Source organism: Echiichthys vipera (assembly GCF_963691815.1).
Source record: "Echiichthys vipera genome assembly, chromosome: 18".
NCBI classification, from domain to species: Eukaryota; Metazoa; Chordata; class Actinopteri; order Perciformes; family Trachinidae; genus Echiichthys; species Echiichthys vipera.
In genome coordinates, this window is record NC_139843.1 from 21,684,390 (window position 1) to 21,828,568 (window position 144,179).

A 144,179-nucleotide genomic window follows, 5' to 3' on the forward strand; every position below is an offset into this window, starting at 1 on the left:
AACGCACATAAGTCTGGTAGTTTTGGTCTTGTATATATTTCACTACTGTAGACATTAATTTCTGTAAATTTAAAATTTATATTTTATATATATATAAATATATATATATATATATATATATATATATATATATATATATATTTAGAGAGAGAGAGAGAGAGAGAGAGAGAGAGAGAGAGAGATATTCTGTTTTTCTTATATATGCTGTCTATATAATATTTGTTGTTTGTATATCTGGAGTTTTGTAACAAAAATAATTTCCCCCATGGCATTATTGAAGTATTTCTGATTCTGTAAATAATATAAAATAAAAAAGTTTAAAACTTTATTATTTTGAAGATACAACCGGAAGTAATTGCTTTAACATGCCGGCAGCCTGGTTCATTTTTCACATGAGTGCGGTTACCTTTCTGTCCTCGTTGAGGACGACACAGGATGTACGAGGGTTACGTTCCCGGTTCCCGGTTCGTGTCTTTCTCGGCTCACCTAGCAAACGCACAGAGACGTTCACCGTAACGAAGACAACATCGAGAATGGACGACTGTCCTCAGCAAACGCCGCTCTTCACCTTCGGCGTGATAGCGGACATTCAGTACGCAGACATCGACGACGGGTACAATTACGACCGGACGAGGAGGCGGTACTATCGGAGCAGTCTCCAGCTGCTGAGAAACGCCCGGGAGCGTTGGTCAGAGTCGGCTGCCAAACCAGAGTTCATTCTCCAACTTGGAGACGTTATCGACGGCTTCAACAAGCGCCACGACGCCTCTGAGCGAGCGCTGGACACGGTGCTGAGAGAGTTCAGCTCCGGCCCCGTGGAGGTCCACCATGTTTGGGGGAATCACGAGTTTTACAACTTCAGCAGGAGCGCGCTGCTGCGTTCGCGGCTCAACAGCGCCCTGCACTCTGAAAGGAACCTGAACCTGAGCCCGAGCCTGACGGAAGCCCAGATCTACGCCTACCACTTCACTCCGTTCCCCGGCTTCACGTTTGTGGTGCTGGACGCCTATGACGTGAGCCTGCTGGGCAGAGAGGAGTCCAGCCAACAGCACAGCGATGCCCTGAGTTTAATCAGACGGTACAACGACAACGAGGATCTCAACCAACCCCCAGGTAGGTAGGTAGGTAGATAGATAGATAGATTACCTAATTTCCCCTTGGGGATAAATAAAGTTATCGTAGCAGCAGCGGTACAATACAATCAGAAATGTAAAATACAATAAGAGTACAGTATTGCAATTTAAAACACTATACACAATATACAAGAAGATGCTTAATGCAATAATATGCTTTTGACGCAGGTAGGCCTGCAGGTCAACATTTCATTTCGTATTGTGTCAATAATTAAATTAAACCACTCTATTAAAGCCCCTGAACACCCACACAGGTGTTTTCAGTTCTTCTGATTAGACCTCTGCTGGGGTTGAAGGTGGGCGGGGCTTTGATGAGGATTTATGATGTCATAAATGTCCGTCTACCACTAAGAATGATGAAGGTGTTCCTTGTCCCGCCTTAACAGGTGAAACAAAGCTAACAGGAGACTCTGAAAGATGTCAATCATTCACAGTAGACACACCCACACAGTCCTGAGAAGAGGTTTAATCAACCAGTTAACTGAAAACACCTGTGTGGGGGTTCAGGGGCTTTAATAACTGAAATATTTTAATTTGATTTGTGATATGTAATGTATTAATGTGAATGTCTAATGCTGAAGTTGGCGTCAAAAATGCACCACCGCTCTTTTTAAATACCCGTGCAATAATAGTTGCATTTTTTCAAATCATTCCATTAGAATGAATGTTTCTGTTTTCCATTGTAAACATTGTGTCAGTTTAGTTCCACAACATTCAAGCTTCTGACGTGATGAATGATACTTTGACTGGCAGAAAATTAAGATTTCAATATATATGTTGTATATTATCTCATCTCATCTCATCTTCAACCTCTTATCCGGGGTCGGGTCGCGGGGGCAGCAGCTTTAGCAGGGGACCCCAAACTTCCCTTTCCCGGGCCACATTAACCAGCTCTAACTGGGGGATCCCGAGGCGTTCCCAGGCCAGTAAACGACGATAATAATTTCTGTGTATAAATAATGATACAATGTATTTATTTGATTTATTTCTACCATCTTCCCCTCAACTTCCCTTCATTTTGCTGAGGGCCCCCAGCCACGCCCACTTTAAAATCCACTGCTCTATTTGTTAAAATCCGGGGGTTAGTTCTTACCAGCAGCTTAATGTGAGCAAACTTTAGATGGATATCGTATATGTAAATACCCATTGGAAACCCACTACACCAGGGTGACCGACAGTGAAGAGTAGGTACATTATGATGTTCATATTTTGTCGTCTTGATTCAGTGCTTGCAGGCCTGCAGCAGAGGTTCACCATGTTCAACGGTGGGTACAGTAAGGACCAGCTGGACTGGCTGGATTCGGTTCTGTCCTCAGCCGATGACAAACGGGAAAGAGTCACAATTGTCAGTAAGTAAAACCTGTGTCAGTGTCAGTTAATCCGATTCTTTTTTTCTATTTCTATGTTTTTCCACCTATTGAATCTAATCATTCAGATGCACGTTCACGCACTGGTGGGAGCAATTTGGGGCTCTCTGGGCTCTTTATGTTTCTTTCAACCAATCACAAATGTTTTTTTTATGCGGCGCTAAACCCCGAATGCAGCGACGGTGCCCTTGTGAGACGGATAGCTGTTTAGTCCTTCATACTGATCGCAGTCACAGTGGCTCCAGGAACAGAGCTCCCAGCCAACATTTATCAAAGCACTTCTTTTTTAAAGTGCCGTGAAATGTTAATCGGTTCTGCACTCAGACCTTCCGCTCACAATCGCCCAGGCTGCAATTATGCTACATCTCCATCCGCGCTACGCTGACCGCAAGAAGCATGAAACTAATTTATTTTTACTAATTAAATTTTTACTAATTTGTCGGTTCGACAAAACAAGCAAAGTGACATCAGTTTGTTTTCTGGGAACAAAACTATTAATAGAAAAAAAATTCAAAAATGAACGTTGCTTGCAGCCTATGAAATATTGTGTGCACATCATCTGCTGCCCTGTGAGAGCAGCTGTACCAGTGAAAAGAAATCTGAATGTTTGTTTTCTTGCCCAGGTCACCTCCCTGTCCACGTCTGCTCCACAGAACCCATCTGCCTCGCCTGGAACTTCGATGAGGTCCTGGCCATCATACGGTCCCACAGCAGCGTGGTGTGTTTCATGGCTGGACACGACCACAACGGTGGATACTGCCAGGATGAAGAGACGGGAGTGCACCACCTGACATTAGAGGGGGTGATTGAGACCCCACCTGACGGCAACGCCTTTGGCACAGTCTCTGTGTACGAGGACAGGATGGTGGTGAAAGGGCACGGGAGGATCAAAGATCGAGTGTTTCCTTTTCCATGCCAAAGCCGCGCAGAGCAGAAGGCAATATGAAAAGTGCGGTAATTAAGATTCAAACATTACGGAAGCCGTAAAGGCGATATTTTTGGACTATCTTGGGATTAAGAGAGGTATATATTCTGGGCTGGGACTTTTAGAGGATGTTAGTCAGGGAATTATACACGGGTCACTTTACAAGAAAGACAATCTCTCAGGCCATAGCAGTCAAAGGTTTTTCTCAGATGAAAAAACACTAACATATGTGCACACTTCAGGAACAGAAGTACTATAACCATAGACTGTAAAAAAAATCACTGAAGCCACTGTCACGTCACCCATGGGTTTGTGGACTACCGTTTTGAAGTCAGGATTTTGGCATTTGCCTCCACCATCTTGGCATTTTGTCAAAAGTGACTATATTTGGACAAGACGGCGCAGCTGTTGTTTTAATGGTGCTGCGCTAACCTTTTAACAGACTTTTGACAGAAAATTTAGGTGACCAAAATGATATTTTAATGAAGTGAAAACACACTGAGAGAGGGTCAAAATCCTAAAACAGTAACACTGACAACATCCCAAAACAAGTTCACGGATATTTTAATGGACAAAGTGACATGAATATGTTTTACTAAGCCTCTATCCCGATTGACAGTTAGCTTTGTGGCCCCGCCCTAAAGCATCGCCTGCTTTATGGTCTATTTTACTCTAATGGGACCATAATTTACTAAATGAACATCATGCAGTATTGAAAAGGCTTGAACCTAGTGATTGAGACCATAAACCCATTAGGAAAATGTTTACTGAGGTAATAAATCAGGAAAGTCGGCGGCTCATTTTCTCATTGTCTTCTATACAATCTGCCTTTTTTTTTTTTTGGAGCCAGTTGAGTCGCCCTTTGCTGGACATTAGAGGGAATGCGGGTTTAAGGCGCTTCAGCATTGACTTCACTTTTAAGACGTGGAAGCTACACCCATTATTTTCTACAGTCTGACTGTAACTTTCCATTGTTTAAGTTATTATAAGGCCAAGATGGGAATACTTTCAAACGTGAAGTACTGCTAACCCAGATACATGTGCTCTGTGTTTTTTAGATGCAGTCTGTCATGAGCACTTACCTCAGCAGAGCAAATACAGTACCTCAAATGCATTATTGCACTTATTATTTATAATCCTGATTCATACACTGGCTGTGTTTTTAATTTGGAGTTTAGAATTAGCATATTTATACAAACATTTTAAGGACAAATTGATGAATGCAATTGGTGCCTTATTGCACGTTGCATATGGCACATACAGTAAATTATTTTTCTTATACTGTTATTTGCAGAGCAATGTATTGTGTAATGTAGTGAGATGTGCAGTGGATTGTAACTATAACTAATATTTTTTTCAGGTGAGAAGATTAACACAAGATGAGTGCAAATCTGTATGATTTACAATGTAAAACAGTACAACAGATAATAAAAATTGACCAGCAGTGGTTGCACTCCTGTGCTGAGCTAAATGTCATGTCTCGGGCATCTTACACTCACCGGCCATTTTATTAGGTGCAACTGTCTGACTGCTCGGTAATGCCCATTTCTAATCAGCCAATCACATGGCAGCAACGCAATGCATTTAGGCATGTAGACATGGTGAAGAGGATGTGCTGCAGTTCAAAGCAGCATCATAATGGGGAAGAAAGGTGATTGAAGTGTCTTTGAACTTGGCGTGGTTGTTGGTGCCAGACGGGCTGCTCTGAGGATTTCACAAACTGCTGATCTACTGGGATTTTCACGCACAACCATCTCTAGGGTTTACAGAGAATGGCCCCAAAAAGAGAAAAGATCCAGTGAGCGGCAGTTCTGTGGGCGCAAATGCCTTGTTTTAGCCAGAGGTCAGAGGAGAATGGGCAGACTGGTTGGAGCTCCTCCTCTTCTTCCTATTGTCCTCTTCCTCCCCCTCATCCTCTACCTCCCCTCCTCCTCTACCTCCTCCTCCGTGGGCACAAATGCCTCGTTTTAGCCAGAGGTCAGAGGAGAATGGCCAGACTGGTTGGAGCTGATAGAAAGGCAACAGTAACTCAAATATCCACTGGTTCCAACAGAGGAATGCAGGAGAGCATCTGTGAACACACACCACCTACTTTCTAGCAGAGAGGGAACAGCAGCAGAAGACCACACTGACATTTTATTCAGCACCAGGTGAGTGTATGTCTCATTCAGGTTACCTGGAAAAGTGGTGGATACAATCTTTCTATCATTTGTTTTTCACTTGAATATCACCTGAGGTTGGATTATGAACCCCATCTTTCCCATTACCCCTGACACTGAAGTAGCACTATTGAGTTTCAGCTGATGACAATGTGGTAAGTGATAAATCATTTGTCAGTAGATGCAAAAATTGGTGCGATGAGAACTTCCTTGACCTCAATGTGTCAAAAACAGAGGAGCTCATCATTGATTTCAGGAAAAACAATAACACACCTAAGGCGAGCATCATTCGTGGTGAGGAGAATTGTAGACGCCTATGAATATTTGGGAACTGTGTTTGACTCCTAAAGTTGACATCTAAAGTTGATGCAAACACCGATTCTACGGTTCGACGCGGTCAACAGAGAGTCCATTTACTGAGGAAGTTAAAATCCTTCAATTTTTGTAACAAAATTTCAACCAGGTTTTAGCAGTAATTTATTGAGAGTCTCTTAACCTTCTCATTTATTTGCTGGTTCGATGGCCTCTGTGTCAAGGACAGGAACAGTCTGAACAGAATTGTGAAGGTGTGCTCCAAAATAATCGGAGTTTGGCAGAAGGACTCATTTTGTCTTTGGGAGAAGCATGTGGTCCAAAAAGCTAAAAAAAAAAAATAGTTGACCAAAACGACCACGTCCTCTCCCCAGAATTCAGATTAATGGTTTCAGGCGGAAGCTTTATTGACCTGAATCTCGCCTTGCTTCCCTCAACCATCTGGGATCTCTCCATAGAAAAGTGATTTCAAGAGGCTGGGCCTTATCAAAAATCCTTGCATAGGATTGGATAAACCACTTGTCAATCATCTTTATTGACGTGCTACTTCAACCACTCACATCAAAACCAACCCATGACGCTGATGAGTGACACAGGGAAAAGCCTTCAGAGCTGTTCTCTGGTGTTCTTTTGAAGAAGAAAGATTCTCTAGATTGGACACGGATGAAACAGCAGCATCCATGTTGGCATCCATTTTCCTCGATGCGAGCTGCAACAGTCGTTTCTCTGCTGCGACACATCTATAATACCCCGCCAGGCGCTCCTGATTGGCCTGACCATTTTTTTCGGACCCTGAAATTACTTTCCTATGGAACGAATCCAGATGGTTGAGGGGAGCTAGGCGGAGTCAAGATGGAAGCAAGGCGGAACCCAAGTCAGGTTAACGCTTTATAGCACCACGCAGCAAAACAAACCGCTACTAAAGTCCTTCATTCCGTCTTCTGTCAGGCTCGACAGTTAATTATATATGACTTTTTATTGCTTATGTGTCATTGCATAAACCTTACTTATTTAGACCTTTTTTTTTGGTTGGTTTATTTTTATTTATATTTACTACTTCTAATGTTGAACTGCACACTCGATGCCCAGTCTGTTGTTTTTCTCTCTGACATATTCCAGTGTCCAGTCTGTATAAAGTTGTTTGAACTTGAATTATTATTTATTTCAAGGTCAACTCTAACTTTTTCTAGAGCTTTCAAGTGCATCTCACAGTCTTCCTCAACATATGGAGTTTACCTCTGTATGGACATGTGGGTGCCTGTATGGACCTTTTCAAAACGGTCCTACTTTATTTCCTGTTGTAGTCGAGCCAATGGAGTGTCGCCTCTTAGTATTATAACATCTTTGGGCTAAGTCTGTTTTCATGCAACAGGAAGTACATTGGGACACATTTAGAATGTTAGTGTAGTCTTTGAAAAGGTCTATATGACATTCCCCTGTATAGTTATCTCCATGACAACTGAGCAAAATCAATGCACTGATGAAGACCGTCAAACTGCTAATTCAAAAGTCATGCTATATTTTTGACATGGCCATAACTAACAGTGGAAAAAATACAACTGTGAGATTACAATGAAATATAAAACGCTAATATGTGTTATACTAGTTTGTGTGATTCAAACTCTAAAAATGTGAATCATCATGAGGCGGGACAAAGCGCACAGTAACAATGTAGATTAAGGGAGCATACACGGTTGTGAGGTCACCATTTTGTTAAATCACATTAAATAAGTGGGACACTTTATACAGTATTGATTCTATGGGGCGTGGGAATATGATGAGATAAAAAGGTAGGTATAATATGTAGAGTACGCTGCAAAAGTGACAGAAATGTGTCAAGCACTGCTCTGGGGAGTCGTGATCTCTGTATTTCCGACAGGGCCTGAAGGCAGCAGCGGCACAGACGTGGCCGTGGAGCAGCTGCTGCGTTCAGGTGGCGCAGTGTCCCGTACGGTCTACGGTGTGGAGGCGGGGAGGGCGAAGTTTCACTCTCTGAACTGCAGCCTGGGCGCTGCTGCCGGAATCCAACACAACAATGGCGACTCCCTGTCCTGACAGCAACTCCAAAAGCGCCAGCAGCAGCATTGTGGGATCCACGTCGCACCACTTTCACCAGCAGACACAGAGCAGCAGCATGCAAGGTAGGCGGCCACGGCCTTTATTTCACACCTTTCTATGTCTATCAACGACTCTGGTGTTTGTAGGGAAAGGTAGCGTGTAGCTTCCCAGAAGCAGGAAAACCCAGAGTCAAGCCGCACAGAATCACTACAACTTACCGGTCGCGATTTTCGAAATAAGATCCGCGTTGTTGTCCATATTACATCATACAACAGAGATGGGAACAGTCATTAAACACTGTTGAACGATGTGCTCATGTAAATGTGAATTATATACGTTGGACTGGTTGTACAAGGCGTTGAAATACGTAAATGTATATTGTAGTGAGCTAGTTGTGGATGTGTAAAATCGCTCATAATTTCTCAATGAATCTATGGCATGTTGTAGACAGTGTTTACTAGCTAACTGCATTATGTAGTCACGCACTACAGTTACACATTTCTGTAACAAATATTTGATGAATCACACCCTATAGTTATATCTTAGTACTAAACATTCAAAACTACTTTTTTAAATTGTGAATGCAACAGCTCTGTAATGTCTTCAGCTGGTTGTCAAAGTATTCGCCTTTTATTTTGAAGGCTGAAGTGCGCGGTTTCCGCTAACGCAGCTTTGTTTGCGTAGCTTGAAGTATCTTCTGAAAGTACACGGCTACCAGGTTAGCAATGTTGCAGAGTAGCGCCTGTTTATCTGCTCAACACGACAGCCAAGTGTTTCAGTCCTTCAGTGACATGGTTGTCGGTAGAATCTAAACAGTAATCACAAATGTGTGACATTATAAAGATGCATTCACTGTCCACTCACCGATATTGTTAGCACCAGGCTGCTACAGGCTCCACCAAGGCCTACCTACACTGAAGTGTGTGACTCCCATGGGCCAGGCCACTGCGCTGTCTGTACGGCAAAGAAATGACACAAATAACACAGTTAAAAGTTAGATGGAGTAATTATAGTCACCATTTGTAAACGCTGTTGATGAATTAGCTGCAGCCGTCTGACAACGTCACGGACGTCCTCCTCCTTTTGTAACTTTAAGTTCTGCTGTTGGTTCACCCGAAAGTTCAGCCCGTTAGATAATGTGATAAAAGTATTTAACACCGCCACTGCACTGAAACAACACGTCTGTCGTTGATTAACGTGAAATAGGGTCGTTTATTTCAAGTGTAGATAGAATGTTTTGCGATGCAACCGGACTGTTTGGTTCTGAGTCCATTATCGGACGGAAAGTCTCGAGACTATAACGTTAGCTAACAGCAGTAGAGTAGAGTAGATTTAGCCCATTTCATTCACTGTTTTAGCTAAGATGCTTTAAGCTAGCTACGCTTAAACAAGCCATAAAGTCCTACTATGCCGCCCAGGAGCTAATATGATGTCTTCTAAACGTTTGTATTCATCCACACTTAGCGGTAAAACGGTTTACATACTATTGAAGCCCATTGCCGCCAGTGTGATGAAAAAGAAACATGCTGTAAGTCATTATAATGAGAAAGTATCGAAATATATTGACTGATTGAAAAGTCCTTATTCTGAGATACTTTCTCATTATTTTGAGATACTAAGTCATTATGTTAAGAGGGAGTGTACCTATGTTCCTCGCTTTTCCTAAAAAGGGTCCTATGTTCCCCAGTCTGTTATTTTTCCCACAATCAGTGCTGAAATTCACAGTAAATGGGCCTACGTAGACCCTTACACTCCCCCCTAACCCTAACCCTTAACCCCCAACACTACCCCCTAACACTAACACTACCCCCTAACCCTAACCCTTAACCCCTAACACTACCCCCTAACCCTGACACTACCCCCTAACCATAACCCTTAACCCCTAACACTACCCCCTAACCCTAACACTTAACCCCTAACACTACCCCCTAACCCTAACACTTAACCCCTAACACGACCCCCTAACCCTAACACTAACCCAGACCCTAGCCCTTAGCCTACCCCCTAAGCCTAACACTACCCCCTAACCCTAACCCTAACAAAATAGTGAATTAAATCAGCGTAGGCAGAGTCTTATGCCCCCGGGGAACGTAGGGGTGACCCCCTATTGAGATACTATCTTTATTTTTCATCACACAGGCGGAAATTGTCTTCCATAACATACAGTGTGATGTGGTGGTTAGCACTGTCGCCTCACAGCAAGAGGGTTCCTTGGTTCAAATACCGGCTGGGGCCCTTCTGTGTGGAGTTTGCATATTTTCCCTGTTTCTGCGTTGGTTTTCTCTGGGTTCTCCGGCTTCCTCCCACAGTCCAAAGATGACTTAATTGATGACTCTAAATTGCCCGTAGGTGAGAATGTGAGCGATTGTCACGCCCAATGTCAGCTGGGATCGGCTCCAGACCCCCGCGGCCCTGATAGGGACAAGCGGTTGACGATGAATGAATGCATGAATGAATGAATGAATGAATGAACAGTAGGCTGTACTCTTAGAACCAAATCTAAACCAAATCTAAAACCGCAGTCATGTATCCAGTTGTATGTCTAGTTTCTAGCATCAAATGTTTTCTCTAAACCTTACAGAAACCAACACCTGCTGGAGATGTCAGAACGAAACAGGTATTCCCATTTATTTTTACTAGGTTTTCCTTTGTGTTCACTTTGTGTTTGATCAGGACATGTTTTGGCAAAGGGATTCCTTGAAATGTTTCCCATCCACCTTCCACTGTTCAAAATCTCACTTGTGTATTTTCATTCACTCTGCATGTTTTAATCAAGTTTCCATATGTAGACACAGTAGACAGACCCCATGATGAGACACTGCATCGAGAAACCCTTTCCTCAGCAGCGCAGATATCAAAATGTGGCTGTTAGCGTGGTGTGCTGCTGCTGTTCTACATGGCACAAACAGAATGTCAGTCATGTTCCACTGGCGAATACCAATTCTCACTGGTATGCCACTGCTAACTATGATACCTACTGCTGTGTCCCACTTATAAACAAGCAGTAGTGCCAAGATCGAAAAGTTGCTAATGTGAGTTGATGAAGTGAGGACAAAACAGCAAACGCATTGGCCTCAAAATCTTCTCCAAATTAATTAGCTGTGTTAGGCATTCACCTTGTGGGATTTTTTTTCCTCCAAATTCAGTAAATTGACTCGGCCTCATTCTGCGTGTAATGGTTATTTCTTTTTTGAATGCCACTGGTGGTACAGCAGCATATACCAGGAGTGGTATGCTGGCACCTACCGTTTTCTAATGGCAGGTGCCGCTCGAGCATTTTAGGCCACGGTCTGACAAACAGTAAAGTAATTTCATAAATCTTTGCAGATGTACACAAAGTTAATGTTAGAAGTTACCTTAGCTTGCCTTGGCTACCATTAGCTATTATAAGCCCAGGCGCTGTAGCTGCTTATACCCATAGACTGTGCTTAAGCCACGATGATAGCAACCATTTACTAATTCAAAGTAGCCATTTATGGTTAATGATAATTAATATGTCGTATGTGTGATTTATTCATGTTCTGCCACATGGCGTTCCATATGATGTAATGTACGATATTCTGCCAAAAGGAATACAAGTCGCTTAACGTTAATTAATGTTTTCTCAAGTTGTTTGCTCTAAATTTCTGTTATTGATTAGTCAGACTGGCTACAGTTGGCTAAGGCCAGCTATAATATGCAGTTTGAGTACATCGCTGTAATGAGAGGCATACGACGCCTGGGGATCGGTTAATGCCTATGTATTGACCGCCCTACTACTCCAGGGATCGGCTTGCCACTGTACCATTGTGGCATACCAACCACTTTATGATGCCACTCTCCACTGGCATGTACTGGTGGTGTGCCATACTTATTATTGTGCCATATGCCTATTCTTATGATTAAGACCAATGTTCTTATTGGCAATAGGCCATTTTCTAAGGTAAATGGTAGCATAATTATGGAAAAGCATTGCCATTGATGAGGCACACTGTTAACTCAGCAGTGGAATATGTCTGTGGAGAGTGGTTAATGCCAATGGAACGAGTATCAAACCATTTTTTATACGTTTTACGTCAGAAGAACAGCAACAGTGATATACCGCTTAGGCTACATCCGCACTACTACGTTTTCCTTTAAAAAACGCTTATCTTTTGATACGTTTATGCCTCACGTCCACACTACTGTGCCTCTGGAATAAAGACGTATTTAAACGCTGCTTAGCCCGTTTCAGTCTGTACTGTTTAGTTTTAATCTAGATTGGCAAAAACGGGGACCTTCAGCAGTGATGAAGCAGCCCACAGTGGTCAGTCTTATTTATTAGGTAGGCTTCTTGTGTGGGTGCTTCTTTCCCTTTGCCATGGCATGTATTTTCTGTATTTTCAACTTATACATCCATGATTTCTTTGAGCCGCAGAGTAATGTTAGACAATCGGCTTCCGGTTTACACTGCCACATGCATGCCCAGTGTATGCAAATGATCACATGATGTGGGTTTTCAGGCGTGTTAATAGACTTTTTTAAAGATGTAAACAAACATTCTAAACGGACAGATTATTTCTGATACAGACCTAGAACGCTTGTGTGGACGGAGATCATTTCCGTTTTGAAATGCCGTTTTAGAATAAAACGATAGTGTGGATGTAGCCTTAGAATGATCATATTCCACTAAAACAAGAGTGAAAAACAATCGGCCGCTTTTTGATCTCGGTGTCTATAATTTGCTGTTTAATGTGAAATAGTAAAAGTGATAACTGCGGGGGGTAACAGAAGAAGCAAAGCAATCAAATAGTCATTTTAATACATTCTGCTATTGGGCTAGTATTGATCATTCCACTGGGAATACAGTGGAACCACATCAACTTACAGGTACAGTTGCATGACAGTGCACTGAACCAGACCAACCAAAATATGGTTATATATCGCCATTCAAAGAAACCTGCTCTCTATTCTACTTACAGCACTGGCTCTATTGCATAATGAGCCACACGCACGTCAACAAGCCCTAAGAAAATGTAGTAAAATGTTTTTTCTTCACTTCAGGATTTCAGATAAGCCTGTCTGGAGTGCCCCAACGTAAGCAATAGACTCGAACACACACAAAGCACACCGACCTCTACTCTTTGGGTACACCTCAGTAGTCTAAAGTGGTTTACTTTCCTCACTAACTTTATTGAGTCATGTCAATCATTGGCTGGCGATTGGGCACGCTGTTGCCTAGTGATTGGTCAGCGTTGTTAAATGTTTATCATGCTCATATTTAATTGGATTAATAGGTGAATGGAAGCCACTGTATACTATTGAAACAGCCTGTGTGGTGCTCTGGTAGGTGGGGAGTCTGTCCACTGTTCACTGCTATTGGTTATGGCCATGAAAGATGAATCTGCACTGGGGTTAAAGGTTAAGGAATGTGTCTTCAGTCAGGAGCTGGTCCGACAGGGCATGGCAAAGACGAGTCAGCACTTAAACTCAGCCCATGCATAGTCTAATCACCAGTTATATTCTGGAGATGCATCCTAATATGCACTTACTGGTGACAGACCATAGACTGTATTAAAGACGTGAACGTAGCTTCCAGGTTTAAAAAGTGAAGCCCATGTGGCAGTGCGTTAAACCTCCATTTTTTCTCCATTTTTCTTCTCACTTGATTAATTCAGTAAACATTTTCCGAACGGATTTAGAGTCTCAATCGCGAGTCTTTGTCAATACAGCATAATGTTCATTAAAATAGGTTAGAAGTCTTAGAACTTTGACCCAACCAGTGTTTTCACTTCATCATAGTTAATTGTAACATTTTGATCACCTAAAAATGTCTTGTTCAGTGTACGGTTGTATCCTTGCTGACAAAACTATTGTTAGCTGGCTGGAGCAAGCATTAGCTGGTAATGCTAAAAAGGGAAACTGCCTGTTTTCAACCGACTGTGTAGCTGCAGCGCAGGCAGCATAAGCAAATGAACGGCGCCAGCATCTGGTGCACCCCACTACCTGCTGGCAATATGTCAGCCAATGGAAAGTTGACAATTTCCCGCTTTAGCGTAGCTCAGCTCCGCACTCTTGTCCAAATATAGTCACGTCCGGTCTCAAAAAAACAAAATGCCACACTCAAGGCTTTAGAATGGTAATCCACAAATCATTGGGTGACTTCACGGTGGCTACGTCCATTATTTTTTACAGTCTATGTAACATACACTGTCCACTGTCTTAAACTGGAGTCCAGTGCTCTCTCAGTGTTGGGTCACTTTGATATCTTGAGGGAACATGTCTTGAACAGAGATTTCCAATATAAGGCACTTTATGGCTCTATTGTAGCAGAATTTTCAGTAACTTGAATTAATATATGATTTGGATGAAAAACTATCATATGCAGCTGAAGGAGCTGGTGCAGTGTCTGAGTATTGGGAACCCCTGTACACCTGGGCACTTTGCTTGTGTTTTCTCTGATATTGAGAAAAGGGTGGCATAACCCAAAGGTCTTAGGCTGGATAATCCTGTTGATGCCACAACAGTTTTCTCCTCACCATCCTCCACGGACCTATTGAAGTTTTGTGGCATGAATTTGTTAATATTGCTGTTTGCACTCACGTAAAGGCTTATCTCAAGCATGTAGAGTCGGTGACTGAGGTAAGATCACGCTGTGTGCACTGTACCAGCTGGCTGAGCCCACAGTGTGGTGTGCATGTTGTGGGAATCTGGATCGGTTTCTCTCTTTTTCCCGGCCAGGTAAACGTAAAGCTCTGAAGCTGAACTTCGCCAACCCTCCAGTGAAACCAGCCTCCAGGCTCCCGCTCCATCCAACGCCTCCCTCTTTCCAGAACCCTCACATGTGAGTAGAGATAGCTGATGATGGGATGTGTATTGTTTGAGATAGTACATCTGGGCCAGTGTATCCTGTAAATTCAAATTTGAAGTAAAAAAAACTATAGTACTATAATACAGCCCAAATCACAAATTTTCCTCAGGAGGCTTAACATACACAATATACAACATCCTCTGTTCGATTCAGACAAAGAAAATCGCCTTACCCAGAATGGACAGACCTGCAATACGTGTGTATAGTATAGACCAACATACTAAAATTACATTATCGACAATCCAGTGTTTCCCATATAATTGTACAGGCCTGATGGGTTACCAGGCCAGAATGTTTTTTTGTGATGTCAAAAATAATGCCAAATATCCATTCCAGTTTTTCTCCACTATTCATGATGCTGTGATCAAACCGCACAAGATAGACGCGATGAAATCGCAGAAATCACGAGCAACGCGCTGCTTGATCATATTTGGACCCATCGTGCCAATTGCGCGTCGAGGCAGTTAGGTAGCAGCTGGCAGCCTGCGCTGGGGGCTTGGGTGATCCCCTGGTAATCCCCTTGATGTTATGATGCTTACTGCAATCTCAACGCTGATTGCAGTGTCCCCCGAAGTTCACTAATTTTAACTCGCACGTTTGTATTCGACGTGAATATCGCGTCGCAGGTAAAGCGCCGCCAACGTTTAAATCACGTCTGACGATCACTTTGTATGTAATCGCTCTGCTTCTATTGCTTTGATCAGCATTATGCAGCGCCATGAGTCCATTCACAAGGCAAGTGTCTGTGGTTAGTTCACAAATGTGGTCTTGGAGTAGTTCCCCAGGTGCCTGCAGGGCAACCGCAGGGCACAGAGCTCCATGCAGAGCACTGGAACAAAAAGACACATCGCCCTCTCTGTTTCTGTGACATAAGAAATACTTTAAAAATCCCGATGTTTAAAAATACAAGAACAACCAAAACACACAGAGCTTGCCCTGAAAAGCCACGCCACCTTCGCAGACGCACCTTCAAGAATACAAGCCCTGTTGTCATGGAAATTACAGGGCTGACACGCAGAGTCAAACTGAGTCAAGACCAGCCAAGACTTGTCTTTGAAAACATGGCTGAAGAGTCCATCACATCAGAAAGCTCAGATACAAAGCCACTTCATGGATCCTTTAGATATTCCACAGAAGCTTGGGCATTACTGATTCAATATTGATCATATTAATCTATAATGCATGTTCGTCTCTTGGCTCTACGTCTCCTGTGTTCCTCTTCCTCCTCCTCCTCCTCTTCTTCTGTCTCATACGCTCCCTCAACTCCTCTCCAGAGAGCGTCTGCGGACACACAGTATCGAGTCATCGGGGAAGCTGAAGATCTCTCCGGAGCAGCATTGTGACTTCACGGCAGAGGATCTGAGGGACCTCGGGGAGATCGGTCGCGGGGCGTACGGCTCCGTCAACAAGATGGTCCACAAACCCACGGGCCAGATCATGGCTGTCAAGGTGACCCCCCCACCTCCCCTCCTACCTTAGTTTAACAGTGAATTCATTACCATTGCCCTCAAGGCCAATTTTTATTTGGTCTTGAAGATGTTATTTCACTCATTCAAGATTCAAATGTGACTTATGGCACTGTGTCATATTCACTTTGAGAATGTGTGTGTTTGTGTGTCTGTGTCTCAGAGGATTCGCTCCACTGTGGATGAGAAGGAGCAGAAGCAGCTGCTGATGGATCTTGACGTGGTGATGAGGAGTAGTGACTGTCCCTACATTGTTCAGTTCTACGGCGCTCTCTTCAGAGAGGTCTGACCAGCATCATGTTTTGGTCCTGTCTTTTAATATTGACTGTGTTTACTATGTAGCAGCACTTGTATGGAATGTTATACTTCATTAATGAACAGTTAATAAAGATGCGGTGGATCTTGTTTTGGTAGGAATGAAGAAAACTAACCTTTGGCTCTTTGTTTCAGGGGGACTGTTGGATTTGTATGGAACTTATGGCTACCTCATTAGACAAATTCTACAAATATGTATATTGTGCATTAGATGATGTCATTCCAGAGGAAATATTAGGCAAAATAACATTAGCGGTGAGTAGAGGATTCACTTTCTCTTCATACATCTTAATTTCCTACCGTGCATTTCCTGGAAACAGAAGTCATGTGACTTATTTTGTCTTCAACAGACCGTTAAAGCACTGAACCACTTAAAAGAGAACTTGAAAATAATTCACAGAGGTAAGTCTTATGTTTTTGTTGTTTGTAAAAAATAATTAAATCCAATATTAACGGAATAAATAACCATCTTATTGAATTGAAACCATAGACTGTAAAAATCAATGGATGTTGCTACAGTGCAATCATTGTGGGCTACCATTTTGAAGCCAGTAGTTTTGCATTTGGACGTCACCATCTTTGTATTTGCTGGAGAGGATGTTTACCCTAAGTTACCAGCTAATCAAGACATTTTTGATGATTTTTGATCTGACTTATCTTGTAGCAAGTAGTCGCCCCCTTCTGGACTTTAGAAAGAATGCAGGTTTAAGGCCCTTCACAATTGGTTTCACTTTTGAGACCTGGAAGCTACGTCCATTATTTTTTAACAGTATATTTTCACACTACATTTTAAAGGTACTTAGTATCAGTACAAAATATTGGCTATTGGCAATATCAAAACTTTTATATTGGTACTTGAAATTGTGTCTTTGTATCATTTTAGACATCAAACCTTCCAACATTCTCATGGACCGAACGGGTAATATCAAGCTGTGTGACTTTGGCATCAGTGGTCAGCTGGTGGACTCCATAGCAAAGACCAGAGATGCAGGCTGCAGGCCGTACATGGCGGTGAGCATCACAGTGAAGACAGCTGGATGAGTCAGGGACATCAGGACATGCGCTTTCATCTGCATACATCTGTCTTTCCCTTAGCTCACTTCAGAACTAGTTAAGAATAATAAAAAAAAAAGATTGATCTCTTTCCTAATGTCATAAATAAAATTTAAAAAAAGCCAGTGAGACTGATGAACAGATGGGCGAGAAATAAAAAAAATGACAAGAAGGATCTAACAGAACTGTGACTGAATAATAGCTAGTGCTGTCAAATGATTCAAATATTTAATCATGATTCATGGCATCAATGTCATAGTTAACTCACAATTAATCACATTTTTTTATGTATTTGCAAATGTCCCTTGACTTCTCTTTGTCCCATTATTTTGTCTCATTTTAAGGCTCTTATCAACAAGGAAGATTGGATTGGCTTTATGCAAATGATTAATACAAACAGGGCGATACAAATAATTCAATTATAAAGTGCACGCGTCAGGTTCACTCTACAATTGTAACGTAAACTATTACTCTTTGGCTGGCTCAAGCCCAAACGGCGTGTCTGTTGTTTTGCTTCTGGTCTAGCTAGATCCGGTGTGGTGTTGAAGTTTTTTTTAATGTTCCTGGCTGTTGCAACAGTGTTTTTAAAAAACTACATCGTTTGCTAGGCCAAAAAGAACGTTAATCATCTGATCACAAAATTGACGGCGCCAAAATGGGTTTGCGTTAACGCCGTTCATAACGCGTTTAACTGACAGCACTAATAATAACATAAGAAACTTAATAGCATTGATGTTAACGTTGAAAATTAACAAAGTTGATATATCCATTGACGAATAAAGAGAACGTTTGTATATTTGTTTTTATGTTTTACAAAAAATACAAATAGTGGGGTTAAAACACTTGTATATATTTTATTAGTGTACTCCAAAAACACTGAAAAAAATAAACAATGTCATTGAAATGACTGGGCGGCAATTTACGTCGAGGCTGTATGTGTATAGGCTCAAGCTTTTCCAGATTTAAGGCTCTGCTCAGATCTTGAGCTTGACCTCTGACCTCCCCATGAAAGAAAGAAACTGTCCTTTGGGATCAGTGAAGTGTCTCAGTATCACAGTCATTTTCTGTGTGTGTTTCAGCCTGAAAGGATAGACCCCAGTGCTTCCAGACAAGGCTATGATGTCCGCTCTGATGTTTGGAGCTTGGGAATCACCCTGGTGAGACGAACAATGTCGCCTGCTTTAATATGAAATGTGACGTCTGTTATGTCTGAGCAGTGTGAACGGACAGAGCTGTAGCAGTAAGGAAAGGGTGTGTGTTTGCTTTCAGTATGAACTGGCCACGGGAAGGTTCCCGTACCCCAAATGGAACAGTGTTTTTGATCAGCTCACACAAGTGGTGAAAGGGGAGCCTCCCCACCTCAGCAACTCAGAGGAGAGGCAGTTCTCCCCCAAGTTCATCAACTGTGTGAACCTATGGTAAGCACCGTTACTGTCAATCATACATACACTCAGTAGCTATTACATGCCTCTGATCAGTTTGTGAAAAGCATTCATGACTGTAGACTGCTTGTTTCGTGGTCTCGGGAACAGAAATACTAGCTTTTCACAGAGCTTTCAACCACATCTCATGCTCTTCATTTGTGGAGTGTGCACCTGAGTGAACACTGTTGGCTGATGAAAAAAAGTTTCAACCCATTAAGACCGGATGCAGCGTTTGATGTATACACCTTTAAGATCGGATATGATGTCTGCGTGTATACACCTTTAAGATCGGATATGAGGTCTGCATGTATGTGATCCATGAAATGCAAGGGGATCAATGTAATACACTTTAAGAAGCCTGATGGGGGGAAAAAAAACTAAACAAAACCAAATAATTTTGCGCCTCCACACGGAAGAATTCCGACATTAAGGCAGACTACAGCCTTACTGAGGAAAATCTGACCATGACCCAGAATATATTGTTAACACTGTGGTTGACATTTTGTGCAGTTTTTTAGGAAACCCTCAGGTTTTGGGAGGTTCTTTTCAAACAACGCGTATGCTTTCGAGGGTTTTTTCCAGGAGGACTTAGTTCTGCCTCTCAATACCTGTGTCCCTTGCTGATGAAGCTCTCTTATTGTCATTCTGTCCAGCCTTACGAAGGATGAATCAAAGCGGCCGAAGTACAAGGAGCTTCTGGTAAGTTTTCCCTCAGATCAGAGCACATTATCAGCACATCATCAGTCTCAGCCTCAGTTTGATACCATACACACAGATGTGAGTTAAAGCAGACTAATTGACGCACTGTAACCATTGATAGAAAGGGGACATTCTATAATTCACTTTAATGACACATGATGCATTTTCCAGTGTGCACGTCAGCCTGATGCTCACTGTGTCTCTCCTCCAGAAACATCCCTTCATTCTGATGTATGAAGAGCGTTTCGTGGATGTCGCCAGTTACGTATGTCGCATCCTGGATCAGATCCCCGCCTCTCCCATCTCTCCTATGTACGTGGACTGATGGAGTTAGGCTTGGGAGGGGGGTGGGGGGCACTAAGCTTGACATTTTAGCCCTCAGTAACGTAGGATCACTTGTTAATTCACATGTTCCAAAGAACAAAGGAACCCAATGAGACGAATCTGGTTAAGCAAAACCCTTCCACCTCCCATCACCTCATTAAAGTCAATCTAAAATATCATCTCCATCTTCAGCCAGCTTGAAGACTTGTCTTCATAAAATGCAATGTGTCTTTTTAAGTAGGTAAAAGGAAGAGTCTTTGTATACAAATACAGAATCTACCAAATAAAATGTTGAACAGTGACACTCATGACGTATGAACAAAAAAGCCACCTCTCGAGTTGTCCTTTTGTGGACTGTGTGTATGCATAATTCACCATTGACATGTACAGATGTCTGCTGATAGACCTACTGTTTAAATGCACACTTTTTTGTGCTCACCTTCACTCATGGTAATGGACGAGTATGCAACAGTGTTTCTCTCTCATGGATCCGGTAGCATGGCTTTACTTGTGTCTTTTTTTTTCCAATATGCAATCTGTGAGTGTTTGTCCTGACACGTGATTGGGACATACAGTTTTTCTCACATTTCTCAATGTTAGCCACAGTTTGTGCCTTTTCATGTATTATCATTCCAGTCACAAAGCTGATCATCAGGGCCTGTATTCACAAAACAAAGGGCGCCTAAATAACACTAAGAGTGTCCTCTTCAAACCACAAAGCTGCTGAGAACAACTTTTACTTAGGAATGAGAAGTCTTAAACTAAGAGAAAGGGGTCGGGGTCGACCCTGTTGCTATGGATGATGTCATGTTGCAAACTGTGATTGGCTGTCAGTGAGGTCTTGATAGAAATACTGTAGGAGGTATGTTACCTTGTCCCAATAAAGAGTTTAAAATCTACAGGAACACCCGTAAAGTATAGTTTGGATCGTTGCAACGGTCGCCACTCGCTCATCTCACAGAACAGATACATGTCCCTGTTATTGAATATATCGTTTTCTTCCGCTGTATATAAGTTTTGAACGTGTGTCTATATTGACTGAGCTTGAGATTGACTAAGCTCCGTCTGTGAGCGTCTGTGTCACTGTCTCCCCTCACTCGCTGCACTGGACGGAGAAATAAAATCATAGAATCAGTTAAACTCTTGATTCCATTTAGTACAAACAAGTTCACCCAACACACGGAAACTTAAGGAGGCTTTGGCTTCGTCAGGGCAGATGACCACTCACATGCTGACACTGTACCTGTAACTTGTAGCCTAATGTAAGAAAAAAATCCTAAAATAAATGGTTTTACATTAAGTGGTCTGTTTAATGTTGATGTGCATTTTAAAGGCTGAAAATGATGCATATCCTCACTTCTCCACTTTGTGTGCTCTGCCTGGTGCGTGGGGCCCATTCATTTATTGGGAGGATTTTTTTTTTTGGGTGGGGGAGAGGGGTCGGTCACATGTTTGCGTTACGGTGTTAGCAACAGGAGTTTGTGAAATACTCTCCAAACATCGCCATCTAGTTATCTTGGGGTCGGAAGTGAACATATTTGGACAAGAGGGAGGTGCGCCAGTCGCCAGCCAAGTCTTTATACCGGCTGACGCATTTCAACTGGTGGATTTTTTTAAACGTTGGGTTTTTTTTTGGTAGTTTTCCAAGCCTTTTATTAGATAGGACAGATGGGAAATGGGATGAGAGAGAGAGGGGGAGACATGCAGCAAAGTGCCACAGGTTGGAGTGGAACCTGCGGCCGCTTCCCACCTTTAGCCTCTTAACATGGTGCGACTGCGACTCTGGAATTTTGCTAGCAGTTGAGCGAGGAGCTCCCATCGCTGGCATCGGCCATCTTCATGTCCAGCAGTGACACAGAGCAAGTTGAAAATTGGCAGTTTCCCTTAAGTTACCTAGTCCCCAAAATATCCTAAAATTAGGACTGGCACACCCATTTTTTCCCTTCTAAATCAGCAAGTTTAGAGCTCCTTTTAGCCTTGAGATGTTTTGTATACAGGCCCTGGTGTTCTAAAAGAGAAATCCCCAAACCCAGAACATCCTTGAACAAGACATATTGCAGTTTTGAAGTTATTTGCAGAATTGTCTTTCCCCAGCTTAGTAAAAGAACAATTCAACTTGTTTCCCAGTAGACTGAATAAATGAATGATGGTATCAGGAAAACTATTAGAAGTGCAGCAAGTGACCTCTGTCACTCAAACACAATAGGGACTTAAAGCAGCTACAGATGAAGGGAGGGCTACGGCGTTCCAGAACAGTTTGCCGTTGTAGACGGTACGGCAAACCAGTCATGCTCCCGTAGTAGACAGTTGGGCTACGTCAAGAACCCATTGAAAGGTTTCTCAAAGGCCTTAGCCGTGCCTTCAACCATCGCTGCTTAAAGTCCCTAATGACAATACATAAGATGCACAAACTGGGGCTCATTCAGTGCTTCATTGCCTGATGTAAAGTAACTTTAGGACACGATGTCCGCGGATGTACATGTGTATGTATATAGTCCATCGAATCTGCTGTCCCTGGCAGGTTCTTCTCCACAGTTAAGGCTCATTCAGTGAAGCTGTGAGGAGATGTGGGTGCACAATTAAAGTGTGTATGTTTATGTTTGTGTGAGGATGAGTCCTAATGCCCCTCAGTTGCCTGCCATAGCACTGTACAGTTCAACTTCTCATACACACTGATCACACATCCCCCATGCTGCCATGTAAAGGCAAACAGTAGTGACAAAACCTTTTCAGGGTCCTGGCGAGGGTTTCCTGTCGAGAAAAATGACAGCCATTAATGCTGCTAAATGACATAATTTCCACTTTTGTACCAAACACACAACTGTCAGGTCGCCTTGGTTACTGCGCTCTGACCCTTAAGGTCACCACGGACTCAGCATGTTCCTCCGTCACTCGGCATGTCTCTCCAGCTTGCACTGATGATAGAATGTTTCCCACACCAAAATCATGTGTTACACTTGTGATGCATCTCTGTAGTGTAAAACACGTTCCTCCATCGAACTTTGGGTTAGCTACTCAACCAAACTGTCTGTATGGATGGTGGTCCTTCAAAACTGGGACTCTGTAGAGACTTGTTATGTAATAAATCACTTTGATGGATAAGAATGGCATTATTTATATTTTCTTTTTTTTGTCAACAAATCCCATTAATGTAACATTGGGTATTTTCAGCCTCATCTTTTAATGTAGCACATGCTAATGATGAAAAGTCTAAATGTCAGTGGTTCTCAACCTCTTTCATGTCACAGAGCCCTACATTGATATACACACTAGGTAAAAGAGAGAGATTTTCAGGGAACTCCATCTAAAATCATTTTGGTTGTTAGATGTGATTAAGACCAGAATTCTATACTCGATCCTAATGTAGTATGTCTACGGTAACTGGCTGGGAGTGAACCTCTGCCTCATGTACATACAGCGCTGAGCATATTCTTCTCATTCATCTAAAATGCATGTTTGATACTTTCATATCTGATGGATAACAACACTTTCACTAACGTTAGCTTGGAGCCCTGATTTACCTGTCGGGCCACAGACTGAAGTAACCTGAAGTTGTCAACTTGGTGATAACGGAAGTGAAACTGTGAAAATCAGAATAATCACTCTTATGACTCTTTCTGACATTGGGCTTACTTCTTACATAGTGATAAACTCTATATATATTCCCCATTTTTCTGTGGCCCCCCTGGAACTCCCTCAAGGACCCCAGGCGGTCCACTGACCTCAGGTTGAGAACCACTGATCTATACAATAATAAGCCAAGAGTCAGTTGACTTTCTCAAGATCAGTTGGATGATATTTTAGAAGTATGATTAAGTATGACTGTTATTGTCTTTATTACATTGAGCTTCAATATTGCTGCAGTTAAAGGGCCACTCCAGGGATTTTAGTATTATACGTTCATAAAGTTGGGAGTCTTGCAGAAGATGGATAAAAAAAAAGGTCAAAATTTGCTGCGATATCCTGATTTCCAGTCCTTCATATAGGGTAAGCTTCAAAACCAAAAAGAGTATTGAAAATATATGATGTCGTCAGGGTTCTATATTTTTTCAGACTTGACAAAGCTCCTTTGTCAAGTAATGCAGCTGTTTGCAGATGCTGAATAGTGCACTGTTAAATTGACACGTGTAAAATTAATTGGAGTTCCCCTTTACGTTTTTATTCGAAATTCTTTGTCCAGGCCTCTACAGATGTCAGCCATGTTGGAAAATGGCCACCATCATCGGGATGTGTCGGGCAGTGGGGTCACTCATTAAAACCATTGAACTTGTTGAATATGTGTGGCTTAAAGTGAAATTTCGGCATAGAATCATCCCAGGGTCTTTTGTAAATACAATCATCAAATAAACCATCGAGACAATTTGTTTCGTGTAACAACTATTAACAGAGAAATCCTGGAAAGTCGCTAACACCCAAATGTGGCTAACACTGATTAGCTCTGGGCCGTACGTTGAAGTCATTTAAACACCTTTTTTAACCACTAATACTGCTCAAAATAACAGCAAACCTCTGCAGTAGCATGAGTAGAGTCCCTACACAGAAAGCAAAGCACCAATGGGCTCCTTCCTTCGGGATTGACTTTAATCCACTTGAATGGACTTTACTATGAGAGTTGCTGGTACAGGGGCCAGAAGGTAAGTCTTTAAAACACTCTTTTAATAAACTTCCGGTTCAAATACTACTTTGTTGGTGCTTTGTTTTCTGTGTAATGACTCTTCTCATGCTACTGCAGAGGTTTTTGCTGTTATTTGGAGCAGTATTAGTGGTTAAAAAAGACATTTTAATGCGTTCACCGTGCTGCCAAGTGCTAAACCGCATTCGACTGTTAGCGACTGTCTGGGATTTCTCTGTTAATAGTTGTTTAAAATTGTCTCGATGGCTTATTTGATGGTTGATTTGCCAAAAAAGACCCTGGGATGATTTTACGCCGGAATTTCACTTTAAGTGGGTGGAGATGCAGTGTAGACGGACATTACTCTCTGTGTAGTTTGAATGGAGAGTGGTGTCAGCTCAGTTCTCTCCAGTTCTGTCTGTAATGTGAAATGGTGCAAAGCCCTGAGAAAGCCCACCGTCTTGTGCAACGCCCGCAGACGGAGAAGTTACAGCTCTCATGGGATACATGGACTTACCGCTGGTGGAATTAATCTCCAGGGTACATGTTGTAAAAATTGCAATTAACTAGAATGTTCATATTAGATTATAAGATATTAAGGGCAATGAATATTCTATTGTATCTTTATCGAGGGTTACAAATAAAGTTCCCATGGAAAATATTGAAAACTTGTATTGTGTGCTTCTTGCGAATTGGACATGAATACAAACTGCAGAAAGGATTTTGCTGTGATAAGTTTATTGCTCTTCGTTCTGTAGTATACAGGGATGCAGGCAAATACTGTTTTTTTGTTTTTTTTTACAATAGTAACGCAAGTCAGTGGCCAAGCAACATGGAAGCTTCTGTCAAATGTGAAGGGCCAGTAGATATTCTTACAACAGAAGACAGGAAGTGAAGAACATCGGGTTTGTCCGATATTCAAGATGGGCATTCATGTAACAATAGAACCCATTTAACAAGTGCAACACTTTATAAGTAACAGGAAAAAAAGCAATATTTGGTCTAAACAACACAGCAAGAACCATGTTTACAGACGACATCATTGAAAATGCGAGAAATGCACTTAAAGCAATAGGTTGGCATTTTGGAAAGTATATTTATTTGCTTTCTTGCCAATCGTTCGATGAAAAGATCAATACCATTAGGGCTGTACCGTGTTTGTTTGTTTTTCATTCAAAGCTTCTGTTGAGGAATGAAGCTTCAAACGTCTGTCGTCATATTTTATGATATCATCACCGAAAGAATGTAAACAAACCGCATAGCCAACCTCATGCTGGAGATGTAACTACTTGAAAGTACTTGGTCTCTTCCTACGTTTGTACTTTTTAAACAAAACACACATTTTATATTGGGATATTTACTGGAAATGACGTACAATATAGTCAACAGCAAGTAGATTGTTAACAGCGACGGTGATTTATCTTAATTACCTTAACTAACCTTCAGCTCTGTGTTGATCTCCCACCATCCAGCTGCCACCTTATCTAGGTTTTTGTAGTGAAATGAGTGTTACCGTAAAGGTTACTCCTCATTTCAACTTTGAGAATCAGCCATTCCTCGTCCATTTGGGTGCTTTCAAACCAAGGGACAAGAATAATAAGAAACCGGGTGTCTTATTAAGTTGTATTCATGGGTCCGTGGGCCGCAGCGGATGGCATTTACGCTCACCGCTTTGTTTGTGGCAGTTATTCTCTTAACCACCAGGGGCGTACAAACCAAATAATCTGTGAATAAACAATAAGAAGTAGAGAGTAAAAGACACTGGGCTGCCAGGCAACAGTAGTAAAAACTGATGTACGGCCAAACACTGCATTTGTACAGTTGTGTAGGCTCCTGTAATCATTAACATAATTGTCTTATACCTCTCAATGAAATGGGTCTATAAGGTATATTAGCAACGTATCTGGTTACAAAAATTCAAAGGTGTGCGACCAAGTGGCGCAACATTTTTGGAGCCTTCATGCAGAACAGCCATGACGTGGTGACATTATTTCTCACGCCCTAGCCGTTACTCTGGGGACACTACCGCGACCTTAAGCCTAGCTTGAAAGTTCCGCTCGGAAATCTTTATCTATTTATCTTTATCTGCATCTGTGCGGAACACTATGTGAACCAGACTGACCAGATATGCAAAAAAGAAAGCTGCGCAGCATTCAGTGTTGATTTAGGATTCAAACGCCAATGTCATGAATCAAGCTGCGAAGCTTCATACTATCCGATACAGCTGTTGATACAACTCTCATATCAGGAGCGGTATTGATTTTCTCATGTAATTTCTCCCTGACCAAGCTAAAAAACCTTTAAGGAGTTCTGAGTGTGAAGTCCTCTCATTAGTGTAACTACTGTGTGTATAGGCTGGCTCTGTGTTAATATGCAGTATTCACAGTAAAGATCTGAATATATTACATTTTCCTATTCACAAGTGCTAATAATGGACATGACCACTTCGTAGGATTCTTCAAAGAAAAGTGATTTAAGAAAGCATGGCTTTTCAGAGTGGCTCCTTCACTTTGTCACATTTTTAAGAGAACTAATTTACTAAGAAAAGTCTGCGGTTCAAACGGCAGCACTGGAGTTTACCCCCGTAAATCAAAGAGCCCCAATCTATTAGACGGAATGTCAGTATAAATACAGGAAAAAAAGTATAAATATAAAACACTAAATAAATAGGTGTGGCCTGGGAATAGAAAGGGTGAAATTTGTAAGGACAAAATACGACTTAGTAAGAAAAAATAGAGATGAAGTTGTATTTTTCGTAACATTTGTCTGAAAAAGGGATGTTGTTGACTTATGTCAGCGCTTTATATTAATATCTGTCAACAGCTTTCAGGGAATAACAAATTAATAACACATTGTAAAGGGGTTTAAAAGTAAAGCTGTTGTAAATAAGGCACAGTTTGTCTGCCGATTAAAAGTGATAAGACCAAAGGTTTTTCAAAGACATTCATTTCTCTTCATAATGTCATTCTGTGACTAAATACAGCAAATAGTGAAAAGAAACTTGTATAAAAAAAAGGAATGAAACCATTTCTACACACGTATTCTAAGCTCAAGCAAACTGTGACAAATGTGTTTTCAGCTAGAGGTGCACAGTGAGATCATTCTGTCCTATTTACATCATACCGTCAACTGATTACATAATACACTTTGTGGTTCGTGTCTTCTCCCACACCACTGACAAAATATGCAGACGTCAACTTGTCTCTGTCAGTACAGATAGTTAAGATATTTACAAAATGGCCGTACCAAGCAATCCAACTCACCTTGTAATTCCTTTCGTGCTATTTTTTCCAGTAATACAAACATAGACTCAGAAAATATACAATGATTGTCAAAATGTGTCTTCAAGTCTAGTTGGTGTAACACTGATATTGCATAAAGTGTTGTTATAAAGCACTGTCATCATCATCTAGGAAACCCTTCATGTGTTCACTGTCATACTTTGGCAGTTGTGCGCATCGTTGTCCAAAAAGGACAAAGATTATGTCGAAGAGCACATATACTTTTTGGATTCTGGGTAAGATGACAACACGAGTACCTAATTTCTGCGATGTGAGACACTTCTGACTTAGCTGTCAATATTTACATGGCTAACAGTCGACTTAAAGGGGAATTATGGTATTCCATTTACCCATGTGTTTGTGTCTAATTGACTACTGGGGACAACTTTTTTTTAAATATCGGTCCAGTATTGAGCGAAAGCACTGCAGCCGAAACTGTGAGTTGGGCTGCACATTTTTTGCAATACCGACTGTCAATTTACATACAATTTACATTTTTTTTTCACTGACAGACTCAAATTGTTATTATAAGTGTCTGACTACATGATGGAGAAGTTGTTGTTATCCTGCCACGCTTTGGTGTGTAGCTATCTAAGCAGGTCAACACAGTAACTTTAGCTAAAAGCATTAGCCAGGAGCGTACCTATGTTCCCTTTTTTGGGAAAAGCTGGGAACATCAGACTTTTTTCTTAATAAAGGGTCCTTTGTTCCCTGGTCACATACAAAGCGGGGAACATAGCTGGGAACTTCTTTATTAAGAAGAAAGGCTGATGTTCCTTGCTTTGTATGTGACTGCGCTGAAAAGCGGGGAACGTAAAAGTCTTTTCTTAAAAAAGGCTCCTATGTTCCCCGCTTTTCACAAAAAAGGGTCCTATGTCCCCCGGCCTGGTATTCTTTCCACAATCAGTGCCGAAATCCCCGGCAAATAGGCCTATGTAGACCATAACTCTACCCCCTAACCCTGACCCTAACCATAACCCCTAACCAAGACAAAATGCTTTTCTTTCAGATAAAATGTGCTTTGGTATGATCTCTTCTCCTCCTTGGCCGACCTTAGTGTCCCGGTCAGACTGCAGACATGATCTGCACAGTGCAGTGTATGGACCAGAGTGTCAGGATCTATGATGTCTATGATATCTGCATGAAGTGTAGCTCTACATTTTGTTGGCACAATTCGTAAATGTGCACGAACCATTGTTTTTATTGAAATGTTAGGTAACAGCTACACTTTCTTTTCTCCAACACAACAAACTCTCCCTTGACACTCTCTCCAACTCTCACTAATGTTTCCTCTGTTGTCACCTCTCACGAGATTTCAGAATGAGACTTAGAGATTGCAATCTGAGGCTGTCAGTGGCAAAAACATATCTTTTTAGTGAACGCGCAGTGACCGTCACAATTGCCCTGGGTGATTACAATGCAGCCCAGTTTGCTGCACAGGTCTTGGTCAATACTGGACCACTTTCAAAAACTGTTGTTCCCATTCGTCACGTACACAGAAATACATGGGGAAATCCAAGTTGAGAAATACAGAAATTCCTCTTTAATGTCACATCAAACTGTGTTAAACAAGAGGCACATTCTGGCACTGTTAAGGATAGAATCAATAGTTCTTTGGTACGCTCATAGCTGATAGCGGTCCGTACAGCTACTTGCAAGCTGGTGTCTTGTGTTTGTTGGTGTTGCTTTCACCAGTGCTCCAGGTGAAGGTCCATGGCAGAGTTCAAGTTAATGTCTGTGACATCCAGGAACTCTGTGTTAAAGATGCTTGGCCCACTGGGTGGAGCGATACTGAAGGCCGTGGCCGAGCTGGGTGGCGTCAGGTCCAGCCACTCCATCGTCTCCCACGGTGTCTCGCTGAAAGTCATGCTGACCATCCCCTGCACCTCAGAGACGGCGGACACCTTGGCGCTGATGGGCGAAAGAGGGGTGTCCATCAGATCTCTGTTGGTCAGCAGTTTGTCCTGTTGGGGGTGGTGAGGGTGGCGGTGGTGGTTGTGGGGGCTGCCGTACCCTTCGCCGTCTCTGTTCCCTTCATCTTCCTGAACGCCGACCTCGGGAGCCATCTTAAGAAGGGCCGCCTCCCCTCCCCGGCCAATTGGACTTCCCAGCAGATTCTCCAGGTGGCTCTCGGTGATGTGATTGGCCGAGTGGTCATAAGGGAGCTGGGTGGGGGACAGGTGTTCGTAATGTCTGTGGAACCTCGGGATGAGGAGACCGGGACACCCTGGGGACACAGTAATGTGAGGCACAACTTTGGTTACAGAGGCCCTCTCCCTCTCTTCTCTGGCGTTAGCTGGCATCTCTTGAAGAGAAAGAGGAGAGGAGGGAGGGTCACAGCAGGTACTGGGATCCCATACCAACGTGTGGGGGTCAAACCAATACACTCGGTGATTTACATGTAGAACTGAAACCATCCTGTGTGTGCAGTGCTACCTACACTAACAGTATTGAGGGAGTTTCACCTTACCTCCACTTTCTATGAGCACATCCAAAAGTTCGTCCATCTGCTGACTTCTGGTCAGTTGCTGTAACGGTAAAAGGAAAGTGATTCTTTTTATCAACTGAACAATGTTTTAACAATTAAAAATTGAATACAATTATATTGAAGGATGTTACATGAAAATATGCCAGCTTTCAAAGCAGTATACAAAGACTTGCAGAACAAGTTTTGGTCATACAAACTTCAGGGAGATGGACCACTTTATCGGTTGAGATTAAGCTAGCTGGAGGCCAAAAGAGACATGCATTTTCTACAAAGAATATTCCATTTCCATCCATTGTATCAGGCTGAAGACAGATATCTCAGTACCTGTACAAATCAAACCAAAACCATCTTCCTATCTACCAAGGCTAGCATACCTAGATACTACAACTACAACTTCCTGTCTGTAATGTGAGTGAACTTTTCAATGTCAGGATTTCTAGGTTAGCTATCACAGTAGTAGTCTTAGTTATTTCAATCCATAGACGGGTATAAAGATGGATAAAACTTTTCACGGCTGTGTCGAAGTCACGCCCATATTCGCGCCCGACCAATCGCGAGTCAACCATAGCTGTCAATCATGACATTTTACCTAGTTTCTATAGCATCAAATAACTAATGAAATCCAACTTATCAGAAAAAAATGAACACTAGGACAAACATCCATCAGCATGATAAAAATAACCTAAAATCACAGAAATCATGTTTATGAAAAAGATTATTGGAAGACTTACTACTGTCATACAGCCATCATTATATTCAGCCTATGTTTCAATCCAATAACAGTATATATTTTATAAGGACTTTTTTTTTTTTTAAAGAATTGTGATCAGGATACATAGTGAGCATGTTTTTGGATGACAAACTATGTAGTAGAGACACTAATTTAAATGACATATTTGACATGTTTGTGCTGCTACTGATGCGTCAGCAATAAGCTAATGTCAGCATGACCGATTTGTTGGTCGGCCTCTTGTAGCTCCAACTAATTAGAGTTACATCTGCCTTCAAAAAAGGTTTGTACAACTAAAACAGCAATCTGCTTCAGACTCGGCAAAGGGTGGAAAGTTAGTGCAGTGAACGATGCAAACGGATGAATAAAAGAGGTGCAATACAGGAGATGGACTGGGAGACAAAAAGAACAGGAGACAGGAGGGAAAGTGAAATTAGAGCAACGCCAATAGGTCAAATAAAATCTCTGGCCAGCCATTTCTACTGAATTTTAGCATGAATTTTCCGTTTACCTGCTTGACTGCATCCTCATAGCATGGGGGCTGTCTTATGTCTGATGCATCTGAATCTGAGCTACTGAAGGCAGGGGGAGGGACCTGGCACTTTTGGCCAACATGCCGAGGAGAGGGCACTACTGACATCTATATGAGACATAGGTGAAAAGTGACATTAGCCCACCAATTAGAATAGGGGAGCTTACCAAATGTGAGTGTATTGCAGATCTTAACAAAAAACAAAAAGAGCTAAAAAAAAATCAGGCCCTTGTGATTGAATAATCTCATCCCATTAAACATTTCATTTGAAGAAAATGGTTGGCGTTGTGTTCTTGTAAAGGAAGAGTCACCAACATGTGAAGGAATATGTGATGGAAACAAGAGTGACAATACACTTCAACAATTAAACAGAGACAGATCACAAATGAATAGAAAAGGGAAAAACGGTTACGTGGATGTGAGGTGATTCAGATGAAGTACATGACATCGACATGGCAACGTTGCAAATGCCCCTAAGGTTGACTCAATGTTTACCTTTGGTTGCATGCTGTGGCTCTCAGGCTTGGCTGAGCCGCTGTGGGCACAATCAGCTGAGTTGGGAAAGACTCCCTGAAGGCCTCTTTGGTCAGAAGGGTAAGAACAGCTCACCGCTTGGCCACCAGTCTTCTGCTGCATCTGGAGTTAGCCACAAGGCAAATGGAACCACGTGTGTTAGAAAACATCATACACAAAAACAAATTAGAGATCGTATACATGAAGGCCACACCATGTAGAGAGTGGACATGAGTGGGAATCACTTTGATGACCAGCATGCTAGCTAACCTTTGCTAAGTTGCCCTCAACAGAAAGTACAGCTGAGGCTGATAATAGAGTGCTGAAGGAATGATTCCTAAAACCCGGACGTGAGTTAGCATTTTTACATTTCCTGTTCCCTCGTTTCAAAGTCTATGGTAAACACAGGCTTAAGAGATTTTAACATTTTGTCCTACATCATGAAATACATCAGTAAATACCTCATTTGTGAATTTTCTTTCAAAAGGGGGTTGCTAACAAGTGGATAAATGAGACAACAAACATCACGCCGTACAAGTGAAATCAGTTAGAAGCTAGTGGGTGGTGTAGTCAGTTTATAACGTTAGCTTTTTACTTCTACCGATTTTATTTACACTTCACAAAACAACAACATTTAAATATCATAAACTTTTGTTCGCCACAGAGCTCATTTTCTGCAATAATCCAAATGTCAATGGAAAAATCCCATGGACCTTTTGCCGGGGGAACCAGCGGCGTGCTGACTTCACGATCGCCCTACAAAAACATCATCCCACAAACATGCTAACATTTTCTGCAGCAAGAATTTTATTAGGCATCTTTTTCCCTGACAAAATGTAGAATTTGCTCATTTATGTTTAATTAGAAGAATTAACATGGCTGTAGAACCTCTCTTACTTGACTCCATAATAATAATAATAATAGAATAACAAATAGTCACTGCAAATATTATTTTAGATGTATTGTCTGACACCTCCACAGAACATTTAAAAATGTTCCTTGTCTCCATGAATTAATCATACCTGCATGTTGCGTGCTCTGTTATGGCCTTGGGGATGGGAGTGGGGGTGACCGCAGCCGTCTCTTCCCAGTGGAGGTGATAGCAAGTAGGGGTTATTAGGAGACGAAGGCTGGGGGCTACTAGAAGGCTTTCCGATGGGGGAGTCTTGAGGTGAGCACTGTGGACTGAGGAAAGCAGACATTGTGGAGGGGCTGCCAGAGGAAGTGTCCATGCATTGTGGCCCACCCGGGCCCCCCATATTGGAGAGGGGATTGTTGCAGTGTCCCATATCCTCCATGCAGCTACCAGGAGAGCTCTTTAGCTGTTTGGGAGAGGACAGAGGACAGCTGGAGGACAAGGACATGGGCTCCTGCTTGATGGTCACCCCGAAGAAGTGCTGGCCCATCATGGGTGGAGTCTGCTGGTGGTGCATGGAGGGGTGAGATGGAAGAGGGACAGTGTCCTGTGTTGCTCCATAGCAGCGTTTCCTCTTGTGTAGCTGCATCCTCAGCTCTTCAACCTAACAGCAACAAAGGAAATATGTCAGTTGATATTTCAATATATGTCTTGTGATATGTCCCTGACACTTGGTTAGATGTTAAGTGGTGTTATTGCACGGTTTTGTTCAATACTCCATTCTGGAGTATAACAGCTTTCTACGGACCATTATTTCTGACTAGCTGACCACGGTTGTGTGTAACAGATTGATGGTATGGATGCAGTTCTAATCTGAAGTACCATGTCCATTAATCCACAGAAAGAAGCCTGCTAAATTTGACATCAGCTGCGGAAAAACAAATATTAAATTCCATATTTTGTTTAAAATGATTGATTTCTCTGGTAAGTAGCTGTGAAATAAGAGAAATACCTGCTCAGTCTACATTATACCTTACGAAGATGACACATTATTTTATATCATGAACTGAAGCTGCAAAAGAGAACATAGTCCTATTTGGTTGATGGGCCCTTTTGTTCTGAACTGTGTTCCAGTTGTGCTGTAAATACTCATACTGCCTTTGGCTAATGTTTCCGACCAGGGATTCTGGTCAATTATTTTACATTTTTTCCTCATGTATGTTTACGTGTCGACTGATACACTGCTGGTTCCTCACCTGTCTCTGCTCCTGGTGCAGCTTCCACGTCAGCTCCTCAATCACCTTTTGCTTTTCCACCAGCATCTTATCTTTTTCGGCCTCCATGCCATCCATACCTCCGCCCTCCCCCGCCCTTGGTCCTCCTCCGCCCAGGCCGTCCTCCATGCTGAGCTGGGCCGGAGATGGCTGCAGGGCGAACTGTGTTGGCGAGGACATGGGCACATCGCTGAAGCTGTCGGGAAGAGAGCCGCTGAGTGACAGCTCCGAGGAGGCGGGAGAGATGGGAGGAGTGGAAGAAGTGCTGGGGTAAGGGTAGTAGCCTCCCTGGGACAGGGCGCTGGAGGAGGACGGGGACTGGTAGGAGGACAGGGAGCCTGTGGGCGTGACAGGGAAGGTCACTGTGGTGATGTCAGAAGAGCCCGAGGGTGAGGAGCCTGCGTTGGAGTCCTTGAAGGGTCGGAGTCGTTCGATGAGGGCCGTCTTAGTGCCGGAGACGGGCATGCCGCGAATCCGCAGGTGCTGTCTGAGCTCTGATACCTTACACAGCAGGAGAAGACACATTAACATCTCTTGCACTATCTCCAGTAATTCTGAACCTTATTTGACTTTGTAACACCTACTTTTAGGTCATCCAGATTAGCTGGCAGGGGCCCAGGTTTGACCGGTGAGATGTTGTTTTGGTTGCCATATGTGATCTTGACAGGGGAGGAGGAGTTACTGTTGGTTTGGCTGGACGGACCACTGGAGCTGCACGCTGAAAGCTGCTCACTGGCTCCTCTGTAATAATTTGATTTAAGTGGATTAGTCACATAACGTAAAAATAGCAACAATAAAAACTTGGTACTACTTTCTAATGAGACACCCTTTATTATTATCATCATAATTATTTGTTATGTGTCTTATATGTTGTATCAAATGGCTTTAGTACTGGTTAATATGTGTTTTACTAATGCGTTATAAATCAGCAAGCCTTCAACTTGGACTACTACAACTAATTGTTAAAGGGACTTTACCCATTCAAATCCAGCTCTGTGTCATGGCAGTGTGGGCGGTGTGTTCAGATAAACAATGTTTGGCCTCTCTCTGTGGCAGAAGTCTCCGAAGACCGGAGCACTTGAGATCCGCTGATATCAAATTGGTTTATGCAGACTGTGATGACGTGAAACGGTGCTTCGTTGTGTGACTTTTGCCATGGAGAGATGCCAAACATTGTTCATCTGAACACACTGCCCGCATTGCCATGACACAGATCTGGATTTAAAGCAGCTAAATATTATTTAAGTTTTGCTGATTGCTTAATAGAAAGTTCATGACCCTTTATTCGTGACTTACAACTGAAGGGTTCTCATTTTCTAATAAGCTATAAATATTAGTAAGGCATTAATAAAGTGAAGTTGTGTCCATAGATAAGGCTATCAGGTCCCAAGTCAAGTGATGTTTTTGGCCCTGAAGATACTACAGTCTTACCTGCAGTATTCAGAGAAAAAACAAGGTATTAGTACATGTCTAAAAATATTACTCAAAAGGGTAATCATAATTAATTAATTAATCATAAGTCAAATGTATGTAACCCATTCATAAAGCATTACAAGGAATTGAATCTGTATCATATTTATTGTTATTCAGTGAAATTAGTGTATTCAAACAAAAAACAAATAACTTTATTAATGCTTTTGTATTCATAATTTCCTCTCAATCAAAAAAACAGCGTAAGTAATATCAGTCTTTATCAGGCTAGGTTAGTTAGCTCTGTGAGAACAGATTCTGGCCGGCTAACATTAGCTAACATCAGCCCTCAGACACTGGGCGGGTAACGTTACACAGGTACTTGTAATGTCAACATTGATAAAGTTGAACATTTTTTTATATTTAATATCTAAACTCAAAACATAAAATGAACACAAATCATCCGAGTCATTGTGTCTCAAGTCAAGTCACAAGTCTTTGACTTTCAAGTTCTAGTCTGGTCTCAAGTCTTTCATTTACTATCAAGTTGAAAGTCATCAAAACAATGACCTCAAGTCCAAGTCATTAAGTTTCAAGTCCACATCTCTGGGTATAACTGTCTAATACACTGATCTATTTGGCATTAGTTAATTATGTATTCACCATTATTAAAGCCATTTGTTATTAGATACTTTCTTAAAAAGTTGTGCATTTTAAGTGTGAAACCTCTGCAACAGTTTGATACAATCATATGAACTCTATCAGTTGCATCTCATGTTTCATAACTCAAATCGAGGGGCTGAAAACTTGAGTAAAGATTATTTATTCACTCTCATTCATCAACGAGCAGGACTCACTTGTGAGTTTGGGTTGGAGGGTGAGGCTGGTAGCTGAAAGAGGGCTGTCGCTGCTGGGCCTGGACCTGGGCCTGTGTCTGTGGAGTGTGTGTGTGCTGCTGGGACTGCTGCGACTGTGGATGTGTGTGAGCGTGTTTCTGCTGGCTGAGGATCTGCAACTGCAGAAAGAGCTGCTGCTGCTGGAGGAGTCGGGCGTAGGCCGAGTCCATGGGCGGAGGGGACTTCTCTGCTTTCTGGTCCGGAGGAATGTACTGGTGGTACTTGAGCTTCTTCACCTTTGGCTTCACATCTTTGGGCTTCTTGTGTCGGTTCTTGTCTGAAGTCTTGGACTGTTCACAGGAAGGAGGGTGAGACAGTATGAGCGTGATGGTCTCTTGGAAATGAAAAGTGTAAAGTCAAGTAGAGTAACTGGTTAAATTTTGCTGACCTTGACAATAGCAGGAACAGGTATTGGGGCAGTACCCTGGCTGTTGTTGGCACCAGACAGACCTTCTTCCTGGCTTTGATCAGGGGGGTCTCGGATCGCACCTCCCTGTTCACAGATAAAAACAACACACTGTATATACTGCGTACAAAGGCGCAAGATGATCTTAACCTGTTTTTTTGTTGAAAATGGTGGTTTGTGTTCACCTGAACTATGAAAAGTTCCGATAAAATCAAGGCAAAGTCCAGTAACTTCGGTTAAGATTCTCTGGCCTTGTTTCCAATGTTCAGTAAATAAAGGGTGAGGGGCGTGACGAATAAACCAAATGAAAATGTGAATAGTCATACCAGTAATGTGCTCCACCTGCTAGATCAGTTATGCAGTCTAGGGCTTTTATTGTGAAATGGAAGAATGGAAGAAGTGTATCTGGGATGTGCTGCCTTTATCAAGGTTGAAGGGAGAAAAGTTTGCTGTCTGGAATTGGACTACAGAGCCTCTGTGTTGTTATAATAAAAATAAAAAATAAATTGCACTTAAATGTACTAGTCTGGCTGAAGTTAATTGCTAAGCTGATTTGAAGCCTACGCACTTACTTAATTCTTGCTGTTCTGGGTTTGTACCCTCATGGTTAAATGCACGTATTGGAAGTCACTTTGGAAAAAAGTGTCAGCTAAATAACATTTAATTTATTATCGTCACGTTTTATTGGCGCTGTGAAATCCCACAAAAATTTGTTCCAAAAAAAAAAAGTGCTTTATCTTAATAATGTAATATTATGTATATATATATATGTAATATTCGTCTCTGTGTGAAAGTACTCATGACAAAAACAACAGTTTAAAAAAATATACTGACATGCAAATGAATCGCATGAAAAAAGAACAATCCCGGAGTGTAAAGGCCTTAAGTTGTTCTCTGTATTTTATTTCATACACTGAAGCATTCCACACACAAACATCATACATTATGCAGACTGAATACAGAGGAAAGGCTTTGTTTTAATTGAGCCCAGATATTAATTTGTCCTAATGATGTTAGTTGGTAATGTACCATCAAAAGACAATTGAAGTAAAGTGGTTTAAAAAAAACAAGCTATAAATTGATTCTTTTTTTCTTATTCACATTTACTATAAGTAGAAAGTTTCATGAAAGATTACTAGATTTTATCTAGGTCATAATAATTATCAGACTGTATACTGCTTAGTGTGATTTGAGACTTTCTGCCTTAGCTTGACTCCTCATTATGGTGCAGACAATGCAAAGGCATGGATGATGAGAATGTCTTTATTTTACTCTCCTTCATTTGAATAACTGGTAAAGCTGTTACACGATCCCCTCCCACTGACAAACCATACTAAACATTTAATCACAGTATACAATAAAGTCAATTAAAATAGGTAGCAGTTGTGTTTTTGGTGACATTGTTGCCATAGATTGTATGATTTTTAGTTTGAAAATATCAGTTTTCTTCTACAACTACTATTACAACTTTCTCCTCCAGGATTAAGAAGCTAAACTGAGGAGGAGTGGGGACCGACAGTCTGTTTAATCCAATCCAAAGACATGCACACGTATTGTTGTTGTTTCATTTGCAAAAGTGTTCCAAAAATCTCTAAGCAGGAATTTCCAATTGTTGATTCCGAGCTGATGATTCAGTCTGACGGATATAAACAACCCTGTTCTGGCATGAGTTTTAAGTGACCACTGCTGAGGGGCGACCGTTGGAATGAGGTCATCATGAGTGAAGGGTAAGCAGTCGGGAAATAAAGGCAGCTGTGGCGGCAGGATGGCTCGGAGTGCTGGAATGTGACACCTGCCTAGTTCGAGTCAGCCCAACGGTCGGTGGAAAACAGAGGAGGCTGGGGATGGGGCTGCAGTTCACTCTGCCGCCACGAGAGAGCAGGAGAAGCAAAGCAGTGGCAACAGCTGCTCCAGATGCAAACGATGTCAGAGCGTGAGACGGAGAGAAGAGGCAGTGGGAGTTGAGACGAGAGAGAGAGAGAGGTGCCTTACCTGTCGTGGGCTGGTGAGGGCAGGTGAGGAGGAGGAGGAGGGCGCACTGCCGACAGCCTCTGATGAAGGGCAGGCCGAGCCCTGCGACTCGTCACTGTGGTGCTGCTCCGGAGACAGACTCTCGCTGCTGCTGTCCTCCTCAAACGCATACGAGTCCTCCTGCTTCGGGAACTTACCATGGTTCACTGTAAGAAGAGCAAAAAGAAGTCAGTGCACCTTTGACCTCTGACCTCCAGATGACAGAGGAAAGGAAGAGAGATAACAAAGCATGCGTTTAAAAGAGATTCCACTTTCTTACAACTAGGGTCTTATTCTAATGTGTTGGCCGTCATTTCTCTGATTATGATAATATTGTGCACAACAAATTTACTGCTGAGAAATCTGAACACAGCAACGTTATAAAAGTGAAGTCTGATGGAGATGACCCATCAGATGATCAGGTGGGTTGAGAACATAATGTCACTAGTAATCCCTCATTGTGGACAGGACACAACTACAGCAAGTGCAGTGGGTCAAACTGTCTCCTCATTCACTGCTGGGATATATACCTATGAAAAATAACGCACCGTAATCCATGTAATCCACATGTTTATTATTGTACAAATTCCACCTTGAGCAAAGAAAGAAATCAGGTGATGTAGTATTAGATTATGTGTAGTGAGACAGGTCAGGGTGGTGGATGGGTCCCAAAACAAAGGACTCTCCCCCAGAGTGTCGTTGTTCTTGACCTGGAAGTACTTTTTTTTTCTAATCAATCTAATCTTTTTTTTTCTAATCAATCAAATCATGTTTTAGTGCCGAAACTTAACATTCACCTTTTGTATCGGTCGCCGTTTCACAGCATTTAATAGAAATGCTGCTCACTAATGGGTTTACCATCTGCCTTTGTTTTCTCTGATAAATACATTTGTGTGACCAGATCAAAGCCTGTGATCGCCTTTCTTCTTTCTACCGATGACCCCATGTTTCCAGATGTCAACAATTAACTTGGTGATGTTTGAAAATCACGACCTCGGTGAGTACAATCTTCTTCTTTTTCTTATGATTATTAAGACCTTATACCCGGGGACCAAAGTCTCTGGCCTAAGCTGATTTTGTTCTGCTTAATGATGCTGCTATAGTCCTGGTCTGCCGGGGGATAATCCTGTTCCTGAACCTCTGAGCTTCTCTCCTCTCTGTTTGTATCATTCATGTCTCATCAATGCATTTCACTAATTCAGCTTCTTCCCCAGAGTTGTTTGTGCTTTGTCGTCTCGCAGGTCCCTGCTGATCGTGGTGGTGCCTGCTGCAGTGGTCCTGCATGACGCTTCCTGCTGCTATTATTACTATTACTCATATAAACTATCATTAGTTTTATAAATTATAACATTTGTAGCCATAAAAACACCATCAGTGGTATGTCTCACTGTATCCAAGATGGTATTACCAGTGCTCATCATTGACCATGTTTGCCACCACAATTATTATCATTTTCATATTCTGTCACCTTAGCTGTGCTTGTTTCTACTATTCTACTATATTAACTGTCATAACATATAAGTCACATTCACATTACTATAGATGTTATTATAGTTAGTGTTACTTTTGTGGAGACAGTGTGTCTCTATCTGTCTGTCTGTCTTTGTGTCTGTCTTTGTCTTTTTCTGTACATCTGTCCGTCTTTGTGTCCGTCTTTGTGTCCGTCTTTGTCTTTGTGTCCATCTTTGTCTCTCTTTCTCTCTCCTTTTCTTCCTCCCCAAAAGGTGCAGACAGATGTCCGTACTCCACAGAGCTGGGTCTGCCACAATTCCCCCATTGCTACTCAACGGGGGAATTGTTGGGTCTCTGTAAATCATAAATAAGTCATAGAGTGTGGACTTTACTTACTCTATATGTAAGGTGTCTTGAAATAACTTTTGTTATAATTTGGCACTGTGAATAAAATTTAATTGAATTAAAATCATATTGTATACATCACTAAAGCACATAAACTGAATGTAATATGTATGTAATATGAGAACGTTTGTGACAGCCATGTTTGAAAACAGTCGAGCCAAAACCAAGCACCGCACAACAGCTGGAGCAAAACTTTCTCATTTTACAACGAAAAAAGTAAACTCTAAAATATGTTTCAGGAAACATTTCAGAAGAGGAGTAAGCATTACAGTAACAGAATCTTGATTCATATTTCAACAGCGCTGCCTACTTTGACAAGTTTTCGAGGAATTTAAAGTCTAATTTTGAAGATTTTATATCAGATTTTACTGTGCTTATATGGTGAATGATAAAATAATTGATGCTTAATCCCGTGAATACAAACTAACACACATACACAGTGCACAGAGAGTTTGTATGGAGCTGCACGTTGTCCACAATGTATTTTTCCAATGTGACCAGTGGTATTCACACGGCGCCTGTCTGTCACGGACACCTAGAACCACACTCAGACCGGAGGTGTTACGCTGTGTGGGTGAGACACTGACACCGCCACTTTACTTCCACCGTGCTCCTGATTGGCTGAGCTGATAGCGAACACAGTTTGAATTGGACGAGCTAAGAGTGGCTATCTAACGGAACTGAAGGGACAGAGCCAGAGGAGGGAGGTGGTAAAGGTTGGTGTGTGTGCACGAGTGTGTGTGTGTGTGTGTGTGTGTGCGCAGAAGGTATAAGATTCTCTTTTTGTATCCAAACATGTGACAGGCAGGAACAGACCCTGGTTTCAATCTCAGCACCAGGCCCGTTTTGTGCAACTCAATGACCTTGCAATACACAAACACAAACGCGCACGCACACACACACACACACACACACACACACACACACACACACACACACACACACACACACACACACACACACACACACACACACACACACACACACACACACACACACACACACACACACGCACAGAGCTTTACACACAGCTTAGTGAACAACATTGTCCTGAATGCCACTTCCTCCCACCTGCTCATGTTTAACTCATTCACTCCCCGCAGTCTCACACTAACACACACTCTGGACGGGTGACGTGTGATTTTGCTCGTCTCTCTGCTACATGCAGTCCAGCACATATACATGCTGTTTCCATAAGTCTTAAATCAATTTGATGTCACACGGAGATTGAGATGGTAGAAGTGCAGGAAATCTGCGAGCCGTGGACACTTCCGCTTTTCAAGTGGAGCTGGTTTGGAAGTTACGTGGGGTCACATAGTTTCCAAAATGACCGGACAGAGGTTGAAACAATTACTGGGAGTGTTGTGTAAGGGGGATATAGAGCTTTAAGGTGAGGGGTTAATGCTGCAGGCGAGGGGAAGGCAACAGCCTGGTCCTGTCACACAGCTTTGTAGGTGGCTGACTGGAGCCACAGAGGCCAGTTAAAAGCAGAGACAAAAGCAGGGAGGAGGGGAGGAAAGTACAAACATACACACAGGTACGCCCACACAAAGATGCACTCAAACTCGAAAACACATTGCCACTTCGAAAGAAAAGGGTGGACCCAAATACAGCTGCTGTTCATCTCAATAAACGGCTCTCCCCTCCTCCTGCAGAGGTAGTGTAAACCAGCTGACTGCAGCCTGCCATATCCTTTACGCAACATGTTTACTGGAAGCTCAAGGGGGCAAACATAAAACCTCTAAAACTCCAGAGTCTAGAAACACTGGTCACTCTGCCAAGAATGATATAGAGAGAGTGAGGAACATGTTGAGGATTAGAAGACAAACAGTGCGAGATCTGAGCGGCGCGGTGGGACGGCTCAGGCCTGATGATGAGCGTCTACGCACGCACGCATGCCGTGCACTTCTTTAAATCAAACGCTGTCTCTGGATGAATCCCCACACATTAATTCACAGTTATAGCTGCAGCGGTTAGTCAACTAATCAATCAGTTGACATCCAGTTAATGAATCGGCAACTGTTGTGATAATTGTTTAATTGTTTTAAAACCTTTTTTAAGAAAAACATGTGCAAATTCTCTGATTTCAGCTTCTCAAATTTGAATATTTTCTGTTACTCCGCTATGAAAGTAAACTGAATATCTTTGACCTGACAGCATTTTATGACATTTTAGAGAACAAATAACTAATAGATGAATAAATAAATAAATAAATCTAATGGTACCTTTGGTCTCAGGCACCAACACAGCCCGGTTAGATGAACTCACGTAACTCTTCATCAATTCCAAATGTATGTCCCAAATGTATGACACTATATAAAAGAGGATATTGTTAATTGTTTCATACAGTTGGAATATTTAGGTTGGATTGGAATGAAATTTACTTCCATAACTTGGACTGAAGTTCTATTTCAACAATAAATATAACTTTTTCAAATGAATTGAGCTGCTCTACATTCTTTCCAAGCACCCCCTGGGGAACAAGTACCCCTGGTTGGGAGTCACTGGATTAATCGATAATGAAAACAATTGTTAGTTACAGCTCTTTTCACAATATACATTTGTGAAGTTCGAAAGCACCTCTTTTTAAAGAAGATGAGTCTTTTCAGTGCCACAATAACAACATCTTTGCAAATCCCCAACGGCTCAAGGGATTATCTTAAACATGTAAATAACATTCTCTGTGCAAGAAATGCATCGTTTTTCCTGCTAAGACTTGTGGATCACATTGGAGGAAAAACAGGAGTCCTGTTCTAATGGAGTTGACAACATCAATAGTTCCAACTTTCAAAGTTTTAGTCTGTAATCAATCGTTTTTTGGAGGACTGTTGGGTGCTCCGAAATCTGATGCATCTGCAGTCATGTATTCATGGAAGATACAACGATACAACAAACACTCTGCTTTTAGTTGCTGCTTGTTTGGCTAAACGATGGGACTGAGTTCAGCATGCTCGTTTGATTACAGTCTCCACCTTCTTAGTAAATGACCCGAACAACGGTTTGTTAATAAATGCACACAAACAGGAGGGAAGCGTGCTCTCCTTTACACTAAAACTAATGGATGCTTCTACCACACACACACACACACGTGGAGTCACACAGGTCGGATGCAGCAGGTGTTAAAGCTGCTGATACCTGTCATTGTGACGGCAGAGTCTAGGGGAATGATATTCTTTTGGAGCAGCTCCAGGGGTCCTGGCCTGAGAGCCAGCTTCTCATTCAGGTCCTCTGCGAGCCGGGCTCGCTTTAGCCTCATCTGGGCCTCCAGAGAGGAGCTGTCTGAGGCTGGGTCTGCACAACACACAGCAGCACTACACCGTCAACAACATGATAGGATAGACACAGGGAAACACTGCTTAGACACGTCTGTAAAAACGCTTTACTTCAGGGACTTTGGCTTCTTTACCAGTTCTTTTAACGCCACAACATTATCTGACAACTTTAGTCATCGGTTGTTATGTTATTGAAAACATATTTTGACCATATGAAATATAATACATTAGTATATAAAACAGTAGTAGTTAAAATAGTTCAAGCTCATTTTTAACCAGATACAACGATAAAATCAGTGATCATATTCCATTAATATTATATATAATAACATAACACTGACTGTTCTGTGGTATTATGAGTACTTTTCATTTTGATACTGATTTGGAATTTTTGAGGCAGACACCAATATTGTTTTCCGAGTGGAAAAATTCACACTTTACTGATATGGTTTTTATTAAAGTGGATTTTGGAGCTGTATGAAAATAGACCATTTCTATGTGGATTTTGCACTGATGTGACTCTACAAAGGCTGGTGTCATTGCAACAAATGAATAAAGCTATACTAACTCTATCAAAGGTATTTAACATTATTATAAATTAGACATACAATGTATTTCAGTCTCAACCAATTCTAGAAAGTATCGCTAAAATAATAAATACAAATAAAATAAATAGCTTAATTGTTCTGTATGTTCAGAATCAGTCAATTGATGACCATTTCAATAATGAATAAATAAAATAAGATAAATGAAATTGAAATCCCTCCGAACATCACTGCCTGTATTATGTATTCTGTAGAAACATTTTGGTTTGGTGCATATAAGACAACATATACGCCGATCCCAAGAGATACAATATGTCAGTGATATCGGTGGATAATATCAGCTCATTTGAATGAGTCCAAAAACAAATCATGGAGCCTAACCCTAAAATACAACATGGCTGCTGTCACACTCTGTTATCAGGAACTGAAGGAAAAAGTGCTGCATAATTTTCAACTTGTTGACTGTTGTTAGCATTCTAGCAATGCTAGCACACTCAAAAGGAAAGATCACATCTGGAAAGCCAATAAAAAAAATGGACAGCACATTTAGCAATGCCCCCTGCTGCATGGCCTGTCACAATAAACACAGAGAGGGATTTCCAATATGAACACTAGATCAGATTTACATATATTTTATGTTACAAATATATAATCTAACCTTTTTTTTCAAGCACAAGGATGCTGTGTCTTTTTGGGAGGCTGTACTATTTACAGGTTGAATATGGAGAATGAGCAGAACATCTTGTGTCTCAAGGTGGTAGTGGCAACAGCAAAAACTAATTCCAGCGGTCGGGTTGCCAGGTTTGTTGCAGAGTGTGTCAAGTGGAGAGACAGGAAATCGGCCTGTTTGAATGCATCCCCTCTGGCAAATCTCACCATAGAAAGTCATATATCGCCCCATTAGCGTTAGCCGTTCCAGCTAAGTAAAGATAAAAGTGATGTTAGCGTTTTAATGTCGTTTCTCTTCTTTCTCTCAGTCCATGGAGTGAATGCTTGGACTATATTGACTCTGGCTTTTGCCCGTCTCCGCTCACTCAGCTGCTGGGACAAATAACGCCCCCTTTGCTTCACCCAGCCTACAGTAGCTGCACCCAACAACAGACAACCATGGCAACCAGCAATGCCCAACGCTATTGGCTGATACAATGGAAACAGAACGTGACAGAAAGTCACTGTCAAACCCGTTAAAAATATTTTAAAATATTAATTCAGACTTAATAGATTTTTTAATGGTAAAGCAATACTTTCATTCTGTACCCCTCAAAACGCTCATATTCAACCTTTAAACATGAACCGATTATAAGTCATATGATATATTGTTATTTTGTTTTTGTTTCTTTTTGTCCTCTCTTTTCTTCTAAATGACCACATTTCCTTGTTCAAACAGTAGGGCTATCTGTTAATATCTAGTTGCTAAATCTCGAATATCAGTCTGCTGAATATTTTTTTTCTTCATCTCATCATTTCCCCCATTTTATCATCATATTATTATTTAACAGTGCAGTTTAACCCTGCAGTATTCAGCTGTCTACGTGTGTGCAGCTCCAATAATGAGCCTCTTCGCTCACTTCAGACACTTTGAGAACTAGAACAATAAATGGTGAGGCTCTAATTAAAGGGCTGCAGCAGTGAGTGTTTTGACCTTCCACAAGCTCTCTGCTAAATCCAGTCAAAATAATCACCATCTCTCCAAAGCACTCACAGCAGACCACTTTTTATATCTGCAGCAGCACTTATTTGGTCAAATACCATTTTAGTGAGTGATGACACAGCATCCAGCGCCAAAACACAAAGAATGATACGGAGCTTTGTGCGTTACTGTCTCACGACAAATAGATTTGAAATGTAATGCTTCATGAGAAACTTAGTAAGGGTAGTGGGTGTGTAATTGGAGGAGGGTGAATGGATGGGTAAAAGGCAGAAGGAAGAATGGATTGGGTGGGAGATAAAAACGAAATAAAAAGTAAACAAGAAAAATAGACCTATGGATTGGGTATTTTCTTTTTCTGAAAAATTCAAAAGGACCTGCTAATCTGTTTGCAATGCACTCCATGAGGTACACAAGTAAGAAGACAGGAAGAAAGAAAGAAAGAAAAATAGATTTTTCAAGTTGAAATAAAATGGAGGGATAAAGAAAGGAAGGGGAAAAGAAAGAAAAAATGGAAAGAATTTGAATTGAAATAAAAATGGAAGGATGAAGAAAGAAAGAAAAAAAGAAAGAAAGAAGGAGAGACAATTTAAGTTGAAATAAAAATGGAGAGCTGAAGAAAGAAAAGGGTACAATTTAAATTGAAATAAAAATGGAGGGATGAAGAAAGAAAGAAAGAAAAAAGGAAGAGAGAGAGAGAATTTAAGTTGAAATAAAAATGGAGAGATGAAGAAAGAAAGAAAGAAAGAAAGAAAAAAGGAAGAGAGAGAGGGAATTTAAGTAGACATAAAAATGGAGGGGTGAAGAAAGAAAGAAAAAAGGAAGAGAGAGAGGGATAGAAAAAAAAATTAAGTTGACATTAAAATGGAGGGCTCAAAAAAAGAAAAAGAAAAACTGAAATCTGAAGAGAAGAAAAAGAGTGATAGGAAGGAGGGGAGGGGGGACTTTTGGAGAGGGTGACAAAGAAGGTAGGATGGAGGGATGTAACACAGAGGGAGGGCAGTGGGCAGATGATCCAGGATCCAGTGCCTTCCTCAAAGGGGAAGTGGGGAAGGAGCGTCTGAAGTCCGTGGTCACGTTGGCGAGCCGTCCACCAGCAGGATGACATCAGCGTGTGTTTATACGTGCTCAGCTCTCCTGCCTCACCTGTCACCGACGGGTCTGATTTAAGACCCGACTCCACATCACAGGGACACGGGGCTTTAAGTGCGTTTAAGCTGTGTAACCAAACCGCCTTAAAAAACGTGTCCGACTGTGGCTGCGCGGGCCCGCATGGCATCATGTAACCTGAGCCGGTGAGTCTGAGGCTGGCTTACAGACTTTTAAACATTCTGCAGCGGTATTAAAAACATACAACGCACTTTAAACCTATTGCAATACATATACCTGCAGACCCTATCTGTCAATGTAAACACGACACTAAGAGGGAAGACGTATGGTGCATTAGCCAGGAATAATTCCCTTTGTGTTTCCATCCACTGAGGATTAAAGCACCGCTGCAGCAGGAAGAAAAAACACAGTAAACCTTAGGCTATTATCTTTATGAGGAAATATTAGATTGTATGTGTGTGTGTGTGTGTGTGTGTGTGTGTGTGTGTATGTGTATTCAGACCTGTGGCCAGCAGGCAGACAGGCCACACGCCAGTCAGGCCTGAGAGGCTGGGGTGGATTCTCCAATAGCCTAATAAACACCAGATGTTCCCTGGGTAATATATACACAGACCCTGTGCCGTGTCCATCTCCCCAGCAGGAAGGATCACATCTACAGCAGCAAAGAGGAGGAGGAAGCTGTGACGCCCTGAAAAATACCTTATTTTTTGACATGAAGAGCTGAAAGAACAAATGACGCTGCTATTTTAGAGAGTGATAAGGAATCTAGAGTGTGGCTGTGAGAAAATATGCACCAACAAATACTAGCCTTTGCAACCCTCTTCCATGTGTGCCACCGCCTGCAATCAAGAGATAAACAGCCAATTGAAATGTCTTTTTTAAAAAGCGCTTGCAGTCCTACTGGCCAATTGTGTCCCTCCTTGCTGCCTTATCAGTGACAGACTCCCAGAAACTGATAGGGCCTCGTCGGCCTCTGGATTCCGTTCCCCCGCACACTTACCAGCAGTTTATCTGGAGGCTGGAGCCTCTGTGAAATGGCAAACCATGCCAGAGATATCGTTCAACAAATCCCTGCCTGCAGTCCCCTGATGTCCCTGCAGCTACACACTCGACCAACACACTCGGGCAACACACTGCAGCGAGACACCACAGCAACGCACTGCAGCAACACAATGCAGCTACACTATCCAGCAACACACTGCAGCAACACACTGCAGCGAGACACTACAGCAACACACTACAGCAACACACTGCAGCAACGCACTGCAGCAACACAATGCGACACAAGGCGACAAAACTACTTGGTTAGGTTTAGGCATCAAAACTACATGATCATTTCTGACCACTGAAACATGTTCCCATTCCATACTCGTCACATGCCAATACTTTTTGTTGTTGTTTTGAACACGTGGTTAACATTGGGAATACAAACATTAACATTACTTAGGTTTAGGAAACAAAACTACTTGGTTAGGCTTAGGCGACAAAACTGTGTGATTCAATTTCACTCTCACATGGGATGGGACCCAAAAGGGACCCAAACCACGGTCTCCTGGGTGAGAGTCTGGTGTGTTTGACCCAACCACAGACCTCCTCCCTAAGGAGAGTTTGAGGCTTGTTATAGTACGTCACCTGACTTCCGGAGCACTTGTTTAAAAGCCTGCATGTCAAAAGTCTGAGATGCAATTGGGTGCCAAAAATGTTTCATATCAACGTTTCTGCGGTTTGCCGAAATGTTCGATGCCAACATTTTTTTCTTGCCGACCAGGCTGCACACACACTGCAGGAACACACTGCAGCAGCATGCTGGCACCGCTCACCGCTTCCATGTCTGCCAAGGCGACAGTGTTGCTTTAAACTATAAGGAATTGATAAGATCTTAGTTTATAAGTGGCTGTCTGCTGTGAAATGTCTCCTGATAAACAAACTCTGGGTCCCTTATGAATATTTGCAATTTAGCTTTTGTAAATGCCAGCGAAAAAGATCTGTGTATAACAATGTGGCACTGTGTCGGCAACATGACAGTGGTACGATGACCCAAAGAACACGAGAGGCCGCTAATCGTAGCAACAGTAATGATTTAAGGGTACGCTGAGTACTCTTCTTGTTCTCATCAGCGAGTCTAATGTGACATTAATAAAAGGCAGCGCGCTCCGTGTTGTTGTGTTTGGGCGTGCCTCTCTGCCTCGCTGTGCTGTAAACAGGTACCGTCTATATAAATCTGTTCCTCGGAGGCCCAGAGCCTCTTCCAGCACAAGAGCATTCCTCCGCGGTCACTCAGCGACCTGTCTGCCTGATCTCTGGCTGCAGGCACGATCTGCCTGTCTATCTGCCTGTCGGGTGCATATATCCACCTGCTTCCTCTACTGTATGTGAACCTTTGTATGCATCGCTACAGCTGCATTTATCCATCTATGGAGTCTGGATCTGCGTCCTCCTGGGGCGTCTGTCTTCTAAAGTGTTGTCTTTTCTTCTTACTAGTTACTCTCTCTCTTTAATCTGCCATGGACGTCTTCCATTCAAAGACAGACATTGTCTCAGTCGACCTCAGCTCCAACGCGGTTTGACTCAGGTGCGGCAGCTCCATACTGTAGCATGTGAGCAACTGCACCTTGATTCCAGACAGCTACAGCAGCGCATTTCCCTCTTTCTGGTTAAAGTTCATCAGTAAAATGTCTCCATCCTTCTTTCTCTCTTCCTTTCTGGTTCTTTCACAAGCCGTTGGCATCTGGCTTTATTGATAATCACAAATCAGTCATATGTTTTTCATGCAGTATGTCAGACTCAATGATCCGATTCATGTGAAATGATGCTTTGCAGAATTGCATTCCAAGATTTTCAAAATAATACTGATTGAGCCAAGGAGACCTACAATTAAAGGGCAAATTTGCTCATATTTCCCACACTGACCTTTACATCCATGTTGCTCTCCAACATTGTCAACACACACAATATTAGATCTCTCCCCGTACTACATTATTTGAAAAATCTGTTCATCATTTGTTTTTTTCAGAGCTGAATTTCATTAGTTTAATGTTAACAATGGAACAAATAACTGCTCTTTGTGTTGGTTCTCTCTCATCAGTGTTATTTCCAGACCCAACAGGCAGCTGTCTTCGGTAAAAAAAAAATAAAAAAAAATAAAAGATGTGGTCTGTACACGACCTGCTCAGCAGCAAACAGCAGACAGACAGAGCAACTAGCTGGTGAACATGGTGGAGCATACAGAGACAGACGTTTCCCTCAGGAGTTGGTAGAGACCAAAGCAGAACTAAAGGGGAGAATATTAGATTTAGATTGTCAGGTGGGCACAAACCCAACTCTCTGTGGATGCTAATGCTGCTCTGAAATAGGAAACTAGCCAACTTTATAAGTGATAGTATGTCTGTTTTGTGTTCGTGGCTTGTTCTGCTGCCCCAAAGTGGCAAACACCAACATGGGATAGTATGCCCAAATCTTTTGCTGTGAAGCCACTCTCCTTGTCACGTCAAACACTGTGGGTGCCAGATCACCAACATAAAAGACATTGTCTCATTTACCTCTAATATTTGATATTTAACCACCTGACACTGATTGCAGACGGTTCTGTCTCCACCACACTGCAAAGGAGGTGAATGGGATTTCAGTTGTGTTGCTTACAGCATTAAAGATGTATCTGCAACAGCTGTTCAATGTTCCTGTTAGTCTGGACAATCCACAAAAAAAGTTTTGTTGGGTAAAAAGTGAAAACTGATAAGAGCATGAGCAGGGGCACTGTTTTCTGAAAACATATTTGAATGTCATTTCATTCACTTTCATCGGATTGGGGGTAGAGGCAGCGATGTCAAAACCTGAACATATAAAACCCAAACTATCTGCAAAGCTACACATCAACAGGTTAGTGAGAAAATATCTTATGCATTTCCTTATTCACTGTTCATACATAAAACTATGAATAGTTGTGCACTGTAATTCATATGTAATCCATGTCTGAAACAAAGTAAGAAATCAGGTGACGTGGTAAAAAAGTGCAAAAAATCTGTGCTGGGAGGAGGGTCCGGTTGGTGTATGGGTCCTGAAACACAGGACTTTCACCTGGGGGACTGGTGTTCATGTTCAAGTCATTATGGTGTAAACTTAAACGTCACATACCGGTCAGAGTTTCACAGTATAAGATAGAGCATCATATCTTTGTCAGATATCATAAAATTGTTGATAAGAATCTGTTGTTTTTTTGTGCTTGTATGTCCGAATACCAAATGGACCAAAGGATGATATGTCCCTTTGCTTGTTCATTGTATCTTTTTTTTTCCTTTCCCTCTGACTCTCGTACTCATACAGTCTGTGTGTGTGTGTGTGTGTGTGTGTGTGTGTGTGTGTGTGTGTGTGTGTGTGTGTGTGTGTGTGTGTGTGTGCGTGTGCGTATGTGTGTGTTTGTGTGTGTGTGCGTGTGTGTGTGTGTGCTTGTGTGTGTGCGGCAGCTCTGTGTTTGAAGGTGTTACTCACGAGGCATGATGCCTTGGTCTGCCAGCTGCTCTCGTGTCCTCCTCTGCTGAAGTCTTAACTGTAGGACTGAAGTTGAGGAGGAGGAGGAGGAGGAGGAGGGGAGGGTAGATGGAGGGGAAGAGTAAAAAGAAGGGAAAGATGAGAAAGAGATGTGGGAAGACAGGTAAGGGACAGACAAAAAGCAGGAAGAGACTGAGAATTCAACCCATCTTAAATGCTGTTTGATTAAGAGTAATTTCACCGGCTGTCACGTATGTATCACGTATGTACATCCATATGTACATGTGAATAGAGAAAACACAGGAAAACAACGCTGCTTGCTCACAAATAGTTCTGTGAGCAGGATGTAGGGAATGATAAACACAGCTCCTGGCTTTTAAACAGATCTGCCAGTGTGTGGTCCGCAGCGTTTGTGCACGTTTCTGCATGCTCTATATATATGTGTGTGTGTGCGCGTGGGTGTGTAGACGTGGTCTAGGTGGGAGTGTGGGGTCATAAACATAAAGCCTCCCCCATGTCTGTTGGTCTGTTTGTGTCTGTGACTCTTTCGCTGTCTGTGTGCGTTTCCTCCTTGCTATCTGAAGGTCTCTCTGTCAGATCCTGGGTCTGACGCGCAGCATGATATGTTCCTCCTTTTCTGAAAGGCCTAATCGCTCTCTTCTTCTCTTCCCTATTGTTAATCATCTCCCTCAGGTGGTTCATATTATGTTCAAGCATTTTATGAATTACCTCAAACCTACAGAGTCGATGGCATGGCTTTTTTTTTACAATTTGACAGAATATCACCAAGCTCGGGTGTCACATCGTAGCACCCTGGTGAAAGAGTGGGTTAGAGAGAGAGAGAGAGAGAGCCCTCTATTATGTAACACCGGGCGCTTTCCTTCATCTGACATCTGCTTCAGTTTACAGTGAGGGGGTCGTGACCTGCTGGTCACAACATCACAGAGAGCAAACACAGGCTGAAAGCTGACCCAAAAATGGAACTGATTCGACCTCTGCTAAAGGGACGTTTTTTGTCATCCCTAACACCCTTCCATGCCCACAGGTACAGACACATGCAGGTGTCTCTTCTTTCATTGAAAGGTAAGGGCCTATAGCCGTACTTCTGCTGAGACTTTGATTTGAAATCGGGGGGGGGGGGGGGGGGGGTCACCTTGCTGCTCTGTGTTATATTTTCTCCAATGGTTAGCAATAATTTTCCCTGAAAAAAGCTTCTCACACAACCCTAATCTATGCCATTATCAGTAATTCTGTATGGGAAAGCATAGGATCTGCTGTATAATCCGCCCTTTTTCTGTTAAAAGCTTCTCAGTTTGATTGTTACAACTTTGTTGTTGTTTGTTTGTTTACGAAACGGTTATCAAAAATTCTGTCTGCCATATAATCTGCTCTAGCCCCTTACTGAAAAGCCCTATTGCGAGTGTACCTGTTATAGATGACTGAACCATACTCTGCCTCTCACTGTTCACTTTCAAACTGAAGACATTTGTTTCAACTTGAGCATGCTTTACATACAAATCCACAGCAACATTTACAAGTTTTCTGATTTATAGTGTAAATAAAGGATCATTTGGCCTGCTTTGCAGCCGCAAAGTGGTGATAACTACACAAGCCAGTTTAGTGATATTGTGATTTATTTGTGGCTAACACAGTCACAGCCACCACACAGTAACAAAACTGTCTAATAATAACAGCAAACTCCAACAATTTAGCTAAAAATGGCATTTGTTACATGAATTCTCTGTTAACGTTCTCTCAGCACAACAGGAATGTGTTTGCGACAGATGTATGAGCATGACTGTATAACATCTAATAAACAGGTATTCCTGAATGAAATATTAGGTTTATTTTAGTCTAATACTTCAGCAGAAAGTGAAATCCAGATTGCAGATTGTATCCCTATGGTCTTGGACCGTTAGAGGCAGTTTGTGAACTTGAGCCAGATGCAGGAGAGCCAAATCTCACCAGTAAGATGCAGTGTCTGGAGCAGCTCCATTGACAGAGGCTTACAAGTCTAATGAGGGATGGTAGGCTGCGTAAAAGGCCAACCCATTTCACAATAAGCTCTTTTTATCTGTTGCCAGAGTGCCATTCATTTTCAGTGAATGGGTGTCGAGGTTGTGTCTCTCACATCGTTACTTATTATCTGTTTTGTCAGAAATATTAACATGGATATAGAATCTGACAGTGTTAATGGAGTAACGTGTTTGCTCTCACAAGCTATTTTATCCATTAAAGGCTCAATTAACATGATTAGGTAAATGATGCCTAAATGCTATTTTTTTTGTGCGATTTAGTTGCACGTCAATATATTTTTTCAAATTATTGCTTTTATCATGGAACAAGGTCAATTTTCTGATATTTCACACCACAGAATGGAGCCTGAGGAACATAAAACAACAACACGGAAGCTCCATAGTCCCTTGCCTTGCACAATAAAATCCCCTAGACTGTGTAACTGTTCAGCTGAAATGGCAGGCTGAGCGCATCACTGATATGAATGTTCATAGGTGATCATTTTGCATTTTCATGTATTGTTTTCATCACGCCCCTTCTGTGTAAAGGCCTTAACAGTTCAAGCTTATTTGCATAATGCTACTTTACACCGCTGTCCGTGTTTTGTTTTAAATGCTAGCCTATTTGTTAGATTTATTGTTTTATTGGCTAATTTGACAACCGGCCCGAGGGACAACAGGTGAAAATGACACACTTGCACATTTGCTGTAGTGTTGATTAATGTGCTCTGTCCCTGATAAATAAATGAATAAAGAAAGAAAGAAAGCTTTCTCGCTAACATCATTAATTCTAATTCGTCTAATTTGAATGAATCACCTACCTAATCCTAATCTACGTTGTAAATTGCCATTCCGTTCCTCACTTGAGTGACAAGCTAACATGACAAGCTAATGTTACAGTAAGGCAGTTGCAATTTCAGTCACATAGGAGCCTTGATGTTATCCGTGTTTTTTACTTACAGCGTCCAATCCAAAATTCATTCTTTGGAGTTGTGATTACCCATTAAGCACAGCTCACTACTTTTCTCCGTTCTGCGTTAGCTTAGCAAACAACAACAACAGCTTAGTTCACTGACAGGACACACTGTGAAAAATATAATATTGTTTTTGTTTTTTATGAATCCATAACATAAAAAATATTTTACATATTTTTTCCATCTAGTCGTCGTTTTTCTTCAGTAACCCGGGTGAAAAAATCCAGTATCATTATGATCAACAGACTGGATTGGCTGTGGCAGCTGATATAAAACTGTCTGTGAGTGGTTGACACCTCGTAATATAGATTGAACTTATATCTGACGCCTCTGTCATACCATTATGTAATGGCAGTGAGCCATGGGCCTTTGAGCTGTTAATCAAATCGGCATGAGAACTGGTCAGTAACACACACTCACAGAACATTTGGCGGTCCACAGGGAGCACTTAAGTGAGATCTTTATCTTTCCCTTTAGCTTCATCCATGCAGCAGCAGTTCCCATGGCTTTGATAATGGAGTTAAAGCGTGGTGCAAACAGTTGCTGAATGGAACTGGAGCTGCTGCAGCTTTAAGTAAACTGTAAATCCTGTACAACCAGATCGTCTAAGACTCCCCCTGTCATCAGCCGTTATCGCAGAGTGATTTACAGACAATTTTACTTCTCTAACACACAACATTTCACTCGTGCGCTCATAAATTCACCCGACCAGTCACGCCGGTTGTACCTTGTATCACCTGACATGAATCCTACTGAATGCAACATCAAGCAGACAGGCAGGTAGATGACCTTTATGAAGATGGTATCTCTACATCTGTGCGTTATTAAGCAGCTAGAGCACGTGGGTTAAAGCAACACAGAACCTGAGCCACACTGTGAACACGGCCATCCGCCCTGTTGCGTTCCCCGGAGCACTGGGGGTCATTTCCCACCCTGCTGATCTGCTCTAAACAACTCAAAGGAAAAGCATCATTTACTCTCCCATTTCTGGAAGGCAATTACAGCTCGCAGGCAAACTGTGAGTCAATACCAAAGCTCAGTCACAGCAGTACTGCTTTCGGCAGTCATGTATGTGGAACTTTATGGAGCAGAGAGCTGGATTTGAGCTCTGTTGTTGCCACCATCACTTACATTCTCCTCAGGGAGGTGGCAGTGTTGGTCAGACTACATACACTGTATTAACATACACATGCTCAGACTCACACCACCTACAGTATGGTCAAGATAAAGACAGGAAAGTGAGTGTGTGAATGAGAAAGGGAGAGTGATGGAGTTAAAGATAGAGGTTGTCTGTGTGTGTGTGTGTGTGTGTGTGTGTGTGTGTGTGTGTGTGTGTGTGTGTGTGTGTGAGAGAGAGAGAGAGAGAGAGAGAGAGAGAGAGATGGAGATAGATGGATACAAAGCTCCAGCAGCTGCTGTGTGTTAAGGGGAGTTTAAATCAGTGCTGCAGTCCGTACCCTTCCTCCCTCTTAGATATACCCAGGTACCCCCCCCCCCCACACACACACACACACATATACACATACACATACACAAGCACCATCAGCTTCCAATTGAGCCATATTAAGATAACCCCTGACCCCTCTCCAGTGTCTAATCTCCCTGTACCAGAGCCTCAGAGTGAGAACATCTCCCTGGCTTCCCTCAGCGGCAGCAGGTTAGCGACTGGCATGCAACAAGTGCACTAACCTGCCCGAGACATCACCCTCACACGTCATGTTTTACTAGGGGGGCTGACAGACATCAAAGAGCGCGTTCACCCCTAAATTCATCACAATGTGACCACTTCTGCTCTGGTATTGCTCGTACCATCACATGCCCACAGTAAATTACATACACCTGTCACTTTCTGGGTGTGACATCCAAGAGCGATGAATGACGTAATGTATACAGCATTGCCTATAAATGCCAAGTGTTGACAGTCAAAGGCTCTAAGAATAAACACAGCTGCATGCAGCAACTGTTCGCTGGTGCTCAGTGCATGCACAGATACACACAAGTTGATCCTCATTTGACTTACCTGATCTAAACTTGCTTCGTATCAGTATGGAGTGCTCAGAGCCCAGAAGAGTCATAATGCTTACAGTACAGTTCCAGTGTTCAAAAGTTGCAAAATAAAGTCACACACACTCGAGAAGCGGCACACACTTGGACCCCCCGGGCCACCTCTGGACGCCAGACTGAGATGAGATGGAGTGGACCCAGCCTGCCTCATTAACAGCTTGTCTTGTGGTATCTCTCTCAGCCAGTGTGCACCCCAGCAGCAGCCGTCTGCTGTCTGCGTGCTGCTTTCCCCGCCTGCCTCCTCTTCTCTGCTCTCTCTCCCCCAGGGGCTGATGTGAGAGTGTGGGATTGTGTGAGTCTGCGGCCAGTGAAGCTTTGGTCCCATCTAGCTGAGAACTGCGAGCAGGGCCAGGGACAGCAAAGAGATATGCCCTGCTCGGGGAGGGGCTACCCGGCCAGGGTTTTCCTCCAAGCTCCGCCTGCCACAGCCCGGAGGCTGGACAGGGCTTGGCTGATGACTTCTTCCTCCCTTGCCACCAGTGTAAATATATCTGCCTATCAGTCCTGCTGACTGTCATTAGAGAGGAGAGAGGGAGGGAGGATCAGATAGAGACAGACGCTGATAGTGGAGCAGCAGTACAGCCAGGAGGGAGAGAGAGGGAAAAGCAAGGCTGAATGAGTTTAATTTCTTGCCTAGTTACAGCAGATGACAAATAACATGTCAGCCTACATATAACAGCTTTATATGACGACAAGATCGATAAGAATAAAACCAAGCCGTCCTCATTCGCGCTGTCCTCTAGGTGAAAGCCTGGGGTTTGTGGAGCCACTGATTGAGGCAGGTCGGGGTGGTGGGTACCCCTTATGCAAGGAGTTTGGTGTTCTTAATCCTGCAGCACTTGCTCTGAGCATTCACTTTAATATGGCGCTTCAAAACAACAACGATTTGCGGTCGTTCACACGTGTTTTAGCTCACTATCAGAAAATATCTCGGTCCATATTAACACTCATATCATGTGACCATTCGTGTACACTGGGCATGCACGTGCCGATGTGTACAAGAAGCTGAAAACGTTACTCTGTGGTTGAAAATCATTGATGTATGAGTTGAAAATACAGAAAGTACCTCAGAGGAACAACAATGATGAAAATAGACTAGAGATTTGTTTGCTTGGAGCAAGGATGAGGTGGAACTGTTATAGTATAGGTAGGTATAAAGTAGTGTAAAGTGGTATAGAGTGGTATAAGGCGGTTTAAGGCAGTATAAGATGGTATCAGGTGGGGGGAAAAACAGATTGGGAGTTGTTGCCAAATATAACTACATATTGAAGCGGTGCTGAGAGCGTTATCCATCACTGGCAAAGGGAAAAGAGCACCCACAAAAGAAGGATAAAATCACAAAAAGGATATGTCAGCCTAACTAACTGATAAGACTGACTGACATGGGTGTTTGCGTCATAGTTTGGAAAGGTCAGATTAAAACGCAAGCCCAGAGTTTTCAAACTAAAACGTCTCTGTTTTAGAGGCCTGGAAATGCCAGAGTAGTGTGGAAGCGAGGTGTAAATGTGGCAAAAGATATGTGTATTTAAATGAAAACATAGTATGGATGTAGTCCAATATCACCGGGTTTACAGTTGAAAGCCCAGCGCGTTTGGCACCGATTCGCAAGGCACCCCTCTGAATCAGGAAAACCTTCTACCTTTAGACTGCATTTTACTTTGGCTCCCCCTCAGCTCTACAGAGCAATAATTAGCAATGTTTAGCAGGTCCACACCTTTGCTGTTGACGTTCAGTCTGTCATTTATAACGACCTGTTTCAGTGATAACTACATCCAGTGTGCACCACCTGCTCCGCACAAAGTAGACACAGGTAGCAGGTAAAGAGAGGTCTGTGAACAAACACTGCTGTTCTCCTCCTTCATCTGCTGTTTCCTTCTCTCCATGCTTTGGAAACACACATTTGAAGAAGACTTATCTGTAACCATGAAACTTTGTCAAACTCCGATCTGAAGCCTAAGCTTTCATCACAATACGTCTTTAAAGTGAGATTCATTAGAATCTATTCAAAGCTACATGTACACTGAGTCACAGTTTACATAAAGTATATGGAGGACTTTTTAGGGCCCGTTATAGCATCAGACTTGGCTCTTTACACTCTGATTTATGGATGTACGCTACTATAAGTGATCACTCGAGTGCAGTCAGTCACCCAGCAGCTGAGAAGCAGGAGGTTTATCTTCTTCTGCAGCCTGTATTCAACAAGGCATCCCTTCCTCCGGCTCCCACATACCAGGCGGACATTTGTTAGAGTTGAACTAAGCTCTGTGCCCGCTCTCCTCAGGGGGCTGCCGCTCACACATCGCAGAGCCTCCTAAACGTCCGTCAACGTGTGACGTCAACTGGACACATTTATTCCCAGGTATGATGTGGACATATAATGGCACACTAGAAACTAGAAACACACCAAACATATTAGAAAGACTCAAAATCCAACACAGTGATGATCCAGATTGTTGTGAGAATGTCATTTATGTGTCCTTGTTTTTGTTGCATGGCAGGTGTCAAAGTCTGTGAGGGCTACTGTCTCACTAAAGCCAGATTAAAAGCTTCAGTGGTTACAGCTGAGAATGTGAAATACAGTACGTGTCCTGTACCGGTCTGACTTCATGTCCACACATACACTGTACAAAGGGCAATTCAAGAAAGTCACATTTGCACCTTTTATTATATTATTTCAGGGTAACTGCTCTTTATTTTTCTAAGTTAAAGATCCAATAAAGTTCTCAAATAGAGCTGAAAAGTGGATTACATCGTTGTCACACTAAAATACCAAATATCTGTTTGGGGAATATATATATATATATATATATATATATATATATATATATATATATATATATATATATTGTTGCCAGTTCAATCCCTGGGATCGGGATAAATCTGGCTGGGGAAGTGAAGAAGCACTTAACACTGAGGTGGCCTTGAGCAAGGCTCATAACCCCCAAACTGCTCCAGTGGAGCTGCTCGGTGGCCAGCAGAGCAGACTTTGATTGTACCAAGCCCCCACCCTGGTTGATCCAATCAGGAAGTGCCAAAAACTGCAGTTCTCTGAGTATCCAGTAGGAGTAGCCTGTGAATGTTCTCATTCGTCCAGGTCATCGTTATCCTCCGTCATCCTTCCAGTCTTTATGCTAACCTATAGGCTAACGTCTTCCTGGGGCTCGGTCAACACTAAGCATATCAGTCTTTTCTAACTTTGCTGAGCATGTCCTATTCCTTTAAAAGATAGCTGGGTTGCTTTGCTTATTTTTTTACACTGAAGTCTTTAATGTAAAAACTAAATATCAAAGTAAAAGCCTTTACACACCAGGAATGTGGCAAATGAACATCACGAAAATGCAAAATGCTCACTTGCAAATATTCATACTGGCTATGTGCTCGGCCTACCAGATTGGCTCGACAGTTACACAGTCAATCAATCAATATCCTCTAGTCTAGAGCTTTTATTGTGAAATGTAATAATGGAAGGAATAAAGTTTGTCATCTTTAATGGGACTATGGAGCGCCTGTGTTGTTTTTATAATCCTCGTGCCTGTATTTCACAGTGCGTAATCTCAGAAAATCAACATTTTACAAAAAAAAACATGTTGCCTGAAGAACCTCACTATTAGCTACAAAGAAGCAAAACTATTCATCTTTTCATTTGAAGACCTTTTCTGACGAACGTCTGGAGTTTCATGGTTTCTTAGTTCCCCAAGTTCTATGCTAATGCAAAACCTTTTATCAAGATATTTTTGTCTCCCCACTAGATTTCTTTTTTTGTTTAATGCTGGTAGATTTCTCTAGATCACACAAAATATTTTGCCTTCTTCATTCCCTTTTTCTTACTTTTTCTATCTACCTCATTTAATCCCACGAGGAGCTTGTCTCCGGCTTTACTTTGTCCCAAAGTTATTATTCCCTTAAAAATATCCACCAATGTCCTACCCTGCCACTGTACAGTTTGCTGCTGAAAATAAAAAGAATACCAAAAAAGAAGTTTGTGATTACCCCAGGCCTTTTCTCCACATGCAGTGACACAGCACTAATCAGTCATTGAGAGCTTTGTCCAGCAACAGCTCACTGCTTCTGCCTCGCCGCTATCCATTTTAATCTCTTCACACCATAAACACTGCTTGCCTTTTGTTGCCGAGAGAGCCTCTGCACAGCATTGCGATGCACACACCAAAACATATAATAATTTCATGTAATAAATGACACTATCTGTTCGCTGTAGCCCGTGCTCTGACGTGTGCTGGAGCGCGTTCAAAAATCCAATACGATGCTCGAGTCAAATATTTACACAGAGGCTTCTCGGGCTGCAAATCTATCGCTGACATTCACGGGTACATTTGTCTTGTATGCCCGGTGAATGAACACACACACACACACAGACACACACACATACACGCACACACACAACAGTCCTGTGTCTTAATTAGCAGGTGAAAGTGCTTAAAGGGAAGGTCTGTCAGAGGGTTTGACAGTGTACACACAGCGTCTCCGAGAGATTCCTGAAGAGGTCACCCAGCCCTGGCTTAATCCTCCCCTTTAATTGGGCCCTATGTCAACGGATGTGACAAGTCTCATCTGAACTGTCTGGAGCTGTATGTGTGTGTTTGTGTGTGTGTGTGTGTGTGTGTGTGTGTGTGTGTGTGTGTGTGTGTGTGTGTGTGTGTGTGTGTGTGTGTGTGTGTGTGTGTGTGTGTGTGTGTGTGTGTGTGTGTGTGTGTGTGTGTGTGTGTGTGTGTGTGTGTGTTTGTGTGTGTGTGTGATGAAAAGAAAAAGACTCTCGTATACCAATTAGACAGATTCGAGTGCACATTTTGTACATTATATACAATAGGCGTGCAGCAGGGAGTCGCAGTCCAGGTCATTTTTTGGCTCGGCTGTGTGATGCAAAGTTGTATGTCACGCGCCATTGCATGTTAAAAACACACATTCCATAATGCAACAAGTGAGCATGTGTTTATTGGCCGACTGCACAGACATCTAGATCAAAATATGACTGTTAGTGTTTTGTGTGATTTCTTGTGTTTTAGATAAAGCAGATGTGACTGGTTGAAATGCCCAAACTGTGCGAAATATCATAAAAATGAGGTCCAAATTCAGTGAGGGAATTACAAACACTTAATACAGAAGACGTGTCTGGCATCTTTTAACAACATGGCTGCCACATAGTCTTGTCATCCGTTCCAATAAAAGATGAATCAGTGGTATTTGGTCCCCTATAGGTGCTGAGGAGCAGTCACGTATTTGAAATACTTTAAATATCTCTGCTCAGATGCCCTCTGCTCAATCCAGCTGTCCCTCTGCCATTTGCGAGAGTGTCACAGGAGGAAATGTACCAGGATGCACTGTCCCCTGTGGTATGAACGAAACATGCGTTGGACACCACGCGGCCAGCCCTGTAGAGCAGGTTCTAAGCTGTTATTCTAAAGGAAACTTGAAGATTTTATACACTTCACCTCTTTGTCAGCAGGGCCCATTTCCCCAAAACATCTGAAAGCTAAGAGCAGGTCCTAACTTGCTGATTCAGGAGTAACTCTTAAAAATAATGGGTGTTTCAGTCCTAAATTTAGGACTCCAAACTTTTTAAGATCAGTGTAAGTCACAAGACAGTTTATCACTAAAAGTAGCTCCTAAGTCTATAAAAACATATGAGTCCTCTCGAGGATTTTCCAGTCACTAAAAGTAAATCAGGAAGGACCTACCCATGGCTGCTGCAGTCAATATTATGGAGAGATTAGATGATGGTGAGCTTTTAAAAAGGTATGGTCTTAATGGAGATGGCATTATGAACGTGGATGCCATCACATCGCTAACCATCAATACCACCCAATATCCCCAGAGATTACAGTTCAAATGCAGCTGTGCAGCTCAGACCATCTTGGCGTCCCTCAGCTGTCGGTCAGGAGGATTTTGCTCCAGACCATAAATGACCGTTCCAGACCTCACATAGTGCAGCAGTTCATTCACTTCCCGATGGAAGTGTTTCCATCAAAAAATCTCTTAGACTAAAAGAAGTTCCTAACTTGTTGATTTGGGAGTAACTTGATTCAGTCCAAATTTTAGAACTCCTTGATTTTTGGTCTAAGAGTTTTTCACAGTGTTTTAGCATAAAAGCAGCTCCTAAATCTGTGAAAAGTTAGAAGTACAGTTGTAGAGCAAATCACTAACAATCCTAAAATGGCTGCCAGCAATCCACTTGGTAACCATGTCAACATTTTAGAAACATTTAATGATTAAATTACTTTATTCATTTCCAGGCATTTATTTTCCCACGCTTCTTTCTTGTCTTTTGCAGTTATCCCCACTCTGTTATGTTCTCTGTACTAGTCCTTCCTTTGATGCACAAGTAAAAGCTGTTGTTGTTTGCACCTCTCACTATCCCCATGGTTACTGTAGTCTGATCATTATGAAGCTTCTTACATGAATACCTGCTAATTGTTAACGATCTGTCAGACATGTAAGAGGCTGATTATTATACTTGACGAGTCAGTAGTCTATGTTCAATCATTTGATTTTGAAATCTTTATTTGAATATGGAAACATACCTCCTACAGTATTTCTATCAAGAATTCACTGACAGAGACACTTACCAACCAATCAACAGCCAATCACAGTTTGATGAAACATGACATCATCCATAGCAACAGGGTTGAGCCTGTCCTTTTTTCTTAGCTTAAGACTTCTCCCAGTTCATTAGTAAAAGTTGATCTCGGCAGCTTTGTGAAGAAATTTTAAGAGGATGCTTTTAGTTAGGAACTTTGAGTGCTGTAGGAGTTGTCCTGGTGGAAAAAACAAATGTTTCGTGGATATGGGCCTATTGGTCTCCTAACTTCACCTCCTTCCTGCTTCTGACATTGGAGGAACCAATCAGAGGCAAGGCTCAATTACCAGACGGGCAAAGTGGACAATCAGGTCAACTACTTTGTGCATGTTAACTGGTTTTCAGTCATTTCGTCTGGTATTCTATGTTTAATCCATAGGGGGAGATTTAGAGGAGAGAATACAAGGTTTGATAATATAAACTTAATTGGTCCCACACCAAGGAAATCCACATGTAAGAGCAGCTCAAGAATTTAGAAAAGCACCGGACAATACAGGAATATGTTCTAAATATAACTGTTCAGCTGTGTGTTTATGTGTGTGGTGTTGCAGTAGAGGAGGAGGACGGTAGATAGGGGGTTGACAGAGCGCTGGTAAAGACTTTGTTTGACGACAAGAGGTGAGGTTGTCAGGAGTGCACAGGATATAGGTGGGGGGTCTTGGAGGGCACTGTGTGTGTGTGTGCGTGTTTGTAAAGGGGCAGACAGTGGCCTCCGTGGCCCCAGCAGCAGCAGCAGCAGCAGCAGCTGTGTCGCGTCAGTCTGAGTGCTGTCTTGCTGCTGTGTCTCAGATAGCAGCTCCCCTCTGCTCACGGCCCCTGTGCTGGGAGGCTCTCAGGTAAACACTGACATTTAAATAACTGCTGGAGAAAGAGTCCTGCACCGGTGAGGCTGAACTGCATTGAATTAAACCCACCAGCAAAAGTGTGAGCAATCCATTAAACGGTGTGTTGACTTCTCTAGCAGCAAGATGCAATAATTAGCATGTGCAGCTAACTAGTCCACTATCTGTAGCAGTAACTGAGTGTTACTTCCAAGGCAAAGGCTTTGGTTTTACATTGTCAGATTTGGGGAAGTTTGAACTCCACCAACTCTAGCACCACTTGATAATCGAGATAATGTGTTTTTGCTTTTACTGAACACATCTGTTTTTTCTCGTAACGTTAAAAATGAGAACTCTTTAAAAATATCAAGACTAAGCTAAACAGCCAAACTGGCAGTCTGATTTCACCCTAGTTAGTTTCAGCATCAATATTTTAGCATGATATCATGATATGTAGCATATATAAGAGTCGTTTTAAAGGGAGTCAGCCATAAACTGTACAAAAAATGGACGTAGCCTCAGTGTCGAGGTCCGTTCTTTCAACTTGATCCTCTCCATCTTGTCAGACTTTGACTCCGCCTCATTTTCTCTTACCAAAAAAGGGCATGTATGTGATGTTTGGGGGAGGGAGATACGTCTGTCTGGCTGCAGTATACCCCTTAGGAAAAGTGAGGGCCAGAGGCTAGCTGTCACTCAAGAGGCCATGCCCCAAAATTATTCATAAACTTTAACCACCAATCAAACTGGTACAAAAAAATTCACCCCCTCAGTGTTGTCATGGAGATACGACCTAAACACACAGTTTTTTTGTACCAGGCCTTAAACAGGTTTAATTATGCTGTGAAAACGGCCTGTTTAACATGGGGGTCAGTGAGAAACTGCTCTATTATGAAACCTGCCCCTAGTGCCCCTTCCTTAGCGGATCAACCAGGAAGTCCCTGTGGTGGGGGCTTGGACTCAGCAGGAAACATTTAAGTCAGTTAGAGACAGTGATTTTAACCAACTCACAGAGCTAAAGTTAGGTTCATTAGTGAGCTACAACTCACCCAATCTTCATCTGAGAGTCATCTCTTCAGGTGGAAAAATGAAAAAATAGCCAGCTAGAAATCAATCATCTTTTGTCTACCTTTGTCTGAAATTAAGGAACTATTGTTTTAAAAATGACAGACAGAAAGCTTGACAGACATAGCAATAGAAACTAAGGGGGCAGAGCTTAGTGGTAGGTCAATTGCCATTTGGCTTTGATTTCTCAGAGAAATTGACTTCATAAATCATGCAGCCTGTTTCTTGGTGCAGGTTGCACCAGCGTTAAAGTGAATTTGAATTTGATGTTTTTGTAAGCTATCGTTTATCATTTAGCTCCACTGTAAAACATTTAGGAAGTCACCAAAGTGATATGAGGTTAGATGATGGAAGTTGGACCGGTCAACTGAAAGACTTGAGAGGGATTCAGTCTTTTATCAGCACCCAATCAGTCTTATCAGAAAACTGAGCGGTTTCTCACGACACAAGCCGGCTGGCTGAAAACAAAAGGATGGGAAAGAAATGCGGGGATCGTGGAACGCAAACAAAGTGAATGAAATATAAAGAATATAAGAGAACAGAGAGAGGGGAAAAGGTTCTGGTGTATGCACGAGGGTGGAGGAGCCAGACATATACTGTGAGAGTAGAAGAAGAGTTGAAGGAGGGGTGGGAAAGAGAGACGTGGACGAAGCCAGACATGGAGTCAGGTTCAGCGTTTCCCCTCTGCCTCTGAGCTGTGGTTTATAATGAAGAAGTTCCAGGGGGAGCGAGCTGAATCCAAACCAGAAGTGACAGAAAGACGAGCCTGAGCCAACAACGCTCCCCTCCTTTCTCTCTCTCTCTCCATCTCTATCTGTGGCTCGATCACTTCCACTCTGCTTTCTCTCCTCGTGCCTCTGTGGGTCCAAGCAGCGCACGTCCGCCGCCAGGCTGTAAATGTCAGTGTGTTTGAGTGACAACGGCACTGCAACCTATCCGAATGGAAGAGCACGAGGGACATAGATTGTCTCCACATCATGTAAAACCCCAAAACACAGAGGGAGACACTGTTTTGTGTTTTTTCGGTTGTTTAGGTTTCGGCAATTGACTTTGCCTCCGCTGAAGTCTGCAGGCGCTGGCGGGCCTGGCGGGTGGCCACAGCAGCGTGGGGAGTGAGGGGTATGTCTGTGAGGCTTCAGCGCAGAGACGGGCCTGCATCAGCACAGCTTAACTCTAACTCCTGCCTATTACCAACGGCTATGGGCTGGCTTTATGCGGTATTCCCAAAACTTCACTATCAGAAATTTAATAACTCAAAGTCTACTTTGTTGTTGTTAATGTGTGTGTCTGTGACTAAAGGGCCAGATGAAAGGGCCATCAAGAGGAACAAGCTTATATGCCAGACAGATGTCTTTCATCATGCTTGACAGGGTTATAAAGAGAAACCAATTGAGTAGAAATTAGTGAATTTAAATAGAGTGGCTCAGCATTAGTTGAAATAATTCCAGGGTAAACAGTTTGGATTAAACAGTGGCATGCCACCGGTGTGATTTTGTTACAGCGGCTGGTTGAGAGATGATTTCTAGCGATGGAAATTAACTGATTCATAAGTCTTCTCCTCAGACTCACAAAGCTAAATAAAATAAAATAGTGTCTTTTCATTTTATCACATATTTATATTAATATTGAATTATTCATACATTTTTATGTTGGTCTGGTGGCTAACCTTAACTGCCTAAAGAGGTTTGGTGTTATTTTCAGCAGTATTAGTGGTTAAAAAAGACCATTTTAATGCCTTCAGTCTCCTCCCCCAAGCTAATCAGTGTTTTATTGATTTCTCTGTCAATAGTTTAGAAACGAAAAAACTGTCTCTATGGTTTATTTGATGTATGTAAGTGCCGAAAAAGACCATGGGATGATTTTATGCCAAAATTACACTTTAATATGCTGTTGGGTAGTTTCATTAATAACAATGTTTTATTGTATATTTTTGTGAGTTATGTATGTGTAAATTTAGTGTATTGCCTTGTTGCACTGGTGTTGTGAATATGAAATAATTTCTTATAAAGAAATGGATGTTGTATTGTTTGAAGTTAATCATGAGTAACATGGAGGCAGGTGAGGTCAATGTGGTTTCTCATCATTCACAAACTCACGCCTAGTTTATCTATCAAAGTGTGCTACAACCTGGATGTACACTTAATAACAGCAAAAGTATTTCCCTTTGAAGTGTAGTGGAGAAATAGAAAGTTTCAGTAAGGTAAAAGTACTTGAGTGAATGTAGCTAGTTAATTCCCACCACTGCAGTGCCAACAGGAACTGCTAATACAAACAGAACACAGGGCACAGGTATAACCCGCAGCTAACTCCTTAGCTCCATGACGTTACACTTCCTGTTTACATCTCCCAAAACACGATTAAGCATTATTTCTCATAAAAAACTGTCCTGGAACCAGAGCTGGATCATGGTTCCATGAGGCCCCTGTGAACATGTGTTTTGGAGGCCCCCGGCTTTCCTAAACTGTTGTCATTCTTGCCTTCCTCCTAATCCACCGCAGGTAATTTTTTATTCCGTCTAATGGCCCATTCAGACAATGTGACTTAGCTTACACTGCATTACTATGGCTTTACTCTGCTTTTCACAGTAGGGGGCCTTAGTGGTGAGCTCACTCTTTGAAGGTAAAGGGACATGGGGGCCCTCACACTAAAAGTGCCAAGGGTCTGAAGGGGCCCTAGTGGTTAGCTCACGCTTTAAGTACCTAGGGTCTTAGTGGTATCCCTGAGCGTACTGAGGGACCTGGTGCTCAACTTCCCTCTGCAGTCTTGGGCCACACATAATGCCAGAAGTTTTGAGGCCCCCAGGTAGTCCAACGCCACGGGCATGATGGCATCTTTGAGTAGCCTAACATATTCTAAAAATAACATATATGAAGGGACTATTACATAAGCCTGTAAATAAAGGCAGTAAGGAGTGAAGGGTTCAAACAATTTAAACAATTGCACACTACATCTGCATGAGTCACAATGATTCAGGCCCACCACAGCATCATTGCAGAACTACTAAGACATCAAGAAAAGACCCAATAGAGCAAATATTTAGCTATCTGGATCTCCTGAGCTGGTCTAGCACTTCCAAATGGCCTGGCTGAAATGGCCTGTCAGCCAGCACATTCTTTCTCTCAATGAGGACCGACCGGAGCCATGTTTTTGTTGGTATGACCCCTCCCCACCCGCCCCTCCTTCCCCCGCTGACGTCTATTTGACAGAGTAAAACATGTTGCTCCAGACGCTGATACCAGGTCAGATTTCTTTAGTTTTGCCAAGGTTCGGTCGCTGTGCAATCTGAACTGGGTACAGAGTTTGAGGCAGCTGACAGACAGAGAGCAGACACAGGGTTTGCCACGGGCCACAGACTGATCCCTGGGTACAGAGCTGCTATCTGCTGGGCTGGACTCCACTTGACCCCACAGAACCAAAGACTTATTTATAGGACTAAGTCTGTGTGTGAATGTGTGTTTATCTGCCTGTGTGTGCACGTGCGTCCTCCGAGTTTGCACGCTCATCCAGAGGGGAGTATGTCTTATCAGCACCACGGAGCATTCATCAGGGGTGACATTTTCTGCCATTCTGCGTTCAAACCAAACACAAAGCTTCATGTGCTATCTCCACTCTACGGGATGTTGAGAGTTCTGACTTATGCGACTTGTCAGTAAGAACTAACACTATCGTCACGCCGACCCATTGATTCGGTACGTTGCCTTTTTTATTATTTTTCCTGCGATAGGTGATTTGGTCAGACAAACCTTTCTTTCTTCCTTGCCCGATTCTGAAAGCTGAAACAACAAAGGGGCACCAACAGCTACATGGCCCTGCTTGCTTTTAACACCCCAGGGACACTCAGTGGGTCATGATCGAATGTTGTTCTAGGGTTCTGAAAGGGGCTGCAAGTGTATATGTGTTTCTTGCTGTCTTTTTTCCTATCTTTGTGGTCGGTGTGTGTGTGTGTTAACCCCAGCACACCTTTTCATGTCTTGGTGGGTTTGGAAACTTGTAGAACTGTCACGATTGAGAGTAATAGGATAAAGCGAAGCTGATGGTGTTGACTTAACTAACAGGATTGTGAACTGTGGAAAACTATTGCCTTTACCCCATTGGTTATGGCAATGTCCATGCCCCGAAGGCAGGGTGGGTTCAGAGTGGGGTGGGCGGTCTACACTGAGGGCCAGGGTCTACATGGAAAAGACAAACCAAACAGAACTTCAATGGAAAAACTCATGGTCCACCTTTTAGTTTTTTTTGCAGAGCTTTCAACCACACCTTGCATCAGATGGAGTTTGTTCGGTCGTAACGAAGACAGCTCGAATATCATGTAACAATAAGTATATATTAATTGTATGACTACCATAATACAACCCCATGACCCTTTTTGGTATCTTGATGATGAAAATATCTGCCTCTCTTTCCTGATGCTGATTCTAACATGTAAACTCAGGGAATCTATTGATACTGATAGTCAAACTGGAAATAACATTACTTCATGGTTGGGTTCATGGTTGGTGTCTTAACCTTAAGGCCACCAAGCCGGGGCGGCTGGGATAATTCCTGTTTGAGGTAACACAAGGCTTTATTTTGACATCATTTCTCAACTATGAGATGTAGATAGGGAGGTTCCTTGTGCTGTATTAAACATGTTATAAAATATATTTATCACTTCAACTGAAAGCTGAAACCCTAAATTTTATAATGATTAATTAAGAAACTTTAATGAGGAGAGTTCATCTCCTGCCAATGCCTGATCCACTTCAAAAGGTCAGTGTTGGAACTGATGCAGATCCAACAGCTCAGATCAATGCATCCCTATATCGTGTGACTGAAGTTTTATGTGATGAGAACTGAAAAAACTCCTTCCACTGAGGAAGACCTCAAGATGCCATTAAAAGTTAGTGAGTGGGCCTTGAGCTAAGATTTCTTTTGTCAAACTACTGTTCAAAGGTCAACAAGCGATATTTACACTCAAGTCATTTCAGATGAAACACATATGACACAAGCAAGAACTGAATCTGCACTTCAAAGAAGTAGTTTTGTAGATGTTGGTTTGAGCTTTTACACCCAGCTGAGCGTTGTTTCAGTGCAGTGCAGACAGCTTCGCCTAGTTCCTGTGATAATCACCCTGTGTACGGTCACAGTGTCCACAGTGTTTCATCAGATCATTGTATATGGATTTAATGACAGTAGTTCTATTACAAATGACTTTAAATGTCAAACAGATTAGAGATGAGAGGATTTGCTCTTGGATATGTATGCTCTGGTACAGAATGAAATGCTCCAAGGGACAAAAATCAGTTTAAGAATAGTCCGCTTTCTCTTTTCTTCAAAGCACGAGGCATTATCAAAGTGTTGTGCTAAGTGTTATCAAATAGTCTCCATGCTGAATTCAGCGCTGTTATAATTAGCGTTTTCTGTTCTCAGCAGAGTGAGTGTAAGTATGATAACAACCAAGAAGAAAACATAAAGGGCAAAGATCTCTGGATTACCAGCATAGCACTCACTCATAGTTCTGACTCAGAACATGAACTTGGTGGGTGAGACAGATCAGTGTCACAGTGACCAGAGGTGTCACTTTCAGCCCCCCCCCCCCACACACACACACACACACACAGACACACACACAGACGCACACATATATATCCACAGTGAAGTATGATGTCATTGGCTGCCTGTCCACTGAGTCGTGGACCAGGGCCATGATCACAGGCTGGACGACTCACAGACCGAGCCGGGAGGACGAAGGGGAGACGTGGGGGAGGGAGGGAGAGTAAATGGCAGGAAAGACATCTCGAGACAACACAGTGTCCTCGACTGCAGAGGAATGAATCAGAGAGGCTGCCAGCGATTCCCAGCCTGGTCTCTAGAAGAAAATGTTGGTACTGTACGTTTTTTGCAAAACACAGAAACGTTGATATGAAATGTTTTTGGCACCATCTAGTGTCTGTATGACACGCACCAGACATTCAACTGACAGCAAGTGCACCGCAAGTCAGGTGACGTATTATAACAAGCCTCAAAGTCCGCTTGTGTATCCCGAGTCAACATATTCTCATGAACAGCTTTGTATGATATTGTACGAAAAGTTCTGTACAAAAATTTGCATGATATCTTTCAAAATGGTGAACAGCACTCACAAGACGGAAACAGAGTCAACTGCGAGAAGGCGATGGACCAGTAGTGGACCGTGATGGTTGCTTTTGTTGTCATTTAGGTTTAGGTAGCAAAACTACTGTTACAAGAGCGGTATTAGCCTACAAAAGGTGATGGTTAGGGTTAGGCACCAAAACAACTTGGTTAGGATTAGAAAAAAGGTTGTGGCTTAGCTTATACGCCGCTACATGAACGGCAGTGGGAAGTGAACCCCTTTTGCCCGGGTTAAAGTCCTGTGTTTTGGGACCCATCAACCATACCAACCTGCGTCCTTGTGCATTCACCATCTTTTACTAAGTCCCCCACTTTTGATACTACATAAATACATGAAATACTGTGCATTATTTTTTGTCATCAACTGCACCTTGGCTAAGGAGATGATTTATTTAAAAAAAAAAAAAAAACACTTATATGTAGCACTCTGTAGATCGGCTTATTTAAGCTACTGCACTTACTTAATAACTTGCCTTTCTGGTCTGTACCCTAATGTTGAATGCATTTATTGGAAGTCGCTTTGGACAAAAGCGTCAGCTAAATGAAATGTAATGTAAAATGTACCAAAAATTCATGAGAGCAGCCTGGTTGAGTACAAGATGTATTCAAATAATAACTATAGTACGTTTTGGAAGTTATTGGTGGTAATGTAAAGTTGACATCATTTTGTAAATGGCCTAAATCTTATGTCATACTCATCATCAGTTGTGTCATGTTAAATATAAATAACAATACCTACATCAACTCTGGGTCAACACAAACAGAGGAAGTAGAGAGCAGTTCTCTGATAACAGCACTGTAGGTGACAGCTGTCCGCAGAGCCTCGGTTTGGGCCGAACAGATGAAACTCACACACTTTCACATACAATATGTATACACAAGCAGATCCTTGTCAGCCGTACTCCGTATTTGCGTGTGATAGGAGACACCTCCGCACCGTGCTGACACTTTCACTCTCTGCATACTTCACATGAGCCTACAAACTGTCTGCTGCTCCCCTCAACTGTTCATCAGCTTGATGGACAGCTCGGAAATGTTCTTGCCTCTCGACATGTCCGAGGGTGCAATTTGTCAGATAAACAACTCTCAGAAGCAGACAGCAACTGGCTTGTCAGACCGGAGGAGAGACAGCAAATTGGAGAAAGTGAATGCAGACAGACAGGTCACTGGTGTTATCTCTGCCAGTGTGTCCTTTTCACTAATCAAGCCATTAGGAATCTTGCTTTTTCTCTGGGAGTTCTCTCTTCTCTTTCATGTTGTAAAAGCTTCCGAATGCACCTGCAGGGAATGCTGGATATACTGTATGTGGGAAATCAGATAGTCTCCTGATGAGGGAGCATTTTTCCAGTGTGACCTTGTATTGTACTGCAGGATTTGGCTGCATGGTGATTGGGAACGTGCTGCATGGCGACTCTTATCATTCCTGTCTGTCAGAGACGGGAACACTTGTGGCCTGGGGGGATGGCTGCCTGACATTCTCTGGAGAGGTCTGCTGTTGGCTCAGAGATCAACACCGGCCACTGGCCACATACCAGGAAGACAGGAGACAAGATGGTAGAGGCTGTGGAGGTACCTGACTCCTGTAGGTGTTTCATTTAAGGGAAAACAGAACTCACATGACTGAGTAAAATGTGCTGGACAGGTGAAAGAACATTGTGGTGAATATACTGTGGTGAAGAGGGAATGTAGCCAACACAAAGGGGAGGCAGGAATAAGATGGGTAGAAAGGGACAACCATGTGGAAAGTGAATAATATGATCGTCATTTTGGGAAAAGTTGCACAAGAGCTATGAAAACAAATACATGAAACAAATAAAACGACGTACATTTAAAACTGATTACAAATTAACTTGAGGTTACAGGAGCTGCTCAGTATCACAAGAAACTTATATACGTGCCAACTTTTATTGCCAGTGCAGGACAAAGTGTGGCACTTACACAGTGAGTCTGAAAGTAAAAGTGTCACTATATGCTTCAAACAAAGTCCTTGGCAGATCTGTGTCTCATTTATAATATCCAACTCTTCAACTTTCCAAAACAATCCAACAATTATGCTCACACTTTGCACAATTATCAGACTGTGACACATATTGTTAGTTCATTAAAAATTAATTTAGAATCAGGGCAAAAGGACCATACTCAATAACTTATTAAAATAACCTGAAGTGTGCTTTGTTTTTATGTTGTAGATTGACTTTGTATGTAATCACATTGCTTCTATCGCGTTCTTCGCGTGCGGTGTGACCGCAGCATAAGATTCTGTAAAAATAGTTTGATATAAAAACATATCTACAAGCCAGGAAAGCGGGCAAGATACAGTCATGAAACTTTACAGGTGTGTAGTTGGGATCAACATGAAGGTCGGTGTGAATGGGTGTGATCTAAATAAGGGGGCCAGAAGTAGGGAAGGGGCCACCTCACTCTACTTTACGCCCCTGGCCTGATTTGGCGTCGCGGCTGGTGTGATCCCATCGCAAGATTGGTCCTCAGTTATTTTTCTATATTTAACTGATTTACTTAAAATATAAGTAAAGCCAACTAGCACAATGCTTTGTATCATTCGACAGCCGTCTACATCAAACCAAAGCAAACAGTGGATCAAAAGCCAGATACCTGTTGTAGCTCTTCTTCTTTTTAATGAAATTTCCGAGGTGTATTGAAAATAGACAATGTACATAAACAGAGAATGATCAGACAGGATCGCTGTCCTGAGCGTTAATTGAAGAACATCTGTAATGAACACATACTTGACCCTGATAGGATCTCCATACAATTGGCTGGAGCGTGATTTCAATATAAAAGTTGGTATTCTGTTGTTTTTGCTGAAGCTGATTCCCATAGCTCCTGGTATATCAGCTGGAACCTTTAAAAATATGACCCTTGTGCCATGTTATACTTGGCCTTTGGGATAAGCAGCATTTACAGTAGACATTTGAAGGTAACACTTGATGGATTCTCTGCTCCACACTTTATGGAAGGGTCTGTGTAAGGATGCATGTTCGGGTGGCGGATGGGTCAGAAAAAACGCTTAACTTTCTCCCAGGAGACCACAGTTCGTGTCCCTTTCATGTCTTGTGTGTCACTGTAGTTACATTTTCAGCGCAGTTAATGCACAATCTTTTTCTAACCCTAACCAGGTGGTTTGGTTTCCTACACCTAACCACATAGTTTTGTTTGAATTCACAACGTCAACAACGTGTTCCCCATGTTCCACACTTTGACACAGGGGGGCTCAATAGGCTATGTGACAAGGTAGGATGAGGACTGGTAGATTGACCACAATCAAAACCACCAAGAATACAATAATGAAGTCAGTGACATCCACATTGCCAGGTCACTGACCATTTTTCTTGCTGCAGTTGAGAGCAGTAAATTGAATTATAAGGTACTAACTTTTGTATAAACCGACAAGGTGGAAGATGTGAGGTTTTGCCGTATTTGCCAAACAAATAGTGGGGTAGTGACGTCAGGAGAGCCAGCCGCTTAATGAGTCATATTCAACAACTTGTGCTTCAACCGCGCACTCCTGTCACTGATAAGAAAGCACAGTTTTGTGTCAACTTACTGTAATTTGGCTCATTTTCTGTGACTGGTGTGGTGTGGGTGCATGCTGGCAGAATTAGCAAGCTAGTTAACTAGCCAGCCCTTGGTTGGCTTGCTGATCCCACTGTTTTTTAATGCTGCATTGGCTACAGAAAATGCGCCGAACAGCGGGATGGGTCGGATTGGGGACCCACCCCCGCTGGGTCTAACGCTCCCTCCTTCTCACTCTATGCCGCTCTGGAGAATGTCTCTTTGTCTACTAATATCTACTAGTCAAATAGCCATGGCGAACACCTTAATTTCCCTTTTCTATCCAATTAAATTTTTATGGTGTTCTCTATCAACTTACTTTCTCCCCTATTTATACTTTTAGCTGCTGTTCCCGCATTGTCTAGATCTTAACAAAAAAACAATGTTTGCCTAAACAGAGTTTCCTCTTCTTTTATTTCAAACACCTGTTTCAGCTTTAGCTTTGACAAAAACCTCAAAAACAAAATTAGAGACACCTCAACAACGCTGTGTTGTAAACTCTGCAGAGGCCACTGTGAGAGAAAAAAAGTGTGCGTGCTCCAACAAGCCCACATGCTGAGAGGGACGTAGTAAAACAAATTACATTATAATTTATGGAAGATTTGCTCTGTCTGTCCTGTCTATCACCACTGCTCATAACACAGCATGCGCCCTGTCCATCAGCCTGTCCGGTAAAAAGTAAATGTTTCTGTTCTGATTTGAGCCAGTGTTGTCCTGTCCGTTGTGCTCCCCCCGACTACAGCTCTGTGTGTGTTTCTATCATTTGCAGCAGGGCCCTAATCACAACCAGGTGCCTCCCACTCAAATTAACATATGGTTCTAACTTTCCCCCTATTTTGACAAATGCATACCTGGGTTGCTGACTAGTAAAACCCTAAAATGAATTCTTCTTTTTTATTATTATTCCCAACACATGAGTGGACGGAGAGAGCGCAGTGGAATAGGGCAGAGTGATTTCCCCTTGCCTGCAACCCTGCTCTGCTGGTGTTGTTTACCTTGATACATGTCTGGGATCACAGTTATTATTAGCAGGACGTATTGTTCTTGGCTGACCCACTAATTTATTTAATTTGTGTGTTATTTTGGTTATTTATTTTGTTTTGAAGAGCAATATAACACACAAGCAATATTTTCATGATCTGCCATTGCAGTTAAACAGATATATTAACAAAAACATAACAGCAGTCTTCAAGATTCAAGAAGCTTTATTTATCCCCAGGGAAATTATTGTGCAACAGTTTCAATACAAAGATGGGAAAGGATCAGAGTGACAATAAGCTAACATAATCAAATCAAAATAATGCTAACATCAAATAAATCAAACAATAACTAAGTCTGACAGAGTGCAACAGACATTGTGGTTAAGGGTAGGTATATACAATATACAACAATACGCACTGTGCAGTTTAGCAGCATATTGAAATTAAATAAGTACAAACTAAATAAGTGATAAGGAGCGCAGCACACAACAGCAAAGAAGATGGCACTGGCTACCACTGACTGGTAGAAACTCCTCAGCATGGTGTTACATACATTGAATGACCGGAGCCTCCTCAGGAAATAGAGACGACTCTGGCCCTTCTTGTAGACAGCCTCTGTGTTCTTGGACCAGTCCAGTTTGTTATCCAGGTATACTCCAAGGTATTTGTAATCCTGGACAACACCCACAGCCACGCCGTTGATGGAGATGGGTGTGGGGGCAGATTTACTCCTGCGGAAATCCACCACTAGCTCCTTAGTCTTGGTGGTGATTAGAATCAGACGCTGCAAATGGCACTGAGAAGCAAAATATTGAATGTCCAACCAGATGTGGCATAAGTGTACTGCACACAGCGATCACAAGTAAGTCTCTGGTCTTGCTCTAAATCTAGAAAGTTAAATCTTGAGTTTGATCCCAGGTCAAAACATTTACATCCCCATTTGAAACCCAAGTCAAGTCCCAGGTCAGGACAGTTAAATCTGGAGCTTAATCCCAGGTCAAGACATTTACATACCCAGTCTAGTCCTAAGTCAAGACAGTCAGGTCCTGAGTCAAGTCCCTGGGAACATTCTTGAGTTTTATCCGAGGTAAGACATTTATGTCCAGAGTTAAGCCCCAGGTCAAGATAGTTTAAGCCCAGAGTCTAGTTCAAGGTCAAGGCAGTTAGGTCCTTAGTATAGTCCCAGGTAAAGACAGTTAAAAGGGATACTCTACTCGTTTAAATCTAGGTCAGTGTAATGGCAATGTGGCCATCAGAGATGTGCAGAAATCTGCCAGATGGCGTCTTATTTGACTAACTTACATTGCTCCATTCTATGGGGACAATGCCCACACTGCCATGACACAGACCTAGATTAAAATCAGCAAAATATTTCTTGAAGTCCTGAGTCAGGTCCCAAATGATAAAGGGACTTGTACTTATGGAGTGCCTTTCTAGTCTTCAGACCACTCACAGTGCTTTTTCACTACTTACCACATTCACACATTCATACATTGATGGCATTGGCCAACTGCCTACCATCTCATCGAATCATTCAAACCCACATTCACACATCAAAGTCAGGCCAGTTTAAGTCCTGTGTCGAGTCCCAGTTTAAGGCAGAAAAGTCCTGAGGCCGGTACAAATTCAATGCATTGAAGTCCCAAGTCTTCTCCAAAACCAGTTTATAAACTTTGTGTTTTAAGTTCTCAATAAGTTCAGTATAGTACCCTATAGTAGTTACTAAAAATTGAAAAGCAAGACTATCAGGTGTGCCTTAGTTATTCTTGTGATGGGGTTTAGGGCTTGATTGCACCTTATTAAATATGAATCCAAGTCTCTTATCGAATCTGGATTCACATGTCATCATTTGTAGCAAAGAATTAAAACAACTGAAACATAAAGATCTTTTGAAACCGTTTTGAGTAACATCATAACAAATATAATAATGCTCACAACCTGTAGCTACATCATGCCAATGAGATTGGCAGATGATGATTGTAATCATGATTAAATATGAATCTAGAAATATTAGATTGAGGACTTTAATCCTTTACCCAGGATTAAATTCCCTGTACACTTCATTTTTAACCCAGTACCTGAGATCCAGATTCAGAATTTTACTGATATGGATTGAAGTGTCAATGGCGTCAGACACGCGTCGCAAGGAGTTTTGTGTTTACAATTTAAATTCAATATGGCGGCCACCGAAGCGTAGCAACCACTACCCGTTGATGCTGCTGTCACTGCAGTTTTAAATGACTTAAATTTTTTCTTTAAAAACTGAGCAGAAACTCCCCCGGAGCAGCTCCTTCATAGAAAGGATGTATTTGCTTTACTGCCGACTAGTTTTTGGTAAAAGTTCAATCTATCAGTTAGCCCCGCTGGTGGGCAAACAAATGGAGTATGTCATCCGGATCATGGGTCTGATTGGTTGAAGGACTGTCCAATTGCTTGCAGCCATTTGAACTACACCCGCCTCTTGTGCAGAAGAAAATGACAGCCAACGACCAACGCACAATTGTAGATTGAACTTGGTCCAGCAATAGCCAGGCTAAGTGAATGCAGGTGCTGCAGCCATGAGCAGTATGAGAAAAATAAAATGTTTTTTGAACATTGAAGCATGCTAACATGTTATGTATGTTCTAGTAGAAAGACAAAATATATGAACCTGAAAAAGAATAGAATATGTCCCGTTAACTTTTAATCTGTTGGCTTGGAGTCATTCCAAGTCAAAGTAATGTTAAAGTTAGTTGATTTTGTCAACTTAACTGACATGACGTGTTTGACTACTTCATGCTAAAGAAAGAGATGCAGCAGTAACTCAAATGTCTTTCAAAGATCAGTCTCATTAAACCAATGCAAATATGACAAACTCTTTGTAGTGATTAACTACTTTTCACTGTTGCAGCTCCACTTTATTCTGAAACAGTCGGGCCAGGAATCATTCTACGCAAAAATCAAAAGCGCATGTGGCAGCTTAAAGCCGTGCCAATGAAAACAACAGTAGATGACTAACAGCTGAAGGAAGTTCTGATGATGACAGACCAATATGTACAGAAAATATAGGATGGACTAAGATGTCTCTTTCATTGATATTTATGTCAGGGGGTCAGACGCTTTTAGCTAACTCAAATAGCACCTGTGGGAATACCTGACCTTGACTCTCTGGTGCCCGAGTTCACATACAGTAAACACCTACATGTGATCGATATCAGAGAATGATCCGGAGCCGTCTTTTCTCGCTTCTTTTCTCTCACGTCTGGAATGAGCTCCTGCTCTCGCATCTGAGCCGTGAGCCGGATCAGAGCTGTATATTGTGTTACTGTTTTCATTTCTACCGTGAGGATTTCTCCCCTTGGTAAAAATTCACCGCCCAAAGCTCTTGTATCCACAATACAACACCTGGAAAAAGAAACTCTTCATTAATCTCCGCAGCCCTAAGAATCTGTGGTTTTAAGCACCCCTGTTTCCAAACCACATGTGAGGCGGCACAGCGGCTGGTCGGCAGAGCCTTTGTTTTAGAATAACTCTGGGTTATTTTCAGGTCATTGTGGGCGAGTGGTTACTTAATTGAATTTCTAAGCGTTTTGTTTAATATGCCACCGTTAAAGGGCTCTAAAAATAGCCCGGTGGATGCAATGACCTAATCTTTTCCGGAGTTTGTAGAGATAGATAATATTAGAGGGGCTTTATCTCTCGGACTAACAGCTGATGAATGAATTATTGCAGAGGACCACAGATTAGATCACTGTCAGTGTTGTTCTTAACTTGAGAGAGCTACATCATGTTGTAGTGCACTGATTGCTGATACCACTGTGAATATATAGTGCGTAGGATAAACTGTATAGACTTATATACTGTATAGAGTGTCTTCCTCAGTGTGTGATCTGTGTGTTACTGTATCCACACTCATTCCATCCAAACTTTAAAAGCTTGTAGAATAAATATGGCTGGTATCCGTGGTGACACATGAAAGAGGGTGCTCCTTTAATTGCCTGCCTGCCTGAAGACTCTAACGAATAATGAAAACTTTGAATGGAAGCTTCTGCAGTAAGCCCTTTAATTCCCTCTATATTACATTTGTCCTTGCTCATATCCACAGCACGTATTAGCGACAATCACGGAATGTTTAATAGCCGCCCAGCTGAGTTTTTGTTTCCAATGGACAGTAGCTTTAAATCTGAAAATCCTTTTCATAATAATAAAAGCCATGAAATCAAAATAACCCCCCTCCCCAATAAAAAAATCAACCAATGAGATTTTACGGTGCTCCTGCTGACTAAATATGGAGGCCTAATTTGATAAATGTGTGCAAGATACAGCTGCACAAGATATTTGTTTTTGATTTGTATTTATTAAAAACAACTTATTGTCATTCTCATTAACGGTTATTTCATCGTTCTGATTTTCATTATTTCATTACTACGCTAACTACGCTTACCTTTTTTCATCTTATCAAAATGCTAACAGCTAACTACATTTATATCCTGGTTTAAAGTTAGGCTAATGGAAGAATGCTAGGACAACACCCCAAAAAAGTCTAAGCTTCCATTGCCTTGGGTTAAAGCCAAAGTCAAGTCCGAGGTCAAGACAGTAAAGTCCTTAGTTTAGTCTCAGGTCAACACAGTTTAAAGTTGTACTCTGTAAGATTTTTATCCAGTTAATTGTCTGTTAAGTTCCTATCTATCAAAGAGTGAGTCATATAATCCACTATGACGGGCCAGAACACATATAGTGACAAGATGGAGGCTCTGAAAGAACAGGCTCACCTGCAGTTACATCTTACCGCCTCAGAGGTCGCTAGAAACAAGGTATCTCAATTGTCATGGAGTACAACTTTAAGTCCCCAGTTTAGTCTCAAGTCAAAACAGTCATGTCAAGTCCCTGGGAAAACTCTTTCTATCCCAGTTCTATCCCAGGTAAGACATTTATTTACATTTACATTTTATCTTTACATAGAAAAAAGCAATAGTTATTAATAAGAAGAAGAGTTGTTTGATGTTGTATTATATATGTTCTGAATGTTGAGTACAGCTGCTTTAAAGCATATAAACATACATTTTCTGCTTTTTATTCATGTGATTATTTAATTTTAAATTTTTTTTTTGTATTTATAGTGCCAATATAGCCAATTTATAAAAAAAAGTTATCTCAGGACACTTTACATATAGAGAAGACCACACTCTCCGACTTATATATGATTTACATAGACCCAACAATTCCCCATTGAGTACACAGTGGCAACTAAAACCTTCCCTTTAACAGGCAGGAACGTGGAACACACCCAGCTCTATGGAGGACAGACATCTGTCTTTATGGGTTGTTAATAATCACTTAATAATCTTTGTAAAATGGAACCCTTTGGGGCTCCGTACCTAACCAGAGAAGTGCTCTCTGGGAGGTGCGAGAGTCCAACAAGCAGCCGCTTTGTCATCGGGGATCACCGAGACTCAGGGATGTGTTCTCAATGGTGACCTCATCTTCTTAATTACTTGTCAGTGATCGAGGGCAGCAGCAGAACACACACGCTCACTTACAGATTCATCAACATAAAAGCTAACATGACCACCTTTTCTTTCACTGGAAGAGCCCATGACTAAGAGTCGCCTGCACTCCACACAAGGGCCTGCCATCTCTCTGCACTACAACAGCCGTGGCCTGTATTTATATTAGCTGCAAAGCAATTTTAACTGTACATTCCAGATAGGTGAACAGCACTTGGCCCAGGCAGGCGAATATTTCAAAGCTTACAACAAAATAAAAAGAAATTCAGCGATCAATGTCCAGTCAACAGAACACTTGGCATGAAGACATACGCAGCTTTTTGCAACAAAGGTAACAGATTTATTTATGTGTCTGAGCTCACAGAACCCTGGTATACCTTTCAATAAGTTTTACTGTAGTACAACTAAATATGAAACCAATTACAAACTTGGGCCGGCACTACAAACAGTCCCTGGGTTTATACTTTTTCTAACCTTCCTATTGAATACAAGTATTTATTTCATGCTCTCCCATTTGGTTTTTCATCACGTCACACAGACTGGTTTGATAAATAATAAATCTGTTTACTGCTCGTGTGGAATGAGGTTATATTTGCCCTCAGAAATGTTCTATCCATCAACTGGTTCTCGTCTCGGGGCCTGTTGCTCTCGGCTTTGCTCGGATGATGAATGAACATGTGAGTAATTTCACGGATGAATTAGGAGCTAAAAACAACAGCAGGAAAGATCGACACACATTCCACCTGTTGCTAAAACGCTGGTTTTTGTTATGGCTGATCGTGGCTAAGATAGAACGCCTGGCAGGTCTGTAGAAAACGCTTTCGATAATGAGGATAGCAAGGTAAACATTTGCGTCTCTGTATTTACAGACCAGGCCGTTCTTATCATGTCCACAGCGATATCTTCATTACATGAATTTAAAGTCTTTATTCTGCTCAAGTTCAAACTATTGTGCAATGCATGATTGTCTATAATCAGACAGCTAAGTTAATTTCCTCCGATGAAAATCAGTCAGTTAAAGGGCACGGTGCTACATCAACAAGCGAGCGGTGCAGAGCCAATGTTAAACTGCATGAAGTGATCAAGTGTTGGGCTGATCATGTCTATCAGCATCACTGACTAATCTCCTCCAGATGAGAGTAATCTCCTCAACTCTGGCCACCATCAAATCAGTGTGGAATCCACTAGGTGCTGCACGAAGAGCCAGACTGGAGCAATAAGAGTTTTTTTTTTACTGCAGGTGTTAGAGAGACCCGAGCTGCCAAACAAAGTTCTTACCCACTCGAGCTCTGCTCCGCTCTTATTTTACTAACTGAAAGGAGCATTGCCCATATCATTTTTATCTCAGTTTTCATGTTCAACAGTGGTGTTGGGCCACCTTTAACTCTTTAAGTCTTTGGAACACTACCCAATCAACATCTGAAGTCTGATTGCATGTTTACTGCGACCTGTTCAGGAAAAAGTTTTGGACCAAAAGGCAATCTCAGGTCAGGGACACACTGATGAAACTGATTATTTGAAACATTATTTTCAGTTAATTTTATCCTTGACATAATCACAGAAAGATGAAATCAAACATAATAAGAAATACTGGCCATACCAATAGGAGCATTCTTTAAAATGTAAGTGGTCAGCAGTTCACCACATCACATCTCTGCTGTAATAAGATACTAGCTCCCAAAAACCTCCTCTGCGCTCAATGGGAAGCCACTGTTTCTGTCCCATCATCCCTCTTTCATGTACACCAGTTTTCGTACTCGTTAGTTTAGCGTGTGACGTAGTATAAGACAATGAGCCACTGCGTCAGGAGGCGGGTTGGGTTGGTGGCTATTTCCTAAAATACAGGACTTTAAGCCAGGGGAGCAGGGTTCAATTAATATCCATACTAAACCAGTCCACTGCCTTTTTTAAAAATCCTTACCAAGTGTTTTTCATGCCTAACCCTAACCGTCACCTTTTGTTGGCTAAAATCGGTCACGTAGCCTTGTTTTTTGTGCGTTACACCACTTACGGTTTGACGTTTTTTGACTTCCAGTCTGGGCCTGTCAGCGCATTTTTCCGTTCATGAGAACATGTTGCGTACACACACTCACAAAATGAACTGCTCCAGGTAAAGGGGCACTGGGTTTCTATGTATCACTGCTAAAAAAGGTTGTCCTAAGGATGGCAGTGGAATAGCCGATCAAAGTATTCGCATCAATAGGTTTGTATGATAGCTTAAGAAAAACTTATGCACTACAATCCATATGAAATCTTATGAAATATGAATGAGCATTGGCCAATGAGCAATGAGACAGTACATAAATACCATAGATAGATGATATGTTTAGGAAAGGCACTTCTAAAGCTCCGGGTTATAGTTCAGACAGCCTGACCTGCACTTCATCCTCACTCTCCTCCTGCTCTGCTGAATTTGGCTCTTTCTTGTGAGGAGTGACGAGTTCAAAGCCTAGAAGCCGTATATCAACACTGTACAGGTTCTACACTCACTGTTGTGTTATCTGACTGGAATAATGGTTTGAAAAGGCTATGACTGTGAATTGCAAAGTGAAAGATACATTAATACACAAAAATCAAGTCATTGTTGTAAGGCTTTTTCAACTGACAAAAGAACATGGGAAATGTAAGAAATACTTATTCATAAGTCCACGTTATATTATCTTTAAATTCTATTTCACAATTTATATAGAATTTTTATTTTATGATTTATTTAACCAGGAAAATGAAAATCGTATTTACACAGACATGTAACATGTAAAAGTAACTTAGTCAGTAGACTTACTGACAATAAATAATTTCAAATCACACCACAATATACAAGACTGGGTATCCCCACCCCTTTGCTCTGCGCCCGGGTCTGGAAAAGAGCAGTTCTATTCCTCCTGTTTCCTATCAATTTTTTCTGGATCCAATCACCAAGCTGGCTTTTTTCACCTGTCGCTCTATTGTCTGGTTAAACACGATGACAACAGAGAAGCATCGCAAGCAGGTTTGTGTTTACAATTTTCATTCAACATGGCAGCAACCAAAGCGCAGCAACCACTACCTGTTAATGCAGCTGTCACTGCCGTTTTAAATGGTTTCAGTGGGAAGTTTTTTTTAAAAAACTGAGCAGAAACTTCCCTGGAGCGACTCCTTCACATAAAAGGATGTATTTACTTTACTGCCGATTGGTTTTGGCAAAAGTTTAATCTACCAGTTAGCCCCACTGGTGGGCAAACAAATGGAGTATGTCATCCGGATCATTGGTCTGATGGGTTGGAGGACTGTCCAATTGCGTGCAGCCATTTGAACTACGTCGGCCTCTGGTGCAGAAGAAAATGACAGCAGACCAACACGCTATCATAGATTAAACTTGTTCTGGCAATAGCCAGGCTACAACTATACCAGAAAGAAAGACTCAGTTCATCATATCCTAGATCACAAAGGGGCAAAACTGCTCATTCAAAGCATTGACAACCTGATACACCTTCCTTCAACTTCTTCAATCTACTTTTTAAAAACATTTAAAGAAACCAGCTCCCATAGACCCAAATCAGTCTGCAGCAAATTCCAAGCCACAGAAGCAGCACACCTAAACGCCCTTTTTTTCAGTTTCAAGCCTTGCAAAATTTATCACTCACTGGAGACGGTAGCTTCCAGCACTTCTCAGATTCATAAATTCACACAGATATGAAGGAAGCAAGTCAAGAATGGCTTCATAAATAAGGACATGGCAGAATGGGGATTCAAAGGTCTCTCCACCCTTCCGGCAATACAGTTCTGATATAGAAATATTTTGATCTATTAATTTATTTATTCAAGCTCACATTAAAACAATTTGAATCTAAGAATACTGGGGTTAGCCAACAAGACTTCTCCAAGTTAATAATCCCATGACTTTATTGTACTGTATGGGCCTTACCACAGACCACTTATTTATTATTCATTATTAATTCATTAATAATTAAATACTGTTCACTGTTAAAAGTTTACTTTACTTTTTGGCGCAGAATGGCTACGAGTTTTATTTTTTCTCGGGTCTGGTATTTATTGTTTTTACCTTCTCCTTGCAGCATTATTATATTTATCAAAAAACAAATGTGAGGACCTTTGGACCTTAATGTAGTAAAAAGTCAAAGGGAGGGTCCAAGGGAAATATTAATAACACAGGAGGGCCTTCCTTTTTAAAATCAGTAAAAAACATAAAACTTAACCTGGCTCCACAACCCAATAACTTTCATAGTCCTTTGTGTTTTTATATTTGAAAAACTAATGGTGTATGATATACAGTTTATCATAACTTTAATATTGATATTGGCCTAGAAATCCAGTATGAGCCCAGTTTTGATGGGACCTTCTGCTGATTTAATGAGCTGTTCATGCTGCGTGTCTACTGTTGTGGTGAGCAGTAAGTGATGTCAGTGGCAGTCTTATCTTTCTTTTGTGTTTGGAGTCTTTGGCAGGAACATGAGGAGCCACAGTCTGGGCTCCTCGCTTGTTTTGTTTCACTCGTCCCTGACGTCTACAGACTCATTTCAAGAAAGGCGATTGAATGAATGGCTGAATTTGAGGAGATTCCAGTTTATGTTCATCTGCCTCTTCAATTACTCTCACTCCCCGCGCCACACATGACATCATGGAAAACTTTGTTGGGTCTCGGAGTGCAGAGGGAAACGCTGCGCTGCTCGCGATACCCTGAGAGTCGGCGGGGATACATCAGTCTAAAAATACCGATTTAAATCACAGGATTCCTCAGATACTTTCACCTTCAGCCTTGTGAAGCGAGTGGCATTTAAGCCAGGTTGATTTCGGCTGTGAAGCTGAGGAGCAGAGATATTTCAGAATGGATTAATCATCAGATGGATTCAATAAAATGTTCAAACAACCTTGTTTTATCTGGCCCGGGGACTTTCTTGGCAAAGATGTGTGACACACATACCTTTTTACCTGTTGTGTGTACGTGGGCTGAAAAAATACTTGTGATTTAGCTTTTTTCTCAAGTTTTTAAACATAACAAAACAATAATTCTCGTAAAAAATGTGAGGTGAGCTTGATTTATGTTTTGCTCACTGCTTTTTAAATTGATTTAGACAACTTCATCAATCATTTGAAGGCTATCATTATTACGTCAAGTAAGGAGATCATGTTTTCAGCTCGGTTTGTCTGTTTGTCAGCTGGATCACAGAAAAAATACTGAGCTGATTTCAATGAAACTTGGTAGAAGCGTGTAGCATGGGCCAAAATAGAATCTATCGCATTTTGGAGCAGATCCGAATCAGATACAAAACGTATTTTCCTCTTTTGTTAATATTGTGATTTAGGGCATTACTGTGGCAATCATGCAGAATTAAGGTTGTCAAAAGTGTCTATACATTCAAGCTTTAAATGCCAGATTTTTCAAAACGATACAATATCCACATCTGATAGTATCAAGAGTATCAAAAAAGTAGACCTACAATCAAAATTTTCAAATAAAAGCGGCAAAACTGAACAGGAATGAAAATTAACTGTGTGTTGGCACCTGCTCTGTGTGTAGTATTTTAATTATTTTAAAAAGAAGGAAAAAAAAATAAGTGCCATGGACCTTTGTTTTTCTTTTTGGCATGGCATTGACAGAAATATTGAGTAGCATGACTTCGCCAGATGGATTGATTCTCATTTTCTCAGCATATCCATCTTGGAACTCTCCTGCCGAGATATTTTGGGAAGGGGCGAAAATACTGGTTGCTGATTGGATAAACCATCTTTCTCATCACCAACATACGGGCCAAATCAACCAATCAGATCAACGAAGCGTATGACGTACTAACAGCATCGAGGTAAAGCACAGAAAATAAACAACATGTCGGTGAAGGATATTTGCCATTTGTGTAACATGAATTTACGGATAAAAGGCCCAATTTCAGGAGCTCGGTCCATATTCAACAGAAGGATCCAGAGAAAAAAAGAGTTAGGGAGCGGTCTGATCGATAGCTGCGCTCATCTCAACTCAACTCATCTTCTCCATCGCATCAGTGAGAAAGTCTCAGGAGAAGTAGAAGTATCAGGAATTGGTTTTGAACTGAACTGAGAACTAATTGAATTATTATTTTTGGACGGAATCAAACTGAAACTTTTCATTGAACTGAACACTTCAACTCACACTTGGACTTTGAACTTGATAAGGAAGTGTCATACTTTTATTTGCACATTGAGTTCCTATTTTTGAATGTGATCTGAAATGATTGTGGTCCACTTAGATTTAGTTGTGTAATTGAAGGTATTTTCTTACCTGTAAAAGAAAGGAAAGAGAGTGAACTCAGGAAGAAAAATATAAATTCTAAATAGCTGCAACCTAGAAAAAAGGGCCGTTCTGATTAACTTAAATTAGCCTGACTAAAATAACTAGGTGAACTAAAAGACAAAAATAAAGGGTGAAAGACTTTTTTTCATACCTCAATATTACAAACCTGCAGGGTATTTTCTTATATGTAGTGTGTTTTTTATTTTGCATTCAGTAAATTGCCAGCCTTTTGTATTTAAAGCAACGGTCTCTGGTAAAATTATTCTTGCTCTAACTCCTTGAACTGGTCCGGTGGCGCAGTAAGTGGTGTTACATCTGACCTTGTAACTGAATGTCCAAGACAACAACAACAACACCAACACCGACAGTTTATTCACAGTTAGACGGATAATGACTTTTAAGGTCAACAGCAAACATGAACTCTTTCTCACACCCAAGCGATTCCTTTCCTCAGAGGCACCAACGGCAAAATGACATCATCATCGTCAGGTAGCATACTTATCCAAAAGAGAGTCAAATCTCTAAACATAATTAAACATAATCAATCAAGGTGTACAATAGAATAGAATTACGACAACTAAAATAAATAAATTAAGCTACTATACAATTTGTATTCCACGATTCTTAACCCTATAAACACAGCCAACAGTTTGACCAGGATACAGGTATCATGTGTAGTGCTCATATACTTTGTTTTTGTTCAGCAGTGTGTCTATCCGTTTGAGGCACTGTGCGTGAGTACAAGTGTTTAAAGAGCCAATCCAAATTTAGTTTGAGAGCAAAAACAATATATTGAAAGTAAAGTTTCTAATTGAGTATTGCAAACAGAACATATTTGAATTGATTGAATTGATGAACACTAGAACGTATAAAATGTTTCACAAACATCTTTCTGTTGTGGATAAGGAACTTTATTTATATTTGAGTCATGATAAAAGGGATCAATGTTATTTAGCTGGAGTTTTAAGATCAAAATGAGTGATTTAATTTCCAATTGTTAATCTGCTTTATGAGAGTTTTTGGGGGGGATTTTAAAAGATATATATGCTTTAATGCAACTAAAACTATTTAGAAATGTTTTTATTTATTATCAATTGATTTTTTCAAGTTTAAAAGCTGAAATCAAAGTCACAGTTGAGAAAGACTGTGAGTATTTGTTAAAAGAATGTCACTCTAGAAGCCCTTTCAAACATGCATTGCAAACCTCAAATGATCTAGACATTACCCAGTGGGGCTGTATATGAGAACGCAAACGTCTGATTCAATCGGACCGGACATTAAACAGAGCATCAAACCCTCTCTAGTACAAAGACCAAAATACTTCTGTCATTATTGTTGACACAAAAATCATCAGGCAATTTCAATGAACAACAAGATGCTGTTTATGACCAATTTACGAACTGGCTCTGTCATCTTGATGTAATCCGCGTCATGCCCTGTCTCCTGTATACTCTACCAGGTGCCACCCCTCAACTAAACCAAATGTAGTATTTTCATTAAGAAAGAAAGCATCTGACACGGAGAATCTCCTGTTGTGTGTTGCATGTGTGAAAGACAAACTTCGGACCTGATTCTCGCATGTGTAAACGGCTTAAAACTCAGGACAGTGTGTGTGTGGTCTGATCAGATTTGATTGACAGTGTCTGGTTACGTGAGCAAACACGCCCACACTGACCACTTGTGTTTGGCACATTGGTGACGTCACAGTACAAACCCTTGAGAGGAGCACAGACACTAATAGAAATGTCTCTCACTGTTCTCACCACTGCGTTCATGTGGGAGTCCATAACTCAGAGAAAGAAGACCTTTAAATGAACTGCTGAGTGAGTACATTCATACGAGCGCGGATCAGCTAATGTTGGGTTTGTCTCTCTGTTATCCTTTTTTCTTTATTCTAAAAATTGCATCTTTAGTAATGTCTTCAAAGGTGATCCCACAGAACCTCTACGTGAGACTGAATAGGATCATGTCATTAAAAAAGATAATCTTACCACTCTGGCCCTCTGTTGATGGTAGCTGCTTCTTCAGTACGTGGTTTGTGCTCTCCGTCAGCCGTGAATCGTCTCCATGACCCCGCGTAGCCCTCTGCAGGTGTCCAGGACAATGTCTGTCCTCTGGACCGTTGACCAGGACCTCAGAACATTTCACAGCATTCATGGCACACACTTCACTCCCCGGTAGATGACATTTCTTCTCGGGTCACCACAGCTCCCCTTGCAAAGAGAACAAGACCCAATGAGAGAGCATACTCCGTGCACATCAAAGTGAGATCACTTGACTCTGACTACTACCTCAGTCAGCTGTAACAGCTCGAGAGTCAACATTAATTGAGTTTGAACTAGCATCAAAGACACAGCAAACAGTAATTTGAACGTTTGCATTGGAGAAATCCTCGGTGGTGCCGGGAGCTGGAGTGAAGCCATGTTAGTGTTTGCAGAATACAAAGGCAGTTCCAGATTTTGTATTGTTTCTCTTCAGAGGTCCATCTCAGCTCAGGCAGACGGCAGAGTGCGTGTCTGTTTGTTTACAGAGCTTTAAGCCCACTTTTAGCCTCACAGATGCATCCCTCCATCAGCCGCCACTATCCCATGCTGCTGCCAACTTATCAATTTACACAATTTACAAAGAGCAGACCTTCCTACCTCCTGAGCAAATATTAAACACATCTACTCTGTGGATTCAGTAGCTTAGAGAGCCCCCACAAGGTGTCCATGTGAAAAATGAGCCTCTTACTCAGAGCCCAGACAAGCCAAGTCTTCTGTGCAGCCTGTCTACGCTCCATACACTACATCATCTCCTGAGGCCTGCACCATAGGGCACCACAAACATACATGACTGTTTTCTTTAATAAGCTCTGTTTGGAGAGCCGCTCATATGCTTACAGGACATAAAACTCTCATACATGTATGTGAGGGCTTATAAAAATAGCATGTTTTCAGAAAAGCACCTTTAGGTGGTTAAGTTTTTGTCAAGGCTACAGTTTTACTGCAAAATCTTTGCCACAAGATCAAGCAGCAGATTTATTCTTACAGTTTTTGTCATTTACTTTGGCTTATTTCTTGATTGAATCTTTATTTTCTACAACAATAAATTCATATATCTAAACAATTAGTTTGTTGTTTGCAACAGATTTGAATTGCTCATATATTCAAACAAAGTTCACATGTTTTGTTCTAAAGAGTCAGTACTGATTCTCAGTGAAATTGTCTTAATAACTTCTCAATCTTCATTCATCATCTACAACAGGTTTTTTCATTGTTGCTTTTTGGCATGGATATTATTGTGGCAAATTTACTGTTCATTGTAGGCTATATGACTTAACATGAAAGTGACAGCAAAAGGTGGATTTTCTCTTTACAGTACATCTAATACATGTTTACCTGTTAAAATCACAATCTAAAAAGCTCAGAGCAATAGCTACATTAAAGCATTCCGCAAGACAAAATGGACATTCTTGTATAGTACAGTAATCAGTATTAACAGTATCTGTATCAAACATCTAAACGTTTGGACCAGTACAGCTCAGACCGTGACAAAACAACTTTTCATTTTGGTGCCATTGGCCAATTTACTGACACAATAATAGTATGTTGTCCCATGAAACAGTTGTGACAACTGCACTTACAGTTTAGAGAATGCTAAGACGGTTTCAAAAAATGAGCCAAAGCATTTTAGAAAAGCTGTATTATAATATAAAAACATGCTGAGGGCATCCCGGGTCAATAAGGATCTGAGGAATTCTCCCAAAGCAAAGCTGCTGTCATTCACTGAGACTAGACTCAGTGCAGTTTTATTGGACATTATGGACTTGACCGCTGCTTATACCGCATCCAATGTGTCATACTGTTTATACTGTACTGCAAATGAGAAGTGGTGTAACAAACCAAACGTTGATGTCCACTATGAAAAGCCATTGCAATTCTCAGTGCATATCTGAGGGGTATCTAAGCCCATAAACCTCAGCCAAAGTGAGTATTGCTTCCTCACTCTCTCTTTACTCTGGCTCCAATCTCTTCCCATGTAGCCTAAATGTTATGGGCTGATTATTTATAGATGCCTCTCTAGAATCTGCCACATTCCACCAGCCATAAACTAGCCAGAGTGTCGCTAACTGAAGCTGATTCTGAGTCCACCAAATACCCAATCTGGCAGCCATACATACACCCAAGGTGGCCTGGGTATTTTCAGATTAAATTCTATCGTCAAGTAAAAAGATAGATTTTAATGATACGATATTGTTCGCATTAAAATTAATCTTTTCTTGGTGTCATATGAAATGAGAAGATCTAAGAAATACATTGGTACCAACGATGTTATGCTAGCTTGTCGGAAAGGGGGTTAACTCTCCAAAGTTAGGTTTAATTTTGGCGAGGGGAAAACTGACGGCAATTTTCAAAGCGGTACATTGACCTCTGACCTCAAGCTATCTAAAAGAAAGACCGAAGAAGAAAGAAAGACTGACTGTAGAGTCTGCAGAGCTGCACTTTATTGTGTTAACTGCTGTAGTGTGTTCATGTTAAATAAAAAGTATACTAATGTTACTGCTTTGGGGTCAATTCTTAATGTAAACATTAATATTTTAAATAATGCACCACGTTAGAGGGTTCCGTCTACAATTTACAGCATTAGTTCTCTGAGAATCTATTTCATATCGAAGAAGATTGTTTTTTTATATATCCCTTATCAAATCGATATTGAATCAAAACAAATCGTTAATAGAATCAATTCGGGAAATCAGTGACGATCTTCAGCCCTAGGATATGGTCATTATTCCAAATCAAGGTGTATTGTGATATGTACCATATCATGGCCTCTGTATCATGATATGTATCGTCTCGTGAGGTTGTAGGTAATACCCTGCCCTACTGGGAATCTATTCATATTACTTCCATGTTTTCCTAGAGTCATTGATGAAAACTACTAGAGAAGTTACCAATATCTGATCAACTGTGTCCACAGCACTTTCAGAAAAAAACAGCTGTTCGCAGCCTGTGTTGCCAAAGCTCTTCTACATGGCTGCCAAAGGGTGTGTTATCACTAGGCCCCCAGACGTTTGACATAGTGGCCAAACAAGTCCCTCACATGATGGCATTGGGCCTAAAAATACATTTTCCCATTGACTTACAGAGACATCTGAAATTCAGTTGATCAACTTTTTGAGCACTACAACCCCCATGAAATTACCAGAATTTGATCAATTCATTCCAATAACATGGGAAAAGTCTAGATGAGCTGTAGGATGAAATTATTAAATGCCTATTATGTGCTAAACCAGAAGTAGCTGGCCTGCTGTATGGGAACTTTTTTGGCTTCAATTGCCACTGAACAGCTTTCATCAGAATGAACAGGCATCCCCTTGAACACTGTATCCAGATCACTTAATACATCCATGGTTATCACCTGAAAGCCCATGGTTATCTCTGAACCCTCCCAGGACATGAAGGAGAAATCACTTATTTATGTCGCATGTTGTAAAAAGTTGAAAAAGGATGCCCTGGCAGTTTTCTGAGATTCTAGCCGCCTCTTCTAGGAAACAACATCGAAGACACTGCATCTACTCAGGCCATATCTTGACACACAGATTACAAGTAGTAGGGCTGAAGGAACCAAAAGGGGTTGCACGCTTTTCTGTACATAAACATCAGCCCGGCAAACAATAACAAACCCGTGCATTTACCTCAGAAATAAGACAACAGTTACAGTTAACCATAGTCTGTTAAAAGGAAAGAGGGGGCCGTGACTCCTCTTGAGCATCAGGAGGAACCACTTTAATGAAGCCTTAACTGATGGGCTTGGCTTGAAAGCCCACCCAGAGACAGATAGGGCCTTCTCTCTTTATACCGCAGTGACAACCCCCAAAGGTGGAGATAGGCAGAAGAACCCTGTCTCAAAGACAGAGAGGACAACAATGATGGTGTTTCATATTAGCTCATATTGTGATAAGTTATCAGCGAATCTGCTGCTTTTACGACACAAGATGGACTGAAGAAAAATGCCCATTTGCTGACAGGTTTGAGGGGAAAAGTGTGGATGAAAGAAAGAGAAGAGGAAAACAAGGCAGTCTTCAAAAGAAGCAGGTTATAGCCCGATGCTATCTGCGGCGGTGTTGGGTGAATGGTGGCCTGTATCTCTGTGTCAACACAATAAGAGCCAAGACACGTGGCACTTGGAGCTCCATCAAGATGGGCTGATAGGAGGTTCCACTTAACAGTTGTCCTCTTATTGATTGCCTCAGCCCGGCCAAATGCTTGTTGTATTATCTGCCCTTCTCCCTAATGACTCACAGATTAAGGAGTGAGTGGAAAGGTAGACAACCACTCGCCTCAGGATGTTTACGAGCCCTCCTATATCCTCTGCATGCTGGGATGTTAATCTTTATTACCTGGTGTTATTTAAGTTATTGCTCACAGAACTAGTTTGTGTGATGTCACACTTAAAGAAGCCATGTTGTAGATGTTGTCAGTGATGTAGCAAAATATATAACAGATGTAACATTTCTAATATACAGTATGAGTTACTGTTGTAATCTATAGACTAAGAATTTAAGTTGGAATTAATTCTTGTTAAGGGATCAGTCATTGGTAATTGCTATGACGTGTAAAACTTTAAAATTGCTGTCGGCAACATTTGTCTGATCATATTCACTGAAGCGGACACTATGCTCTGATAGAATGACATAAATCATTCGGTTTCAGAAAAAAAATGCCTCTTTAGCCTGTTGTTTGTTTTGCAAAAATCCAAAGCGCCCGCATCATCCTGTCCACTCGCAGTTCACAGTTCATGCAAATGCCACAGATCCCAGCTTCCCCCTACTAGATATCACAGACACACGTCTCAAGCTAGGCATATGCTTAATGACGTGAGCAGTTGCTATCTACTAGTAAGTTATCCAGCCTACCTCCATGTAGCGTGTACCCCATGCTGTTTATCGATGAGAGAAGACACATGCTCGTTCACAGGAATCTGGTGCACACGCTCTGACGAGCACTCGATGGGACTGAGCAGAGTAGCTTGGTGGTAAAGGGGGAGGGGTGTAAACAAAATTTTCTGCCAGACTTGCCGACCGCAGCTTCAAGTTGTTTCTACGATTGACACAACGTGTGTTAGATAGTTGTTAAATATCTGGTACCTTAATAAAGCTAAAGGTAGCCTGTGTAAATAAAAGCTTCAGGGGAAAACTACCACTCCCAGTGTGCATTTAGGCAAGAAACATCTAATCACTGAGCTTTAAATTCTGCTTGTGCTTTTGCTACAACAAGCTGAAGCTAAAGAATGAACCCAATCTTAAACTGATTCACTTCTGAATTCTGACCGTTTGGGAAGTTTTTAGTTTTATAATGGCAGTGATGAAACCCTTTGACTTTGGCACCACTGACTGGCTTCCTCTCCTTAGTGATGGCGGTTGAGGCTCAAAATTATACTTTACTTTTAGGGTCATCCTGTTGTCCTTCCCCCATCTCCGTGAGGGTCCGGACAGACTGTCCACATGCAGCCACAAAAAAGTGACTATGTCGACTGTACACACTGCAAGCACGCCTGCTGTGCATGCTCTAGTTGTTCCACACTCCGGCATTCATGAGAAGCTCTACTGTAATTAAACTGTTGTTTTATGTGACTCGGACAAAAAAAATACAGATTGCAGGATTTCACAGTGAATTATAATGCGCTTTCTATTTCAAGCAAAAGACTCAGCCTTTACTGAAGCCTAAAACGGTCCTGGTCGTCTTTCATTGATAAATGATTCATTTGAGCGCTCACATCTGGTATGTTTTCTTTCCTTTTGTCTCTTTCCTGCTTCTCTCACACTCTCCGGGGCTTGTTGGCGACCACCAGTCGAGCTGAAGCCGAGCCAAATTTACGGGAGGCTTTCAGGCCTGTGATATTTACGTTGGGGTAAGTCCAGGATTTCCAACTGATGATTGCGAATTTATGTTGCAATCAATATGGGGGATCCTCCGGCTGAGCTCATTATGACCATTCCTTCTGTCTAATGAAATTTTGTTTTGTACATTTTGATGGGAGCACCATAATTGGCCCTTTCTGTTGTAATACAGATACACTTGTTTATGACTTCCACCGAACTGACCAACACTCTTTGCTGGAATGCTTTTATCGTAAAGGCTTTTCTCCAAGACTGAACTCTTCCTCACACCATTATCAGGTCGAACGGTAATCAGCATCCAATACTGTCGAGCGCATCCTCACGTCTCATGCTGCTTTAATCCAGCAGCATGATAATACTTAGCAGGGTGGAATGTGAGCCTGTATCTGTGATGGGTGACATACTGTAGAATGAGACAATGTGCCCCTCAGCAGGCCAGAGGTATGCTTTTATCCTCCTGTGAATGCAGTCTAGGTTTTGTGTAACGTTCGGCTCCAACCTGAGCCTCTTCAAACAGGTGGTGTTTCTAGATTTGTTTGAAACTAAATAGACTTGCGAATAATGGAAAGGAATCATCTCTATGTACATGGCGCTTCACTTTAGACAAGTTGTTATTAAATTATTTTTTAACAGAGGATTTGGCAAGATTTAGAAGTTTTGCCATTCTATAATAAACAATGGCATGGTCATAATGAAAATATTTACTTAATTCTCTAAAGTGACTTATGGCAACTTTGGCCACTAAACAGAGTGTCATGAGTGTTATGGCGTCAGGTGCCACAGTCTGTATAAATACTGCCTGTGCACTTGTTTATAGGAAAACCCCCATCTGGCTTCAGCCAACAGTCAAGACACCAGACACACTGGTGACCCCGAGGATTTTTCGAATGGAAAATATAACAGGACTGTTTGCTAAGCGGGGGGATAGCTGTACGGCAGTCAACTGTCAAGTGACAGACAAGACAGCGTTGTAAAAGACTGCAGGCTCCACATCCCTGAGCCCAGCCCTTTCTCAACCTGTAAACACAGAGCTGCTGGCTTTTGAAGAACTATCCAAAAAAGCCCAGTGGCCTTTTTTCATCCCCCATTTACGGGATTTATAAACGATGACAGTGCTATAGTGCTATGCAAACTTAAAAGTTCAAGTAGGTAATAACTGAAGGAATAGCAGAAATGTACACCAGTGACAAGGGAGGTAAAGATTAAAATCAGCAACTCTCAAGAAATATAAACAAAACAATAAGGCATGTATGTTAAATGGTGTACATCTTTTGATTTATTATAGGACATGGGATTATTAAGATAATTCATTTGAAATGGCATTAAACAAGACTTAACTTTTTTTCTGTTACTTTTACCTATTTTATGACCAATGTGGTTTAGTCTAGAAGGCCCCTAAAAGCAACGGGTGACAGTTGATGCATACACAGATCTGCTGTAACTCATGGAAGATCAAAGGTCAGATGTTTCAAATAAGCAAGGAAAGGCTAAAATAAATGTTTTGCTGCAAACTGTGAAAGACATGCGAGATGAATAAATACTGGTAGTTAAATAGTCACAGCTCCTTTAATTATTAAGAATAAGTTTAAATAATGACTTGCAGTGTTGTTCAGTATAAGGCTTCAATTAGACAGAGCGTGTTTTGCTATTTTTGTGATGTGAAGAACCTTTACCTTTATTGCAACACCACAATTTGTTTGCATACATTTATGATAAACTGACACAAACAAACCCATTTAGAATTTTAATTTTGACTCCGCAGAAAAGTCTTCCATAAAACAGGCACATTTTGAAAATATTGCTCCTTTTTTCACAAATATCCATATCTTCTAACAATATTGATCTTGCACCTTCTGAGAGTTTAAGACTTAATGCACTTTCAACACATTTAATGCTATCTTAAACAGAGAAACAGTTAAACCTGAAGTCAGGTACTTTCTGGAAAACATTTTTTTTCATATTTGCTGAAACTGTCACTATATCGTGACAGTACAAGGGAACAGACGATCTGTGAAAGTAATGTATCTCTAACTCTCTGTCTGCCTCTTTTGTCATCTGATAGATCCACTGTGCCTGACCGACAACCAATCCGAGCAGGAGTCTCTGACACAGCATTAATGACCGTTCATGAGCTCAAATATGAATCAATATTCTGTTACTGTATTGCATATTTTTTGCACAAAGTGGTTTCAGAAACATATTTCACCATTTAGCTGCAAAATGCAAAACTGATCTTGGCTCGTTTTTCTTTTGACGCGGTGGACACTAGAAGATGACATTAGGAGCACACAGAGAGGACAATGGAAACAGACTGGAACAGAAGATTGAGGTAGAGATACATGATTTTATATTTTTATATATATATATATATATATAAAACGTACATATATATATCATTATATGTCTTGGTGTGTTAATCCTATGACACAAATACAGTCACTGGAATGTTTTCTATGTTGGCATCTGTATGTTGACCACAGCAAGTTCTTCACATTCAAATCCATCCAACCTGTCCGCTGGTCAGCACTGACAAACACACTTCAAACCAAGAGTTGATTCACTGCACACTTCTTCATCACATCATGTTTTATCTTTGGGAAGTCATTTCATGTGAAAAGGTCCAGGTAATGTCATGCCTCATCGGCGAGGCTTGATTTGGTTGAGTAAAAAGAGTCAAGCCTGGCTTCAATTGGGTTCAAGGTGTTTTAAGGATTTTAACACCAAGAAATCATGCCAAGTTACATCTGTGAGCCACACACATAGTGCCATCTTGTCTTTTGCTTATTCAGCTCTAAACTTGTATTCCATGCTGTCTCTTTTTGGGGAAAATTGTGAAAATCCGAAACTATTTGTGCAAACACAGCACATCTGCAGGGTCTCACTTTGGTGATGTATATGTCTTTGTTGCAGATTCAGACTAATTTGTGTTTATTTTTACTTAAAAAATCTAGCGTAGTGTGGCTCCAACACATCTTCCAAACTTCTGTCAGATGACGGCAGTAAGTGTGTGAATTTAGTGATTAGTATGAGAGGGTAAGTGAGGAGCTGCAGTCGGCCCGACATGTTTCTACTCTTGTCAATGCAGCTGGGCTTCTAGTATTCCCCTCCTTCAAACTGTTTAGCTTGACGGCCTTTATCCACATCAATCACATGAGGAATAGAGCCACGGACGTTTCATCAACACTTTCCACAGTGAAAACAGTGGAAGATGTCCCAGACCCACTTACGCACACATTCAACAGAAAATAACTGGGATGGTGTGCAGCAGCGGAGGCTTGCGTCGTGTCTTGTCTGGTCGCACATGCCAAGAGAGATTAAGATATTCCAGAGAAGAGGATCCGTTAATATTTTAAAGTTCACCAGATGTGTCCAGAGTGTTATGAAAAACATGCTTTCTATGAATCCATCATCTTCCAATCCTGACCGGTCTTCAGATCTCACTAGAACACTTCAAAGGCAGTGGCACGTAGTGGGTGAGGAAATACTACTTAAACATTAAGATCCCTGAGCAGATTCCCTCCATGTCCCTCTCACCTTGGTGCCGAAAGTTGTTACAGCACCCAGAGGAGCTACAGAGATAGGCAACCTGAGGGGTCAAAGGTCTAAATATACCAAATTTACCAATATTGGAACTCCCACATGCACACACTAAGACATGAAGGCAGACATGCGGTGAGTTATATGGTCCGTGTTTGTTCAGTTCAGTGTGCATGATTTGCACCTCTGTGTTGACCTGTGCGCATCAGGCCTCATCCTGCACCTCCTCCACTACACATGTGGCGAGAGGATTTACGACCAAACTATGTGCGAGTTTAAACATTTTTTTGTAAAAGCTCATCAGCAGATGTAAGCATTACGATAAATAAACCTTACAAATTGCCATTGTTGTTACTACCTACCTACCTACCTACTTCTATGTGTGTTTTGTCCAAGTGGTGTTGCCATTGCTCGCCTGTTGGTCGGTACTATCAATGTCAAACACTGTTCTGTCTCTCTGTTCGTTAAAGACAGGCACCCTCTTGGAAACCATGACAGAATAAGTATTATACTTTGTTTACATGTAAATATATTTTCTACTTATACATTTATAAGAGCAAACGATTTGGGGATTTCTCCAGGTCTCAATGTCCTGATCTCAAGTTGGACCAGGTCCAGAGCCTTGTCAGATGTGGGTGTGATCATTACATACTAGGGATGTCCGATAATATCGGCCCACCGATATTATCGGCCGATATTGAGTTAAAAATGTAATATCGTGAATTAACGGTATCGGGTTTTTACAACCGATGTTAGTTCTGTAGGCTTCAGCATTTCCGAGTGTACATGAATGCAACATGGGACGTTTACAGGCGCGTGCTTGATGACATATAACAACAACACGCTAGACTCGTATGTTGCTAACCGTGGCTAACAAGCTTGCTCGCCCGGTGCATGAGATGTCCGAGGTTTGGAAGTATTTCCAAATGTCACCTACTAACAGTAAATGTGCGCTTTGCAATGACTGCAAAGCGTCGGTTATGAGAGGAGGAAACAAGGCGTCTTCCTTTAATACATCAAATTTGATCACCCACCTCAAGAAGAATCATGCGGAGTTATGCGCTACATTTGAGCAGCAAAGTGATGAAAAGAAGCAACAGCAGACACCGAGAAAAAAACTTTTTCCATCGTTCAAGATGCCGGATTCACCAAACTTGTGGAGTTCCTCGAGCCACGTTATGTCTGTATAACGCCCAGTCGCAAGTATTTCTCAGACCAGTGCTTACCTGAACTGTACAGCATTGTTTACAGTCACGTCGAGAAGGTAATTTCTGGTGATGTAGCCATTAGATCCAATACAGGTTAGCATGTTGAGCTTAACTGCTAATTTATTGATTGTATTATTTGCCAAGTTACGGCCGGTTACTCAGTCTGGAAAAAGAGGACTATGTTTGTTTACTACTCTGGACTGAAGCTATGCATCTTCCTTGTTGTGATGTTGTCTGTAGTGTGTTTGAGGCAAAATATTCTCTCTAAAAACACAAACAATTAAATGAATGGCACTTTTTTCAATAACTTATTTTGTAGACTGTTTACATTTGAAAAGCCATGTTGCATTTATGTATGCATCCAGTAGGGCATCACAATAAAATTAGGCATAATGCGCTAATTCCATAATAGGTGATATGTGATGAATTTTGGTGTAAAAAGGCCGCATATATCGGCATCAGGTGATATCGGTATCGGGTGATATCGGTATCGGAAATTAAGGGTTGGACAATATCGGAATATCGGATATCGGCAGAAAAGCCAATATCGAGCATCCCTACTTGTAATACAAAAAATATTTGTCTTAATAATAACAGAGGAAGTTTCATGGTGATATCTATTTGTTAAAAAAGTTACTTTATTATTGAAAATGCTTTAAAACGGTCAGTTTAGCTGTGAAAATGCTAGACAGGTGATCACGGCTTTGGAACTAAGGCTAAAACTGATCCAACTTACAGGAACAGCAAGAGCCACTTTAAAATGATTTGGGGCTTTTGGAGGAAGAACATGAAAGAATTTATGTTTCTTGGCAAAACTGTGATCATTTCGAAGGAAACAAAGTTATCACCCAGAAACTGGAACTTCAGTCAACATAAATAAAATGCACTGGCCAGCTAGTATGGTGGTCTGCTGTCTGGACCTTGAGAAATTTGGATAAATTCATACCTCCACCGAGGAGGTCATGTTTCTGTCTCTGTCTCTCGGCTTTTCGGCAGAATTATGGAAACACTACTGGCTTGAATTGGGATGGGCATTTTTCCTATTTCCTATAAGTGAGTTACTATGGCCGTACAGTGTCCCCTATCTTTTTTAAGAAATCATGGACCTTTCAAGGAGTTTTTCTTGAAAATATAGGACAACACAAACGGCCGAAATGGTCATATATTGTAATTTGTATATTTATACCCGTAGGGTAAAAGGTCGCTGCAAGTCCATCCAGTTTTGCAGACTGCCAAAATGAAAAGGGAGCATTCCACTTCGCATCTGGTAAACCTGCTGTGTCATATCGTGCAGCTTATCCTTCCAACCAGTCCAGTTTCAGACTAAATACACACTTAGGTTTACGTAGGCAATATGTGTGAGGGGCTTCAACACAATTAAAATTTCCCAGGAAGGATATTTGATCATTTGAAAAAATTCACAGGTATTTCCATGACTGAAAAACAAGTCTTAAAGATGTCCAGGTTTTCCAGGACAGGTGATAACCCTAGCAGCATTGTCGCTGTATCATTATGTCAGAACTTAATTTTTTGAGTCCATAAAAAAGCGTTGCACTTGAAGAGCGTTCCAGAAAATAGCTGAACATCCACTGACCTGCTAAATACAGTACCGTAGTAACTCAAACCGTCAATGACTTCAGATCAGTATAAATTCAGGCCAGGAAATAAAATACAGCATATGGTGCTCATATGCTACGTATGGATACGAAGGATGTGCTTCTTATTGTATAATCAGCCTGATCAATACACTGTGTTGGCACCGCCTTTTATATTCACACTGGGTCCTGTGTGATGTTCGACATCAGTATTATTGTCAGCTCTGAAAGAAATCCTCAATCAGCTTTGATTATTTATTTATCTTTTAATTTTACAAATGGCGGTGCTTGTTAGTGAGTTAGTGACGTTCACTGAGGCGTCTGCCAACACTTCTTATCCTGCAATAACCTCCGTGACATCACAGCTCCTCGGTGCTGCTGAACAGGCTGGCATCATGAGTAACAGCCTGTGTGTTTAACTTGCTCAATACAAAGAAGCCATGTAATCTAAATACATAAGGTAATATAAATATAAAGTAGTGTGTGCGGAGCGTGTGTGTGTGGAGCGTGTGTGCGCGACAGTGACATTTTGGCTGTGCCTCCCGCTCCGTCTCTGGTTGGGTAGGCTGGCACTCTCTGTGTTTAAAAAGCTCCCGGAAAGTTTACAGAGAGTGTACTTCTGCTGGGCTTTGTGTGACAAGCTTTAACGCACCATACCCATCAGCGGCAAAACAGCCACGGACCTCCCTGGAATCCACTCTGCCACTTTCCATTCAAGCATTTCCATGCATTCCCCAGCTTCCTTCAGTGTCCTGTCTCAAAAAACCTGTGTTGACAATTCATACTGGCTTTGTTTGTCAGGCTGCAAGCTAAGAGGCTACTGTGTGTTTACCTCACCTTTGTCACCATGTAGAATAGGTCTGATCCAAGTTGGAAAAAAGGACACAGTTTCCTTTGACTTCAAGCCAATAGGTCAGGTATATGTTCTAAAAGAAAAAGTGACAATTCTCAAAAAATTTTATCACACTGTCTTCTTAATGACTGAAAAGTGGACACTTTGGGCATGCCATTATTGTTTTAGGTCTGTTATGAATATAGTTTGACTGTTTGACTGTTGACTGAAGAAATGGAACATTAGCAGGCCACTGTAAACCAGACAGTGTGAAGGTATTTCCAAGAATATATAGGATTCAGGTAATTTAGTTAATTTTAGGGAGCATGGCATGTTTTTCCTGAAACTAAAGACAGATCTGAAATAATGGGGTGTTTTACCTGTAATAAAAACCCAGTTGTGGTGATCATGCTGGTGAACTGACTTAGACTGCCATCAAACATTACCACACATCACATTCAAACTTAATGTCAATGCATTGCCAATGCTATTGAAGATTGATTTATTGTTCTGGACAATTTTCAAGCAAAAATGCCAAACATTTGCTCGTTCCAGGATTTCACAGTGTGACTGTAACAGTGTATCCAAGCAATCTTAAGACATTTCTACGCACATGACATACAGCTCTGCCTGTGTCTAGCTAGTCGGAGCTAGCGAGAGGGCGTGTTGATGATGTTATATGGCTTGTGAAAAGATAAGGAAATAAAAATGGCGGATAAATAGTTTGGAGCTTCGCACTCTCAACAAAATTATCGTTCGGCTGTGAGAATCAGATAGATCCGGTTCGATAACAATTTAAAAAGTCTAGAAGAGATGCACAATTGAACTACTTTGCTCCCATTCAAGTTAGCATAGTCCTAAACCAGAAGCTAGCTGGCTCAAACTGGAGATATCTTGATTGGTTAGGGAAAATCTAATCCCCTCCCCCATGGAAATCAGTTAGAGTGCAGACTGAAGATAGAAATGGTGTGTAACTAGTTGACAATTCTGTCGGATATCAGGCTAGTACTGTAAGCTAGCTCTGTGTTCTTTCAGTTGTGCCAGTGTGAAAAAACAAGACTAATATCCATGCTTGGTACGTCTCTTTACTTTTCCATGACACTTAATGACATATATTACGTGCCTCTTGTAAGAAATTGAGTACGACTTTAATATACATTTTACACATTACATTATATTGGTGTGTCTATGTGTGGAGTCAGGAGTCTTGTCACCTCAAATACAGTGTTAGTTTCAAGCTTCAGTTTGTGTCTCTTTCAGCTAATATTTTAAGTGCAAAACTAGCCAAAACATGTCAAGTGTCATATTCACGGACCCAGGATATTTCATTTAACATTTCTTTTACTTCAGGAATGTGAATAACATGATTTTGGTATTCAAATAAAGTTTCATTGTGTTCATCAGACTTCATGTGAAGTATATGTGATCGATGATTTGTTTGTGTTTGGAAGTGAAATGCTCCACATGCACTCCATGACCGGAGCGAACAGACGTAGTAATGCTCGGACTATGAGAGGAGATAGCACATCATCCATGTGTTGTTTAGACTCATCACAGATATCCCTAATAATAACGCGTCTCCATGATGTCAGTTCTAGGAAGCCACATCCCAGAAGCAATATTTACATTACACTAGGTGCTGGGCTTTAAAAAGTATTCTGGGTAATGATCACAGTAGCTTGTTGTTGAAGGAAAACAGCCGTGGTTAAAGGAGAGAAATGGAGATACCATCTGACTCCACAGAGATGTGGGCAGTTTAGAACATCCATATTTCAGGTATTTCATCAGTGAATTTTTATGACATAATCCAGGAGTCTATTTATAGCACACACATGTACGCACATGTAAACACTGATTGTGTGAACACCTTCAACCTAGAGCCTTAACATTGGACTTGGAGTTAACACTTGTTTTTGTAGAGAAATGCCACAATTTGACTGATAACTCATATAATACCTCTGAGTATAGACATGAAAAACCTTGAAATCCCAGACATAATGTAAACATCTGCTTTGTGTTAACTGTAGTCTGTAACACAGACACTTCACGAAATATGAATTTCTTAGTGACACCCTTACGACGACTGTGCTAACAGCTGTTTTGTGAGAATGAAGTTTTCTTTCTTTTTGGAAATCCATTCGACTGCACTAATGTGAAATGTCACCCTGACCTCCGTACTTTCAGTCAATCACTTCTACAACATGCAGCGTATGTCATTCAGATTCCTCAAGGTACTGAGCAATGATGTAACACACTTCTGAAATGCATTTAGTCGAGAAAACAAACTGAAGTGGTCCAGGAAACGGCAGCGGAGGGGCGACAGTAATTATGAGTGGCAGCGAAACACATTTGCCGCCTGCTGAGGTCCACTCATGTTAAGATGTGAGCTCCAAAATGAGAGCTGGCAACTCCAACGGGTCTCAGAAGCCATTACCTCACTGCTTTTACATGGCTCTCAGAGGACAATCTCATTTCCACACAAATGTAGATTCTAAAGTCATTTTATTCACAAATGGTTGACCTGTTCAACTCTTAAATATGCCTTTTTCAGTGCACTGATGACTTACTTTGTCTCTTAATAGCTTCATATATCTGTTGCATAAACTTTTACAAGTATAAATATTCCTCTGGGTGGAGATTTGACACACCAGGCCAATGGTTGTCCGTCGGTCAATATCGGCCATCGGTGCGCATCTTTCGCCCTAGTTTTTGTCTATTAGGTCTGTCGTCTTCTGTTTTGCCGATTCAGCATGTTGAATGAGCGAAAGAAGTCACTCTTATTGGCTGATCAGGTTGTGAATCAGTGCACAAGGATCATACAGTAAATGTAGTGAGGAAAGTCAACAAACAATAATGGTCTAGCTGCAGAGCTCCTGGCTCTGGCCCACCTCCTCTGTCCGACTCTCGGTGCATCAGCTTGGAGGAGCAGCTTGTCTGAACACGTGAAACTTATTTATAGCGATGCTGCTGAGCTACCAGATCTCAGTATGAAATGACAAGCTATGAAAATAAGTCTCAATGAATCGGAATTATTCTTTAATTTCAAGAGCTAGTACAAATAAAAATAATGTGGCCGGTCACACAAGCTTTATGATTAAAAAAAATAAAAGGAGGTAAGCCATGCTTAATAAGTGCAGAAATTGATATACTATAAGGCAGGCCCGTCACGCGTCTTCCCTGTTCCCGCAAAAAGATTATTTTTTCATAGTTCATAGACAGTGTACTTCGGCCCTCCCCCCTCGAAGGGCAAGGGACAACTGAACGGGTATTCCCCCCCTTGACAGCAGACCTGCTTAAAGGCAGGAAAAGCTGGCTTGGGCTTCCTGCTATTTGGTTACAAAACCTTTCTTCATCCTTGGTTGTCTTCATCATCTTGTCCAAAGTTCAATTCATTTAGATGTAACAAATCATTAAGGCAAGCTAGATGCTAGCATATTGGTGTTCCTTTTACATATATTTATTTGTGCCATCTACTATTAGAGAAGAATTGAAACATTTAAGGCTCAACCAGCTCTGTATATACTGATGTTGCTACCTAAATCGAGTTGGTAAATTGTCATCTAACCACATATAAAAGTGAAACTGTGGGATGGCACACCTTTCTGACGGACACCGTTCGACGACCCAACCAGCACTACGTGAGCTTACTAACACCTTAATGGCTAGCGTCGTCTACTACATGTAAGCTTTGCCATGGTCCCATAACAGACAACCAAACACCCCCACTATAATCCCATAAATAACAAATGAGATGAATGAGGGCGGCACGGTGGTGTGGTGGCTAGCACTGTTGCCTCACAGCAAGAGGGATCCTGGTTCGAATATGGTTGGAGTTTGCATGTTCTCCCTGTGTCTGTGTGGGTTTTCTCCGGGTTCTCCGGCTTCCTCCCACACTCCAAAGGTTAATTGATGACTCTAAATTGCCCGTAGGTGTGAATGTGAGTGTGAATAGTTGTCTGTCTCTGTTTGTCTCTATTTGTCCTCTGGAAGACTGGCGTACTGTCCAGGGTGTACCTCACCTCACGCCCGATGTCAGCTGGGATCGGCTCCCTGTATAATAATAATAACAGAGTGAAAAAAATTGAATTTCCCTTGCGGGATAAATAAAAGGAATGTGTTAATAGTTAATATACATATTTTATAAGATATCATACAAACTAAGTTCACACTGTTAAATAGAACGTCAAGTTTTTGTAAGATATCATAGGAACCCGTTGATATGTTATCCTGTAGTTGGACAGTAGCGTGACGACCTGTGCAATGACACTACATTTTACGACAAAGCGTCCCATTCCACTGTGACCTTTTATCGTGGGTGGAGCAGCAGAGACACGGAGCAGAAGAGATACACACCAGTACATTCCTCCACCCAAACATTCAAACGTGACACGTTGAAGGAACGCCCCGTCCCGACGCCACTCTATGTAGCTGTTTGACGAGGGCCATGTGTGGATTCTTTTTTTTTTTTTGCCAAATGTCCTTTTTTTCCAAGGAGGTTATGAATAGATGTATATCTCCAAATGGTAAAAAAGGAAGAAAAAAAAGAATTTATGCGTCTGGTTCTCCAAGATTTGAACCTGTACTGGCCTCATCACAAAGAGAACGCTCAAAGAATACTAGCTAAAGGCGGTTCTTGTTTAATAGGTGTCACATCAGCTTCAAAACACCAGAATCAGACAGCCAAGAGGATTTGTTCCATTCCTGAGGCTCCAGATAAATGTTGCCTGTGTACTTTCACTGTTTTAGAAAAGCACAGACTGTAAGAGAAACATGGGGACAATGTCTTTTGTCAAAGACGTGGTGTGTATGAGTGGATGAGTGTATGAGTTGGTGAGTGTTCAGTATTTAGTGCATGCCTTCACATGTCCAAATAGCTGAAAATACAAACCTCATAGACTGCATCACTTTGTTATATTTATTCAAGAGGAAATAATTCTGCATCTCTGAGTGTTTAGAGAGATCTAATGCAGATAAGTGCAGTAGGAATTTCAAATGAATGATGTCATCTAAATTAAAGCCTGCTGTTTCAATTGTATAATGTAATAAATAGCTGTACTTTGGACAGAGAGCTTGAAAAATATCTATTTGTGATGAGTGCAGATACGTGAGGACTAATATGGTGATTGTGTTGTGTCTAATTGGCAAGGCTCAAAGATTCGCAAACTGTAAAATATGTGTTCTTTCCCTCTTTTCTTTCACGCTTTGTCCTGCTATCTCGCCAAAAGACTGGAGATAGTTGTGGAGCAGCGATACCATCCTGATGAGGACAGCCATCCCAGCAAAATAGAGAGAAATTTTTGGGCATTTTAAGTTGCAGGGTGTGAATAAAGACCTGATTTCATGAAAGAAAGTCATAAAAACAAAGGAGGGCCTGTAGCGCTGTCAAATGTTTAATGAGCTCTTGCTATTTGGAAAATAAAAGAAAGGTTCTGACGCGTGTAACATCTTATCTCCTTTGGTCTTTTCCAGTGCAATTTCTGTTGTATTTCCAAGACAAGCAAACCAGTGCCAGCGGAATTTGATGCAGCTTTGATGGGCCCTCTTGAGAAGCAGCACCCAAATAAGCCGTCCGAGCCCCCGAGGTGGTAGGAGTTTAGCCAGGGATGGAAGGGGGAAGGAGAAAAGGGAGAAGATGAGGGGAGAGAAGAGAAGAAAGGGAGGGAGGAAAAGATGAGACAAGAGTGAAAAGATGAAGCTGTGAAAAGCGCACCAAGTGGTGATGAGATGGGGCGATGATATTTGGGATGTCAGAAAAAAATTTGACCGTTGTGTTATATGGGTCCGAGACAATAAACACACTGAGAAGTAACCAGAGTTCAATGAGTCTGACAGCAGATGAGAAATTACAATAATTTACAAATAAGAAATGTTTATGAGATAACAGGGAATTTTTATTTGGACTGAGATTTGCATAAAACAGACTGAATGTACAGTTTGAAACCTAATGTAGTTAATCATTTGCTTCGGTTACTTAGTTTAGTATTTAGATTTGTGCTGCACATGACACCAAAAACACAAGACAACTCCTTATAACAAACTTTGTCTCCTGTCCCAAGATCCACAAATAAATCTGACACAAAAGACACCATCCCCAAAACACAACTCCATCAAAATAGAAGCCAACCACAGCTAATTTTACTAAAAAGTGCAGCCCTTAAAACTGGGCTAGGCAGTTTATCCATAAAATCCATAATGAGCATTCATCTTATTGTAGTGTCCTGAGAGAAAACTACACTTCTGCAGCTCTTGGCTCTGTTTTCTGTCTCATGACAGGAGACTTTGGCCAATCACAGGTAATTTCAGAGAGATATTGTTCCTATTGGCTTTTCTAGAAATGCAGATGCACATGCACTTCATTGCTGCGGTGAAAGTTCTGCTGCTAACTGTGACAAAAGGCTCACGCTTGCAGCTAATTCAGGGCTAAACTATTAGTCAAGAGACTGTATTGTTATCCATCTACAGTGCAGTACATTGAGGTACAAAACTGTGTAAAGGAGCGGGTATTTGTGGATAGAAGGCTAAAGGCTATCCTAATCTGTGCAGCTTCTCCGTCAGAGGACCATCAAGATTGTTTGGAAGCCAGCTCCTCAATTCCAGCAGTGTCCGACGGCCGAAGACGTATCAACATTAAAATCAACATTAAAATCAACATTTAGCACCATGTTTATCAGACCTGGAGTGGCCGCTGCATCCAAACACGCTGTTCTGTGAGGCTACAGCTAGCAGGCTAAGTTAGTTAAGTTAATTTTCTCTCTGAAACATTTTGCCGATATTAAAATGTTTGTAGTCAGACTCTAAAAGACAGTCTAACAGCAAAGACAGCCTCACAAACACAATACAAGTGTCAATATCAGCAAAGTGTTTCAGAGATGTATACATAGTTGCTTATATTTTGGCCTTAAGCTAACTATCCACAGGTTTATGGCTGCAGCTGCTATATAACAGCATCAGGAAGAAAAAACTCATACTCATAGTTTACTGTATGGTCCCAGTGCTCGTGTAGTGGTCAGGGCAGAGAAGGGAGAGAGCTGTATCTCACTCTACTTTAAATTATGTTGATTATGGTTAGGTTAATTATGTTTGGGTTTTTTTGCATTCTGCCTCCTCCAGCATTAAATCATCATATTACAAGAAATGATACAAAAAAATGGACTACAATCTCACCTGAATCACACAATAATACTTTTTTTGCTTGAGATAGAAAGGAAGAAGATCCCTTTTTTATTCTACACATTCTTCTTCCTCGTCCAAACCAGGCATCAATATCACCCGCAATGCAACTCAAATGCCAATAGCCTGAGCTGCCTGTTTTGCTAGTAGCATTTCAGCTCACTTCTTTTTAAGCCCACAACTCCACATTTTTTTACTTTTCTTACTTGAAGTCTTCACACCTAACCGATGCTGATATCTGATAAATGTCCTCAAGGGATGTCGTTGTGACATCCCTTGAGGACATTTACCAGATATCGCGCAGCTGTAGACACTGAGGCCTTACAAGGTTTACATACAACTTTCTTTCACATGCAATCCAACTCCATATCAACAGACACTGGAGTGTAAAATAGGCGGAGATCCCCTTTAAAACGGCCTGTTTCTAAAGCTAATATAATTTATTACTCACATGTCCTTCAATACTGGTGCACACTTTAATTCTGTTTAAGGTCAGACGTTTCAAAAATGAAGAGTTAAACAAAGGTTATAATTTTAATGATTATATTAAAATCTGATTAAGTTATAATCAGTGTTACTTGGACAAAAGAAAAACACAAGTAAACAGACAAATTAAGATTGCCTGGAAAGATCATAAGCAATAAGTTAAATCTAAGCTTTCCTGTTGGAAAAGCCACTGGGCATTTTAAGCCACACTAAGCACTTCTCTTCTGTGTGTGTGTGTGTGTGCCTGCGTGTGTGTGTGTGCGTGTGTATGTGTGCGTGTGTGTGTGTGTGTGTGTGTGTGTGTGTTTGTGTGTGTGTGTGTGTGTGTGTGTGTCATGTGAAGGCCTTTCTGTGTTTACAGGGCCAGTGAGCAGCGATCCACAGTATAACCATAGATACTGGTGCAGGGTCATATCAGTGCTGCACACTCAGCAGCAGGAAACAAACACTGGGGTGTCACGCTGAAACCTCTGCTTTCTAATTGGCTGCTAATTAGCCAACGTGCCTGACCTACTGCTTCTTGTTCCGTCCAAGAGAGCTGACACTTTCTTAAAGCCACACCACTGGAAACTGTCTATATTTTGAAAAAGAAATATCATTTTTGTTGTGCTGATTTCAGAGAAAAAATATGAACACTACAAATACTACAATACTATACTTTTAGAGCAACATCAATAGACAGAAAATGATGTTTAGATTTGCATGTCAGGCAGCAAAATATTTCAAAGCCCCTGCTTGGAACACAGTGTTTCAACAACTTCAGTACTTTAAGTAATGTTCGAGTATCTGGCTCTGCTGTCCCCATCTGAAGCCAAAATTATAAAGAACAACATGCACATAGTAGAACGGAAGAATGTTGTGTATAACATTCTAGCGTTGAGAGTCCACCAAGGCGGGCCGACGAGAGAGAGAAGAAATGTCACTAAAGCGTCCACGTGTCCACATGAATCCAGAAAAGTTAAACAGAGACAACAAAATCAGTCGACAACAATTCAAATCAAAGAAGATATTTGTCTCAGTAAGGTGTTTGAAGACACCCTCGTCTGTCTTTGCAGCGCTCAACACAAACACGCCTGTTGTCACCTTATTTTTCTCCAAAGACAAATGTCTGTGTTGGGGATGTGTAAAGTGCTGAATGTCTCAGCAGCACTTCTAAAACACGTTCAGATCATCATCCAAAGGCCGACGAACCGTTTGTTGACTTTAGCGTACACTTGGATTTCTGCATTTTTTTCAAAGTTCACTTTTAACATTTGACTCAAGTGAAATAGTTTCTGAGCTTCACTCTGACTTCTTAGAAACAAAAATGGTTAGCATTTAAAGGAGGGGAAATTAAGTTGTAGCAACAAAGTTTGTGTCTTGATTTAGCAACAGTGAGCCAGAACCTTTAACTGTTTATTGGAAATGTGTTATGCACTTCAAAAAACGTGTTATTAGGTTTGAATAGTAATAGGATTTGTAGGAATTTACTCCATATTGACTTTATACCAGACATTTCTTCTTGCTCTTAGAATAAGCTCAGTATTGTAACATGGAATGATGAGTTGTGATCCATCTCTTAAATCATTAAGGACATTATTTTCAAATTGACAAAAGTTACATGCTGGACCGCTCTATTACTCTACACCAGTGGTGGCTGCTGGTCTTTCAGGGAGGGGAAGCTTATTTTTCCTGCCACCATCATAAATGTGTTTGTTTATTATATATAAATTCTGCCCCAAGAAAATGATCTGTGACCTCGTCGTACCAACTAGGCGTCTTTTCCAGGAACTTGACCAGTGTCCTCTCAATGGCAGCAGAGCTGCTTAAACGGCCTTGGCCAAGCTGGAGCTGCTGCGCCAGGCTTCTGAGTGTGACCGCCTGTGAGTGTGAGTGATCGTGACGGGGGGAGAAGCTCCGCAGTTGCTGCTCGTTGGGGAAAGAAACCGCAGAGGGACAGAACAGAGTCTCCAAACACAACGCTAGTCGTATTTAACAAAGACAAAGTCTCTGTGGATCAGTAAAGTCTCGGATCAGTTCAGAACAACGGATCCGCTGGATGTTTGTTCTTCAAGATCGCTGATTCGCTCATTTAGCTGTCAATCAAAAAAAGGATTCCGCCTCAGACAGCTCATCCAATCATCATGCAGAAGCCGAGCGTCCGGGCCAGCCCACTGTCCCATAGACCCCAGAGACGCTGAGCGTCCGATGGGCGGGACAAAGCCCAGCATTTATCCAATGAGTGTTTAGTTTGGCTGCAGTGGAACAACCCGCTCTACGCTTCCCCATTGAAGTCAGTAGAAGCTGAGCGTCCTACTGTATAAAGAGCTGTGGGGATGAATAAGAAGGCAGTTGCTCCGGTTACCTGTGATAAGGAGCTGATTCTGTACAAAAGATGAAGGCTTTCTAGTGCGTATTTAGTCAATGAAATGTAAACACAGCAGTACATATGTCACCACTTTTTTTTTTTTTTTTTGTGACATTTTAGGGGAAGCTGAGCTTCCCTTGCAATCACCACGGCTCTATACTACTGTATTTTCAAGGCACTTAAACCATATAATAGGAGTTATGTGTGTTGTTGCACTTCCCGTTCTGCATGTACTATTCACGCTTTTGTCAGGCAAAACGTGACACTTTTTGAGGTGGACCAACCTTTCTCATTCACGCTTGGGCATAATACCGGGTTGAACTACCATACCCCAGCAAATTATTGTAGTAGTGGCCATGAAATGCCTGGCTTTATTTCTGTTCATATTGTGCAATTGTTCTATTTTTGTTATTATTACTGTATTGTTAAAAAATAAGTCTGCTTTTGTGCAATTAAATCTTCAATTACCCTCTTTCTTATGTTACATACAGCTAAATAGCTGAAAGTAAAAAAACTAAAAAAACTGTATTTTATTGTAATAAATAGAGTGTATGAGTCAGTGAGTGAGTGAGTGAGTGAGTGAGTGAGTGAGTGAGTGAGTGAGTGATGATGAGTAACATTTCCATAATAGTATAATACTGTACTTCTTTCTATGCCAAAAAATAATACTGTATTTCATCTTTTAATATGCTAAAACTACTGTAATTAGTTTCACAGTAACTGACATCTTACAGTACATGGCAAGATAGTGTTTTGGTTAAATTCTGAGTACTTACCACATAAGACATGTGTTTACTTTATTGACATTTCATATTGACAACTGAAACGACAATCTAACCAAAGTGCCCGTGTTGCCCAAAATTAACCTCACACAGGACCCAGGAAGCCAACTCCCCATCCCAAGATTTCAGAGTCCTGCCATGTGTACGCCCTCCGTCCTCCATCCACCTTACACAACTAAACTTACAACTTCCCATCCACCAGTCTGCTACTGTATTGTAGGTTCTCAGCTGATTAAAAAAATGCCATCTATTATAATAGCATACATAAAAATATAACCATGTCCAAAGCTGCCATGTAACAATGTGAGCTGCGCTTCTGTAGGTTCTGGGACAATGGAAGTGAAAAGCAACAGTTGTGTCTTTGATTAATGTGCCGCTACAATGTTTATTTTCTCTCATTCTGCATAACCAAATAAACAGCATGACTCCACTTCATGAGAGCTCAAAATAAATGTGCAATCCTAACAGTGAGGCTCGATTCAATACACATCAGTCAGTTCTTAGTGAGCACACACTGGTGCTCTGTGAAAATCAGGAGAAAGAAAACTAAAGAACATCTGTAAATAGCTGAATAATTGCTCCATCTTTGTGTTTCTTTACCGCTCCCATACATGTCAATCAACTTTTCTGGTTTTAGAAGACAATAGAAAAATATTGTTTTAAGAAAGAATTACAAAAACGAAAAACCCTGATAAACAAATGATCACATTTGAACTAACAATAATGTTAATGATTATTGAGCTGCATGGCTGTTTGTTCTTCACTTTGCATTGAAATGGATTCTCAGCTCAAACTTAATACTACTTCTTTACCTGCATCTGTGGCCGTTTTTCTTAGCTCATATCTACTACTGCACTGAGTTCATGACATGGAAATATAGTCCTGTCCAGGTATTGTTCATGTTACATAGACAAAAATTTGTCCAGATTGGCCGAGTGTCTGAAAATCAAAACATAGGATTGTGACACACTGGTACAAAAAAACTAACACATGAGAGAAGTTTTGAGATCCCCTGTGATAGTATATACTGTAGATAAATTAACACTCTAGGCTCTACCTTATATTGAAGGAATGCCACATGAGAACAGTTCAGCCCAAAGATTTGTGATAAGACCAAACCATTTTAGAACATTGTACGGAAACGTGGCAGCAGTGTGAACTGGTCCGTCTCAACTCAAGGTAGTGCTTGCCTGGTGGGTGTATGTGTGCACGTGTGTTCCAATGCTACAGCCCTGCCTGCCTTAATACATTGCATTTGGTCTATGATAATGGCCATAAATAATAGAATGTTTAATTTTATTTATTTATAAATGTAATTTGTATTTGATTCAGGCAGAAAAGGATTAGATTGTTGAGGTAAATAAAGATCTACATTCTGTTCATGTCAGTGACATATTCTACATACACATTGAAACTGTAGGGAAAAGGCTGTTATGATGTCAGTCAAAAGGTGATCTCACCACTCATGTGTGCTCGAACCTGTTAACTTGGGCTCCAAAATAAAAAGCAACAGGTTTGGAGACATCCGGCCGTAAGTCAAATCACCCGTTTCAACAACCAAGTAGCTTGTAGCAAAATCTGCTGGTCAAGTCAGTTACAAACTGTCAGCTGGTCAGACATATAGACAGACAGAGAGGGCTGAGCAAGCTAGAGAGTAAATGTAGAGAGGGAGCGGCCTCAATTGAGTGAATCAGAGAACGTAGTGTTTCATCACTACTAGAATTGCAACTGCAGCACATAACTCTCTACCTCTGTCCTCGTATTTTATATTTGAGTTGCTACAGATTTTATCCAATTAAAAAAAAGCCTGAAAAGTCAGAAATTAGAATGGAAGTACAGAGAGTCAATGCTATGGAGATGCTACACTGTCTCATTTAGTCACATTGATGTAAAGTAGCAGGTTTCAGAACGTTGCAGACCTGCACATTGCAAGTTTCAAATCGCCTTGTTGTTGGTCTAAACTGGGCTCAAGGCAGCAACAAGATCTCAACTAATTTCTTATAATAAATAAAGATTGAAAGAATGCGTCACTTGTGAGTTACTAGTATAGGCATCCCCTAATGAAAAAGTAAAGGTCAAATGAAATTTGAGACTTGGGCCTTACCTAGACTGTATAGTCCAGCTGGTAGATAAAACAAATAAATGTGGTTATTGAAATGTTTTAATACAACATACATCATTTATTACCTTTTTCACAATCATAAAAGTATGACACATTCACCTCAATCTTCTGTCACTATCCAACTTTTAGGTTGTTGGTGTGCAACAGCCTGTGATCAAATACAATATATGTTTTTCACTGTAGTGAGAACAGGCCACCATAAAATGCTCTGTCCAAAGCGAGGGAGGGATGGGAGATGAGAAAAATGGAGCTCAAATATCCACAGTCATATGTGTTTATCACTGTTTTACAGCACATAATACACTGTTGCTGTCCCTCCATTCCTGTGGCTCATCGTGACACTTGTGTTTTGACGGAAAACACCGAAGCCTGCTGCCTGGGTAATCCCAGATTTCCTATGGCACAGCTCTGAGCTTAGCAGAGGGCTTGACTAATAGCTTTCTTTTCAAATGATCGCTTTGCTACACGACTTCAGAAGAAGGCAGTGAGCGTGAAATTCAATTATGCCGCACACGCTCCGCAGCCCCGTCCAGAGCTGTCCACTTTAATCCCTCGTTTGCCCTCAAGGATTCTCAACCTCTTTCAGATGGACCTCTTTTCCAAGTCCTCTCCTGCACTCCTTGACTTGTGTTGGCCCACTGTGTGCCCCGTACATTATGTATTTCCACCCCGCCTGCTTCGAACTTCAGAGGCTCTGCTGCCTATTCTACCTTCCCTGACCTAGTGCTAGTACATCCCTCTTACGCACATCACCCTTTTCATTTCCCTCTTAACGCTCTACGGTTCTATTGTTTCCATAGACTATAGCAAAAAATAGGCTAATGGACCTAGCCAGTGTGACGTCACTCATTTGTAGCCAGGAGTTGGTAGAAGAGAGCAGAGCTGGGGAATAGCACAAAGTTGCTGTTGTATCGAAATTTTAACCAATTTTTAACTCGTGGACGCAAGTCATCCAATATACTTATACCAAAAGGTGAGCAGGTGAGCAGGTAGCTCCCCAGTTAACTTATTTTGGGCGGACCTGATTGTGTTCACATTTGATAACCAAGCCAGCTAGTGTTAACTGGTAACTTAAGGGAAACTGCTGGTTTTCAACTGGTACTGCAGTAACCCAGAGCCGGTTGAAAATCGGCAGTTTCTCTCTTAAGTTACCAGTTATTATACTATTGCTAGCCAGCTTGGTCTGCAAATGCGAACACAATCAGGACACCCCAAAACAAGTTAACGGCAGAGAACACAGTACATAGAGCCGTGGATTGCTAGGCCTATATCCTGGTTGACAAGGTGACACCTTGTAGCCCTGCACAAAGCACCCCCTGCTTGATTGTCTATTTAACTGTAAATGGGACCATCATGTGAACATCATGCTGTATCGAAGAAGAATTGAAACCACACTAAACTCATTAGGAAAATGTTTACTGAGGTAATAAATTAAGTGAGAAGTAGGCCCATTTTCTATAACACTGGTTCTCAAACTGTGGTGTACTGGTTTTACACAAGCTCTCTCTGGTGGTAATTGAAGGAATATCCAAAATAAAAAAAGGAAACATTAATTACTAAATGCATATAATACTAAGAAAATACATAAACTATTAGGATCCTTGAAATGTAATTTAAAATAAGTTTAGCATTCCCTGTCATATTTTTGTTTCTGGAAAGTTTCCAGCAATTAACCAAAAATGTACGGCCCCTTTGCAACCCTAGCTGTGATGGGTTACATACAGTGTCTCTCTATAGATAACTGGAAGGTAGGAAATCAATGACACCTCTTGGTATGTTTGATCAAATAGTTGTAAATGTAATGTGAGCCGAATTGCGAGCTTAACTGTGATGGTAAGATAGTGAACAGAGGTAAAATGATTGGTTTGAAAACACTGACATGTCAGTTCTGATGCTAACCCTTCCTACAATGTGGCTGTGGCTGAAGACAGTCAACAATAAATAACCTTCTGATTAGGAATAAACCTTCCTGCCTGTAGCTGAATAGTGTCGGCCTACGCTGCTGTATTTGAACACTGGTCTTAGTGGTGGACCTGATATTTTCTGAGGTGGTACGTCATGTACAAAGTTTGAGAACAACTGTTCTATACAATTGTACTTCTTTGTTGAGCCAGTGTAGTAACCCCATGCTAGACATTAAAAATAATGTAGGTTTAAGGCACTTCACCATTGGCTTCACTTTTCCAGTTTCCTACCACCATCCACCAAACCACAATCTTTCCTTAAGATCCTCTTTTCTTAAACCTTAACAAGATGAACCAAATCTGAAGACGGTGGCGGATACAATCAGGAAAGTCCTATGGATCACTTCCGTAGCAGCAATTAGTAATAGCTTTGGAAGGCCCTGACAAAATGTTGTCATTTAGTTTGGAACACTCATGTGTTGCACATAGAGTAGCTACAAACAGTAAGGTCTGATTAGAAGCTCTTAAGCTGAAGCAGAAACATTTGTCGCATGACAGATGATGTCTCTTTATCTCAAATTAAAGATAAATACTTCCATGTTACATGCAGAAACCCTGTAGAATTGTAGCCCAAATCGGTATCATCTTGGCGTATGAAAAGTCATAATCTAGGAGTGAAATACAAAACTTGGTCTTAATCATGAGTAAACAAGCACTTTTTCCTGATGAAGCTGAAACTGCTGCAAAAACATTTTTTCTCCCAACAGCAGCCCCAAGAAGGAAAGAAGGAAAGTATTAAGGTCTTGAGTGAAATTATGTAACATTGGCTGATTTAAAATATACCACATTAGCCCAGATACATATGGTGTGCACTGTATCAGGACTATTTAATGACCTAAACCCTCCAGTCCCCTTTTCACCCATCTCCCTCTACCTTCTCTCCCCCTCAACTCCCACCCTCTGATCTGCTCTATCTGTATTTTGGTCTGAGAAGGTCACTACAAGTGAAAGCGGGGGTGTCAAACCACATATTACACCCCCAGGCCCCATTATCCACAACCTCTGACATATTTTGGTCACTACACATTCCTAACATCTCTAACAGTCAGAGTCAGAGTGGGACAGAGGGAATGTTTTGAACTGAAACAAGCAGTCAGCATGTGCAGCTGATCTTCACCAGGAAGACCCCAGTTGACACCTATTAGCCACTGAGTTGCATTCAAATGGGCTCAGATTGAGGTAGTCAAAACACAGGTAGATGTTGTAATACTGTCAAAACCTCAAACTAAAAAAGGGTCGAAAAAAGGGTCAGGGTCTTTCCGAACCAGAAGCCCTGGATGAACAGTGAAGTCCAGTCCCTCCTAAAAAACCGCAACACCGCCTTCAAGTCAGGGGACAGGGCCCTGTACAGTGCGGCCAGGTCAGACCTGAAAAAAGGCATCAAGGAGGCCAAGGCGGCTTTTAAGAGGAAGATTGAAGACCACTTCGCTGTGAATGACCCCAGAAAGATGTGGCAGGGAATAAATCACATAACCAATTACAGAAGCAACAACCAGGGGACTACTAGGACTGACGCCTCGCTGGCAGAGGAGCTCAACCTCTTCTTTGCCCGCTTCGAGACAGACAGGTCCTCAGCAGCCACACCACTCCCACCTCCCTCCAGCACCGCCACACTGTCATTTCAGGAACATGAAGTGGGACGAGTGCTGAGGACAGTGAACCCCAGGAAGGCAGCCGGCCCCGACGGAGTACCTGGCAAGGTGCTCAGAGCGTGTGCTGACCAACTGACTGGAGTTTTCACAAGGATTTTTAACCAGTCCCTGGCACAGGCCACCATACCACCCTGCCTCAAAGCCTCCACAATCATCCCCGTCCCCAAGAAGACAGCAGTGGACAGCCCCAATGACTACAGACCCATTGCACTCACGCCTGTAGTCATGAAGTGCTTTGAAAGACTGGTCTCTCAGCACATCAGGGCCTGTCTGCCTCCCACTCTGGATCCCCATCAGTTTGCCTACAGGGCAAACAGATCCACTGAGGACGCCATCACCACAGCACTCCACACCGCGCTGAGCCACCTGGAGCACAGGGGGAGCTACGTGAGGATGCTCTTCCTGGACTTCAGCTCAGCATTCAACCACATCATCCCAGAGGTCCTGGTGCAGAAACTCTCTCACCTGGGCCTCTCCACCCCCATCTGCCACTGTATTAAAGACTTTCTGACAAACCGACCACAGTCTGTCAGACTTGGCCCTCACATCTCCACCGCGATCACCCTCAGCACAGGCTCTCCACAGGGATGTGTATTGAGTCCCCTTTTATTCCCCCTATACACTCACGACTGCTCCCCGACCCATCTCTCAAACACCTTCATCAAGTTTGCAGACGACACCACAGTGGTCGGGCTCATCTCAGGGGGAGACGAGTCCGACTACAGGGACGAGGTGAACAGACTGACGACGTGGTGTTCAGTAAACAACCTCCAACTGAACACCACAAAAACAAAAGAACACCACAAAAACAAAAGAAGAAAGGGCAGAGCGGACCCAGCCCCCCTTTACATCCACGGGGACTGTGTGGAAAGGGTCCACTCCATCAGGTTCCTGGGTGTGCAGATGGCCGATGACCTCTCCTGGACTGCAAACACCACGGCGGTGGTTAAGAAAGCCCAGCAGCGTCTCCACTTTCTGAGGGTGCTCAGGAGAAATAACCTGGAGGAGAAGCTGCTGGTGATGTTCTACAGAGCCGCCATAGAGAGCATCCTGACGTACTGCATTACAGCGTGGTACGCAGGGTGCTCAGCCGCAGACAGGAAGGCGCTACAGAGGGTCATCAACACAGCCCAGAAAATCACCGGGTGCCCTCTGCCCAGCCTGGAGGATATTGCCAGCTCTCGCTACCTCAGCAGAGCTGAAAACATTATCAAGGACTCCTTTCACCCCAGCAACCACCTGTTTGACCTGTTACCCTCAGGCCGACGCTACAGGTCACAAAAATCACGGACAAACAGACTCAGAGATAGCTTCTTTTCTAGAGCTATCACTGCAGTCAATAACAAAAAATAAAACAACGTAACAAATACCTCAATGTCACAAATATTGATCACATTGATCAGATTAAAATTTTAGAATCTAAATAACTTAACAAAGTCACTTTAAACCTAAAAAAGACACTTTAAAACTCTTGTGCAATAATAACATGTTCCACCCTAAATATACATATTTTATTTTAGTATAGTTCTGTTCTCCACCCATCTGTTTATACTGTTTATACTGTTCCCATCTGTCTATACTGTTCCCACCTGTTTATACCGTTCACATTATTATATTGTTTATACTATATTGTGTGTTTATTGCTTGTATTATACTTTGCTTATTGTTTTATTATATATTATTTTTGCTAAAAATGTACCAAGGGGGAGTAGCACTCGAATTTCGTTGTATGCAAATGCAATGACAATAAAGGCTATTCTATTCTATTCTATTCTAGTTATGATTTGAAACACGTGGGGGTTGTAAAGTCAAAGTGGAAAGTAGCTGTGGATGGCTTATTCACCCACAGAGACAGATGGGGTTGCCAAAACCCCACCCTGGCATTGGGGGGACAGGTAAGAGTAATAATCAATCTGTTCCAAAAGACTTTAGAAGGTTGTGTCATTTTTTGGCGGAAGAGGTCTGGTTATTCTTTGTATCCCGAGTTGTATTGACAATCACATTTGAGCATGTTTCTGTTGCATGCAGGCAAACAGTCCATGTGGAGAGTACAAGAGGTGCAATGCATTGGAAGTGCAATCATTGAACCCATCGGCTATTGTCTGATGACGATTTAGCTTTGTCTTACCTTTTTGTTATTATGTGCAGACAGCTGTTCTATCTATCAACTCCTTTCGCACGTCTCAAGTTACTAGGCGGACCATAAGTACTGGACTGTCTGTCGGAAAAGTCTTGGTCTGGATATCTGCTGGGTACACTGGAAAGGCCAAAATATTAGCCATTGCCCCCAGAGAATAAATCATCATCAGGTCAATAGACGATGGGTAGCTGAGATTGCTTAATAGCCTATACAGTAGTAAGAGTAAGGTATCATAGTGCAAAGAAGCATAGCTTTACTTACCAGCCCAGTAGCTTACTATTAGCTAACTACAGATAATGAGAGAAAAAGCCCTGTTCGGAAACATCACTATATCAAAGTTAAGGTTCATGTTCTTGACTATTTGGTGCTCTTGTAGGATTTGGGCAAGATTACCCAAGATACATTTTCCAAACTCATTAGTTAGCCTTCAGCTTGTGATAGTTCAAATACTAATGATAAAGCATAAATCTCATTTCTATGTTGATTGGTCAAGTATGTTTCTCTGTAGGATTCATGCAGAGCACATCTATTTACATGTTACACATTGATATGAACAAAAACTGAGCCAGGGGGACGCAGTTTACAGCTAGTTATGGGAGTTAACACTAGCTAGCTACAGCTGATAAAATATATGGAGGACAGAAAGCTTGAAAGGCACAGCAACAATGGCTAAGGAAGCAGGCCTTAGCAAAGTTGTAACACTGAAATTACAAATCTTAATGACATCCAATCTGCCTCACATTTTCTCAGAAATCTCATTTGTAGAGCAAAAATATAGCTCAAGGTCACAGACTAGACATGCTGTGACATCTCTAGGTCTGGGGTCTGCGGGGGCAAGTTTGAGGTAGGCCAACGCCAGACAGACTGAGCAGCCTGGACCGCCAAGAAATGCAGGGGAGGCTTCCTGCCCCGGATCCTGGGCTGGGAACACAGTATCCCATATCCCTCTCCCATCGTCAGACCCCCTAGAGGACGAGATACAGAGGGGGCAATCACACTCTGTTCCTATACTCAAAATACCTCCACTTAGCTCTGCCGGCTCCACTGCTGAACCTCTCTGCTGATGGGTTTTATGTCTTCTTCTACTTGTTCTCTGTCGAATCTGACACTCTGGCTCTGTCTCTTGGTCACTACCTTGGACTTTCACTCCCACTTCTCTTCTAATTTCCTCACTCCCTTCCCTGGCTGTGACACTGAGTCCATTCCTTTTCCTGTCCTCTGTGTGTGGGGCCTTGTATGTGTGAGTCTCAGAGGGGTCGACTGCAAGCAGCAGTTGTGGTCTGGCCTGTGGTCAGGAACTGATTCACTGATTTGCAGAACGTAACAACATAACACTATGATTTGGGCTTTAAAATGTCAAATGCAATAATTTTCCCGTGAGTGATTTCAATGTTGATATGTCACAATCTGAGGTTCTGGTGTCTGTAGAATGCAACATTCAGCTGAAGCCAAGAGCTAAAACAGCAACAAAGACAGAAAACTTTGATTCTATTATTATTATAATATAATTGCATGAGACAACACATATAGATCACAGGCTTCACTGAGACATTTCACACAAATCTGAAGAGGATGGAAAGTATTGAGACACTCTACGGTAGATAAGGGACATTATGATTCCCTTATCAGATCTGCTGCTGATGAATGTATGGGAAATCCCATGCTTTCTGCCTCAACAGACAGCGATTGTGTCATGAGGTCTAAGAGGCCGATACGCTAGGGACCCACAAATCATTTCTGTGAGTATCAGCCCTCTAAATCCAATATAATGTCCAGCGGCTCCATGTGAACTTTCACACTGTCTGTTTACTTGGCTCTAGAAGTCTCGGGCTCATCCAATTATCTTGGTTATGCGACAGCCAGTATTGATTTTTAAAAAAAAAAAAAGCTAAAAAAAATGCTTCTGTGCTGATGCCAAAATGAGGGGCTCCCAGGGACTGCTGGTGTGGGGGTGGAGGACAGTGGATGGAAATAGCCATCCAGACAGCGGGGAAAGCCCCTGCACATTCTGGGACAGTGACTGCAGGCCTGCCTGATGGACACACAGCTGTAGTAGTGACGGTTGTTGTAGGATCGACGTTAAGTGATGGGCCTCTTGGCAGCTCTATGCAACATATTTTGTTTGGTTCTGTTTGTGGCCCAGCAGATGGGAAACAAGCTGGGTCCATGTTCTCGAGAGGTCCTGGGGGAACAGAGGCCCAGTGGGAGGAGATCCTGCCAAAATGCCATGTCGGCTTGGCATGTCTTCGGCGATGACATCCACCCCACGCCACGCTACTTGTGCTCATGGCGACAGACTTTGTCTCAAACAGAGGTCAATGAAAACCAACGTTTTGAGATCAGAGTCATAGCTCACATAGTTGCATAAGGTCATAGCAGCACGTAATGGCGAATAGTACAAATAAACAACAGTAAACATAAACTGACACTCAGTTTCTATTGAACTCATGGAACGTTTGAAGCAAGTAAATTAACATAGTGTGAGTTCTTAATTTTGACTGAACAGGCCAACAAGAGTTTGAAAAACTTCTAAAACTATACGAAGTCTAGTGCCACTGCACTCTTAGTTTATCATCTTTTATTGAAGTGCTCCAGAGAAGAGCAAGGCTTTTCAGACAGTTCAGGAGTCCTATTGGCTGTATTTTCTTTCTGCTTATGCAATACCCAGAATTCATTGTGATCACCAATCAAACCCACAAAACCATGCCATGATGTCAGCCAGCAACATGCTGCCCTACAATGTAATGTGACAAAAGTGACTGGTTTTCTGATGGCTCGTTTTGATCAGGAGGTTAGTGCAGAAGTGTTGCAAAGTTCAACCTTGCATACCAGTTTATGTAAGAATAGAGATTCTACAGAATTGTCAACTCGTGCATTCTGTTTACATCTAAATGAAACTGGAGAACGAAATATCCCGATAGCTCACTGGTGCTATCAGGTCAACATTGTTGTTCCCATGATTCTGTGAAAATGCTGAGGTCTCAGTCCATAATCAGTTCATGAGTGGTGATCTGCAGCCGAAGTTCATCCATTTTGTCTGCCCTAGACTGTACATTGGCAGGTAGCTGATAAGGCGGAAGCTTTAGCCTTTAGCCCTCCTCTCTTCCCCCATCTTTGTTCCCCCTGATCCCACCAGTGAGCACTTTGGTGCGGTGGAGACAAACAGGAATTTTATTTCAAGGCCATACCTCCGGGGATATCAGTAAATTGTTGGATTAATTTGTATATTTACATCAACGTTAGCTTGCCAGCTCCAACAGAAAAGCTAGAAATATGACAGCAGAGAGTGGAGGCCATAATCTTATACACACTTTTTGTGCTTTCATACCATTATTTGCCACAATGCGTTTATTTGTGCTGAGCAGACTGGAGTAGATCCTGAAATTACCACCCATATGTATTGAACCGAAAATCGATTTTGAATCAAATCTTGACCACAAGAATCAAAATGGAATCAAATCGTGAGATACCAAAAGATTGTCACCCCTGCATACCACAATGAAAATGCACACATCCTTTCCCACACAGATACTTGGACAAACCTTACACAGAGGAGAATCTAGAGAGTCTAATGTAATTGCAGGTTTACACCTAAAGTTTGGTTTCCTGAATCGACCAATATGAGGCTGATACATCGTTTCAATTTCCCAGCTGGTCCAGTTTGGCTTAAAGGCCAAACTCAAATAGTCCACAAATTGTAAACTTGAAATGTTCAATTATTGGTCATACAGTATAACTTAAAATAATAAAGCAGACCGTTAACAACTCTAAATGGCAAGTGGCAACTCAGATGCTGCCATTCCTTTTATTAATCAAACAAGGACGTATTTGAATACTGTATGTGAATACTGGCATAATACAACAGTGCTACAGCAGTGGGTATCATTTATACAGAAATTTAGTTCAATCAGATAATAAAAAACAAACAGACTTGATTTAATGCCTGATTGCATTCATTTACAGTCTAGAATAGGTACTTTTTCATAATATGAGGCTATGTTATCTGATAATTCCCACAGCCCCCAGAACCACATGCTGCAGACAATAAAGAACAGAAGCATAAGTGCAACAGACGTGCTTTGATGCTCTGTAAGTAAAAGGAGGGAGAAAAGTTGTGCTGGCAGTACCATAAGCAAACATGGTGCCCCTCACTGACCTATGAATCAGAATTAGGGGGAAGTTTGCAGACAGAATGTGAATGTGATGGTGTGGATATAGCTCCGGTCATGGCAGACTGTGTGGGAAACACAAAGAGGGGCAGGCCAAGGCACATGGGTCGTCCTGCTCCCAAAGACACAACTCTCCCTCTCTCTTTTTCTGTCCTTTCAATCTCTCACTCATTCCCCCTCTCACTGGCCTCCCTCACTTCTCTCTCACACACACATTAACACTCCTTTGTCTTCTCTATCTATGGTTTATTGTCTTTACTGTGTACCACTTCAATACAAATGTGAGGTACTTTACTTGAGTATTTTGTTTTCATATACTTGATACATGTACTCCTCTACATCTCAGATGGATACTGTATGCTTCACTGCGCTGCATTTATCTGACTGCTTTAGTACTTACATCTAGTTTCTTTACAAATTACATTGGTGTGTAAAAAAGTGCTTAAAAGACATCATGCGTCCAACTATAAAGCAAGGAATCGCTGTGTCTGTCTGTTTGTCCATATCTCAGGAACTGTTCAACCAATCTACTTTACACTTGGCCTGTATATTTCTGGGTAGCCAAGGACATGTAGTGTCGAATTTGCCGCAAGTTGGACACACTATATGTGTAATATGAATAAACTTTGAGTCAAGCCTTTTAGTATATCAATACCTCTGCTGAGTGTATTTTACCGGTGTTTTTCACCGTAGATGTTAATAAATAATAATGTTTAAACTAAACTAAGGTTGAGCGATCGCTTGTATTTTCATACTGTCCAATTGTGGTTACAAAATCTGATTGCCTGAGGCAGGTTACATTGAACGTATGTATGTGGACCGCTCACGGAAGGGCTACTACAGCGCTTCCAATATGAACCTGGCTTGGCTGTGGAGCCATTGGAGGCAAGGGTTGGTGAATTGGAAGCACAGCTCCACACCAGAGAAACTTTACGTGACGTCACGTTACGTCAGCTGCTGTACTCCCCAGCCCCAGTAGAACAGTTGACGGTTGAACAACGCAGAGTGCAGTTGAATGGTGCATGTATGGTAAAGGTAGTGAAGCTAAGCCAATGTCATTGAAATTGTCACGAAAATTAAAAAAAACTGCTGTTGTTGCTGTTGTTCGATTTTGTTAATAATACATTTAATGTTATTCCATTCTATATTTGATGAAAAAATTATATGGGTATGATTTTTCTCTATTTCTGAGATGTTTTCAAAGTACTGTAATAAAAAATATCTGGAACGAATACGTGGATATAATACCAGCATTGGTTATACTACTAATTCTATGGTAACTCTATAATTAAAATAAGTACGTATACTAAAATATTGCTAGCATTATAACAGTACATGGTTTGTATTTTTTTTTCAGCTTCACATACAGTATACCATGTCAACCATGTGGGAGAGGCCTTTATTTAAAACAACAAAATATGGGTATTGTTAAAAAATAATCATTATTTGCTGTTATCCTTGCCCAAAGGAAGTAAAACATTTTTAAAGTTTTTTTTTCATGAGAACATAAAAAGGTTAAGCTGTTGGGTAAAAACAAAGTCAAAGTTTTGGTCACATTGCACCTGTTAACAAACTGGTCCTGTTGTTTTTCTGAGACCAACAGGAAAAGGTCTCCGAATAGCTTTCCCATGAGCCTCTGGTCTAAAATAAAATAAAAGGGGCTGGCAGGAGCCGCCCACCCCACTGTTGTGACCCTGTCATGGGAACCGTGCTAAACTGTCTGTAGAGATTTGAGCAGAATAAATGAAACAGCCATCCTTGAGTATCTCTATTTACATCGCTAATGCAAATGCTCATTTATCTCTAGCAAATAATAAATACACAAGAGAACGGAGGCTACTTCTATGTGTGTATATTTGCCTGTGTGTTTGCGTGCATGTCCAGTGCCTGCACGCAGGCTCGAAATGTGCTCGTGCACGTGGTGATGCCTTGTTGACTTGTCTAAGACGCGATGAGCGAGAAGAGGAATAAGCAAATCACATTAAAAGTGTGGGAGTGAAGAGCCAATAGGACCTGTAAACACAAAAGGGCATGCTAGCCATTATTGCCAAAGTAAACACACGCACAAGCAGCACGCTTCAACAAAAACATTTACATTAAAAACCACACAAAAGACCATTTATTAAAAGAAAACAATAATGCTTCGCAACTTACAAAGCTGAAGCATCTCTGAAAACCCAAACAGGCTATATCCACCAAAGAAAAGTGAGGATTCCACTGAAATGAATCAGATTTTTTGAGGGGCGCTGGAGCGGAATCGGCTTAACTGAAGCACACTAAGCAGCAGCGTTCACCTTTCTCTGCTTCATTCTCAGACTGCACTCTATTTTAGGGACCTCTGATGACTCCGTCTTGGCCACATCTCCCTTTTTCCACTGCAGAAAAAAAAAGTTATTCATAATCCTCCCAATAACTCAACGCTGTTTGTCCAATGTGATAAAGCAAAGGGAGCGTTCACAATCTAAATTTGCATTCTTCAGAAGTGAATGGCTTTGTCTGCTGGAGTAATACAGTTTGCTTCATCTGCCTCCTCCCGCTGCAGGGAGGCTGTTTACACGGGGACAGCTCAGAGATCCAGAAGAGACAACGCTCCTTTGCTTCTCCCTACAAGAAAGGCCTCCGTGGGTGGGCAGCGTTTCACCCGCTGATGCTCCAAGATCGTCCTCGAGACACACAAGAAGAGTAAAACTCTCAGTGGAATTGACAGATTTGGTGCCAAATAGTCCATTTTATGACATGGCCCCCCTCTCCCCTGCATTATCTGGACTTTAGAACCTGTCACTTTAAAGGGGAAAGTTGAAAAATGAACAGAGATTATCCTCAAAATAGCAAACAGAAGGTCGCTGACAGAGGGGATTCCCCTTTAATCTCATCTGTGCACTTTCAGGGAACTTTAGGGTGTAGGTCAAGACCAAGAGACCAGAGGTTAAAGGTGGGGCAACTCATCTGAGGGATCACAGGACGGAACCTCAGATCCTGTACTGCTTTCAGTTATCTTGGCTCGTAGTAATCAAAAACACAAGTTGGAGTGATTCCCAGAGTGTATTCCTAGATAATACAAGTGAGAAAGCTTTGGCAGGCAGATAACGTAGAGAAACAGGTTGGACATTTTAATGTGATTCACAACTTATTTTGAGTTTGTTTATATGCAGAAAATATTCCAGGTTTTCCCCTTATCTCTTAAAATACAATGATACGCTACGCAGCTGTTTACATGGCTAATGAAATATAGTATTAGTAATAGTATTTTACCAATATTCCTGTGCATCAAAATAGATTTTATTCAAAGTATTCCAGTGATGGCATACTTGTTGGACCTTAAAAACACAGCTTCCCTCATTCATTCCTTCAACCTTTTTGAAAAGATCACCAGTGCGATGTTTGCACATATCCAATAACCTGTTAAAACCTTTCATAATGTTCAAATGTACAATGGAGTTCAAAATTAGAGAGCAAAGTAAAGATTATTTAAAGAGTAAAGATTTTTTTTGGCAGTTTTTCAAGCCTTCATTAGATAGGAGGACAGACGGGAAATAGGGTGAGTGAGAGAGAGGGGGAGACATGCAGCAAAGGGCCGCAGGTCGGAGTTGAGGCCGCTGCCTCGAGGACCTTCAGCCTATTTACATGAGGCGACTGCTCTAACCACTCAGCCACCGGCTGCCCTAAAGTATTAATTCTTGATTTATTCAGAATTAATGTTATTTTTTACTGTTCAGAATTCAACAATGTTTTCTTCTCTAGGATTCAAAAATGAACAGGAAGTGTAGAGGCCACAGCTTTGAATGACTTCAGCACATCTGCGCCCAACGGACATCACTAGTTTCTCACACTGCCCTGGTTTGATCTTGGACCATTCTGACTCAGTCTCTTCCACAGTTCACTAACTGGAGTAGGTTTCCTAGACATTACTTTATTGCCAAGGATTTTCCAGAGATTCTCTATTTGGTTAAACTCTGGGCTGGCCATTTCATTGTTTCAGTATTTTTCAATGAACTGCTTAATCTGTTTTGCAGTGTGACAGGGGGCATTGTCTTGCATGAAAATTGCAGCTGACTGGAGACAATTGCAGTGGAGTGTTGCAGGATGAGGTTTACATAAACATTTGCATTCACTCTGCCATGCAGCTGTACAAGAAGCCCAACTCCTGATGCAGAAAACATCCCCAAACCATGACACTTCCTCCTACAAATTAAACTGACTTCTTCACACACTTTGTGTTCAGTCTTTCCCCAGTCCTACGTCCAACATAATGTTTCCCATCAGACCCAAATAAACTGAACGTCCTCTCATCACTGAAGTCACTCTGGACCAGTTCTCCTCTGTCCCAATCACAAGTCTAGCCTTTTTATGCTTTCTGCTGATGAGAGGTTTGGTCACTGCAGTGGGGCTTTCAGTCCAAAGAGTCTTAAATGATGAGACACTGTGTGCAGAGACAGATCCTTGCAGATCCCTTCAGCACTGAACTGCAGACCAACTCCAGCTGCATTGTTCATCTGATTCCCCACTGAGGGTCTTCTTATAATCATGTCCTCTACGTGGGCGACCAGCCTTTTTTAGGGACGTAAATTAATCTGTGTCCTTGAAAAGTTTCAATATTCTTGAAATCCCAGACTTGGAACACCCAACCTCTCTCTGATGGCTGAGAGGGTCATCCCTTTGACCTTCAATTGTCACCAAGTGCCAGATTAACCCCAATAACTGGGAGGGAGCTGAAAGTGTTCTTTAATTTTCCTCACTGTTTTTTTTTCACAAAATAAAGGTTTTTGTTGAAGTGTTTTGGTTATTTAAAAAAAAAACATGCTTGTACAGCTGTGGTATAGCCACAGCTGATATTCTATCAAATTATAAACAATAATAAATCAAGAATTAAGACTTTGTTCTCTAATTTTGATCTCCACTGTACAGTAGTTATGTTTTAACTTCTTTTCTTTTGGGCACGCATCTCTACCTCAGCCGTGCAAACTTTTGGCTAGTTGGTTTAAGTATACGCCCAGAGCTGACTGAACAGTCAAAAGGTAATTTGTCACAAATCGTGGCTGGGACATGTGTCAAACCTCAATAGTATCAGCATAGCCGACATATCTTGAAAAAAGGGAAATGATAATTTTGCAACATTGAATCAGAATACTATTCACATGAACTCAGATCATATTCAGAATAATAGTGGTATAGTCAATATTCTAATATGAGTGAAAGCTAGTGCATTTCTACTCAGACTTGGGTGGTCATGGACACCTGTACCTGAGAGAACTTAAAATACGTCTTAGTCCTCATTTTAAAAAAGTGTGGTGCAGTCTGTCCAGATGGAGGAAGCAAGGACTTATTTCTTCAAATTACTTTCAATTCTGATGGTGAAACAAGTCTTTGGCAGGGGCTGTGATGCTCAAGATAACATATCCTTTGAATTATAACATCTTTTTCAACATAACTTAACGTAACTCAACAGGAAAAAGTCTTTTTGGGCCCAATGGTAGTTGTAATTCCACCATTTGGCCACTAAGGAAGAATTCCAAGCCCTGCACATTTCAGGGGGTCTGCTATAAAGAGGTTGTTGTTGAAAATGCCACAGTTAACACCTATTTTCAGCTAGTTCCTCCTGCTAACTATGGAGCCCCAAAACCAGAAAAAGGCAAAAAAGGTAAAGCTAGTTTCTGTAGGCTATCTCTAATTACTGTAGATGTTATCTGACATTATGAGAAAGGAGACAATATAGCATACAAGTTCAAGATTTTCATATTAGCATATAGAAACTTGACTTCTATAACTTCTTATTAGCGTTAGCTGCATTGTCACTTTGTTAGCATTAGCTTACAACAAAAAAAAATTTGAAAATGCATTTGAATTATTTACCTAACTTTATGGCTTTGGCTTTGATTTATATAGCGTCTTTCTTACTGTCAGTCCAGGTTCCATTCATTCACACAGGTGGTGGTAATCTATGTAGTCACAGCTGCCCTGGGGCAGATTGACGGAAGCATGGCAGCTAATCAGCGCCTACGGCCCCACCGACCACCTCCTCCAACATACAGCAGTCATACACATTCACACGAGGTAAGGTGTGTCTTGCCCAAGGACACAACGACCATGACACAAGTAGGGCAGGGCAGGGCGGGGATGGAACCACCAACCCTTCGGACATTGGCCGACTCGCTCTACCAACTGAGCCACACCACACCACCACTGAGAACACCACAGAAGGCAACACAAACTCAACTTTCCTCTAATCAGATTGATTTTTACTGACTGCCAGGATATAAACAACAATAACACTTTGCAGGCAGAGAGGATCAGCTGCCAGTACAGTGTCTTATCTCCTTGCACAGCCTCGCTCTGACTGGGTTGAACTTCTGCATGACTTTTTCTTTCACCAGAGAATTTACGGGCAACAAACCGATATCCTATGTTCTAGACTTAACTGCCAGGCAGTACAAGAAGCAGGGCCTTATTCCACCATCTGAACTTTATTACTCTGCTGGTTTATGACAAGCTACGTCTTGTATGCTGTGTTGTTGTCTTTTTTTTACATAATTCATCAGTCACAAAGTCAGCCTTGAACCTGTGACTTACCCAAGATTTTGACTGGCACTGAGGTTGTTCTGTTATCATACACAATGTGTGACTTATAAAATATAGTTTTCCCTGACCAAGAATGCTCTACAGCTATATTTTATACTCCTCAAAGCCAAATTGATACAGCTCAATGAAACACACAAAGTACTGCCTCAAAACCTGCCTACCTAGAGACTAGACTAGAAGGGGGTTAAAGTGACCATTTATCCTGGAAATACTCTTTGTTCTCCTGGGAAATTTTGTTTGCGTTTTAGCCCCTCACTTAAATAATAGAATCGTATTTAGTTCAAAATTCAACGGTAGGTATGACACTTTAAGAGTGGAACAGAAGTGAAGTCTAATTTTTCTGGAGCCACAAGTGAAATTCTCAGAGAAGCCCTAGCTAGCTGGCTAACTTTATGGACCTACTGTGTCTTCCTGCCTTCCTGGGTGGCAAGTATTTTAATGATACTGGAGTATTTGCTAGTGTACTGGTGAAAACGCTGTATCTTTTGACTTAAAATGAGCAAATATTCTAATGTCAGCTAGCCAGTTTCACAACTTTGAGTTCAGTCTTCTCAACTCCAATCTGCTCCAAGAGCTGTCAAACACATCAAATCCTGCACACAACATAACATTTCCTCCTTGAGATGCCTTTTAACAAAAGACAACACAAAGTCTGGAACTTGAATACCGACATATATATGTTCAATATAATGCTGTGTCATTTCCTTTTACACTGGACATACCTGTACGTAAGTGTAACATGGAGAGATGTAGGCTTTTTAAAAGGGGCCGGACGACGGTTATTGCATTGTTAGTCATGATGGGTGTATCTGTCAACTGTAATCATCCTGAGACTCTTCATGAACCCTGCATCATTAAAAAAGGAGATATAAAACTGGAGTTAAATGTGTCAATACTAGCCGAACCTGTAAATGATATGACCATTTCTGAACAAGTGGGCTGTACTGTCCATAAAAAACCTGAGGACAATGTCCTGGAAAATGATTTGTTAAAAACAGTGGTATCCCTGATAAAGGAAGCACAGACTTTCCCATCATAAGGAGGTATAGTTAGAAATACATTTCCTTGAGTATTATTCCATGTGATTTATCAAAAGAATGTTCTAATGTATGGACATAATTTAATCAGTATGTGAAAGAAGCAGCTGCAGCCTCCATATATGGAGTTATATAGGCAAATTTGTACCTGAAAATAAGCGTCAAGATTCCTACATCATACTTTCAACCCATCACCTACCACTCACTCATTCGTCTGACCCACTCCTCTATCAGTTTCTCCAAAACACTGTGCACACGGGCATCACTGACAGCCAAATCCTCCCTTCCATCATAGGTCAAGCAACTCACCCCGAGCAGAGGAATTAAAGAAAGCAGAGATATGATAATCCCCTCTAAGATTTGGAGATTCTGTGATCTCATGACATGCACTGGCCATTTTTCATGATGTGAAGGCATCTCTCCATTTTACTGTATGGCTTGGTACATTGCTGTGGGAACAGAAGTGTGACCTCAGTTTGACCTCTTTGTTGACCTTTGACCCAGAGGAAGTTGTAAATGGAGGAATCTGTTTTCAGTAAGGCATTAACTGATCTGAGGTCAAGAAGAGATCCGAGCTGCCTCTAAACTGAAAACACGGAGGTGTCATGAGATGAGGTTAGATTGGGTGGTCATATAGGGCGTGGTGTCTTATCTGCAAGGCTTCTTTCCAGGAAAATGAATTGGACACAAAATATATGTACAGAAACCAGAGGGATGTTTGAGTGACACTAGTTTGATGTTGCAGGTCTCCTGACACACAAGACTGTTTGGAAATAAGCCCCACGCTGCCGAGACTTGACAGTAAAAAGGCCCTGCGAGCTTCCCTGTGACAGGCTGTAATAAACGTCACAACCGTGAACTCTTTCTCATACAGACAAAAGGCACACCACTGAGCAGGTAACGCACACAGTAGGCCTGCAAAATCACTACAGAGAGTCAAACTAAAGAAAAAACAGCTCCTGCAGATTGATATGTACAATGGTATTTTGGGAGGGAACTTTTATGGGGTGGAAAAATGTACATAGTAATGTTTAAATCCCAGGAGACTAGCCATAAAATCATCAGATGTTATATGTTTCTTTAGTATATTTCACATGGGACAGAGTGTAAAAACTAATAGCTCTGCTACCTTCAGTGTTCACTATGGGAAAGCAAGATAATCTCTGGGCAATGAAGTTGTTTCCAGTGTGAGTCGGGGTCTTAATGGAAGGTTTGTGTATAAAATAAGAGCGATATAGAATAGTGAGCTCAAGATGGAGCGACTGAAAGCTTTTATCCTTTATTTAACCATTAAAACATCTTTTTTTAAGGCAGACCTGGCCAAAACACAGAGTTTCAACAATTAAAGGGATAGTTCTGCTTTTTTAAGTGTTCTTGTATGAGGTAATTATCTATATTCAGTGTGTTACCTAAAGTAGATGATGGTTAGCACTTTTCGAACTTGGAAAAACAGCTGCTGCAGCTAATCATACTTTAGTCTCCTTAAAACAAGAACCACCTAAAGAAATCTGTATCACTTTAAATGTACGCCATATTTAGGATATATTTTCACTGCTTAACATTGCTGTAAGACAGCCCTTCCCTCTGGGACTACATTTTCTCAAAGTATAAATACGGACTTTTATGGAATAAACAAATACAAGAAAATAGTTATAAGTGATTATGACAGCGATTATGACAGCGATGATGAAATGCTGTTCACTGTTGAAACAAGAGAATCCCTTTATGAGCCAGAGTTACACAAGAACTTCTGCAGAGAGACACTGAATTGCTGAAAGAGTGTAGAAACTGCTGTTTGACAGCAAGGTAAAGCCGTGAAAATATTCAAAATATACGTAGCGTACATTTAAATCGAAATGGATTTTTAATGTGGATCTTTTTTAGGTAAAATACATTTGCTGCCCAGAAATACCAGAGGCTGAGAGAAATCCTACCTGTTCACTGGTTGTCACTTGTCATTCCTGTTTCATGCCACAGCCTGGTGTCCTCCACCTGTTAGAGAGAGGTATAATTCAACATTCAGTGGCCACTATAATAGGTACACCTGTGCACTTTAATGCAATCCAATATAATGGTTCAGCCAAGGCTATGATGCCTATACTAGTTTGTTTTTGTTGACACTCATAGCGTTGTTGATTCAGTTCCATGTATAGCATTGAGCTCATATTGGTGGGGTGTACTGGGCTGCATTAAATTAAGAGGTGTTTATCATATTCTGCTCCCCTCATGAATGTAAATGCCACCTTTGACTATAACCTCAGTAATGAATACATTATATAATTTACTCATTTCTGACAATGTCAACTAAAAAGAACAATCTAAACTTTGTGAACATAGCATTTATGGTTGAACGGCTTTATTGAATTGCAATAGATTGCACAGGGGTACCAAGTTGGACACTGTATTTCATGCTAAACAAAGTATACTGTATACTAATGTACTGTGTCATTTTTTTCAAAAAATTGTGATTGACCTATACCCACCACCATCAGCATCAACAACGTCATCCTTTACCTCATCTTTCATCATCAGCATCGCTGTTCTCTGTCAGAAGGGGTGGATGGCGATTTCAAAACCGTTCTCTTATTCTTTTGTTTAGTTCCTGCCTTTGATTGACAGCGCATCAAAGCCATGAAGTACAACCCCTGAAAGCTCCAACTATCCAGGCGGATCACGAGGCTTGGCGGGGCAACAAACTGCCAAGTAAACGTGCATGTAATCAAGCAGCCAATAAATACAGCAGAATAGCATGACAAGAATGTTCACACAGTTAATGTGGATCCCACAGAGTGCCAACAGCTCTGCCAATCCCAGTGGGATCTGGGAGAGGGTATAACAGGGAAATGGCCGCATTCCAGTTAATTGAAGAAGACTTGATTTCTGCACCTTAGAGCCAAAAGGCTGAGCTTGTTACGCAAGCATGTGGATTTAACGTTTGAAGCTGGTGCAGAGTGATATCACACAATAAAGAGAGGAATCAAAGCTAGCTGGGGTCCAGCTTGTTTGCAGAGGTGTGAACTTAATTGCTTGAGGGCTTTGCAAGCCATCTGATTTCACTATCTTGTACAAGCAAACACAAAAACACAGACTTAAGACACACAAACTCTCAACGTGCATATTCTTTTATGTATCTTGGAAGAATGAACTGGAGGTCAGCAGATATAAATCTTTCAATAAGCCAAGTGACTGAGATGAATTTAGATCAGCTGGATTCCGGTTTCATATCCCTGATTTAATGGCACAATAATAACCTGTATTTCAAGATGTATAGTACTTCATTAAAGATAGACTTAATCTGCGTTCTTTTCTGGGTTTATTAAACGGAAACACCTCCCCAGCCAAAAAGCAGTGATGTAGGTTAGCACAGTAAGCTAATCAGTTATGAAACCATGGTTATAAATAATGCAAATGCTAGCACCAGCTGAGTCAACTTTAGCTGTGCTAAGTTTGGAAATAATAGCACAAAAGCTAAGCAATGCAATATATACTGCTGTGGACGGCACGTTAGGCACATTAACCTGCATTACCTGTGTTCTGTGAGATAAAATGACTGTTTTAGTCAAAGGAGTCTGGTGGCGATGTAACAGCTTCACTACCTGGAAAATGCTGTCTGACTGCGAGGTAAAGCGACAGTTAAACCAATATAGATTTCTTTTGTGTGGTCCTTATTTTGATGTCTAAAATGCTTTTTCCGCTAACCCCATCTGCAGCAGTACATTTCCCTTGATTCAAACCCACCACAGCATTGATAAAAAGGGAGCGTACCTATGTTCCCCCGGGTCCTATGTTCCCCCCTTTATATTCTGTATAGTCTGTTGTTTTTTCCACAAACAGTGCCGAATTCCCCGTCAAATAGGCCCTAACACTACCCCCTGTCCCTGACCCTACCCCCTAACCGTAACCCCTAGGCCTAAAAAAATGCTAAATTAAATCAGCGGACACGTAGGCTAATGCAACGAGCGGGGAACAAAGGACCCAGGGAACATAGGACCCAGGGAATCTAGGACCCAGGGAACCTAGGACCCGAGGAACATAGGGATGACCCCTATAAAAACAGTAATTTACGTAAGTCTACTGCTGCTTCAATCAGTTTGTTTGTGTTATTGTGTGACTTTTGGATCCAACCTAATGTCGCGTCCACAGCAGTACATCGCTTTGCATTCCTGCCAGTATTGTTTGCTTCTCTAAACTGGTGTCATGAAGTTACTGTACTGCACTGTGCTGTACAACTGTAGTGAAGCAACTTTATCATACAGAAACCTACGTCAGAAAACAGCATTTTGATGCTAAAATATACTTACTTCGACCAAACTGTGAATGTTTGGATTTGGATACGTAAGTAACTTTACTGGAAATCTATAGAATGATGTAAAAAATTCCAAAAATAATAGACCTGCCCTTTAAGTTGCTGAATCACTGAAGAAACAAGGCTGGCCTGCATGGTTTAATAGATCCTGTAAACATAATTCTTTCCCATGTGATAAGACGACTACAAAACCTTCCAAGGAAATGACGCGAACATGAAGTCATGCCATTCCTCTCAGCTACTCTAATGACAGCATTAACTATTCTGTAAGAGGAAACAGCCAACAACAACAGCAATAACCTTGATTTTTCATTATCTCTTTAGACTGAGCAAGTATAGAGAGCATCTTTTGGAACCTGAAGTGTGAGAAGGACATTATTCTTCCGCTTTAGAGAGTAGTGACACAGAATCTATCTTAAAGGACTGTTTTTTGTGTTTTGTAGGACATGTTTATGCACATCCTTTCCCTCTTGAGGGATTGATCCAGTGTAACATCTGTTTCAGGATACAAACAACAAGGCCGGAACCCAGGGGAAGAATTCACAGCCTCATCCATGTCCATTCATCCAAACCACTGCCCATTCTTTCTCCTTTTCAGCCTTGTTATTTTGATCTATGTATGCAGGCTGCGTAGGGCAGAGTAACACTGAGAGGTTTCAAACCAGGAGAACCCAAGACCTCTCCCCACTTAATACTGTTATTACAGGCACGTTGTGAATCCAAACATCACAAGTCTCCCATTACAACGGAGCCCAGGGGATTTTGTGTAGGGCTCTGTTAGTTTCTCATATGCATATGCTGATGTGGGTTTCATGGAGGCTGTCCCTTCATTATACCTCTTCCTTTCAGTGTGGTGACCGTCTCTAGTTCTAGTAAATGTTTTATTTCTAAACCCTTCCCTTTTTCATGGAACTTTTAACGATGCATACTTTCTGACAATCTATCGCAAAAAGGGATACATAGGGTTTTCCTTTTTGTATGAAAAGTAACGGAGGCAGTTGCATAACAAATGAAAGGAAAATAAGTTAAAACCTGTCAAATCACTGCGTAAAGTGGGCGTGATTGTCGTGTTTGAAGTTTTCAGAAAGTTATAGAAGCAGGAAGTGATGTCACTATAGCAAAAATAATGACTGTACGATACCTGCCTAAAATATCTCGGTACTGCTACTGAAACGATACCACGGCATCATCAAAAGTAATGAAATTAAATTATATATATTAATAAATAATTAATATTAGATGATAGATTGTGGAACTTAATATTCTTTTTTTCTTTTTATTAATCAAAACATTTAAACTTAAAAAGTAAAGTAATATATTGTAAAAGCTGCCGAGCTTTATAGCTACTTAAAATGTTCAGTTTGTAAAATAAGATAATTCTTTATTTGTCTGGCAAAGGGGAAACTTGCAATTTGCTTTTCATGTTGTTCATGTTTTCCTGTATTAACTGCAGACCTTTTTTAAGGGATAACCCATTCAAAATCCTTGACTTTAAGACTGGAAGTGCAAAAACGCAAACTCACTTCCAGTGTTTTAGAGTCATTCCTGCAGCACTTTATGGCCTTTGGAAATATGGAACAACCTTAAGCTTTATTCTTGACCTCCGAAAAATAGTTTGACGAAAAAACTCAACTGTAACTCAAGGTCCACTTACTATCTTTTTACAGGTCTTTAAAATGCATCTAGTCTTCATCAGCAGATGGAGTTCGGGAGGAAGACCCAAATACGGACAGTGAAGCAGAACAGGTGGTGTTAAGGGCTTAACTATAGTTAAGGTTCAGTAAACAGGGTTGCATTTAGGCAAGTAGAAGGCAGATGGAACTGCAAAAGTATCATGTATTTCAACTGTCCATTTGCGGTATCATTAGACGATCAGAGCAAGTGCTCCAGGACTAGGAGCGGCAAACTCCATGAGAGGAGACAGGTTGGGGTGATGGATGAGTCACACAAACACCGAATATTCATTCAGGATGGATTTGTTATGCTGGCCTACCCAATGCGGCAACCAGTGCCCAGGGAATTGACAAGTGAAGCCAAGGGGTCCTGACAAAACGGCAGTATGTGACAAGTTGGAATGAGAACAGGTTAGAAATTGCCTTGAAAATGTAGCGGTCTTGGCAACAGAGAGGAATCAAGGCTGAAGGGGAGGAAAGTGTGTCACATCACCACGTCAAATGAATTTTACTGCTTTGCAACTGCTTGGATGTTATACTGAGCATTAACTATAGAGTGGTCCATGTCACATACTGACAGGCCATGATATTTTCTAAGTCGTCAGAGGTATATGATCACAGTAGCAGACATAAATAAGGTAGACCATGCCTAAACTATACTTCACTGTCATTCTCTCCAATGACACTTTGAGGAAACATGTAACTTGCTCATCACGGTTCACAAGCAGTGTCACATAAGTGCTGCTCAATTACCAGTGTTAGTGGCAGGGGAAGCGTTCAACCATGCAGGCGACCACAAAAGATCCAGGTAGCATTCAACAGGAAACATCACCTCAGCCAATTACCCATGAGCTCATATGTTGCCAAAACAGCCATTAATCCGAGTGGTGAGCACACGGAGGGCTAGTGCAGCTTCCAGAGCCTCCGCCAAGGGTGAGAGGACCCACAGGGCGAAAGACAAAGGAGGAGGTATATGATATGCCAAACAGATGAATCAATCATCTAATTCTGTATGTCTTCCAACATATGACTAAACAGTGCAGACTGAAAACTACACAACATGTGTAATATGTATCCCATAGGTCTGGTAATGTATGAAAGGGAAAAAAAATCATACTTTTACAGCCATGCTAGGACCTGGAATTGATTAAATTCACGTTCATTACTTTAAACAGACTTTACAGAAAACTGCACTCTGAACTGTTGTCATATTAAGACCCAAATAATACAAACCAGTTACGAGAAGAGAGCATGACAACTTTAGCAAAGGTATGTGTGAGATGATAAATGATGAAGGCTTACGCATATAAAAATGAACAGTATACACAATGAAAGCAGACTCCTAGGAGACTCATACCACACTTCAGTGCATAGAGCAGGAATAATGGGAGAAACACCACTTGTGTCACAAATCTCCTGAGAGCCACGTGTCCTGTCATCATAGAGGTCAGCTGGAGAAGTGGCTGAGCGCAAATAATGTCTAAATATAAAACAGCCAGCATAAGATGTGTTTGTGGTAGGCCTATGGAAGGCCAGAGCAACAAGTATGTTATCTTGACAACACAACACTCCCTAATGTCCAGTAATCATAGGCGATGAAAATATTTCAGAATCAGCTATAATTTTCCTGTTATGCCATGTTCACTGGTACCGTAGCTCACTGGCCGCAGAAGGAGAGGGTTCTCATATGTTCTCAGAAAGTCCCTGTACATTCTGAGAGGCTCAGCTCAGAGAGAAGGGCCCAGGTTCACTGTGGGACACGGAGACATACGGTATGTAGATGCCACCCACCCTCTTGGTACGGTAGAGCCGTGTGTCCTAATACATCTTAAGGCAGGAGGTCACTCATCATTTCTCGCTAAATTTTCAACCCAGACATGTATTTATTATACTGTCTAGCTGATTATAATACAATTACTAGGTAATTACTTACCTCTTGTAGATGTTAACAGCAAACAGCTTTAAGCCGTAATATAATTTAAATTGATCAGTCGTATAGAACATAATTACATAACTTTATATTAGCTTTACAGAAGGATTAGGAGCTACCAATAAAATATTGGACTCAGAAACTTCTCATCTGTGAAATGTTCTATGTTTTTTTTTCTATGAGAGTTTACATCAGAATGGGTCTGGATCCAGTCCCAATATGTCAGTGGCTGATACGTATCTCACAAGCTGGATGCAGCTATGTGTTGCAGTGTTGCCAAGTTGGCGATTTTCTCGCTAAATCTGGTGACTTTCCAAAATCCTCTTGGCGACTTTTTTTTTAATCCAAAGCAACGAGCGACAAATCTAGCAACTTTTTCTGGCGTTATTGGAGACTCTGATGTGAAAGCACGTATCACTCTGCAGTAACTGTCCTCAACGTGCGGCCGGGGCTGAGCCCCTACCCCATCCAAAAGCACTCACAGACGGTCAGTCAGCTGTAGTATGAGCTAAGAAGGAACCCACACCACTCCGCGTCCAGGCTGCAAATGAATTACGCATGCGCACTGATAACGCCCGGGATGTAAATAGTAGGGGTGGGAATCTTTAGGTTCCTCACGATACAATCCCGATTCTTGGTGTCATGGTTCAAATTTCGATTCAACCCGATTCTCGATAAAAAATCGTACATGCTTCAGGATCTACTCCAGTCCTAATTATGACATGAAAGCCTAAGATTTTTAAAAGTTATCAACTGATTGCAATAATGTAAACACACAAAGGCAAATATATGACCAAATGTAATTTAGTCATGCTTAACATTTTTTTTCTAGTATATCACCATTCTAAGAACAAATTTAGGGCCGACTGGTTTGACTACGGAGAAGTGAATGACAGCTCACTTAACTGCAGTGGGCGTTCTTAGTGTTGCTGAAATACTTGACTTTCATTTTTCAAACCTTGCATATTGAGTCTTGTCCAGCTTCTCCTTCCCTGGAGGAATCTTAAGTACGCCAAAACACTTTAGAAGTGGTGGCCAGAGGCTAATTGTTAATCAAGAGGCCGCACCCCTAATTATTCGTAAACTTGAACTTCAAATAAAATAAAAATTAGCCTGGTATAAAAAAAATTCACCCTCCTCAGTGTTGCCATGGAGATATGACCTAAACATACAGACTAAAATGTTTTTTTGTACCAGGCCTTAAGTTGGTTTCATTATGCTGAGAAAACGGCCTGATTAGCCGGTAGCTTCATGCAAAAGTGCACAATGGAAGCTGCAAAGTGCGCACAGTGAGACTGAAAAAGAGTTTTTAAAAATTGATTTTTGGAAGTTAAAAGTCTTTTGATTCAACTTTTTATTCTAACATGTAACAATACAGGACAAAACGTATGTATGTTATGTAGTTCTAGACAAAGCATTTAAGTCATGCAAGTTATTTTGAGGATTGATGGCCTATTTCAATAGCAAAAAACAAAAAAACAAAAACAAGAATTAATAGAAGAAAGTCCATTTTTAGTCTTTAAACACATTTAGGGTGTTTTTTACTCACTTTTTGTCTCTTCCACAATATTATTATGTTACCTCTCTCCTACAGCGTACATTACATTAACATGCACTTGGCCAATTATGCAAATTAGGCAATGGCCTCATTTACCCACTTCTAGCAACTTTTAGGACAACCAATAGCTACTTTCTGACTGAGGTGTTGGCAACACTGATGGGGACAGATAAATAGCCATGGTGCTAATTTCTAACTGAATTAATTATTTTGCTAAACACATCTTTCGATGTAATATGACAATAAAAATGTGACAAAATGTAACAAATATATATATATATATCGTATGTGTGCACACGAGTGTGAACATTTGAGTTGTATTTAAATAAAATTATTTTTAAAAGTTAGTTTGGCATATAACAAACAGCTACAAGATACTGTTAGCTTGAGAAGTTGGCTAAAGTGTTAGCAAAAACTGCCTACTTACACATCCAGCAGACAGTAGTCCAGTATTAAATGTCCTTTTACATGTGGTTTCATCCACTAACTTCTTACAGAAATGTTTGGCTAGCTTGCTAGTTTTGCTAAGACTCCTTAGACACTGGAAGCACTTGCCTCCAGCTTGTTCTCTGGAACTTCTGCTTTAAAAGAATTTATTTCTGACAACAACAAGCTAAAAGCTGTACTGAGAGAGAGAGACATTTTAATTTAAAGATGACTGTTAGAATTGTTTTGTTAGCATTCAACACTTCAGCAGGATAGCATTCATTGTAGCCTCACTGTAGTTGTTTAACACACCAAATGTTTCCTGTTTTGTGCTCTTTTAAATAGCAAGTACGGCAGTACAAAGTACTGCATACATTAGCCTTTTAAAAAAGACGGCAAAATATGCAACAGGCATTTTGACTTTTCACAGCAGGAGCAGGTGGAACAATATTAATGTCAGTGTTCTGCCAATATTGTAATAACATTAACGATGGCTCTCTTCCATTTAAGTATCCCAGGAAGAGTTGTCAGTGAAACAGCATGCACAAAATTAGGGCCCTGGAACCAACACACCTGAGAGGAATGCAGCCATCATTAATTAATGTTATACATTGCACCTTGGATTTTCCGGCTAAGACATGTGAAAATATCTGCTGTGAAAAAGGCATCAATAGACTGGTGGAATGTACGATGGCCTGGGCCTCTCTCAAAGCAACAATTTAGAAAAGTACTTTTTCCTTATCCAAACTGAAGGACCAAAATAAAAAAAAATCTAAAATTATCTGATAGCTCTCCACACAAACTAGTTGTTTAGAGTTATTAAGATGAACTGAA

At 41.4% G+C, this 144,179-nt stretch overlaps 3 protein-coding genes across 4 annotated transcripts; 2 read left to right on the plus strand and 1 right to left on the minus strand.

The window, feature by feature from the left end:
* Positions 1-432: 432 nt before the first annotated feature.
* Positions 433-4,315, plus strand: adprm (ADP-ribose/CDP-alcohol diphosphatase, manganese-dependent). The gene is made up of 3 exons (XM_083932482.1): positions 433-1,113; positions 2,360-2,482; positions 3,124-4,315. Exons 1-3 carry the CDS (start codon positions 534-536, stop codon positions 3,444-3,446), a joined length of 1,026 nt encoding a protein of 341 aa, XP_083788608.1. The 5' UTR covers positions 433-533; the 3' UTR covers positions 3,447-4,315.
* A 3,542-nt stretch (positions 4,316-7,857) lies between these two features.
* map2k4b (mitogen-activated protein kinase kinase 4b) lies at positions 7,858-25,322 on the plus strand. Of its 2 annotated transcripts, XM_083932503.1 has the most exons (13): positions 7,858-8,037; positions 10,536-10,571; positions 12,977-13,009; positions 14,654-14,756; positions 16,058-16,232; positions 16,413-16,532; positions 16,700-16,819; positions 16,915-16,966; positions 17,448-17,575; positions 18,697-18,774; positions 18,887-19,035; positions 19,695-19,740; positions 19,952-25,322. In XM_083932503.1, the coding sequence occupies exons 1-13, from the start codon at positions 7,932-7,934 to the stop codon at positions 20,063-20,065; spliced, it is 1,260 nt and encodes a 419-aa protein (XP_083788629.1). In that variant the 5' UTR covers positions 7,858-7,931; the 3' UTR covers positions 20,066-25,322. The 2 variants fall into 2 exon arrangements, with proteins under 2 accessions (XP_083788629.1, XP_083788630.1); XM_083932504.1 differs by lacking the exon at positions 12,977-13,009.
* Positions 25,323-29,645: 4,323 nt separating this feature from the next.
* Positions 29,646-90,110, minus strand: myocd (myocardin; the record flags this gene model as incomplete). The annotated part of the gene is made up of 13 exons (XM_083932871.1): positions 29,646-30,262; positions 30,428-30,485; positions 31,687-31,815; positions 32,203-32,343; positions 33,243-33,740; positions 34,333-34,851; positions 34,935-35,091; positions 36,618-36,946; positions 37,045-37,149; positions 39,055-39,239; positions 44,065-44,220; positions 51,990-52,055; positions 89,945-90,110. The coding sequence occupies 13 exons, from the start codon at positions 90,108-90,110 to the stop codon at positions 29,646-29,648; spliced, it is 3,126 nt and encodes a 1,041-aa protein (XP_083788997.1).
* Positions 90,111-144,179: the final 54,069 nt, after the last annotated feature.

What these genes read in the sequence shown, in the direction of transcription:
- adprm (XM_083932482.1), top strand. Translation starts at nt 534, where the DNA reads ATGGACGACTGTCCTCAGCAAACGCCGCTCTTCACCTTCGGCGTGATA. An exon ending in GGATCTCAACCAACCCCCAG is followed by an intron (nt 1,114 to 2,359) that starts GTAGGTAGGTAG and finishes GTCTTGATTCAG; the next exon opens with TGCTTGCAGGCCTGCAGCAG. An exon ending in GGAAAGAGTCACAATTGTCA is followed by an intron (nt 2,483 to 3,123) that starts GTAAGTAAAACC and finishes TTTCTTGCCCAG; the next exon opens with GTCACCTCCCTGTCCACGTC.
- map2k4b (XM_083932503.1), top strand. Translation starts at nt 7,932, where the DNA reads ATGGCGACTCCCTGTCCTGACAGCAACTCCAAAAGCGCCAGCAGCAGC. An exon ending in GAGATGTCAGAACGAAACAG is followed by an intron (nt 10,572 to 12,976) that starts GTATTCCCATTT and finishes TCTTCACTTCAG; the next exon opens with GATTTCAGATAAGCCTGTCT. An exon ending in CGAAGTACAAGGAGCTTCTG is followed by an intron (nt 19,741 to 19,951) that starts GTAAGTTTTCCC and finishes TCTCTCCTCCAG; the next exon opens with AAACATCCCTTCATTCTGAT.